The 107,185-nt window shown below is 40.2% G+C and overlaps 1 protein-coding gene across 1 annotated transcript; it reads right to left on the bottom strand.

The window, feature by feature from the left end:
• Positions 1 to 12,647: 12,647 nt before the first annotated feature.
• COG6 (component of oligomeric golgi complex 6) lies at positions 12,648 to 88,950 on the bottom strand. The gene is made up of 19 exons (XM_039492992.1): positions 88,804 to 88,950; positions 87,243 to 87,386; positions 85,808 to 85,879; positions 81,529 to 81,587; positions 62,561 to 62,672; positions 59,003 to 59,085; positions 58,701 to 58,771; positions 57,734 to 57,827; positions 52,278 to 52,406; positions 52,098 to 52,189; positions 41,626 to 41,690; positions 37,021 to 37,112; positions 35,167 to 35,284; positions 26,574 to 26,705; positions 25,612 to 25,779; positions 21,334 to 21,441; positions 20,330 to 20,383; positions 16,851 to 16,930; positions 12,648 to 12,883 (listed from the first exon to the last, which is right to left on the bottom strand). Exons 1-19 carry the CDS (start codon positions 88,948 to 88,950, stop codon positions 12,736 to 12,738), a joined length of 1,968 nt encoding a protein of 655 aa, XP_039348926.1. The 3' UTR covers positions 12,648 to 12,735.
• Positions 88,951 to 107,185: the final 18,235 nt, after the last annotated feature.

Genomic DNA, 107,185 nt, shown 5'->3' with positions numbered 1-107,185 from the left:
ATGCCTTGTCAATAGCAGTGGCATTAACGTTCCCCAGGGGCAGCACCCCCCGTGTCTCAGGCAGAGTGAGGAGTCATTGTACAAGGAGCACCACCTGACAGGAAAAGGAATCAGGACTCAACCCATGCAAGGAGAGGGGAGAAGCCACTACAACTAGCAGACAACAGGGAAGAGGCTTGAGAGGGGCTGCGTTCGGTTTCCTGTGGGAACAGGGGCTGATGCTGGCCTCCCAGTACAAACAGAGCTGGTGGGGTTTGGCTGCTAGAGACTCCTGCGGTACTAAGGCTTGTGGGCAGGTTTTGACACTTGTTACAGGCTCTTTGGGAAAAGATGCTGCAGATCATTCACCATAAGGAGTGCCCGCTTCCCCCAAAAAAGTCAGCCGCTGCCTAGGAGCATCTTAAGTGGGGAACACAGAAGAAGAGCCACACCTCTTAAATCCTGGCTTTTTCCTGCAGCACAGGATCCACCAGCCCACACCAAGATGAGGGAACTAATAAAATAAATCACTTATTTTACACAAAATGAAGAAATCTAGAATAATCCTAAGTAATGGAAAGTACTGAGGTTTTGAAGAGGTTAGATTGACCCCAGAATGTCTGCTACCCTGTCTGGAAAGCGCTGAGGCAGCCGGAGCACCCTGCCCCATGAGGAGGGATAGGGAGGGGAATGACACCACTCCAACTGGCACTGCTACAAACAGTTCCACCATCAGAGCTGCACTGCCATTGCCTTCCTGGAGTGAGAACGTGTAACAGCCACTTGAAACAGAGCGTAGAAATGTATAAGAAAAGGGGCAAGGTATGTCTGGAGTACCAATGCCTTGGAGAGTGATTTCCTGGTCTTAAAACTAGGGTCTGAGGGAAATAAATCTCTAGGAGCCACAAAAGAAGAAACGGGAGGGGAGATCTTAGCCAGAACAGGGACTAAAAATCAAACTAAAAAAACAAAATAAAACAAAAAAACCCCAAACCACTTATATCCTCTTCTGATTCTTTTCCCACTTTGACTCCTCTGATCCCAGAAAGTGAGCTCATTTCCTACTTATCCCACCAGTTGATTGTACCTCTGCAGAGTCAAGGACTTGTGCAGCTTCAGCAGGAGAAGTTGCTCCACCTCCCATTGTGAGCAGGACCTGCTCCTGTTGAGGGCTGAATGTGCTGGCAGCAAAGGACTGAGGAAGCACCGAGACTGTGCTGTTTTTTCCTCCTTTTGCCTTCTCCATGACTCTTGGAATTTGTCTGCATGTCGTGGGGCCAAAAAATCAAATAGCAGCCAGGTGTGGTCATGGAAGTCATCTTGGGAGTTAGTTGGGGTGTGTGTGTGTAAGTAAAAGTAATAGTGGGTGAAAATCCTATCGTTAAATTGGTTGTCATTCTGCCTACAGCACAGCTAGGGAGGAGAAACCAGGGTCCACCTAGTTGCTGATCAAACCAGAGAAAAGGTGCAGTTTTAAAATAATACAGCGAGGAACTAAGGAAATGAAAATAGATCTGCCTTATCTGTATGATTTAAATTGACACAGGGATGCATTAAGTGCAGAAAATGTTTGGAGCTGAATACTGATTTGCAAAGCACAGTGAATATCTTTCACAAACTTTAACCCCCCCGTATTTTCCATTCATGAGCATCTTTTATTCTATTCTAAACCCCAGAAACAGGCTAATTGGCTTAACAAGTGCAACAAATGGCTTTCTATCGACAAAAAGAATCCTGTGAAATGCACATTACAGTCATAAAGGATTAAATTACACTATTTTACTGAAAATGGATAAAGATTACTTTGATAAATCACGACTAATGTTATCTTTGGCAGATTAAGAACTTTGTGCATATCTGTGTGGGTTCTATAAATAGCGTGTTCTGAATGTCTTCTCCCTAAATATAGTCAGTGATCCTGCCTGGCAGGCATTTTCCTCTAATTTGACAATACCACATCTGTGATCTAGCTAGCAATGAAAACTTTACTGATTGCACGTTAAACACTCAACAGATTAATGGTGTTTTTACTCAACCACTTTACATTAATGACACCTCACATCTTCCAACCATATCTTGCTTGATCATTTAAGTTTCCTTTAAAACTTGAACAAAGCAGCCAAAAATAAAATGTATTTGAGAGAGTGAGGTTCACCTCTCAAATGCACATCAAATTCCTGTATGGGGTCTGTATCGTTCATGGGTCAGACCCTGAGCTGTGGCCAAGGAACACTTCCTGCAGCTCAGAGAGTGTGTATGCACGAGCATGTGTAAAGGTGCCCTTTGTGTACCCTACCTACCTTTGGGAGGCTTGGCACCTAGTCCTGGAAAACTGCACCTTTGCTGCTGGCCCCGCCGGGGCTGTTCAACTATCTGAGGATCACCAAGTATAGGGGAGGCCCTGGCCATACTACCCCAGCCAAACCTCTGGTGTGAGGGGCCACTAAACTGGCTCCATCCCTGCAGGGATGCAACGGTAATCTTCAAATAGCTGGACAAACCGACTGAAGGGAAGATTTTCATGCTAGAGCTGCACTAAACTGCTGTACCTAGGCTGAGTACCTGACCCAATGTATTGGTTTAGCACCAATCTGCTCCTGCATGATAAATACAGCAATGAGGTGAAAATTCTAATTACAAAGTGGACACTGAGGTCCAACTGAGAAAAGCATTTAAGCCTGTGTTTCATATTAAAATATATTCTTCAGTCCCACTGATTTCAATGGGATTTACGCACATGCTGAAGTTCTATCTTGAACGGGGCACATAAAAGGAGAAATTTGATTGCCATAAAGGATCCAACGTAGATCTGGTTGGAGAAATTCCAAAACTTTTTTTTGCATTGACATTTGCTGATTCATTGAAATCTAAATTTTTTGCAGAGACTGATTTTGATGAAGTGCTGACACAACTCAGCTAAATTTGAATGAATTTAATTTGAATGAAACCAAATTTCAAAGTATCAAAATCCTTTGTGAAATGGAATTACCTTTCTCCACCCAGCTGTAATCCATCAGTACAAGCATCCAGTTCAAACATCCTGCTCAAGATTCATTCATTAATTACAACAAGGAAAGTTTTCTAAGTATCTCAAGAATCAAAGGGGTCCCATTGCCAGCTCTGCCACTGACTTACTGTGTGAGCTTGTGCAAATCATTTAACCTTTCTATACTTTACTTACCCATACACAGAAAGGGTATGACCTGCTCTGAAGTTTATTTATGACTTGCCTTTATATCGCTGTATGACAAGGCTAGGAATGTTGGGTTTTGGTCATTTGTTAACCTGTAAAAGCAACACTCGAAGTAGTTACACAGTGCAACTGGATATTCTTTTATATTAGTGTTTTATAATCTGGGCTCTGAAAATCCTTTTGATGAGCTAAACACAGTGTATCTGTGATGGTATTCAGCCCACTGTCATCACTAGTTAGAATTGCTGTATTCCGTGAAGGCAGGGGGCTGGACTTGATGACCTTTCAAGGTCCCTTCCAGTTCTATGAGATAGGTATACCTCCATATATTAAAACAAATGCTTCTTGGGCAGCGATTTCCCTCGTTACAAGTGGGGGACAGTAGTTTTCAAACAGCTCCACACCCATGTCTGCACTATCTTTTAGTCATAAAAGTAAGTTTTACCCCTTCATTTATTCTCAAAATATTCTACCTTTTTTCTCACTGGAAAATGACTCAGCAAGGCAAGCAGAGAGGTTAAAAAAGGCAGTAATTTTTAAATTGGAAAAGATGAGTGGTCCTGAAAGCCTTTTTTCATTTTTTAAAAATTAAGCTTTTGAAATAACAATTAAGCATTCTTTTGATAGAAAATGCAAGGACAGAATCACAAATTGCACAGAAGTAGAGCTGGTCAGGAAATTTTTAACCAAAGGCTTTTTCATTGGAAAATGTCAATTTATCAAAACAGAAACTTTTTATTGAAAGTATCAGATTCAACAAAACTTTCTTCAGGAAGAAATGGATGGAATTTCTAGTCAGAGAGCCCCACTCCTCCCAGCAGCCCACTGGTTAGATCACACAGCTGTGATGAGAGAGAGTCAGGTTCAAGTCCCTGCTCTGCCTGATTCAAACCAGTGACTTCAACCTGTCTCTCCTGCATCCCTGGTGAGTATTCTAATCACTGAGTTATTGCCTATTCTGGGGTGGGTTTCTCTCTCTCATTTTGACCCAAAATTCTATCATGGTCAAGTGCTGGGACTTGAACCTGAGTCTCTCACATCCCAAGTGAGTGAGTGCGCCTCTTCCGTTCCCATTCCCCCTCCCCGACAAGATCTAAAGCTCCTGATTTAGTTCTGGAACTGAAACAACCATCAAGACCATGACATTTTTAATGAAATGGAATTTTTGTTTTCTGACCAGTCCTACACAGAACAGAACATTTAAAAAAATTAGATACTGCTTGAAAAGTCCACAAAAACATGCAGTGTGAGAGTCTGTGTGTGTGTGTGTGTGAGAGAGAGGGGGGTGGGGGAATAGATCTCTTTTAGCTAGAGTTTATAAATAAAAGGAGTGTATTTTACATATTTTTGGCATAATACAAAAAAATCTTAGAAAGATGTAGGAAAAAAACCATCACAAGACATAAAAGATGTCAAAGAATCAGAGGATCAAAGGTACATCAGAAATATCAACCCCTTGAATGTGAAGGACTGATTCAGAAGTTCTACTGCAGGGGACTGCCATAATACAACAGGAAAAACAGAACTTTAAAAATTGAGAAGGAGGGACATAAGGGGAGAGGAGCCCACTTCTCTTCTGTCTTTTGTGGGGAAAAAAAAAAAAAAAAGAGGTGACAACAGCCAGCTAAAGCAGGACATGATAGAAATTGCCTAAACCTGAAGCACTGAAAGCATTTCTACTGAACTTCCATGTTGTTCTCTAGTCTTTTATCCCCGACTCCGAAGGTGAGGAATGGCTGGCACAGCTGGGTGGCACGGGGTGAAACACTGCGGTGAGGATTCCATTAAGCTTACGTTATAGTTTTGTTGTTGCTGGGGTACTGTGATGTGGGAGTAAACAAAATGAGTCTGCTCATTTCTGAGTGTACTTTTAAATAGATCGTCCAGGGCTCCCAGAGTTTGGGATAGTTGTGAGGTTGTGGTAGATAATTTAAAAAAATAAATCAGAAATTAAAATCACATTGCTATTTTGTTTTGTTCTCCTGTCTACATAGCACCATATACCGAACCAATCAACATAGTGTCTGGGCCCATATATAAAGATAAGATCTTAAGACAAGATTTTCCATAAAGGACTCTACTATTTACCACTTAGTGTAGCACCGAAGTGCTAGGTCCGATATCACATCATCTTAGACCTTAACAATCACATCCTGAACATCTTGTTTTCCTTCCCCCACGTAAACTGTAACATAATTTTAGCAGCAAATCTCAGACTACTAAAATTCAGCATTAATACTTTATAACATTTGAAAGCTGACATTCCAAGCATTCAGAAAGTATAAAGCAACTGTTTCTACCACTGTCACTTGGAGAAAACAGCTGCTAAATTCACATTGCAACTGAAGTGAGGTAAAACTAAGCAAGATGGCAATTCAGATGATATAACGAGCTTTTGAAATAACTTGCCAAAACAAATTGAGATGTGTAACATCACTAAGCAGCTAGGATTGCCAGCTTTCTAAGAGCATAGAATATTTATTTCTTGTTCAGTTATTTCATGAGACATTGGCCTGTAAAACTCTTACTAGTTCCCCAATCTAGTGTTATTTTGGCACTGCCACAAGAGTCAATATGGCATGTTACAGATTTTTCAGTCTCTGATTAATCTAGACCTAGAACAGGGGTGGGCAAACTTTTTGGCCTGAGGGCTACATTGGGGTTGCCGCAACTGTATGGAGGGCCGGGTAGGGAAGGCTGTGCCTCCCCAAACAAACAGCCTGGCCCCCGCCCCCTCCCACTTCGCACCCTCTGATTGCCCGCCTCAGAACTCTCAACCCATCCAACCCCCCCTGCTCCTTGTCCCCTGACCGCCCCCATCCAACACCCCCTGCTCCCTGTCCCCTGACTGCCCTCCTGACCCCTATCCACATCCCCACCCCCTGACAGGCCCCCCCAGGACTCCCACTCCCAACCCTCCCTGTTCCCCAACCCCTGACCGCCCCCTCCTCCCGGACTGCCCCCCGGACCCCCCCCCCCTTACCCCCCCCCCCCCCCCCCCCCCGCCCCTTTGTCAGCAGCAGGAGCTCGCAGCTGCAACACCCAGCCAGAGCCAGCTGCGCTCCCCACGCTGCCCAGAGGGAGCGGTGGGCCAGAGTGCAGCCTGCACGGCAGCGTAGCTGCAGGGGAGGGGCCGGGGACTAGGCTTTCCAGCCAGGAGCTCAGGGGCTGGGCAGGACGGGCCCACAGGCCGGATGTGGTGCATTATTTTCAAGTATGTGGGATAAAATATCATAGAATCATAGGACTGGAAGGGACCTCAAGAGGCCATCTAGTCCAGTCCCCTGCACGCATGGCAGGACTAATTATTACCTAGACCATCCCAAACAGGTGTTTGTCTAACCTGCTCTTAAAAACCTCCAATGATGGAGATTCCACAATCTCCCTCGGCAATTTATTCAAGTGCTTAACCACTGTGACAGTTAGGAAGTTTTTCCTAATGTCCAACCTAAACGTACATATCAAGGTGGCTTGAGCTGGCCTTATGTTACGTGAGGTAACAGTTGCGCAGTACAGGAAAGCTGGATTCAGAAGCCAGTATGGGTGAACAGATGGCTAGTTTCTACATTTGCACTTCCTATGGGCCAATTTGCAGAGTGGTATATTTGGTTCCGTTCTAAACAAGGTGCTTATTCACTTTTTCAGGACTGAAGGTGTCAGGTTACAGTAGTAGGATTTATTTTCTTGTTGGCAAATTGGTGGCTCTCCAGGTTAAAGAGATGAAGTATCCTAGACCCACATGTGGAGGAAGAATACACTATTGTAAAAACATCAAGAAAGGTGTAACGTGCCATAATGCGCGTGCGCACACACACACACAAAGACGAGTAAACACATTTCCTGCTAACATGCCACCAACCTATCCCTACATGTGCACAATTTGGCATTGAAAATACATTTTTTTCTTCTGAATTCAGCTCCATTGTTGTATTTGCTTTTACGTTGGTTCTGTTTTGTCCACCGAATCATCTTGAAGTAATTACTTTTTTTTAATTCACTGGCTTCCCCAAGTTGATTTTGATAGTCCATTAATAATATGAGTGCATCCACACCTGTTCAAATTGAAAGCAGTTGTACAATGGGAGCTTTGAAAACTGAAAGCTGTATTTAAAGAACAGATTTCAATATGCACAGATGCCAAAAAGTTTGTTTGTGAAACATCAACATTATGTATCAGGTACAGTATTTGAAACCCAAGGCCTAAAGCATAGGCATGCAAATTCTGAAAATCTAGCCCTAAATCTCTATGGCTAAAAGTAAGCTGCTTCTAAAAAACCCCACACTTTAACACAGTACCCTATGTAATTTCAGCACAACATGGTATATAGGAAATGCACCATTACAGCCTACAAGTAGCAATATGTAAACCTGCTTATTAATAACATCTGGACCATATATTTAACTCTACAAGAAATATAAACATGGCTCCTGCTACTATTAGACACTATTATGAAAGCAGTTTTTATTTTACTTTTCTCAGTGGTTACATATTATAGCTATGTATGAACACACACACACACACACGAAAGCAAAACCTATGTGAAATCGTGAGGACACCTGAAGAAAAGCTCCGTGTAAGCTTAAAAGCTTGTCTCTCACACCAACACAAGTTGATTCGATAAAAGATTTTACCTCAGCCACCTTGTCTTTCTAATATCCTGGGACCAACATGGCTACAACACTGCACACAATGATAATAAGTGAAAGTTAGTCCTTTTCCCCACCAGTAATCCTATTTGTTACAATACTTATGGGACTGCTTACAGGAGTAAGTGCTAATGTTGAGTAGTAGGTGTCTGCAGGTTTTGGCCCTTTGCAAGGACAACACTGCTTCACATTTTCTGATGCATGTGTGTTACAGGATCAACATAGGCAGTTTTTTCCTTATTGACTTTTATTTTACAAATCAGAAACTGCAAATAAAAAGCTCATCTAGTCTTTTTTTCCTTTCGGAGAATAAGAGGAAAAATCAGGCACCACCACCAAGGAAGACATAATCAGTTACTCTTAAGCTTTTATTGACTAATTTTTCTCAACTATGATCCTTTGTTGTTCACCTCTATTGATCAAACCAAAATTAGCAATTGATTTTTTTTTTAAAGTAACAACTTTATGACCATTACATTACTAACAGGAAAGGATGAAAGGGTTAGTTGAGGCACATCATGGAGAAGTCTCAGCGTGGACTCAAGTATAGGAAATAACTTCTCACAAATCCTTTCGCAAGCTATTGACTGCTTATTGAAGTTTGTGGTCAGTTTCTGTGACTGGAGAAAAATATTCGTTTAGTCTTTCCTAAACTTCAAAGCCAAAAAATTGTTTAGTTTCATGTGTGTTATCACAAGCCCATGTTTATTGTCCTCTTACTACTTGTTACACAATTCCCATAATTTAACACGTTAATTAAACAATAGTATACAGCACATTACACAACTTCAACAAAACTGTTTCCATACAAATCATGGTAATGTAAAGATCAAACAATTTAAGATGTCTCACCTGGTAACAGAGGAATGAGAAGTACTGAAGAATTGTTTTCCTTGGGAGCATCTCAATTCAAATATGTTTTATGAATTGGGGCTGGGTTCTCCATATGAAGCTTTTTCCAGGCTTGCTGGATTTCTTTCCTTGCATGATGTTAAGAGTTCAAAATACCATACTTTTTAAACTCTCCCTTTAAATAATTTAAAGACCCAAAACCCCCATAACATTCGTGTTCATAACAGATCAGAGTCATTATTCTAAGAGATCTAGGACACTTACATTTTCTAGTTCTTTTCTATTATGCCAGTATACTATACATTAGAAAAGGAAGATGATCACTGTCCTGTGACATTACCACTGCAGTTGATTCCTAACATATAGTTGGACTGGACTGTTTTTCTAGGATTACATTCTGAGTTGCTGTTCTTCTCTGCCACTGATTCTTTTACAGACATACACTGGCTGTCGATGTGGCCACTGATTAGCACATAACTGGTATGGAGGTATATTATTTATATAAATCTCTACAGGTTCCTGTCACAGATTCGGTCAGGTGGCCCCTGCAGGCCATCTACTGCACTGCTATGAGGGGACTCCAAGCCTCTAGATGCCTCGGTCCCTCCATGGTTTAAGCCTTCCTTGAGTCTCAGCAATTCTGCCCAGTATCTTGTCCTCCCTTGGCCTTTCTGGCACATTTCCTGGGCAATGACTGTCTGGCTACCCCTACAGAGTTTCTCTCAGCCCATGTGTCGTAGGCCCCCAGGACCAGCCCTGACCCCCAAGATACTCCAGTTTCTTAAACACACCCTGTCCCAGAATCTCATGGAAGAATGTGAGCCTTCTAGTTTACAGTATAATTCTCTCAGGAGGTACGTGTAATTGTGAAGCATATAACACAGATGTGTTGCCCAGAGTCTAACACAATTCTCTTGTACTTAATCAGGCACAAGAGAGTATGCATCAGTTAGAATACAAACATCCTAGCTACAATGCCCCTCGCTAGTTCACCCTGCCCCTGGGAGGCTACCTGGGATCAGGAAGGCAGGTAAGGTTTCCCCGCCTCATGCAGGCTGTTACATGCTGAGTGGCTTCTCCCTCATGGAGTCTTCCTCCCCAGTCTCTCCCGCAGCATCCCTCAACTGCACCCTCTCTGTTCTGGTGTGTTTCCCCATTTAAATCCTTGCTTTCTTTGTTCTGTGTTTGGTAACTTTTCACAGCTCCAAAAACATCCCTCAGAGAAGACTGGTGTTCTTTAATGATAGTGCTTTGACCACACAAAGGTTATGCTAAAAACTGACTGCATCCTAAATGTTAAGTATTCCGCACTGTACTCAGTCTGCAGTGTGCACTTGCAGTATGTCTTGTCAGCGACAGTGAATCCATACGCGTACAGGCTTACAACAACACAGTAATGGTCATGATACAATGTCATATCATCCAGAATTCATAAATTGTACAGAGTCCCCAACTCGTCACAATGCACATCCCATAAATTTAAAATACATAATACAAAATTCTATGTGAATGGTAGCTCATCCCATCTAAGCATGCACCAGCTTAAACCGAAGCACTTGAAACAACCCGCTGTCCACCTTCTACACAAAATCTTGGAGGAAAAGAAAACATGGAAACTGAGGTCTCCCAAAGGAAGGTTTCCCACCTATGCCTCCTTCTTCCATAGTATAAAGATCCCTTATTGGTAACCTCTGATTTTCTGGGCAGGATTTCTTGAATGAAGCAAATATTCTCAATTTATAATAATGTTTTCACTGTCTCTTAACAGGTCAGTTGGAAATCCAGTAAAATTTCTATTATATATTTTACTCTCCTTCTGGAAGCACAGATCTTCTGTAAAAATCCTACACTGGTCACCAGTAACTTATTTAACAAAGGTAAGTAGTTCATATCAATTTGTTCTGCAAGTACTCTCCGTGCTAAATACAGGAAATACCCAGTGATACCATCTGCTTGCAAAGACAAAATGTAATGGTGACTACCATACAAAATAGTTCATTTTCCAGTAGTACCCAAAGCCACTGCTGACACTCAGGCCATAACAGTACAGTTTCAACTAAGGATTAAAAATGACTTTTTTGTTTTGTTTAATGATTTCTATGGTTTAAAGAAAAATCATTTAATCAAACACAAATGGCTCATCACTTCAGCTTCCAGAACAAGAGAAAAATGCATTATAGCCAACTAAAAACTATATCCCCAGTAGGTTTTACAGAATCATGTAAGAGTTGTTGGGATATCCACAGGGTTTCTACAGAATCTTACATCCAGTCCACATTGTGAATGACACCACAGACTGCATGAGTGTGCAGACTGTGTGCACCATGTGTGCATGTACAGGAAAAGCACTGTAATTGAAATACAGTAGATTAAGTTTAATAGCAACCAGGATATTAACAACTCCTGGTCAACAGCATCATTTTGCCAGGAGCCAATCCTGTCTTATTGACTTTAATGTTGATGGGATTCACAGATTATTAAGCAGCGTGCCCTTGCCAATGTTTTTCAGAAGAAAAGCACAACCTGCAAGCAGGTTTGCAAGGCTCCAGCCAGAGAAGGAAGTGCTGAATGTGCTTGCCCAGGTTGAAGTCCCAGAAACATGCTCGGGGCCATTGATCAGACCATTCCAGCACTTCCTTCTGGGGCTGCAGCCCTGGTAACCTGCCTGTGCACAGGACTGCACAGGAGGTAAGGGGCTGTGGTCTGGCAGTGGAGGCTGTGAACAGGGCAGTAGCGGGGAAGGGGACTACAGCATGAATGCTGCAGTTGCATGGTACCGCTGCCTGTGCTGCATCCTGCTGGGGGACTGCATGTGGGAAAGGAAGTGCTGGGACGCGCTGATCTCCAACCCCGGAGAGAGCTGGGAGAGGTATGGTACAGCCCCACAGCACCATGTAGAAAGCCCTAGCATCCAGGCTGCAGCCCATCTCCCTGCTGCTGCTTGCCTACAGGCAGTTTTGCAGGGCTGCAGCCAGGGAAGGTACATCCCAGCACTTCTTGTCCTGGCTGTTGCCTAGCGAACCTGCCTTCTGCTTATTAGCAACTGCTAGATAATAGCAACTATTTGCTGGCAACTGAGGGGGTGCTAGTAAGTGGAACCTACTGTATTTCCTGTTCTTATTGGAAATATGTTGCACATTTTTAACTGCTCAATGGTCTGAATTATTTCCCGTTAACAATGGAATATAATTCACAGTTACTAACCTTCTAAACTCCCCTTTACGTTTGCAAGGCAATGATTTGTTCTCTGAATTTAGATTTTTTTGGTATGGGCCCCAGTGGCATCAAGAAAAGCACCAGAACCAACAACAAACAAAACTGATTTTTTTTTTACCTTGTTCCAGAGACATGAAATCAGTGGACTTTAAAGAATCTTAGTATGCCACAGTGCCAAATATTGAAATGACATACAGAATGTAAAGCAGATTTACTTCTAGATATTCAGAAGTATATCAGCTATATCCCAATTATGTACTATTAGGAGGGAAACTCTTTTGTTCTGTGTTTGTACGGCACCTAGCACAATGGGGTCTTGGTCCATGACTAGCACTCTTAGATGCTATGACAATACAAACAATACGCGTACTTGCAATAGGCTATTGAATAAAGCACCTAGTAATAGAATGGAAAAAAAAACAGGGAGAAACAGCAACTAAGAGAGTATTGGCTAGTTCACTAATGATGTCAGAAGACAGAGTGTTTCAACATCTTATTCAAAGGATTAGGTGTAGTGAGTAGCAGCTATTATTTTTCATTTCTGATCAGAAAAGTTGTCATGATCCTTCATTTCCTTTCCAAGAATAAGTTAAAAATAATAATCTATATTCCATTTTCTTGTTCTTGTCTATAGCAAGAACTCAACACAAAGTGTACAGAAATGGCCAGACTTCCGTTAGACATATTAAACAAAACTCCATCACTGCTGTTCAAGGTAACTGTACAGTTATAATCAAAATTCAAAAATATAAAAACAGACTGCAAATATTGAAGGCTTTAATATTGAGGGAATGTAATGTTAAGTAACATTACAGCAAGTGCTCTGCAACATAATTTGGAAAATAAGTTTATGAGAGAAGTGACTGAACTTGATGAGGAGATCTGTGTAGTATGGTTTCCGGATCCTTATATTCATTGGCTGGATTCATCACAGCTGCATATATATCACTGTAGGCTCTGCAGACCAGTTCTGTGGACTGTTTTATTATCTGCTCTCTAAAAAACAAAAAAGTTATGTGAACACAGAGTACAGTAAAGTTACAATCAAGATATTAAATCTATAACACAATATATGTGGAAGATTTTCCACTATCCAAGATTTTTGGATGCATCACAAGTCCTTTGTTTACGACAAAAACTTTTTTTTGTGTCTGTGTACTATACACACATAAGACCACATATGTGATTTTGATAAGCGTGGAATAAGCCTCTTTATTTCTGCAACATGAAAAATTGCAAAGAATGGAACAAACTGTATTTAATTTGCATAATGATCTTTTTACCTGCAGGCATTGAAAGTTTCCCAGTTCTGTCCAGTGTGTTATATTTTACTTTGGACCAAAAACAGTATTAAAATTCTGTCATCTTGTTAATTGTCAGGGCTAGAAATGAATGTTACTGGAAGTAGGAGCGTTGGAGTCTAAAATCATAACATTCTGATTTCCAAAAAATATTTTAGCATTTTAAACAATGAATTCGTGTTTTTTTTCATTCTACCTGTACACTCAGTTTGCTTTAGTTACCATAGCAACTTGTCTATAGTTATGCATATCTACAGTACATAGCTAGATGTAGATCAACTGTACAGTAATTGGAACTTCTGCTACGTAGGTTCACAAACACCGGGGGGAGGTCTCAATGATATCAGGATGATCATGGGTCATATTCACATCTGGTGTAACATGCAGTAACTCCAGAGAAGACAGCAGAGTTATACCCACTAACGCCATGTCTCATTTTGGCACCAGGTCAGCTGGACTAGTGGGATTTGAGAAGTTAACAGAATCTCAAGACGTATGTTTGTAAGTCTCCAACTATTTTTCAACAAAATGTCCTGCTTTTAAATATTTGAACACTAAGCAACAGGATTTATAGCAAATAGGATTAGCAGAAATAAATTATTATTAGTAGTGTATCAAAAGAAAATACAGTTTAAGAATCAGGCCTTTGGATTTCCTAAATTTCTTGACTATTACAATACATGAAAATGGATCAGACACATAATAGCAAATCCAGAAATCCTGCAAGTACAGGAATACATTCACATTTTCTGGGTAAATAGATACCAACTCTCTTCTCAGCACATCCTAAAAATGTTCAACTGCTGACGTGTGAAAAACGTAAAGCAAATATTTTATGCAGCTACTCATCTGGAGCTGGCAAACTGAATTACATAAGATAATATTCAGTTAAAATAATTTGATGGAAAACCAGTTTATCAAAAATATTTTTATTAAGTAATGAACTGCATCAACACCAGAGCCTTTTCAACAACTGGTGTCAGTAGTGCATGTGTCATTCGGATTTCAGATGTCATAACATAATACAATTTATCAATACAAACAACTGCATTTTCTAAAAATATCATCTTATTTCAATTTTCAGTTTCTGTTTTCCTACTCAAACTAAAATGGAGCTTTATTATAGCCATAACTAAAATATTAATACCTAGCTTTCAAACAATTAAAGGAATTTTCTTTATTTGGAAACAAGTACAACAGGATACACTATAAATATTTTTCCTGGTTATAGCATTTAAATGTTACAAATCAATGGTCAGAATGAATCAGTAATATGGCTAATCTCTTGCTACAAGCATATGTTGTGCTTTATAGAGACAAACAATGAGCTCTCAGCTCCCAACAGGACAGAACAAGTGTTCAGCACGCTGGTATGGGGCAGATTTATACCCCAGCTTGCCATCAACTTAGTGTTTGCACAGACACATCCGGAATCTCGTATACTACCCTATAATTTGTTGTATTAACAATAAATTTTAAAAAAATAGGGGTATTTTGTACCCAGTTTCCACATTAGCTATTCTCTGTACAGTCTTCCTGATGCCCTGACATCATCAGGTCTGTCCAGCTATGCTAGCTGTGCTCCACAATCCTCTCTTTTCTCTCAAGAGAAATCTTCTGCTAGTGAAGGCAGGCGGGGGCTGGACTCGATGACCTTTTGAGGTCCCTTCCAGTTCTAGGAGATAGGTATATCTCCAATTAATTATTATTATTATTATTATTTTTAAAGAGTGCCACATATATGTCTAGTGATGTCTGCTTGGCAGCCTATATGAAATCTGAGATCACTGAGGTTGTCTCCTGACTCTGTCTGCCATTGCTATGGTGCTGTTCCTCTGACTCTGGTCACAGCTCCCATCGTGAAATTCCTCTGTTGCACAGAGCAGAAGTAAGGCACTCTACCCAACATACACAATTTTCTCCAGGAACTGAGGGTGACAGTTATGGCAGGAGCAATCTAGCTGAGACTATAGAGACTAGGAATGTCTGTGGATAGAACATCTCGCTGCACTTCCCCTAAGTCTCCTTGTTTCTCCAGGAGATTCCAGCTCCCAACTGGGATCCCATGAGAGGGCACCTATATTTATAGGTCTGTGACACCTCAGCCTGCCTCCTTTTTGGCCCTCTCCAAATACAGGCCAAGCAGGTGGTGAGTAGTGAAAACTGCTGCTGACTGATTGGGAACTGCACACACAATTAGTCTGTACTAAAGCATCCTATTATTTTTGTTACTTAGCCTCTAATAAAAAGGCCATTGAGCTGATGGGCATAGAGACTGAAATACTTTACCACCCTTAGAGGTGGTCACTCTGTAAAACGGAGGCACCTTAGCTTGCAGAAGCTTGCATTGCCACATGCCAGGTCTCTTAAAAAAAAGATCAGGCAGGCAGAACTCCTGTGATACCAAACAAGGAAGAGCGAGCACTAATCAGCAGGCTTCACCAACATTGCTGGCAGCAAGAAAGCAGGGGAGGGAAATGCTAATGGTTCTTAAATTTTATGGTGGCAAAAATAATTTTTCAGTCATATATACAACCATTTTAGTGACAAGACAGTATCCTGTGTAATGAATACATACAAATGGACAGTTAACGTTGCTGATACTGCTGACTTCTGTAGTATTAAAATAATAAATTTAATGTTATGTTAACAGTTTTTCATATGATACTATATAATCAGTGTATTTTCACAAAGTGCCAAAAATAGTGGCAAGAGACCTTTTGATCACTGTAGCATATCTAATTTTTTGAATGCAAGTGTTATACAATGTTTTCATGAGCTTCACATTTAATTGGAAAGAAATTCTTGGCATATTCTAGCCTTAAGGTTGAGTATTCCCGTATTTGTCATATTTTAAAATATATTCATGAAAACAAGAGGAGAGATACAAAATAAAATCCTCACTTTAATACTTCAAAGTAGAAGTCACAAAATTCTGCAATAAATAATTGCAGCACCACATTAAATGGGACAAGAATATCAATATTCTACAGTACAGTGCAACAAAGCTGTAGGATTCTATAAAGTAGATATAGAAATTGGAATAAAAGAAAAATATTCTATGGGGAATTACATATTTCATATATCTTTTGAAGGCTTATAAAATAACTAAAACAATTTCCAACAGAGATGAGAAACCGATAATGATACAGGGAATATGTTCTAAATAGATTACTGTGATTCATAGGCTCGCCAAGGCCAGAAGGGATCATTGTGATAATCCAGTCTGCCCTCCGCTATAACATAGGCCATAGAACTTCCCCAAAATAATTCCTAGAGCATATCTTTTACAAAATCATCCAATCTTGATTTAAAAATTGTCAATGATGGAGAATCCATCATAACTCTTGACAAATTGTTCCAATGGTTAACTACTCTCACCATTAAAAAATGTATGCCTTATTTCCAATCTGTATTTGTTATGTTAGTGTATTCATGGACTCCGGAGTAGATACTTTATAAAGTTATAAAATTACCCCTTACTAACTACTTGCTCAAGAAAGTGCAATCAAAACAAATTAAAGTAGAATCTAAATGCATATCTGAATAGCATTTACAACTGAATAATTCCACTTCTAACATACTCTGCTATAGTCCACTCAAGTCTGTACCTTTTTAATGTGCAAAAGTACAGAACAAAAAAATTCACTCAAAACACTTACTTCACAGTAGGACTTAGAAGGAAATTGAGTTGTGGCATTAACAGATTATCAGGAGCAGACAGGTAACGATCAAACTGAACCTAGAAGAAGTAACAAAAAGTAAGAGCTTGGCAACATACACCACACCAAAGCACCAAGAACATTATACAGACCTCTACATGCAAATTTCCTCTAAAAATACAGTCCTCCTCTGAAAAGTGACTATATTAAAACGGCACCTTCTTACTCAGCCAATTAGCTCCTACACACACACACACACACACACGTTAGTTGTATTAGCCCTACAGATACAACATAGCTATGAGAGAATGAACTGATTTTTTTTCTCGCTAATTAGCCAACAACATTAACAACTATGGTGCGTTTGCAGAAACACTTTTGCAATCCCAGTGAACACAACTGAGTTGCACTGGTGTTAACAGCACAATTTGAGGAAAAAAAGAGCTATGCAGACATAACTGAGGGCGGATTTTAGTCTGCAGAATCTTTATTAATAGCGACAATGCATGAATCAAAACATACAGCATGTCCTACACAACCCCATTTGAGTTTTTTAAGGCTAGAACTCAGGGAAAAAAAATTCTTTTTTCACTTATGAACTCAGCAAGTTTCATATGGAAATCACTGAAACCAAGTAGCTGTGGAACTCTAAAATGCCATTTGCATAGATAGTCACCTTTTCAGCGAACTGTACTTTATAAAGGTTTACTGAGAAGATTGACAGTTCATTTATAGCTAGCTGTTGAACTGTGAGATTGCATCTGTGTCATTTAACTTTTGCATGTTGTTTAAGATGAAAAGCATTAACTGATCATTTGTTTTTAAATCTACAGTGTAATGAAACTTACCACCACCCAAAACCAAAAATCAACTGCAACATACGCTCAGTACCTAACTTTTGAGCTTCACTGAACTACTTGCATAAAATGAAAGCTTTACTTTTCCCTATCATTTATAACTATAATTCCTGTATTTCAAAGCACTCAGGCAAAAGAAATCTCAGTGATTAGAACTCATTAGAATTAATATTTGCTCTCAGCAATTCAAAATGTTTCACAGTGCAACATTATTGTAAGCAAAATTTTGTTTCTCGAGACTTAGAAACTTGATAGTCTTACTAGCAGTTCACACAATTTTATATTTGAACTACTTCAGTAGATCAAAGGCCCACTATTAGAAACAATGAAAATATTCCAAAACACAATTTATTGGATTTTTAAATTTCAATATGAGTGTTTCAAAAAGAGTGTGATGGCTTCTATTATGTGATGCAAGATTACTGTAGTTCAACAAGTTACGACTAGGGCTGTCAAGTGATTAAAAAAATTAATCACGATTAATCGCACTGTTAAACAATAATAGAACACCATTTATTTAAATATTTTTGGATATTTTCTACATTTTCAAATATACTGATTTTAATTACAACACAGAATATAAAGTGTACAATGCTCACTTTATATTATTTTTATTACAAATATTTGCACTGTAAAAAACAAAAGAATTAGTATTTTTCAATTCACCTAATCAAGTACTGTAGTGCAATCTTTATCATGAAAGTTGAACTTAAAAATGTAGACGTATTTACAAAAAAAACTGCACTCAAAAATAAAACAATTTAAAAACTTCAGAACCTACAAGTTCATTCAGTCCTACTTCTTGTTCAGCCAATTGCTCAAACAAGTTTGTTTACATTTGCAGGAGACAATGCTGCCCGCTTCTTGTTTACAGTGTCACCTGAAAGTAAGAATAGGTGATCACATGGCATTGTTGTAACTGGCATTATAAGACATTTATGTGCCAGATGCACTAAAGATTCATATGTCCCTTCAGGCTTCAAATCACCATTCCAGAAGACATGCGTCCATGCCAATGACAGGTTCTGCTCGATAATGATCCAAAGTGGTGTGGACCAATGCATGTTTATTTTCATTATCTGAATCAGATGCCACAAGCAGAAGGTTGATTTTCTTTTTTGGTGGTTCGGGTTCTGACATTACTGCATCAGACTATTGCTCTTGACTCTTCTGAAAGCATGTTCCACACCTCTTTCCTCTCAGATTTTGGAAGAGGCTTCAGATTCTTAAATCTTGGGTCGAGTGCTGTGTCCATCTTTAGAAATCTCACACTGGTACCTTCTTTGTGTTTTGTCAAATCTGCAGTGAAAGCATTCTTAAAATGAACAACATGTGCTGGGTAATCATCCAAGACTGCTATAACATCAAATATTATGGCAGAATGCGGGTAAAACAGCAGGAGACATGAAATTCTCTCCCAAGCAGTTCAGTCACAAATTTAATTAACATTTTTTTTTAAAACGAGGGCCATCAGCATGGAAGCATGTCCTCTGGAATGATGTCCGAAACATGAAAGGGCATACAAATGTTTAGCATATGTGGCACATAAATACCTTGCAATACTGGCTACAAACATGTCATATGAAAGCCTGTTCTCACTTTCTGGTGACACAGTAAATAAGAGGTGGGCAGCATTACCTCCTGTAAATGTAAACAAACTTGTTTTTCTGAGTGATTGGCTGAACAAGAAGTAGGACTGAGTGGACTTGGAGGCTCTAAAGTTTTACAATCTTTTGTTTTTGAGTGCAGTTATGTAACAAAAAAATCTACATTTGTAAATTGCACTTTCACGATAAAGAGATTGCACTACAGTACTTGTATGAGGTGAATTGAAAAATACTATTTTTTATCACTTTTACATTGCAAATATTTGTAATAAAAAATAATATAAAGTGAGTACTGTATACTTTGTATTCTGTGTTGTAATTGAAATCAATTTATTTGAAAATGTAGAAAAACATCTACAAATATTTAATACATTTCAATTGGTATTCTATTGTTTAACAGTCCGAATAAAATGTGATTAATTGCGATTAATTTTTTTGAGTTAATCATGTGAGTTAACTGCGATTAATTGATAGCCCTAGTTATGACCCAACACAACATTACAAAATTTCTTTGTGATATGATTGCTATGGGAAACAGCTGAAAAATATTTTGAATTCTTAAAGTCTTTGAATTAGTTTTGTAATAACACACATTACCTCTGTATCAAAATACCCTATTTTATTCTTGAATAATTTCTGAATAAGATAAATGTTCATTTTTCTTTTCCAAACAGTATAATTGATTTGTTAAGACCTACAGCTAGATGAAAACATAGTTAAAGGGTCACAGGATGAAAATCAAATGCACAATTTGGCTTAATTCTATTAGAAGTTCCTTCTGTCATAGTACATATCTACAACTTTAATTCAGTATATTGTGCATGGTTTTTAGAACTTTTTTTTACCTCTTATAGTTTGCTGAATGGATTGAAAAATGTTTATAGAAGAAATACAGATATTAAACTCCAAAAACAAAACAGATTTTAGATAAATATTTTTGTCTTATAACTTGGACAGTATTCCTTTAAAAGTCATAGCAACACCACAGCTCAACATGAAATTGCAAAAACCTCACCATTGCAGCCTTCAGTGACACTGAATCCAAGCTAGGCAAGTTTGCCAGGGGCCCCTAAAAATAGGTAATCAAATAAAGCAGCCTTTTAAACAAGTGGATAAAATGTGAAAATAATCCTAGATTAAGATTTTATTGTAATCTAACGCTAGATTGTAAACTTTTTGGGGCAGGGACCATGTCTGACTACCTGTTATGACTGTCAACAACTACACCTGTAGGTACAGGAAAACAGTAATAATATTAAGTAATACATTCACTAAAACAGGCCATTTATCATTTCCTAAAATGTCTTTAAATTAAAAATAACTAAAACTGAGCTCATCTGTCCTCCCAACCACCTCCCTCCTCCCTTTTCATTACCACAGACATCACTACAGTCTCCACTGTTTTGCTGTATTATAAATTGTTTCATGGAATCTGTATAATCTAGAACAGAGTTTGAAAATAGGCTTAGAATAGGAATTGGCCTCTGTTGACCAAACAATCAAATTTAGCATCTTAATGGGGATTGCCACGTTTAAAATGCTTGTTTAACATTATTTCCCCATTATGTTGGGGCATACACACACACACACACACACACACACACAATCAATCAATCTCTCTACTGGTTTAGGAAACAAGAACCCTAAATCTAGGTATCCTCCTCTACAGAACAATACACTACCCTCTCTCCAAACACATGCTTAATTTATCACCTTTAATCATGGGAACCTATTCGGAGAATTTTGAGTTCACTGAAGTTAAAAGACAAAGGACAAAAATCTAGCTGAAGAGAAAAAGGAACTTAATAATACCTGTGGTATAACAAATAAGCTACATAAAAAGATGAGTGAACAGGAGCTAAGATTGCATGTTTTCAAGGGATAGTAAAAACTTATTTTTGTCACACTAGTTCTGACCATCTTGAAGTTTGGATAGCTATAACAGAAAACAGATAGCTTTTCAACAGTTTCAGGCAAAACAAAGTACTCCATTGGCTGCTGAAAAAGTAAAATTCTTACTTGCTCTGGTTTGTGCTGCTGCACAGATTTGTATATGCAACTTAGACCGGCTCTAGTTAACACACAGGAAGCTTGTTCATTTATTAGCGTATCCAAGTGTGCTTCAATCTGAAATTTGAAGGGGAAGAAATACTTAAAAGAAACATTAAATAAAAGTTGTTCTTAAATTACAAAGTGACAGTTTAGTAGTCATCCAGAAAATCAACTCAGAATAAAAGGAGAATGAGCACCTATGAATTCAAATCACATGCACTACAGAAAACCAAGAATAAAAAGTGACAATGTGGTTTATACCTTTTAAAAGATTTAATTTGCAAAGCCAATTTGGATCTCAATTATTTTGCATTACCAGGGAACTCAGTGAAGCAAGATGTTTTGACAAAAGCTGAGGTCCCAATCCTGCAGTGAGCTCCACACAGGCACACCCTGTGCACAGATGAAACCCCACTAACTTCAGCGGGGCTTGACTTGGACACATGAGTCTGCCCACGTTGTAATACTGTGGCCTAAATGCTCAAATCTGAAAAATCCATAGCCATAAAAGACAAATACTAATGCTTTAAAATTAAATCTTCAAAAAGTTATAGTAAAATATCAAAACTAGAATGATATAATGCATTGCAACTACATGAAAGAAATAATCAAATTCTTGTTGAAAATGCTGAAGAGTGCAAGACAAGATCAAACAAAAAATAAAATGAAACCATTAAGATTTCATGAAGAGAATAAAACTGAAACCTAAACCATGTTAGGCAATCAGTACAGGATTCAAAAGGCATAATTTAATTTATTTTAAAGAAAGAGAAAGTTAGCTACAAGCACCTATTCAAAAATTAGGCAATGAAGAACTGTACAACTGTCAGCTCTGCTTTTATCATCTTCAGAAAAAGCTTCCTTATTACCTCTGAGACATCAAAAATGCCATATATTCATAAAATCATTTAACAATTTTTGTACAACTGCAACTTTGCTAGAGATTAAAAACAAAGAACCCAAATCCAGTCAATTCAACCCAAAGGAGCAGCAATTTTCTTCTTCAGGTTTGACTGGCCTTACAAAGATGTGAAGAAATATACTTACTACAGCACAGAGTCCAATTTAATTTAATAGATATAGCAGATACAGAACCTTTATTAGGTATCCTGCAAAACTTTGATATCTCAAGAGAAGAATCATCATTTTCTAATGAATGTATGGAAACTAGAATACAATAAAATACATCTTTCCCTCCTGATCTCTAAGGAAAGCCTAGTATTTCAATATGGCGATTTCAATAATTTTCAAAGGTATCGATTTTCCTATTCAGTAAATTATTCTTGATGAATATCCCCAATAAATGTTTCTGTTCTACACTAGTCTATCTCAAAATCAGTTACCTTCTTTTGCATGACCTCAAGACTTCCCTTCCAATTTAGTTCTAACTGTGAAATGTTTACAGAAAGTGAATCTGGGTTAGTAGCAAATGTTTCCCACCTAGTCTCTAGATTTTGAATCGCAGAATAAATGGATTCCAGAAGTATCTTAAAAACACCACATTAGTAGTTTGGTTTTAGACAATCTGAATTTTTTGTATTAGTTAAACGGCCAGCTTCAAGTGCCAGAGGTTCTATTGCTAATGACATAGTGGTGATAATAAAGAGGGGTAAGAGAGAACCTCCACAACCCTCTGAAATATTACAGGAGAGTCACTAATTAAAAACATGTTCAGAGAAACCCTTTGTACTTGTGTTTCCTGTTGGGAAACATTTTAAAGAACAAAATCAGCACATGGGATGCAGTGCAAAGTTGCGGGCATAAGTAATCTATACATCTGAAGATGGATTGTGCCAAATGTGCCCCAAAATTAACAATCCAAAAAGCATATATTTTAATGTCTTAGTGAACTGTGGATAGTGTTAACATTACTTGTTAACTTTAAAATATTACAATATGTAAAATATTGTTTTGGCATGTTAAGTAAAAACAAGCACTAGGGGAAAAAACTTAACATCTAATCCTCCCATGGATATATCCCCATGTTCAGGGAAAGAGAATTTGATTATTCATAATCATAGTTTAAGGCCAGAAAGGATCACCAGATTGTCTGGTCTGAGTGCCTGTATATCACAGGCCACCAGCACATGCTCACTAAACTAAAAAATCAAAATTAGATCAAAATATTACAGCCCATAGAAGACTAGACTATTATACACCACAGACAGAGAATAGGAGGGACTGAGGTGCACCAGTGCCCAATTTCCCCCACAGGGAAATGATTAAGTGAGCTATACCCACATTGTCCTGGCAAATGATCCACATCCATATGCTGCAGAAGATGATGAAAACCCTTCAAGTCACAGCCAATCTGACCTGGGGAAAAACTGCTTCCTGACCCTACATATGGCAACCAGTTAAATCCTGAGCATGTGAGCAAGAATCAGCCAGCCAAGCACCTGAAAGAGAGAACGCCTGGTGCCAGCTCAGAGCCCTGGCTCTCCCTGTCCAATGTCCAATCTCCAGCCATGGTCATCCCTGATGCTTCAGAGTACGGAGATACAAAACATTTCACTGACTGATGATCATACTATGATCATTACTCCTGGGGGAACTATATGCCAAAAAGTTAAAAATTCTGCATCAAAAAATTAAAAATTCTGTGCACAATATTTTAAAATTCTGCATATTTTATTTGTCAAAATATCACAATATAATCACACCGGTTTCAATAATGTTGGTAATTTATTTCAAAATACTTGTCAGCAAATATGTCTAACAATACAGACAACAAAAAAGATTCAGGAATTTTTTTTTTTTTTTGACAAATAGATTCCTTAGTAGGTATATTAATACAGAACTCTTACGGCTTGATTACATTACCCACTGGATTGACAGGCAGCAATTGATCTGCCGGGGGTCGATTTATCGCATCCAGTCTAGACGCGATAAATTGACTGCCAAGGGGTCTCCCGTTGACTCTGGTACTCCTACGGAGCGAGAGGCACAGGCGGAGTCAAGGAGGAGCGTCAGCTGTTGACTTACCACAGTGAAGTAACCACAGTAAGTAGATCTAAGTACATCGAGTTCAGCTGTGTTAGTCACGTAGCTGAAATTGCGTAAATTATATCAATCCTCCCCTCCGGCCCCAAGTGTAGACCAGGCCTTAGTAATAATTCATTTAAACTACAATACAGAACCGTATTACCCGAACCCCTCAGAAGCAGTGGAAAAGGCTTGGGGGAGTCAGAGGCAACTGAAAAGCTGAGGGAGAGGGAAGCAAACTGCTGCGAAGAAGCCTGGGTGTGAACTTGGAGGGTTATTGGGTATGGGTGGGAGAAGTAAGGAACGGGTATTGGGGGGAGGGGGGATTGCTAGGGAGCTTCCATCCCCTCCCTGCCCCATATATCTTTGTGCCCCCATTCAGTCGCCTCCCTTCTCCCATGTGTCCCTGCACCCCCTCAGCCAGCCTCCTCCACCCATCCTCATGTGTCTCTGTGTCCCCACTCAGCCACTCCCTTCTCCCATGTGGCCCTGCACTCCTCCCTTTCCCCTGTAGCCCTGAGCCTCCACTCCACTCCCATTCAGTCTCTGCCCCAGTCTGTCCTGCCCCACTAGCCCTTATGAGCCTCTGTCTGACCCCCCAGCTGCCCCACGCTGTCTGTCTCCCCATATTCCCTGTCTCCTGACTTGGCTTGACAGGTGCTATGAAGAAAGCACTGCAGGCTCTCTTTCTTCCCTAGCTGGTTGGAAGTGGGCAAAAGGTGGAACTGCAGCAACTTTCTGGCAAAGCTATTTCCTGCAAAAAAATTAAAAATATGCGTGGTGCATTATGCATGCATGCAGTGGCGCAGAATTCCCCCAGGAGTAGAACATTAGGGATGTTGCATATTGGTGTTTACACTTCCATTTGTTTTAACTATCTCAGATCATTTGTCTTAAAAAATGAGTGACTAGAATAAAAAAAAAAATACTTTCACTTATATTGGTTTACTTTCAGATAAAAAACCATAGGTCAAAATTTTCCAACCTGGGTGCCTGAAATGTGGCTCCTAAAATCAATATTTAGGTGCCTAAATAAAAGAGGTGTAATTTTCACCTCTATACTATGTACTTTCAGATGTCACTGATCTCAGTGGAAGTGGGGCTGCTCAGCACCTATGAAAATAATGCCTCATTTAGGTGCCCACATCTGGATTTAGAAGCCTAACTTTAGGCACCTATGTTTGAAAATGTTGGTTATGTCTGCTATTCACAGCTATAAAACAATATGCGATAACCTTTCTACTTATTGTTGACACTTACCTGAAATTGTAACATTTCCAGACGTTTGTCAGTGAATTCAAAGAGAGCCAGGGTAGTCTTCATCATATAAAGTGAATTTACCATGAAGGTTGCCATGTCAGCTGTGCCTAGATTACTAGCAGACACAGAACATAGCTGTAATAATGGATCTAGCACACAAGACAGAACCTAAAAGGGAAATATGAACAAGAGGGGAAAATGTTTCATGAGACTTTAGACTTGTGGGGTAGTGACCATTTTGCCTTTATCATCTATTTATTTCCCAAAACAAAATTTAAAAAAAATGAGAGGTCCCCTATTGAGATCTAGTGAAAAATAGCTCTTGACCAGCTGGTGATCAGCTACCAGACGAGTGCTGTGGTATAAGAATCTGAAAGGAACAGATTTTACCCTAGCAGGAGATGGAACAACTCAGAAGAGAAGATTGGTGATTCATAGAATCATAAAAATGTATGGGTGAGAGGGGCCTCAAGAGGTCGTCCAGTCCATCCGCCACACTGGGGCAGGACCAAGCATATGCGCATAGTATATATATGTAATTTTAAAAAAATAACTATCAATAGAATAATAGAATGTGGATATTATAATAGGACATTCCATGCTGTCATAACTATCCATTTTATTAGCCACAGTCTTATCAGTATTAAAATCGCGGGGGAGGGGGGGGGAGGGAAGAGGAAGAAGCCTATAAATAATTGCAGACAAAAACCATAAGAACATAAGAATGGCCATACTGGGTCAGACCAAAGGTCCATCTACTGCTGTATCCTGTCTTCCATCAGTGGCCAATGCCAGTTTCCCCAGAGGGAATGAACAGAACAGGTAATCATCAAGTGATCCATCCCCTGTCACCCATTCCCAGCTTCTGGCAAACCAAATTCATGCCTCTTCAGTATTTTTTTATATTGAGACCAAATTATGTGCATATTTCTCTGTGTTCAAATGAACTCTACAAACTATACCTGTACAAAGTCAGCTTGACGAGCATCCAATGGCACAACAGATGAGTCATGGGATGCCAGAACCTCACGCAGCAATGCGAGTGTTTGATTCAGTGCAGAGCTTGGGCCAAGATCCGGTGGTGGGAGTTCAACCTAGACAACAGATAGTTTATTCCCTACTTGTGTTATATTCACAGGAAATAATAAGCAGTATGTATCCATGTTACTAGGTACCAATCAGCTACTGGTAATGTCACACACAGTCAAGCAGAGATGGAGTTCAATATTTTGACACTGGACAGATCTATAACTTGTTCTAAAATATACTTGCCTATGACTCCCAGCGTTACAATATCACTTATTACTTACTGACAATAAACAAAACCAACCTTCCCCTAACATCTCAGTCATATCTAGCATTAAACTTAGTATTCAGCAATGTGCTTCATGAGTGCTTCAGAAATTGGCAAAATTTAAATCTGTAGTGGCTTGTAAAATGGAGAGGAAAAGTAATATAAACTTCTTAAGTCCTTTTATTGAAGTTCGGCGTGCTGGAAGCGAGTCAATAACCCATCATGCTATTTATACAGCTCTTCATAATGGACAAATAATTTAGACACCTTGTACAGTTTCCAGGGAAGAAAAGTAATCAGAGGAACAGAGGCTATCAAGTGGACAAAATTCTGCAATAAGAGCGCTACAAATCCCCCACGGAAGCTGAGATAACATAACTTTCTTGAATAAAATCAGAACCAAAAAGGGGGAGTATTCTGGTTAAGAAAGGACAATTTTCCTCTCCCTTGGATCTTGCACATAAGCTTTCATAATTTGTACATTTAGGAAACACTTAAGGCACTATGAATATCTACCTGCTATTGGTAACAGACTGAACAAATAGAAAATTTAGATCACATTCTTCTTGATAGAGTATAGCCCAAATGTTCTTCCACTTTAGCTTTCCAACTGAAATTATAATGAAATGTATAGGGATTCTATGAACTTACCAATGGAAACCTAAACTACCTTCAGGGGACTCATCCATCTTTCAATTGAATCTTGATTTTCTGACAGCTTTAAACAGAATACTTTTCTGGTGATAAGGGAACACCACCAGTAATGGTATTAATGTGGACCAGTTCAGACCACATCACAAAACTATTCCATTTAAAAACGCAAGCCTTTCTGGTAGATGGCTTTGGAAAGACCAGGAGAGGACATGGGCCATCTACTCATAGATATCACGTCTAAGGACCTCTATACTAGATGTGCGCCATGGAAACTACAAGACCCATTGAGGTAATGGAATTCAGTATTCAGATTCCATCTCCATGTTGGCAGCTAGCTCTGGAGATTCCCACTGTTTGAGTGGAGAGATTTCAATCTCTAATCTGGAAAATAAGTTTGGGGATGAGCCATACATACAGAGCTCTTACTTATTCCAAACGTCTGCTCTGTAATGTTGGAACTTTAGAGTCATTTATTTGAACTCAGTAATTCCAGCATCCTGATAGTGACCTAATAGATAAGGGAAGACATATACTGTACTAAAAACTATAATAGTGTTATCTGAAATTCAAGGGGCAATGTGTCCAAACAGAAATTCAAGCACATGTTTCCACCGATAGGTCCCAGACAGGCGTTCCAGTACAAGGCTGCATTGTCTACCACAGGGCTTGTAGATATGGGAGCAATGAAGAGACAAAGCACCTCTCATGAGCCAACCAGGCCAGAAATATTGATGCTGTCTTGAGACATCAAGAAACATCCCAACTAGCTGCTAATGAAATGGTGCTTGACCCACACCACTTACCTACCTACAAACTTGGAACCTAGGTCATACACACACTGATGTAGTAATCTTAGGAAGAGGCAGAACATTGACTGAAGGCATCAGTATGGCATCAAATCCACACTAGAAGACCCCAGTACTAACAATCCTTTCTCAGATAACCAGATGTTAACTGCACTGACAGAAGCAGCCTGTGCCTGGTCTTAGTAATCACAGCTCTGTTCAGGGCATGAGAAAGTCATTAACATAAAGGTCAGCAAAATATGTTGGGCGATGCAAGTGTCAACATCCTTGCTGGGAGGTGGAGTGCCTGTATGAACTAGTGCCACAGAATCTTCCCACTACCGTGGGTCAAGGGAACACACACTAGCAGGTGCAGAGTTGGAGAGAATGTGTCAAAGTTTTTACAGTGCAAAAGCATCACAGTTGTAGGACTTCAGGCATTTAAAACCAAACAATGAATGTGCAGGGAACACCAGAAACCACACAATATGAGGGCTCAAACTACTAAAGGTGCCCAAATTCTAATGACAACAGCCCAGAAAGCCAATGAGGCAAGGATATGCCAATACTCCCAAGGAGCTAGCTTACTTCATTTCAACAGTGCAAATACCACCAGCCACATGAGATTCTAATGCTGATATCCTGAGGGATCTGAGCAGTCATGTTATTCTGGTACTGAACCACAAGAATAGCAGAGGAAGAATCCTAGACTTTTGATCTGCCAGCACAGAGCAAACAGAGGCATAAAGAAGGATACATAGGGACTGAATAACAGTGACTATGGTTCTAAATTGCTCCACCAGCACTAATACACTGGGGGGAAGGGATAGCTCAGTGGTTTGAGCATTAGCCTGCTAAACCCAGGGTTGTGAGTTCAATCCTTGAGAAGGCCACTTAGGGATCTGGGGCAAAAATTGGTCCTGCTAGTGAAGGCAGGGGGCTGGACTCAATGACCTTTCGAGGTCCCTTCCAGTTCTAGGAGATTGGTATATCTCCAATTATAAAATAAAAAAAAAATTTGAGAAGACAGATGCTGAACAGTTTCTTCAGGATAGGAACCCTGTAGAAGTGCAAGAAAGGCCCCCTGGCAACACATTATTCTGACAGTGCTGATGCGCTGAACCCAGGAGGTGCTGGGAAAGTCCTTGTTGCTCAACTAATCTGTTGACTCTGACATACAAAAGCCAAGGCAGCATGGGAAAGACTCCCTGACACTGAGCTCCTGTATAGAGACTCTTGTCCTTAGGAGGCATTCTTCGGTATTGAGTGGGGACAGAAAGTCCCACGCTACTGATGCACTGTGGAGAAGATCTCTTGCTACTAAATTTTGCCATAGGTGTCAATGCTTCAAGCCTAGTCTGGGGAACCAAGACAACTTCCCAGTGCCTATATTCACCACAGGTCAAGATTTACTTATCTTCAGGCACCAAGCTGAGGATCTACATGTGGAGGGGAGGGATAGCTCAGTGGTTTGAGCATTGGCCTGCTAAACCCAGGGTTGTGCATTCAATCCTTGAGGGGGTCACTTAGGGATCTGGGGCAAAATCAGTATTTGGTCCTGCTAGTGAAGGCAGGGGGCTGGACTCAATGACCCTTCGGGGTCCCTTCCAGTTCTAGGAGATAGGTATAGCTCCATTATTATTTTAAATGTTACCGATGTACAATATTACAGCTCCTGAGAAGCCAAATCAGAAGCAGGAAACAGGAAAAAAAGAGTCCAGCAAGAACTGAAACTGTGTTGGTTGAACCTGCTGAGAACTTTTATTGGCTGACCACAGAACTGGAGCCTCGGAGACACTGGAAGTATGCTCACTAGTGCAGTGCTCTTGAACAAGCCCACCATGTGTCACCGTAACAGGGTGCTGGCCAAAAGGCACTGACCCAGCCCCTGTTAGCTCAGAGCCTGCTAGCTCAGCTCCCAGTAAGGGGAAGTGATTGGAGCTGACAGGGCATGGCTGATTAAAGTGCTAAAAGAGAATCACCTGTGAGCTTGATGGGGGGAGGCCTATAAAGCTAGCAGGACGGAAGCAGGAGGAGGAGGAACAGGAAAGTGAGGAGTGAGGGCCTGTTGCTCCCAGCTAGCTGAAAAAGAGCAAGTTGTTCCAAGGGGCTACCTGATTGATACTGAACTGTATACAGGTGGTGGCGGGAAAAGACAGGGAAATAAAAGGGCACTGGTGTGATAAAGACTGGTCTCCAGCTAATTTGTACCCCGAGTGACTAAGGGCCCGTCTACAGCCACATAGGATCAAAAAATGTTAGAGCTAGGGCTTTTCCATCATAACTTATACTGAATTCATGAGGACCAAAGAGTGAGAATCCTGAACTCATGGTATCTTGAGAAAAAACACACTTTGGTAGCTCTATGTACTAGTGACACTTTTTACTTACTAATATGTGGGGCACATCAGTACTCAAGATGAAGCATTGCTCAAATGTGATTCTCTTCTCTCCACAGACTACTAGACATAGAATGTAGATCTATCAAAGCAGGCAGCACTGCATCCATATTGTGAGACTCGTCATTTCAGTTTAATCTAGACAGTCATTCTGCATTATTTCCCTCACTATAGCAAAAATACGTTTCCAATTCAGCATTAGCAAGTGGTGTAAAAGAGCCCTAAGTCAAATTTATAGAGTATAGGCAGGAATAAATGGTCTAATCATCTGGAATTCAGAATGTAAACAGTAACTAACAGAAATTGAAAGGTCCTTTAGAAAGAAAGCAGTTCCAGGAATCTAAACAGCAATTTATTTAAAATCTCCAGATAAATAGTTTAAGACGTCCAGACAACCACAAATAAATTAAGCTATCAAGCAACTATTATAATCAAAATTATATTTTAACCACATCAGATTTATTTCTAGTTCTCACACAAAAATAGTCTAAATAAAAAAAAAGGGTTCATTTGGATTACAAAAAATAAGTTTACTAATTACTTACTGGTATTCCTAAAACATTTTAAAAGTGATTTTTAATCGCTCTATAAATTAATTTTATTTCATTTATATACTTGATGGATATTCAATACCCTCTGAAACAGGCGTACCAATAAAGAGATTTAACATCTTATAGTAGTTACTTTAAAATAATTAATTCAAGAAATAATGAAGAAATAGAGGAAATTGTTAAACAATCTAGAAACAATAAGCACATTTTACTTTTACAAACAAATATTCTCAAGTGGGTATGCCAGGTGATGTGCACTGAATCCTTAGCAAATGGCATACTGTAAGATCAACAGACTGCTTTCTAGTGCTATAATCTTCCCTGAAAACCATAATGTTTTCAGAAACAGTTTCAGTGTGCTGATACATGCACATAAGCACAATCCAATGAACTGGTAAAAAGGTAGGGATGCTCCCAAACACACTTTGGTTTTGAAGTACATTAATAAAAAGACTGGATGATTAAAAACATAATCCTGTGATTCCCTCCTAATTAAAAAAAAAACAAAAAACATTCATCACTAACTTAAAATCATCAAAAGGCTCCAGTATAAATGTTTAGCTGATTGTCTGCATTTTTAAACTTTTGCAGAGGTAATGAAAATTAGTTACAACTAAACAAAGCACTTTATTTTATGGAAATTATTTTGAGTATATAGTTATGTCATCAATTTTGCATTTTTTTTAAATCAATGTGGAATTGATTTGAATCACAGGAAATGCTACACTGGATCAGACCAGTGGTCCATTTATGAGATGCATGTTGTATTAATTTAAATGGTATATATGGGCCAAAGATGTTAACATTATCCAGTCGCTGTCCAACATTAAATTGTTAAACAAGGTCCAGGGTTTGGTATACAGAGACCTCAGCTCTCTTAATGCCATGGCAAACACTCCCTTAAAAAAACCTTTTAACTTTGTATTAAAAAAAAAAAAGAGGGGGGGAACCAGTTAAAGCATTTTAAATTTAAATAATTAGGTAAGGCTTTCATTTAACAACATCCCTTATCCTTGAGCTGGAATTTTTAGAAAGAAACCCCTCCTCATTGACAGTCTCACATGGTAACAAAGATGGTAATATCTGTCCTTCTGGTGAAATGAGAAGCAGCAGCTAGCTGAGATGGATTGGAGCTGATGCGGTTGTTAAACTCGGATCTCATTTCATTCCAGATGGTGTTTGGGATTCAGCTGGAGCATAGAGATGGTGATGATATCTGGGTCCCTCTTTCTGGCCCAGTTTGGTCAGGACATCTCTCAGGATCAGGGTGACGAAGGCCCAGAGTCCCAGGAGATGGTGGGAGTGACAGCCATGGTGGCGACACTCCCGCCAATAGCCAATTTCTCTCCTGAAGTCTCTGTATCTCCTCTTAGGGATCTGCAAAGTCTCAGCCAGTCTCTTTATCAGTTCCTGAAAGATGTTGCAATCATCAGCATAGGATGCAGGAGGAGGCATAACAACCTCATCTGGGGAGGAAGAGGTGGACTTTAAACACACCTCAAAGACAAACCTACAGTTTTTAAATTGAACAAGTTGTTGCCATGGATTTGAGGGGTGTGTATACCCAGAATGTGATCAAGTTAACTGCAACCATATAATGTGCATTCAGCCACTCTAAATTAATGAAATAGAACACCACATAGTTAAGGGTTAATTTGGAGACAGGCTTTCAGAAGGTTAGTTCTATCTGGCTCTGGTAGTTGAGTGGAGGAGGGGAGGAGAGGAGGCAGACAAACAACTGAAACCAAAAAAAAACCTTGGTGGTTTGGGAAAATCTGATATTAAAATTATAGTAGTTAAGGAAGAGATGAAAGTGATGATGTCATTGTGACTCATTTGTTTTGCAGAAGTTAGTTATAAAAGATTAACTAATAGAGTATACTTGGAAGCAGTCCTCTGAAGGCATCTTGAGAGACATTTTTCCTGACACCTTTTCTCCCTGGTTGGTGAGCAACTGGCCACTGCGAACCTGCTGTTAATTACTCAATACTGTTCCAGATATTAGGTAAATATCCGGGAAGTATGGAGTACGGTGAGAAAAAAGGTACTCCAAGCGTTTGGCTACCACACAGTACTGCTTGTCTGCCCTCTTGTATGTAGGTAGGAGGGTAATTGGTGTTTGCAAAATAGTATGGGCAGGTAACAAGAAGGCATCATTAGCAGCAGGGCTATCTTGCCTTGAGGAGAGGTATGCAAGATATCTACCAACGATTGTTGAGATTCCTGTATCTCCTCTTAGGGATCTGCAAAGTCTCAGCCAGTCTCTTTATCAGTTCCTGAAAGATGTTGCAATCATCAGCATAGGATGCAGGAGGAGGCATAACAACCTCATCTGGGGAGGAAGAGGATTTGTTTGAAGGGTGTGTCACCTCCTCTGCCCTTAGCTCCTGTTCTTCCAAAGAGTCTCCCTAGGGAAGAGAGTCCCATCTACTGGTGCCTACTCATCTTGATGGTGGTTCTTATGTGGGGACATCCTATAGAACTGGTCACTGTAGGGAGCCACAGGTTCCAAAAAACACACTGTGGAGGAGCATAGGCAAAGGGGAAGGAATCCCAAGGTATTGCTGCCAGGGAGCGTGGATTGGACAATGACTAGTCCTTAGAGTCTCATCATCTTGGTATGCCATGAACGGAGGCTGGAATGGGAAGAATTCCACCACCTCGACAGAAATTTCCAAGTCAGAGGAAGTGCCATCCCCTGTATCCAAGGGAAGAGCTGGGGTGTTGGTACTAGTGGCCGTGTCGGTATTGGAGGCCAAATGAGTACGTACTAGCATCTGCATCAATATCGGTGGCTGATTTTGTGTGTGAAGGTGCAGAGGTACTGGAGAATATGTCAGTGTATGCATATATGTTGATACTGGCAGGAGATGCCTCTCTGATACTTGTAGTAGACGGGATTCAGGTCTTTCCAACACCTGGAGAACCTCACGGAAGAGAAACATGGTCAGTACTGGTGATCCTGGGCAGTGCTCCTCAGGATGGGATGGGTCGAGCAGTATCAGAGATGATACGGACTGTATATTCCTCAGGTCTCAAGGAGCAATTCATAAGGAGTAGCTTCAATCTGTCCTCCCTCATCTTTTTGGATCTACTTTTGAATCTGAAGCAGACCTTACATTCAATGGGACACTGGACTCTGAAGCAGCTGGAATGATCCTTGCTGAGGGGAAAGGACCAGGGACAGATCTGGCATGGTTTGAAGCTCATAGTTTTGGGCATAACCCATGTAAGATAGGCTGCAAACAAGAGAGAGGCTGTGGGGGAGAAGGCCATGACTACGAATGTGGGCGGGGAATCCTCATGAAAGTACAAACCTATGCTATAAAATAGAGAAGAAAACTACAAGCTAAGTAAAAAAGGACAAATTACTAAAAAAGTAAAGAAGAAAATAGGCAAGCTAAGGAGCTAGCTTGTTGGTCCTGCTTTGAGCAGGGGATTGGACTAGATGACCTTCTGAGGTCTCTTCCAACCCTAATATTCGATTATTCTAGATAGCAGACACCGCAACACTCTGTCTCAAGCTACACAGGTGGCTGAGAAGGAACTGGAGTGGTGATGCGTCTGTCCCTACCTATATACCCTCGGTCTGGAGCATGAGGGTGTATAGTGCGCAGGTATGGACCTGCAGAAGCTGCTAACAAAAAGTCTGATCGGAAATGCGCACACATTTATAATTGGGCAACTGGTAGGGACAATAACGTGAATAATTTACTGTATGTGTTACAGAGCACATGGAAACATGAAATGTCAATTTTAAGATAATTAATCAAAATGTAAACAACAATTTTTACTCCAATAGTTTCCTTATATTAAGGAAAAACTGGAGAATTTGTTTTAAAATATGAAAAGCTTATATTTCTGAAACAAACCTTTTCCATTAGTTTACTTGCATGTAGGCTCAGACTATTGAAGAATATCTTTTTGCTTAATAAATGCATTTCTTCAATTGTGGTTAACAACGTAGCTGCACTGTTTCCCAAAATACCACTGAACAAAAAAAGAAAATATTTTGTTAAATCCAAGAAAAATATAAAACAGATCCAGATATTTTAGTCAATGTTCAAGAATATGACACCAAGTCTAAAAGTTGGAAATGCAGAGTGAACTGTCATAGGAAACAGCTTCCCCTATTAACTAATTCTAATAATAATTTGTAAAATAGGATGATTGGTGAGAACAAGCACCTCCAGCCAAGATAATAAACAATTAGATACTATCTCAGCTATAACATGCATAACTTAAATTAAGTAATATATTCCACTAAAAAAATATTGGAATTACAGCTTTGTTGAAAAGGAAACTATCTAAGCATCCGATTCAGGTTTTGCCTTAGTCGGTTTTTGTTTGAATATTTAAAGCCAACAAGGAAGAGAAAATGCTAAATTTTCAGTTATACAGCAAAACATAGTACATAATGAAACTAATATTTTATTTTTTCAAGATAGGCTAAAAATATTTACCTATCCAATACGCTACTGTCTTTTTAAATAAGTGGGGAAAAAAAATGCTCAACTTTGTTTCTGCTATAGAGAATAAAATCCAAATGAGAAAGATGTGTTGATAACGTCATTCCATCTCCACTACTTTCCAGATAAATATGTCTCTTCACATACAAAATTGTACTCTTTAACACTTTAAAAATTGGCTACTGGAAGTGTAAAATTAGTTTATTAGTTTTACTACAACTGTGTTATACCCATTATGCCATGACACTTTTTTACACGCTTCTTGCATATGAGTTTGTCGTCTAAATTAAAAGTGATTCTAAGTTACTCGGGTAAAAACTATCATATCTGAATGAGACTAATGTGACACCCTTAAAAAAAATAGCAGCGTGGTTTTCAAAGCACTATCAGCCCCAGTACAGTCACCAAAGTCTCAAATTAGACCTTGCTATAGTAATTAGATCAGTTTCCCTCTATTTTTGAAAAAAAACATTTGGCTAGTAGGATCAGTACTATAATCTTTCACCTTTAAACAATGCCTATAGTTAAGGCTGCCAAACACTCCCCATTATAAGATTGTTTTCAGTTGCTTGTAACTACTAAATTTTAACTGTTTGGGCTTAAAAAAAAATAAAGAGAGAATTCTTGTCTTCCTCACCCACTTTTGGAAAGTTTTAGCAAAAATGGTTCTGCCAATTTGAGAACAAGATTAGGGGAAAATATGCTGTTTAATTTATTAAAAAAATTCTTACAACTGTTTTACTGAGAAACTGTACTGCCTCATGCTTTAGAGTAGGGATTTCAAATTTGGCAGACAGGTTGACTTTATGTTAGGGATGTGCCTTTTACTGTTCCCATGTACATATTCGGAGACTTGTAAAGCATTTAAACTGAAGCTAAGGTTTCAACAGGTAACTTTAATTCTGGCATTTCCTAACTTTGGAGTATTTAATTTTGCAACCTTAATATTCTTTTAATGTAGTTTTTTGTGTGCACTTTAATATCTACAATTCTACAGAGTGATAAAGTATGTCTATGTGTTGAATTTTTTTTCCATTTACAGGCAGATTTCTATTAAAATAATTGATTATTACTTCAGGTCAGGGCTGTCTCTCTCTCTTTGTTCCGTACACAGCTGAGCACAGTCAGAACTCAAACAAACCCCCTCCAAAAACAAAAACAAAACAAAGCAAAACAGAGGAAGTGTTTTTTACTGTACCAGAATTGGTGCATGTTCAAACAGGAGAGTTACTTAACATGTTTAGTAATTCTGTATACCTGATTGTATGGTGATAGAACTTGAGAAGATTAGATATTTTGTATAATAAAACTGCTCCTGGTTCAGCAACAATCACCTGCTCAATTCTGACCTGTGGAACAAAAAATAATCATTTTTATTTATAGGCCTATTCTGAAAATCAGCCTCTACGCTTTTACATGCATTAGGGATATTCATGGACAAATAAACTTTGCAAGCAGCATAAGAACATCATATTGTCTGCTTATATTGCAGGATTCCTCTTAAACAGGGCATTTTTTTGCAGCAAGCTGAAGGGCAGAAAACAAGCAGGTGTATGCCACTCCTTAGCAATGGCCCTATTTCCCATAGAGTTTTGTATGCAACTTGTTGCTGGAAATTTCTATATAATGAGATCATTTTGTGGATTGGCACCAGTACATACTGGAATTCCACCCAGCCCTGAATAGCAAGAACAGCTGCAAAATCCCTAAATTACAACAGATCATCAATGGCAGCACTCAGCAGAGATGCAGAATAATCAGAACTGATATATCAGGGGGTTTATTTAAGTTTATTTTACCTGATTTAATCTCACTTCCGAGTCATGACCTCTAGCCAGTACTTTATCTTGGAGAGATGCTAACGGTAGGTAAACCAATATATTCGAAGCTAATACATGCATTTATTGACACGCTGACTGGGCCAAGAAATGATGGATTACAGAGCAAAACAGGCCTGATTTCTTTCGCCTCCATGGCACATGCAGCCTCCACACAATCATAAGAGGGCTGCCCCATGATCAGTTTTTAGGCATTTATGAAGCAATCATGGTCAATGACTATTATAGCACTATTCCTCAAGTGCTTATGTGTGACAAGTCCATCTACATATTGCTAACCATTCATCATCCTTCCAAATTATTTGTTTGCTGCTCAGTATAGCGTCCTAGGGTCAGATTCACAAAGAAAATTAGTTGTGGTGACACTGAGCGTTGCCATGCCTAAATTTTAGGCACCTAGAAAGTCACTGAGATTCACAAAGCCTGAGTTTGGCACTTAGGCTCCCTATTCACTGAATGGGGAAAGATAGGTGTATCAGAATGGGATATACAAAAACCAGCACCCTAGATAGCTCCTCACCTAAGCTAGTCAATCGGAGGTGCAAAGCGAAGGGCATATATTAAACTTCACCCCTCTTGGGGATAGGCGCCTCAAGTTGGGCTGCAAAGAGGCATTTTCCTCTGCTTGGGATTCTCAGCTGCAAAACCTCTCTTGGCATTAGGTAGCTATGCATTTTGGCAAGAAGCCGAGGGGAGGCCCTCCCTTGTAACTTAATGTCCAGTGGTCAGGGCACTCACAAGGGATGTTGGAGTCCCTAGGTCAAATCACTGGACCGGGGGAATGGATTTTGGGTCTCCCACATCCCAGGTGATACCCTAACTACTGGGCTAAAAGTTATAAGGGAGCTCCTCCTCCCCATATAGGCAAGTTTTACCAGGCTGACATCTATCACCATCACACTTTCTGATTTTTTTTTTTCGGTTGTGTGTTTTGGGAGGACAGATAGGATGCTAGGAATTCTATATTTAATTGTCTTTAGTAGAATATCAAAACCTTTTAAAATCACAAGGAAAATAATATTTTGTGATTTTTAACCACAGTCTCCTCTACGATGAAATGGAAGAGTTAACTCAGATCAAATTTTTAACCTTAATTCCTATCCAGGTGCCTAAATAAAAGTGGCCTTATTTTTCCAGTCCCACTGAAGCAAAGAGAGTTGCAGATTTTCAACCTTTCTGAAAATTAGGCTGCTTTTTATTAGGGTTGTCAAACAGTTAAAAAAAATCATCAGAATTAAATCGTGAGATTAAACAAAATAATCACGATTAATCAGTTTTAATTGTACTGTTCAATAATAGAATTTAAATTTATCTTTTTTTATGTTTTTCTACATTTTCAAATGTATTGATTTCAATTGCAACACAGAATACAAAGTGTACAGTGCTCACTTTATATTTATTTTATTACAAATATTTGCAATGTAAAAACAAAAGAAATAGATTTTTTCAATTCACCTCATACAAGTATTGTAGTGCAATCTCTATCGTGAAATCGCAACTTATAAATGTAGAATTAAAAAAAACAAACCTGCCCTCTCAAACTTTAGAACCTACAAGTCCATTCAGTCCTACTTCTTGTTCAGCCAATTGCTAAGCGATTGCACTAGAAATTGCTAAAGAAATTGCTAAAGAGATTGCACTACAGTACTTGTATTAGGTGAATTGAAAAATACTATCTTTTGTTTATCTTTTTTAAAATGAAATATTTGTAATAAAATATAAAGTGAGCACTTTACACTTTGTGTGTTGTAATTGAAATCAATATATTTAAAAATGTAGAAAACATCCAAAATATTTGTAATAAATTTAAATTGATATTCTATTGTTTACCAGTGCAATTAAATCTGTGATTAATTGCAACTTTTAAAAAATCTAGTTAATTTGTTTTGCGTTAATCGCCTGAGTTAACTGCGATTAATTGACAGCCCTACTTTTTATTTTAACTCACTTATTTTAGGCACCTACGCTTGAAAATTGTGACCTTTAAGATCTATAAGCACAAGTAAAATATCATTAAGAAATGGGGAAAAATTCTATTCCATATAACCAAACTATTTCTTCAAATGTTAGGAAATTACACGGAAAGACATCTTTATAAACAAGTCTAAACCATCAAAAAAAGTCATATACAATCCTGTATATATTCAGATGTAATCAGAGAAGAAAAGCAAGTCTATCTTAAAAGAAGTGTTAATGTAACACCTAACTTTCAAATGCTTAGGGAAAGGAGGGTGCTGCACTATATTGTGAGAAGCAAGTTTTGAAGTTGTGAAATGTTATGGTGGTTACATGATTAATGGTGCTTTCTCCTTTGTCTTTTCTTACACACACTCGCTCTCTCTTTCTCTCTCACTTTCTGATCCTCCTTTCAATTTTTCACTTTTCCAATCAAGGACACGGGGATATTTCAGCCACAACCTGCTTTTTAATATGTAGATTACCAGACATTTTACAGTATTAGTCAACTAGTCAGATAGGATATTTTAAGGAATTTTATTCTAATTTTTCTACTTTAAAAAACTGATTTATAGATTATATGGAAGTATGCCTTATTAGTAGATTACTAATTTTAAATTAATTATACTGAATTTACTTTTTATTTGTGCTGAGTCTAAATTATAAGAAGTATGGCAATGTCACATATCTGATTTGTAGGTTTTTCATTACACTTAATGAACAGAGTTCATTTCTATTATATGCAATGAGGTAGAATGATGATTTGAAAAATGATGGAATCCTCTAATCTTTCATTTGTTGCACAATTACATGTTTATTAGGAATCTCAATTAAATGTGTTCTTAATCCAGTGCTTCACCCAAAAGTATTTTGCACTCAATACTAAAGACGCAGTATTGTATCAATTTAACTCTAAATTCAGAAGTTTCCTTTCTTTGCCTTTCTGGAAAGAAAAAGGAGGCTTTTATGACTAGTCCCAAATCTGAACACTAGATCTGAGCACCCTTGAACTTTGGAAGACATCCGATATGGATCAGAATACCTTAGAACCATACATAAAATGGGAAGATCTCTTTTTAATACAGATGTGCTATAAAAATTTAAATTTAATAAAATCTAGGGCCCTACCATATTCACGGTCCATTTTGGTCAATTTCACGGTCATAGGGTTTAAAAAAATCATAAATTTCATGATTTCAGATATTACCATCTGAAATTTCACGGTGTTGCAATTGTAGGGGTCCTGACCCAAAAAAGGAGCGTGCATGCGTGTGTGTAGGAGGGGGAGGCTGACAAGGTTATTGTAGTGGGTGTTGCGGTACTGCTACCCTTACTTCTGTGCTGCTGCTGGCGGTGGTGCTGCTGTCAGAGTTGGGTGGTCTGAGAGCGGCAGCAGTTCTGAAGGCAGAGCCACCACCAGCAGCGCGGAAGGATGGTATGGTATGGTATATGATATGATATTGCCACCCTTACTTCTGCGCTACTGCCTTCAGAGCTGGGCCCTCGGTCAGCAGCCATCACTCTGCCCATCCAGCTCTGAAGGCAGCAGTGCAGAAGTAAGGGTGGCATGGTATGGTATTGCCATTCTTACTTTTGCACTGCTGCTGGTGGGGCACTGCCTTCAGAGCTGGGCGCCCAGCCAGCAGCTACTGTGCTCTGGCCGTCCAGCTCTGAAACCCATGCAGAAGTGAGCATGGCAATACCATGTCCCAACTAAAATAACTAAATAACTAAAATAACTAAAATAACCTTGTGACCCCGCCCATAACTCCCTTTTAGGTCAGGATCCTCAATATAAGAAACATTGGTCTCCCCTGTGACATTTGTATAGTATGGGGTAAACACACAAAAGAAAGACCAGATTTCATGGTCCATGACCGGTTTTTCATGGCCGTGAATTTGGTAGGGCCCTAATAAAATCCCTCAATATTCAAGTTATGTATGTACCACTCTTGGTAATACACTGTTATTGTCTTCAGCTGAGATATGACAAAATGCATTTTGCAATAAAAACATAATACAGCTTTAATGAGGCACACACAAAACACACACAAACAAAATATTCCACCTTCAGAGGTCTGCAGACACCTTCTGTGATGTGACCAACTACTTCTTGTACATTTTCTTCCACACCTACAGTTAAAAGGAAACATACAGTAAGCATTATACAAATTTATTTTAGTTTCTTTTCTTCTACACATTTGCTAATTTTGTTTTATCTTATGTCATACCTCTTCACTAAAAGCAATTTACATGCACCTGCCATAGCATACCATAAACACATACCCGTTCATTGGGACCTTAGCTAGTTCAAGTGATTAGTGCAAACACATCCTTTCTCACAAAATAAACCAACAAACTATTGTCCTGTCTTCTTGTCATGAAACAGAAAAGCAGTACTGTCATACATTTTTCCAACTGGAAATACCTGCCCTACAGGTCTCAATATAATACTGTCTCAAAATATATTATCAGAGATAGTAAATCTCTAATTGTAATTTAAAACCTATCAACATGAGTTCAACCTCAGATGAAGCCCATGAGGTAAATTGTGTGGTTAAGCCACGTGATAAAATCAGGTGATACTAGACCACGTTACTTCCCTATTTCACACCAAAACAGATTATCTTTCAGCAACAAAATGAAGACACGAATTGTGAACACAGTAATCCTTGGGAAGCAAGATCAGAGACAAGCCACATCATTTTATATTAACGTGAAAGAGGTTGTTTATGAAGAAGCAACTAAAACAAGGCAACTACACTGAATTAAGAGTTTTAATGCCATAAATTGGTAATCAATAGTCACTCAGAAATTTAACATGTATAAAACATTGACAATAAGGAAAATCAGTTAACATAAGAGAGCATGATGCACCTATTTTGTAACTACTATTATCTACAAGAGACGTTCCTGATTCTGCATTATCCCTTTTAATAGAGTTTAGCTGTATTTTAGTGCTCATCAAAACAATAAATCCTTGCCCACATACACAATAGAAGATTAAAAACAGGTTAAAAATGAAAAATCTATATCTTAATGCATATAGGTTACATTTTAAGTTGCAGAAACGTAAAAATTCAGGTAGTAATACTTTACACACAGCAACAATGATTTGTTCATACTGCACAGGGCTTTGGAGTGGGGCTGGAGCACGGAGCAGTGGAGCAGTAGGTTTTTGCCCGGAGCTGGAGTGGAGCTGGAGCACGAGCACAGAAAATCTTGACTGCTCCATTGCTCCAGGTTTTTTTTTTCATTTTCAATCCAAAATGAATGATATTTAGCAAGAAAGTCCTAAAGGTGTCAAAAAGTTTCAGATTGTATAACAACTGATATTAACATATACTTTACCACTTTACGTAATATGTCACAGTTATTCTCACTTCGGCCGAAATCAAGATTTAATGTACAGATACAAAATTACAAAGTTTTTTGGAGATATGTTTTATTAAAGAATCAGATAATTATTAGACATCCGGCAACACTGCAGACTGCTCCCACCCTTGTGCCAAGGTTAAGCGAGCATGTACTCACGTAGATTAGTTAGATTAGTATGTGTTGATACTTCTTTTGTAAGGGTTGAACAACGAGACGCGTTGAGTGCTGCGATTACGGAAAAGTGTGACGCAAGACGCAACATTTAAGATATCACAAACAGGTATATTGCAAAAAAATAAAGTTTTTGTTTATTGCTATATTAAGATACACAAGAGATATTAATCACTTAAGCTCATTTCTCACACAGGCTCCTGTTACCGGTACATTTGTTCATTTGTACATGCTCCCGTATCACTCTGGCGGACTTATTTTATATGTCATCTGTTCAACGGTCTTTTGGTAGTGTTGTTTGTAATTTTAAAATTTACTGAAAATAAGTTGTGTGCAGCAGGCATATGAATATACAGTAAACATTTTGGCATAAATTAGGAGTGATTTTTGTGATATATCCAGAGTGATTGGAAAATGTCCAACACAACTTTGGGGGTGAATCCTTAGGTCATTTTAAGAAAAAATGTTTCTATGAACACGTGTCCTAAAATTCTTCCTCAGGGAGCTACAATCACTTGAAGGAGGTGATGAAAAGTTAATTTCTGATTAATATGTCAAAAATGCTTTAATATAAAAGTAATGAAATTATGTCTGTGTCTTAGCGTTAGTATGTGCTACCATATTACATTATCCAAAATTATTTAAACCATAGGTGTCCCGAACTGGCAGTTGGTCATTTTTATTTCATATTTCAAGAAAGGCTTGTTGACGACTGCCCCTGGCTACAAGCGGTAATATTATCTTCCATAATAAGTTAATAATTTTTGGTTATTTATTATGACGTTTAAAATTTATGGTTCCAAAGTTGAAAAATAAGTAATAAGTAAAATTGTTTGTATCATTCTAACCATCTAAGCAGATTAAAATTTTTAAAGTCTCCTTGGAAATGGTTAATTATACAAAATAAATTAAGAGTACCATTTTAATGCATGTTTTAGCATTAAATCATATTCAAGGGTCGTATCTGTTAAATACTCAAAGATTTAAAAAAATATTAAATAAAATTAGACCAGTCCCCCCAGTTCATGACGCCTGTAGTTTAAATGATTTTATTTGAAAGATGTTGTATGATAGAACATTGGAAATAAACTGTAACGGGAAAGCGGATTCAAACTGCAAGCACAGTCCTTTTAATAAAGAGAGCAAATTTTTAGAAATATGTTTTTCCTTCATCAGGCTGGAAACATTATACAAGATAGAGCAAATAACAGGCTCTATCGTGTATAATCTATTCAGGCTGACGAAGGAAAAAATTTCTAGAAATTTGCTCTCTTTATTAAAAGGACTGTGCTTGCAGTTTGAATCCGCTTTCCTGTTAAAGTTTATTTTCAATCTTGTAACGTGTAGCCTCGTTACTTCCCAACAATTAATGTTGTAGAACAGTGATAGTACGTACTAACGCTATGGCACGTACCAAATTTCATTGATATATCCATATTAAAGTGCTTTTGAGATATTAATTAAAAACTTGGAAAATATTTCAAATATTTTTACTGCAAAATTTCATAAGAAAAACTAACTTGCAATTTATAAATAAAAATTTATATTATGTATATTAAATACTTCTTACTTCATTAAAACTGCAAGAAACATGTTAAAATATTAAAATATACTTTAATAATAATTTTGTGTAAAAAGAAAATGCGATAATTTTTGTCCAGAAAATCCAAAATAAATTTGAAGTACCTTAAGTAGTTAGGATATCACAAGCAGGTACATTATAAAAAAATGTAATGCTTTTGTTCATTGTTTTTCAAAGATCATAAACATTTGGATGCGGTAGCCGCACAAGAAGATCTGGCCATGGCTTCAACAAAAAAATCAAATCTGCCCTCCATGATTGATAGCCGATTTACGGAAAAGGATCTCAACGACCTCTTTACTTTTGAATTTGAAAAGCCTAAATTTGGGTTTTGGGGAAAAGCAAAGAAGAAATCGGCACTGTGCAAGGTGGAAAAGGAAGTGAATGGCGAGCTCAAACCATGTAGCTTCAAGAAAAGTGAAGCAAGTGCCATGAAAAGTTTCAACCTTTGGCGGCGTGTAAAACATAACCATCCTGAAAACTATGTGGCTCTGGTTACAAAAAAGGACCAGGAAGATGAGGCAAAACAGAAAGCTGACATGGCTAAAAGGACTTTCATCTGGCTCTTTGAAAACTCCTGGAGAAAAGATATTGTGCTGAGCTTCATCTGAAAAGACTCAAAATTGAGCAAACAAAGCTTGACTCATATTTGAAGTCCTCAAAGGTTACAGTCACCATGGATGCCAATACTTTCTGTGAAGGGCTGATGGAAATAGTTTGCTCGAGTTCAACACTGCTCACTACCTTCAGGCTAAAGAACAAAGGATTCCAAAAAACTGCAGGTGAAATGGGTTGGCAGCTTGGTGTTTCGATGGGGCATGATGCAGTTCACTTTTAGTTGTCAGCACATCTGAGTCTGGTCGCAAAGAGCCCAAGTAAGCTTTAGATTAAAAATTGTGCTACCTGAAAATGGATGCGGCAACCCACGGAAACAAAAATTTCCTTGCAATCAATGCTCAGTACTACGAAGAAGGAAAAGATAAAGCTGTGGTAAAAACCTTGGATATACTCAACACTGAAGGGCATCACAATTCTTCATACATGAAAAGTCAAGTAAAAGCTATTTTAGAAAAATTTGGGATCAGTGAAATCCAAGTGCTGAGCATCTGCATTGACAATGCAGCAAACATGACGTGTGCCATCAAAAATTTCAGCGACAACAATGAAACCATTTCTATCTCTGAGAACAGGGATGTGGACAGAACTGAAGCTATTTTGCCTGAAGGAACTAAAGGAATGGATGAAATTGAATTAAACATGGATGCTGCTGCGCAATGGGTTAATGACCCTAGCCTCATACTTCCAACATGGCTTTATGAGGACGACTCAAAAGTCCAACTGATGAGGTGTGGTATTCACACTCTTCAGTTGGCAATCTGGGATGGACTAATCAAAGAACATGCCAAGAAATTACTGGCAAAAATTCGACAAGTCGTTGTCAATCTATGAACCCCAAGTATTCGAAGTGTTCTGCTTGATCTACATGGGGTAACTCAATCATTGGCTATTGTGACTTGCTGGGGTTCAACATTTGCGATGATTGATCGGCTTCTTGTTTTTCAATTTTACTGTGAACAAGTGGCTACTGCTGGAACAAGAGAACTCAAGTTAACAAAAGCTGAATGGGATGAAGTGAAGAACCTGCGAGACCTCTTGGCAAAGCCAAACCAAACAACCATGAATCTTCAAGCTGTCGATGTAACCCCGGGAGTTTTAATGAAGAAACGGCGAAAATTGTCAAAATTCTTGCAAGAAAATGGTGGACAAATTGCAGAAGGAATTCTATCCTCCATGCAGAAACGTGAAGAGAAGCTTTTTGACAATATTCATTTCCTTGCTGGAGTTATTTTGACCCATGGTACCGGATTCTTCTTACTTCAAGAGAAATACCAAAGGCAAAGGAAGGGTTCCTTGATATTGCTCGACGACTCGAAAAACAAAATCTATCGCTACATTTGAACTTGGCGAAAGAGGTTGAAGAAAACGAAACACAACAAAAGGAGTCATCAACAATTGAATTTGCGGTTTCGGAAAGTTCACAGCCTTCAGAAATAGCAGGCTGTTCTCAAACTTCAGTCTCCACTCTGAACTCGTTCGAGTGTCCATCCCTGAGATATATTCAACCATCACGAGGAAATGGAGATAATTCAAGCATCAATTCTTCAGAAGATGACGACTTCAAAAAGGAATTGGATTAACAAGAAAGACGCCGGCGAGTTTCTGCGATTCATAATTGTAATGAAGTATTATTTGAAAGACACTTTCTGGAAGATTGTGAGGCGATGGGAGTCTATTGGTGTTTTTGAGGCCATTCACAGCTACCCATGCCGCATTGAGGCTGCCTATATAATTGCTTCGAGCATGCCAACAATTCAAGCTAGTGGAGAGCGACTGTTTTCGGCTTTAAAATTAATTTTCAATGATTTGTGGCAGGCTATGAAAGACTACTTGATTCCTGCAATATTTTTTTACAGAATGAATTATGAATGATTCTAGTTTGTATCTTTGTTGATGGACATTATTTTTATTCAGACGACTTTTAAAACAATGTTTTTTCAAAATTACAGTATGCACTTTTTTATTTAGTAAAAAATTAATCTGAATCTGAGCGTGGAGTCGGAGCGGAGCTGGAGCAGTCATTTGTCGCAACCTGATACGCAGTTATGGCTCTGTATGGCCAATTGTCGGTCCACGGCCATCTTGTCCTGTTAAAAGGACAAGGCAGCCTCCATCTTGGACCAGGTTCTTGTTGCATAGGAAAGGGCAGAGACCTAATCCTGCCCAGCAACACTAAAGTGCTGTGTGTACTTTCCTGTTTTTTTTCTGTTGGGCCGTCTAAAGGTCAGGCTAGTGCAGTGTGCAAAGACCTGATTCTGCCCAGCAACTCCGTAGTATGCATTTTCCCGCTCTTTTTGGGCTCGGTCGTCTGGAGGTCAGGCTAGTTCTGCCCAGCAACTCCAGAGTACTGTATACAGAGACCTAATTCTGCCCAGATACCCCAGTGTGCCGTGTGCAAATCCTGCCGGCGTGGGGGGCAACAGCTCGAAGCCTGGAGGGAGGGGGAACCAGGGACCAATCAGATGTTGACACGAGTGAGACCCTTTCTATAAAACTAGGTTTCCCCCCAAAATCTGTGTGGAGTATCCGCGTGTCAGCTGAAGGGCCTGATCAACCTTTTGGCCAGGGTCTCCTCCCGGTCTAGCTCGTAGTGTGGAGTATCCGCGTGTCAGCTGAAGGGCCTGATCAACCTTTCGGCCAGGGTCTCCTCCCGGTATAGCTAGCTCGTGTTGTGTCGTTTGGATCCATTCTATCAGCTCGTCATGCTTCTGGTGTCTGCTCTGCTGGTCAGCTGCGCCTGGAGTGCGGTATTTGTTTTCTAATTTCTGGCAGTTTGCTTATTTTTTCCTATTTTTCCCCACCCTAACCCAGTACTAAGTGTGTACACAGTGTTAAGGATTAAAGTATTGAGCTCATAATTGCACAATTGCCTAGGTGTATAGCTGTTCTAAGGTTTTAATAAATTGTTTATTGTAAACTGTTTTAAGTGTGTAAGTCACTGCTCTGTCTTTGTCCGGAGTGTTTGTGTCTGGGAGCTGTCTCCACCTGGGGATTAGCTGACCAAGGGGTTCCTGTCCCCACGGTCTGTGTGACTGGAATCTGCCCAACTGCAGCCGCACCACACTCTGGGTTTACCCTTAGTGTGAAAGCAAGGGCGGTTGAGGCAGTGGCCTGTGGGTCTCTTTCCTGTGTTGCACCGGGCACCGCCCTGCCGAACCCGATTCCCATCTTGTGTGATTGGTGTGTCTGCCTATCCAGTGTGGTGCAGTGAGCAGTATAGAATGGTACTGTTAATGATTTTTGGGTTGTTTATATTACCTAACAACATCCCGGCTAAAAATTGCCTCTCTCCCTTGGCCCAAGTTGTAACTTTCCCCCAAATAAACGCAGCCACTTGGCTTTGCACCTTATTCTGGTCCTGCCTGATTTTCCTCTCCCAATATAAAGCTGATCAAACCGCAATCTATTTCGGACATCATTATTGATGCCAGAGCAGAGCTGGAGTGGAGCAATTAAAAAATTTGATTGCTCCAAATCCCTGATACTGCATGCACATACACACATTAATGTAGATTGTTTTTGCACGTAATTTGGTAATTTTCATTTAATAAAAATAAACCTGCCAGCTCTGTTAACTGCACAACAGTTTGCCTTTTTTCCCCTGAAGTCACAGAGCTTTAGAAGGCACCTGCACAGTGGCAGAAAGCAGATGTGAGTAACAGGCAGGAACATATCAAGTATCTTTCTCCCGCTCAGTTTAGGATGCTTTACAGTGGAGTCCCTTTAACTTCACAGGATGGGGACTCTCTGTTGCTTCCCTTTAGCAGAATTCTTGAGATTCTCCCTTCCTGTGGAGCTCAGGAACTCTGCAAGAAAGGAAAGTCTTTCCTATTTCTCTCTGCTGGAGCAACTAAGCTCCACAGAAGGAGAGATAATCTGCCTCTTTTCAGGCTCTACAATTTGAGGGGTAAAATTTCTTTGCACTTGCTATTAGCCCTTTCAAATTTAAAACAGCACAGTTGTTCGACTAAATTAAAAGTTAGAGCTTGAAATGCAAAGCTTTTAAATGGTTTTAAACTATTTTTAACCATGTGATTATGTGCTATTTGACTATTTTTCTTCAAAAACAAAAGGCAGTTTTCTTAAAACGTGAGCTTGGACTTTTCACATTTTTCTTCAAATGTGTCACTTGAGCCTTGAACAGTTTTTCCTCCATCAACACCAAACCTCCATCTTCCTCACTCCCCCTCCCCCCCATTCTGTAGAGAGGGCTGGACCTATAGTGTTTGCAGACTAAAGGAAGTTTTCAGGTGATTCATACATTTTCCTTTTCTTCATTGCTGATGGATTCATAGACCCTACATGGGGCTTACTAAGAAGTGTGAATTTCGGGAGGCAGATATTGAAGTTAACAACTATTTAACTACAAAAATTATTTATGATAGAATTTTGTTGTGGCATCTTACTAAGCTACCTCACTGTGTAACACCAGTCACCTGAAGGCTACATCAGTTGAGGGTTACATAATGATCTTGTATTACCTTAGTTGACATACTCATTGGTGACCAAGTAGCAGCTTTCCATATTTATTTATACAAGGCGTATAATCTCTTCACTCAGGATGTAGCTGCTGCTCATGGCCTGATCCAGTTCCCACTTAAGCCTTCCAGTTGATTTCAATAGGAGTTGGAATAGGCCTTTAGTGAGTAGTCTCACCTAACAGGCTTATGGATGATTTGGAATCCTTTCCTCATAAACTGCAGGAGAATTTTCAAGCAGGATATCAGTCTTTAACATCTCTGTGCACGATGTTCTCTCCAAAATGCTTGGAATTTGGAGAGAATGACAAGTGACCTATTTTTGTGGGAAATGAAATTTTACTTTGAGCTTGAATGCTGGGTTTGCCTTAAGACTACATTGTTGGAGTGCAGCTTTCCCCAGGAGACTCCCAGTTTTGGATAGCTTGTCATGGGTTCTCAGTTAGGTACTTGATTCTCCAAGAAAACTAAACAGGAATTGTGGTCAGACACTCTTCCTATGCACACTCCTAGCCTCTTACAGTTGATATGGGTACTTCCACCTTTTCATATTCTCTGTATATATAAATATCTTCTTACTGTATGTTCCATTCTATGCATCCGATGAAGTGGGCTGTAGCCCATGAAAGCTAATGCTCTAATAAATTTGTTAGTCTCTATGGTGCCACAAGTACTCCTGTTCTTTTTGCTGATACAGACTAAACACAGCTGCTACTCAAACTCCTAGTCTTCATATCCTTGGATACGTTGGTCCAGTCTATGGTTAAGGGTGGTTATGGCTATAGATACTAGCAGTGCATGTGGTAAAGCATCTAACCCCCAATTCCTATTATATAACCTCAGAAGGGAGCATTTAAGTAGAGAGCCTTACACTCCCAGTATATAGTGATTTCAGAGTAGGAAGTGAGGCTGTGGGGAGAGGAGTGACTGTAAGGCACAGCCTGCAGCAAAAGCAAAGCATGGAGATGGACTCAGATTCCAGCTTTCAGAGAGCTCTTCCTAAGAGAGTGTCCCCTGCCAAAAGAAGTGGAAGTATAACGCTCCCGTGGCACATGTAAAACTAATGGAATTGACATGTCTTTTCCTCTTCCACACCCCACAGCAGTGTCTGGGCTTCTTGCTCCCCCTTCATTAGTGTCTGGAGTTTGTAATGGGACACCCCATCAGATTGTCAGTAAATAAATATATTAAACACGATACAAAAAACTATTCAATTTTTATAGTGTGCCTATAACTGGAGCAGAACAACTGATAATGTGGTGAGAGTTGGGGATAGCAGAAAATGTTTAAACATTTTCAAAGGACAAAATATACATAACCACAAAATAGGACAAAATTTCCACACTTCTCAATCTTTGGCTTTATTGTGGTTTGATGGAAACTGGAAGCTCTTCCAACACCCTTCTTGCTGATGTGACATCTATTAGGAATGCCACTTTCTACTCCCAAAAGTACAGGAAAACAAGGGTGCGTTAAACAAGTCAGATTAAATTTAAATCCCAGGGCAGGGCCCTGTGACCAGTTAAGGTCCAAGTAGCTGTTCATATCTCAGTATGACAAGAACTTGGCTTTCACTGGTAACTCTCAATACCTGTTATAGGTGAGGCATGTACGCTCAACTGTAACAAGCCCCTGGTTGTAGCTACAGAAGTAGATCACACTGGCATCTTCTAGAGGGATTACCACTGTACTACTGACAACAGGTCCAAATCTGCCTCAAAAGCTGCAAGCAGGCTGAAGACTCAATGGAGGCTCTGTGGACTAGTTGATGCAGAAGAATTTGAAAATGATGGAGTTGCATAGGTGTAACCAGGGGTCCTATTTGGCATTTGGACCATTTTAATGGTGATATGGTGCAAGATGGAAGGAAGCCAGACTTGCCTCATAGGCTGAGCAGGAGCATGCAGTGCAGGCTGTTAGAAAAATATTTGTTTACTAGAAAAAGTAAATCTGATTCCAAAATCTCCAAGATACAAGCAGGGTACACTACAATGGCATTTTTACAAAGTTCCTTTTCAGAAATGCTCTTGAGTTCTGAAGTCTAGCATGAAAGGTTCCCTTCTAAATCTAAATATATTGAGAGGGCAGGAAAATGCACACATTAGCGAACTTTGAAATATCCTCTTTGATTAATGGTTTTCTTCCTAGCAAACTGAACTATTACATTTTCTGAAGTCATTTACAATACCATTTACCCTCAGTGGAACAACTGAAGTCCACTCTAGGAGTTTTGTTGTAGTTTTCTGGTATATTGCTCACCACTAACTTCAGTTTCTACAGATTTGCAAAATATGCATTAAAATCTAATAATACCTTGAGTAGTTACAAGCTTTAACATAGCTTCCAGATGTTCTTTTTCAGAAGCAGTAGCTTGATGCAGCCATGCCAACATGTCTCCTACATATCTAAATAAAAACAAGAATTGCTACATAAAGGATTTATTGTATGAATGACAAAAAGATTATGTAATGCACAGTTTCACTACTATCCTACCTCAAAGGATCATGGGAGTGCATTTCTATAGGTCGAGGAGTACCGCCTGGACCTCCTCTGGTAAGAGCATCAATAAAACCACGGACTACTGCACTTCTTCTAGCTGTTCCAAACTCATCCAGGGTGTACCTGTAATTGAAACATGAAGATCCTCAGAAAAAACATTTTATCCCTGACAATTTACATTAGCCTAATTTAAGAGCACTGTGCTAGTGCCCATTCATTTGGCTATATATAAGGTTGCGCCAATGTTTCCAATATACAAAGTCCAAATTTTGAGGTTTGTGATTTAGCTGTAAAAATCTGATTCACTGTGACCCTCTCTCTGCATTTTTTTTTTTCCATTTTAAGAAAATTAAAGCCTTCTCCAAGGCTTGGACCTCTGGCCAGATCACAATAAGTTATTAAAGTCTCACAGGACTGGCTGATGGTATCGTTCCCAACAGTCCTCCAACTCACTTTCCCAGTAGCTAGTAAGGGAACCCCGGCCCACCCTATACTCTGGGTTCCAGCCCAGGGACCCTTGAACCAGCAGCCATGGTCTGCACCATCCAAAACCTTACTGCCCTTTTCCTGGGCCTTTCCCTATTCCACCTCTATCAGGCTTCCTTGTCCACTCTCCTCTATGTAAACCTTTCCCTCAGGACCAGCACCCCAGGGCTTCAATTCTCCCCGTGTTTCCTCCTTTCCCTCTCTAAACCCAGAGAGTTACTATAGGCCTTCATGCTGCAGCCCTTTTTCTGCTACATATTTCCTGGCTTTATACTAGCCTGCCTTCAGCTGGGCTTCATTCTCAATCAGTGCTTGCTTATCAAGCCTGACTCTTCCTCAGATGTGGCCACATTAACTCTTTCCAGGTTAGCGTGGGGGAACACCCCATTACACACACCCCTTTAAATACTTTATTAATAGAGTCCCAAATGAATCATTCCATTATTTTGCCCAGAATCGATGTCAGGCTGACTGGCATATAATTACCATATTATCCCATTTACTCTTTTAAAATATTGGCACAAATATTTTCCTTCCAGTCTCCGGGGACCTCCCCAGTGTTCCAATACTTATTGAAAACCAACATTCATGATCCAGAGGGCTCCTCAACCAGCTCTTTAAAATTTGTGGATGCTAACCATCCAGACCTGATGATTTTAAAACATTTTACTGTAGTAGCTGCTGTTTAATATCCTCCTTAGTTACTTACTACTTGGTATGACATGGTATGACTATTTTATCTAGCTTTTTCCCAAATACAGAACATTTCTGCCTTTGCTCCATTATTATTGACAATTCTACCATTTTCAACTAGTAACAGACCAATATCATTGTTATAATTCTTTTTGTATACATAAATTCCTCCTTATAGGTCCTTATCTCTACTGGATATAGATTTTTCCTTGTATTCTTTTGTTTCTCATATCAATTTTTTACAATTCCTAGCTTCTGGTTTATACTGATTACTACATATTTCCTCTTTATTCATTTTATTAATTTTATTTTGTATATCTACTTTTACTTCCTCTCTAAGCTTGTGAACACTGAAAGCAAATGCAATCTTCTCTCTCTGCAAAGAGGAAAAAGTAATCATATATTATTAGAATGTTCTAAATAGGAGCATTACTGCCCCCATCTTCCAAAGGCCGAAAGCTCTACTGCATTTTCAATAAATTTTGTGAATGTTTTAAAGGATCACTGGACAGAAGCACATTCTTTATGACATAAGGTAAAGAAGGATTTGTGGTAGTCATGTACCAATAAATACTTTTACAAAATATATACACTGAGATTGCAAGGGTATTTGCTTTTTAAATAATTTTCTTTTTGCACACAGTTCATTCACAATGTATTGTTCTTTTGCATCAGTGGTGAGGTTACTGTGCTGAAGGGATCAATAAGAAAAGTTTTATTTATCTTGACAATAAATTGCTAGTTACTTTTTTGCGAACAATAAGCACATTGATAGGTACTTAAATTTCTGCATAATCCATTATATTTTACCCCAAAATTAAGTCTTCTTGCCACCCACTGGTAAAAAAAATTAAACAAAACAAATGCTACTGCTTGATGAATGTGGTGAAAGGTATATTTTTAAATGAATTTTGGTATTTAGGAAGAGTATCTGATTAAAGCACTAGAGAGCTAACGTCAACTCATTACCCATAACACAGGGACAGCAGTGCCAGTGCCCCTCCCTCCCTTCCCCCCACCCCAAAAAATAGCACAAGACCATAGGTGTTTTGCAAAAACCAAATTGATTCTTTTTTCCAAACAAGCAATGATATTATAGAGTATCAGAGATTTGGCAAATGACTAGATGTTGTAATTTTGTTCTCATCAGTTTCGAGAACTGTAACATAACACTGATAATTATGTTTGCAAGAGGAAATAGAAAATTATATTTTCCTTTTTACCCACAATAGAATACAATATAATTATGACATAATTCTGCATTGTATAAAAATTCAGCAAAAACTAATTATCTGCTCTTGAAATGGTGTATTTACTACAGCTTTATAATAAGTATTCATTATAGAGAAGGACAATAGTATTTGGATTCTTTTAACTTCTCTTCCAACAATAGACCAAATTCCCAGTGGAGCTATAATTGCAGATGGGGGAGGGATGAGGGTGGAGAAAACCTTGAGAAATCAGCAGGGAAATGTCCCTTCTTGCTGTGGCTGCCCATGTGGTCATCTACAAAAGCCCCAGTTTTCAAATTTGTCTTTATTCTAGTTGGGAAGAGGAAGTGAAGACCCAGATGAAGCATTTATTTCAGTTGCTCTGGACTGACTGCAATTCTAGGAAGTACGTCAGTAGTGCTGTTAAGTTTGTTAACTAAGTTTGACAAGACAAAACCCAAAATACTAAAAGAAAAACTGCAGATTTTTATACTGTTGCCCGTTTCCTAGTTTCCTAACTTTTGCTTGTCTGAGGAACACTCTGAATTAAATGTAAGAGCAAATTTTTTGGGAAGACAGCTGGCTTTCAGTTTGCACAACAGCACTGTAAAGTGCCAGTGTAGACAAGCCCTTAGAGACCTTTAATTGAAGCAGGCATTAGCATTTAATCTCTGAGATTTTATAAAGCACCAACAGGGTGTTTCATTAGTATTTACCTTTTCATTTATGGGAAACAATTTCTTTCACATTCCTAGTTTTGCAGCAAGAACAAAAATCTGACTTGACCACAAAGAACCTTCAAAAGATATCTGAAATCTCTTTCCCACAGACAGTAGTGGCACTACCAAAAATCAGAAACTTTCTGTAAAGGTTAACACATCACTGCACTTTCCAAGGTTTTGAAGTAGGATAATTTAAACTCAACACAGTATTTATTGTAGAAGTATTGTATTGTATAGTATGACCATAATAAAATATAGTGAGCAATATTGTGGCTTACCCTAAACTCGTCTGAAAAGGGCATTGGGGAGACATTTAAGGAATCTCTGTTTCATCCCCAGAAGGAGATGAAAATTAATTTTAAATAGAAATAAAAATCCTTTAGTTTCAAATTACTTCTACATATAATTACTGAAAATTAACTCTGCATTCAAGTCACAACACACGAGTTTGATTTTCAGCATGATTATTTTCTTTCAATTCTGCCACACATAATATCGCTCATAAGGCCCTAATTCAGCAAAGCACATAAGCCCCTACCTAACTTTAAGCACTTAAGTAGTCATATTGAAGTCAAAGTGAGTAATCGTGTGCTAAAAATTTGACACACTTAAGTATTTTGCTCTATCCAGGCTAAATGCAGTACAATGCATAACAGACTAACACAGAGGTAGGCAACCTATGGCACGTGTGCCGAAGGCGGCACGTGAGCTGATTTTCAGTGGCACTCACACTGCCCGGGTCCTGGCCACCGGTCCAGGGGGTTCTACATTTTAATTTACTTTTAAATGAAGCTTCTTAAACATTTTAAAAAACCTTATTTACTTTACATACAACAATAGTTTAGTTATATATTATAGACTTAGAGAAAGAGACTTTCTAAAAACGTTAAAATGTATTACTGGCATGCGAAACCTTAAATGAGAGTGAATAAATGAAGATTCGGTACAGCACTTCTGAAAGGTTGTGGACCCCTGGACTAACATGAGCAGCCAAAGCAAAAACAAACACAGTTCTGATAGCGCCACCTTGTGGTTAATTTGCCTTTGTTATCTGCAAACTGGATTTAGGTTTAAAAGTCTTGTTAGAAAATTCTGATCAAGAATTAAGCATTCACTATAGAATATAACTAGTTACTCTTTAGCTTGCGCAGTCCATTTACTGTTGTGCAGGAAATTAACAAATAAAGTTTTCTTGATGTCAATAGAACAGTTACACATACAATATTCTCTCCTTATAAGACACAGAAATTCATATTTTAAAAGTTAAAGTTATGTTATTAAAGTAGAAAGATAAAGCATTCAAAAGACAGAAAAAAAACAGAATTAACTTTATTCATGTTGGCAGGAAAGGCTAAACACAGACCAGTAGAGGAGGGGATATGGGCAAGATAGAAATCTGGAGAATACACAATTCACCCTGACTCCCCCATTAGTACTAGTGAAGAGATGTACTTGTGCATTTTGGATCAAGTCCTTCAAATCCTGACTGAGGCCTCCAACAATGGAGGAAATGAGGCTGTCAGATGATCTCCATTTTAAACCACATACAGTAGTTTGTACTTCAACATTAACTTTTTAAGCAATGCACTGAACTGGAAGACCTAATATCTTCATGTGCCTTCTTTATATGAAAAGAAAGCATGTAGGGCATATATATAAATACATTGCTTTTAACAGATTACTATAATTTACATAATAGGAAATACTCTCAGTATTGGTAGAAATTAGATAAAAATTAAGTAGGCTTTGACAAACTTTTACTTACCACAAGTAAATGGACTAATTAGATGACTTGCATTCTGACAAAGGAAACCTAAACTAGGCCCACTAAAACAAAACCAAAAAACCTTAAGAGAGCACACACATTCACATTTAAATTGGATGAAAGGATAGCTAGTGTAAATTTATTTATTTGAAATAAAACCCAAATATGTTTGCAGAAGACCAGAAGTGAGACTTCTTGTACAGTGATTGCACAAAGAATATACTGAAAGTTTAGAGACACTGAAACATGCCTTTCTTAAAGTTTTCATAGAATTATAGGATATCAGGGTTGGAAGGGACTTCAGGAGGTCATCTAGTCCAACCCTCTGCTCAAAGCAGGACCAATCCCCAGACAGATTTTTGCCCCAGATCCCTAAATGGCCCCCTTGAAGATTGAACTCACAACCCTGGGTTTAGCAGGCCAATGCTCAAACCACCGAGCTCCTCCCCCCAGACTAATCATCATGTTCAATATCATTGTTTAGACGTTACAGACTCGGAATGGATCTATTTGCTAAAAGAAAAAAAAAGATGCCTTTACATGTGTTAGAAATCATCATGAACGTTTACTTACTTATACAGAACAGGTCTATCTTGCAGGGCTTCCATGGCCTGGGTGAGAACTGGAGAAATGTCACATGATTCTTGTGTCAAAGTCCTGCACTCACCTATAAAATAGCAATACAAGATCAGGTAAACCTATGCTATTTAGACAGTAAAGATGGTGTAACATCTCTTATGTCCAAGAAAGATATTAGGCTACAAGTAGAGTCTCTTCATTTTACAATATAACTTCCAGAATATGTAACCTGTTGCCCATGTCTGTATCACTATAATTTCTTCACGAGCAATGTTTTTGTATATGAGTGATGTGGGTCTCACTTAACAAAATTTTTAAAAACAGTGTAAAATGAGACTTATTGAATACAGATTTGTGCATGCCATCAAGTTTGTATTTTTAAATGAGGAGTATTACTGTATAAAAATTTAAATGAAGAGCATTACATGGTTTTAAAAGACTGCACATTTTACCTCGATTTTAAATGAAGCAGTGCCTACAAAGAGATAACCAGACACTCCTATACTGCAAGAAACAAGCTAGCTCAAAATGGAATAAAGCCACCTACAGGCAAAATTCTCACACTGGCCATTGATTCTGAGTGCTCTCACCGGCAGGCACTGCCCCTCCTCCCCACAGCTCCCACTGGTGAGGAATCGGAGCCAGACCTGCTGCTGGCCTCTTCTGGGGCGCAGTGCGGTGTCAGAACAGGTAGGGACTAGCCTGCCTTAGCCGGGTAGCACTGCCGACAGGACTTTTAACGGCCCGGTTGGTGGTGCTGACCAGAGCGGTCGTGACCCAGTGCCTTACATTCTTTGAAAACCACTGCTCTACAGTGTAGCGTCTTAGATTTCCTTCTGATTTAGTCAGAGAAAGAGTTCTAGCTAAGCTTACCCTCTTTTTAAAAGAACTAAAAAGTAGATCACCCTAATATTCAATAAACCTAAATCTTCTAAAAACAAAAATAAAGGTGTAACCCTACTTTGAGCCCATCTGTAAAGTCGCTCATAAGAAGTCTCTTGGAGCAAAGCCATCTGTTCCATAATTTCTAGGCTACAAAATAAAAATATTTTATTAGATGTTTATAGAAGCATCTAAAATTTAATGTAAAAGATAGTATTATAAAGAGATGGAAATTTCAAAATGAATTACTATTATATTATGTGTACATTTTGTTCATATTTGCAGCGCCTTTTGTCATCATTTGAAAGAATAAGGCATCTCCATACAATTACTGTTTTAACTATTAAATGACTACTTTGCAGTTATTCGGATTAAACTCACCCTGTTCTCTGTTGGTTTGTACGGAGAAGAATCTTGACATCATTATGAATTTGCTTTACTCTTCCTAATGCCTTGAAAAAATCCTTTAAAAAAATTAATTTCATGATTTAAAGCATTTCCAGTTTTTAAATGAAGAAAAATGAACTTAACAATACTAAAATGCTATACTTGACTTCTAATATCAAATAGTTGTCAGTACAACCTCAGCATTTTTGGATGAAATGGCATATGCAACTGGGCAGAACGTCTCTTGCACAGCACGCACATGCTCACAGCAGCCTTGTGGCAACCACAGAAACTACATACATGGAAAAGTAACATTGGAATGACTTTTGTGCAATGAACATTGTGTCCCTTTTGAAACAGAGCAATCAGACTGCCTGCTTTTGCTCTTCTGTTCGGATTTTCTCCAGTGGTAAAAATGGCAACAGCCAGCAGCACATTTGGAACACCAGCAAATGTTCCATGGATCACAATTAGGAAACCTCTGCTCTACACACATTCCACTTTGTGACCTCTGCCATATCTAGAGTTTCGGCAAACATTTCTTACATCTACTGTCTGACCTCTCCCACATTGGGTTCAATTTCACATCTCCAGCAGTCTCACTTGGTTCTCTGAATCTATGGTGAATCATAGAATAGAATCATAGAATATCAGGGTTGGAAGGGACTTTAGGAGGTCATCTAGTCCAACCCCCTGCTCAAAGCAGGACCAATCCCCCGACAGATTTGTGACACAGATCCCTAAATGGCCCCATCAAGGATTGAATTCACAACCCTGGGTTTAACAGGCCAATGCTCAAACCACTGAGCTATCCGTCCCCACTCCACTGCCATCACAAATCAAATGTGAAAAATTGAACTTATCATTCCTCCCTATCCCTCTTTTTTCTCTATTAATTATTGTTCAAATATGAATGGAATAATAATCCACCAAGGAAACTAAGTATTTGCAGTGGACAAAATAAAATCCAGAGTTTTTAATTATAAATCATTCTGCATATAAAAATAAAAGCCAAAAATATACAATAAACTATCAGCAGTTAAAAAGACTCCCACAATAGTCACTTTGTTGTATTTGATGTTATCATTAAGGATGCACCATATTTCCACTACTGTCCCTGATTTGGAGGATTTATAACTAACATGGGAGAAAAATATAGGTTTTCTTTCATTTAAAAAAAGATTAAAAGGCAAAGTTAGTCTTTGATTAATTTTGACATACAAGGTCTCCCCAGAGAAAATACCTGAAATTTGAAACAACTTCAAAAGTGTTTTTTTATAGTTTAAAAATGTCACTGTCTCTAATTCTGAAAAAGTACAGAATCATTGGGTATGTGTGTCAACTTTTTATTTCCTAAGAAGTTCATAATACTTTGCAGTGCATGCATGTCAGCCTGCACAGTAAACTTTGGCCAAAATGAGTTTAGACAACAGTTTAAAAATTACTCTACAGATACTTTCAGATTAAAGAGGCTGGTATTTTAAAGTTTTTAATGCATGAGTGTGGGAGTAGGGATTTGAGAACAGCTTTACAAATTCACACACTGTAAGCTACATAACAAAAATAGTAAATTTCTGACAGAAAATAATAAAAGCAAAGAAATCAAGGCTAACATGCACCAAAAATTCTCTGCTAGCATAGCACAATAGTTGTCTGGTAGCTTTCTGAATGAACCCTATTGTGCTTAATTATTGGAGGTCATACATGAGGTCATTATGGTCCACTAGGCATCCACTATATTTTTACACAGGAAATCTAATTTTAAAAATTATTTTGTTTACTTGAAGCAATCATTGATTGTATAATCAACTACAGTATTTTCTTATCACCTGTGTTAAAGGTAAGAATCAAATAAAACTATCTTCTGATACAGTTTTACCAACTGTGTTTTTCAATTCTGAGGAATGTATTCTCAAGTCCTACAATAATATTTTTTTAAACACACTAGAATTATCTACAGTCCAGGTCCATACTAGACTTGTAGCTAGCTGATTCTAGCTGCTTCAGTACCCCAACTGCAACTCCAACAAAAGAATGTTCCCTGCTCTGCCCTGAGCCAAACGTTGAGTAAATTTACTCAATTATGTGGGTGCTCATGTCCCCTACTCTTATCGATCCCTACCTACACAAAGAGAAGAGAAAAACATGAAAGGAGTTTCATGGATTCATAGCCCATACTCCATTTAGATGGTAGGGAGAAATGATCTTATAGCTATTGCTGGAGAGCTCACAGGAGGAAATATACATTTTCTCCCAGGAAGGCAAGGAGGAAGACAGCAGAGAACCCCCTTTTTCACAGGTGTGGTGTAGTGAGAAGGGTTAGGATGTGGATTTAGTTTAGTTTCTGTCAGGGTCTGAACTTCAACAACTTCACTCAGGAATGGGTGAGAGAATCTTTTAGGACTTGATCTTGTGAGTTACTGCGCTCCCTCAACTGCAATTGGATTAGAAGGCATGCAGCACCTTGCAAGGTTGCCTCCTGCATTCAAGGAGGAGAAGGAGCATAGAGATAACTGCAGAAATAAAGGTTAGGGCCTAATCCAAAATCCACTGAAGTCAATTAAAAAAACAAATACACACACCTCAAGGAGTTTTGGATTAGGCCCTTCAGAAGTAAACATTTGAGAAAACTGTTTTATGAAAATGTCTGTATTTTGAACTTACTGTTTTCTATCACAACTGAAATGTTTCTTTCAAGGTAACATTTGGTGCTTTATTAAGTTCATGGCAATTACTCAAGTGCATAATCATTTAACATGCTTTCATTTGTGCTTTTGTTAGTATTGTTTATGGCTATCTGCTCCATGTCTTTAATAATGCTCTCCCTGCTAACAGGATGTCTGTGGAAATGAGATACTGAGTCTCAGCAGGTATTCTGTATTTCAATGAAAGTTTCCATGTAACTAAAATAATAAAGGCTATTAAATATACTTAATTCTCTGCATATTTTAATTGCTTTCACCATAGAACAATGTGCTTTCTTAAGCAAAAACATATCAATGTTTAAAAACTCAGTTTAGAAGGTGACTAAAAATAAGTGAGTCAGCACCTAATATTTCAAACAACAACAAATGAAACAATGAGGGAAAGTCCTACTTTAAATCAACTTAAACAATTTATATATTGCTGTAGCCAAGCAAAATATATATATATATACACACACACACACACACACACACAATAGTGGTGCTACAACATCTGAAAGTACCATGAACTGTTAAGTTTCTTTACTTGGTCAAGACAGAGTTTTAACAAACTAAAAATATAGAATTTGAGGCTTTAAAAAAAAATCTTTTCACGGTGGAGGAGAAATACAACATTTAAGTATCAGTTTTATCGCCCCTCACCAGTCATTAATCAGAACAGAATTTTTACTGTGATTATTTTTACTCATTATGATATCCGGACACTTACAGACATCAGTCTATTAAGAGATGAATTCATTCGATATAAAAGGAAAGTAATGATGTGATAGGAAGGTCTATGTACGCTGCTATAATAGTACTGTTATGTTTTAACTCGGTACAAAACTTATAATGTATTTTGAGTTACCTCGGTAATTGGGCCATCTCTTGTGCCTCGAAGAAGGTTCATTTCATCTGGAGTCAGTTGGAATTTTCCTATGAAAGCACCAGCAACTTGTGCTTTCATTTCTAGTCTTTGACTGTAATAAAAGTGCCAAGGACATTAGTTTTTTATATTATCTCCAACTTATATTGTATCTACTGATTTTTGAAAATATTAGTATTTTAAAAATCAATGCTCTCTTTATTTCTAATAGTGCAATCTTGCCCTCAGATACTTAAATTGCATCACCATATACCTGATATAATTACTTACTAAGCTCACACACATCTTCATAGATTTTACTCAGCAATGTGAGCCCAGGTATTTGAAAGTAGGAACAAGTTACTAAAATATTCAGTTAGCTGTCTTTACTGCTTAACTAAGCTGCCTTCACTTAATGGCTGATCTGAGTTCCTCTAGCTCTGAAGAAATGTTTGGTTACTTTCTGGTTAAAAGTTGATAGCCACAAATAAGACAGTTCAGCCTAAATCTATCTTTTACTAAGATTTTTAAGTTATTTTTATAAATGTTCTTAACTGTACCCTGTTTACTTATACTGGCTTACATTTTCATAAATGACCGATGATTCTGGAAACTCAATTTTGAGGTGCTCTCCTTATGTGGCCTGATTTACAGAAGTACTGCGGCCCACACTCTCAGAAAATAAAGTCCATTTAAAGTTGTCTCAGGCTGACCACTTAAAAACTGAAGCACTCAAAATCAAGTCACTTTGTAATAATAATACTGGCCTAAAAATTCAAATCTTAAAGGCTTGGACATTTGAAAGGAACAGTCATACTACAATATGCTAATGTAGTTGCTCTGGAGAGAATTACCTTTCAAAAGAAAATACAAAAATCACTGTGTGAAAGCAGCCACCATTAGTTACCAAAGAAATGGAAAAAAGCAACAGTCCTCTCCTCTCAGGGTTCACTAGCCACATTAATAATATTTTTATTCATATCCCCCAATCAATCTGCAACCATCCACCCACTGAAACTTCACTCCTTCCAAATGTCCTCATTTCGTATGATCATCTCTCCACCCTTTCCCATCTCTCCATGGTGGTCACCAGGATCAGGAGTGATGCTCCTCCCAAAACAGTGCTTTAAATCCACTCTAACCCCAATATGTCCTTGGTGACTGTCTGCCAGAACAACAAACTGACCCGCTTTGAATTCTCACAATAATCAAATAATTTCAGTAAAACACAGCCTAATTCAGTAAAACCCTGAGGATTTGGGTTGAACTTGTCAGATATCAGTGTTATACCTTGCATGCAGCAAAATATGCAAGAGCCTCTAGGTGGCAGCAATGTTTTATCTATATCTTATACAATTTAATTTGATTATAAAGAGGAAAATGATTAAAACAAGAATCCTATCATTTTGTGTGTTAATTAAAACTCTGTTGCTTACTCATTGTTATGTTAACCAAATCGACATTCAACTGATAATGTGTTTTTAAAGTAGTTAAAAACCCCTCTTTCTACATTGCACATCCTTTTCCCACCTCATAGTTAGACCAAAGGTCCATCTAGCTCAGTATCCTGTCTACCAACACTGGCCAATGCCAGGTGCCCCAGAGGGAGTGAACCTAACAGGTAATGATCAAGGGATCTCTCTCCTGCCATCCATCTCCACCCTCTGACAAACAGAGGCTAGGGACACCATTCCTTACCCCACCTTGGCTAATAGCCATTAATGGACTTAACCACCATGAATTTATCCAGTTCTCTTTTAAACGCTGCTATAGTCCTAGCCACATATCATACCTGTTTTTACTATTCATTCTTTAGTCCATTTGTAACAAGCCTAATTCAAAAAGCCTAAATCACTGGATTTTGACTAATGAATTCTAAAGCATCATTTTTCTTGCTTTGTCTATTTGTAAAATGCAATTATAGATGGAAATATTTGTGTTGGGTTGTGGTGTACTGTGAAATTGGTGTTTACCGACATTTATCAATAACAAATTAATCCCATCAAACCTATTTATGTTGACCAGTACTTTATTATGAAAGTAGCCTCACTGATTTCAACATGAAAAAGGGTGACAGAATCTGACTCCTAAGCAGCAGGAGACTGGAAAAATCAACCATCTTCCACATGGCAGTATACAGCATTAATATAAAGCCACTTACACTTGAAATTTTTTTTAAAGTAGTATATTTTCTTGAACAGCATGCATGTGAACTTTGTAGTTAAAATAAATTGTGGAATTTAATATAATAGTTCCAAGAGCCATCAATTCAGCAGAAAGCAAGCACAATCGAAGATACTGCTAATGCATGTGTTAGTGCATTGCTAACACACACAAGGCGAAAGTGCTATGCAATTTACAGAGTATGTACAACAAAAAAATTAAAGGGAGCAGCATCTCTTACATATACAACATAATAAAGAGATTTGTCTAGTACCTGGCAGAGTTTTTCAGGCCCTATTATTTTAGCTGACATAGTGGAGATCATTTTAAAATTATGTGCAGAGCATGTACATTATAGCAGAAGGTGTGCAGATACTGTACTGCTATGCAAAATACAGTGGTTCCTTTCAAAAGTCAACTCTGCATAAAAGAACAAAACTAACATATCACGGGAACATACCACCAATGCAAAAGGGGGAAGTACCAAACACTGTTGCACTTTAAGCTCTCAGGGGGAAACTAGTGAAGAGCCATTTCCCAGTTAATAGTTACCATGGAAACAGAATACTTCTGTGAGAGCACTCAAACTGCTGGGAAAATTATGCACTTCATCCACTTTTCCCTTGAACCAAACACAAAAGTGCTCTGTTTGTTAGGATTATCACCTTGACTCCTCAATGAATGAGGTGGGGGAGAGAGTGCCTTTTCTGAGGTTCAGTTTTCTATTGCTACTGAACATTTCCTGGCAGTCTGTTAGTCTCCTTCATATGAAGAGTCACAGCACATTCTGACCCCTTGAGAAATTAATTTCAGTTTAGTAGTGCACTAAGGATTCATCATATTTTAAAGCTTTGAAATTTACAAGTTTCAAGATCAAAATATTTTAAACAAACAAAAGCATAAAAAAGAGACCATAGCCATCATTTTTAACCCTCCCTTCCTCCTTCCCCTCCCCACACCCAGTTGTTAGAAAAATATTTTTCTATTCTGCTTTTTCAGCAAATGTAAACTAGGAAGGAATATACACAAAATAAAACATAGGATGACTTCTTCTGAAGACACTGGTAAGTGCAAGGAAACCATCTGCAAACATGCACTTCAGCAGCAAATAGGAAAACAAATGTTGTAAATGCAGAGTGGTAATGTACCATTAATTTTGTGTTTTATATATTTTACCTAATTAAGCACACATTTTAATACAAGAGGTTAGAACCACTAGTTGCTGAATGTCTTCACGTAGTAAGTCATAGGATATAGTATAGTTTTTCTTTATAACAGTAAAAATTTTAACATCATACTAAATATCCTCAATGCAAGCTAGGGTTGCCAACTTTCTAATTTGCACAAAACCGAACATCTTTGCCCCAGGGTCCCTTTTCTACCAGGCGTTCAGGTCGAAAACTGGACATCTGGCAACCCTAATGCAAGATGACAGACAAGGTGGGTGAAGTAATATGTTTTATTGGGCCAACTTCTGTTGGTGAGACACACGCTTTTGAATTTACACAGAGCTCTGTGTAAACTCAAAATCTTGTCTCTATCACTGAAAAGTTGATCCAATAAAATATGTTACCTCACCCACCTAGTGTGTCTAATATCTGGGACCATCACGACTACAACTTTTAGATAATGTTTTCACCTCTTAGCTCAGAGAGCCGAGAAGCGATTACTACATACCTTACTACAAAATGGTCAGGCCTACCTTACAATATTAAAGATCTACACAAGCACTGGCATAAAGAGACTAACTTTCCACCATAAAATCTTTTAGGGGAAATGAAGCAAGATAAAATCACAAGCAATACTTTAGGTGCCAGATGATATTAACAGCCCTGAAATGGTACAAAAAACTTCTTCCTTTATGTACTATGGTTAACAAATTCTAGGATTACTAAATATTACAACTAAGCAAGTTATTCACTGCGAAGAAATTCACTAAATTTAATCTATTTTTCTGTTCATGAGCCAATCTTGATTTCAGTGAATAAGTTCTCTTTTGCAAGCATTCACGTAACTCAACCAAACACCAGGTTTACTCTAAAGCTAATTTGCATGAAACAATTTCATTGGTTGAATGAGGGAAATGGCACAGATGGTGCATTACCTGGCCCAAATGATACACCCAGTAACACACAACACAAGCATACATATTAAACACAAATACACACAGCCTCTCAACACAGCACATGTTCCTCATTCGCCACCTGCACAAGTCCACAGAATTCTCCCAGCACAACATAACCCACCAACAACTCAACACAACCCACATCATCACTCTAAAGCAGGGGAGGGCAAACTTTTTGGCCCAAGGGCCACATCTGGATGGGGAAATTGTATGCAGGGCCATGAATGTAGGGCTGGGGCAGGGGGGTGGCATGTGGAAGGGAGTGTGGGAGGGACTCAGGAGGGGGTACAGAGCAGGCAGTTGGGGTGCAGGAGGCATGCGGCAGGGGGCTCAAGGCAAGTGGTTAGGGGGCCCAGGGCAGAGAGCTGGGGTGCAGGAGGAGTTCAGGGAGTGGGCTCAGGCCCTGCTTACCTCGAGCAGCTCTGGGATGGCAGCGGCATGCAGCGGGGCTAAGGCAGGCTCTCTGCCTGCTCTGGCCCCGCACCACTCCTGGAAGTGGCCAGCATGTCCAGCAATGGCTCCTGGGGGTGGGGTGGGGCAGGCCGCTCTGCCACATGCTGCCCTGGCCTGCAGGTACTACCCCCGAAGCTCCCATTGGCCACGGTTCCCCATTCCTGGCCAATGGTGCCTGCAGGCAAGAGCAGCGCATGAAGCCCTCTGTCCCCTCCTTCCGCATGTATATGGTGCCGGCCGCTTCCAGGAGCAGCGCGGGGCTAGGGCAGGCAGGGAGCCTGCCTTAGCCCCGCTGCGCCAGAGCTGGCAATCCTGCAGGCCAGATTGAAAGCCCTAACAGGCTTTCCAGCCCGTGGGCCGTAGTTTGCCCTCCCCTGCTCTAAAGCCTAGAATCTCTGTTGAGTCAATGTGAAGAAATGAAAACAACTACAAGCACGGTTGAGAGCTCTGTTTGTTTAGAATACTACCAGGTTCAATCATCAGTGGAATCTGTGGTCTGCTACAATTCAATTTTAAGTTCTAAGCCATCTGCTACTTTCTTACACATGCAAATTTATGAATTACACCCATGCAACATGGGATTTCAACTACTATTATTGAATTAAATGGCCATGAACCAACCGAACAGCCATCCAGAATTCAAAAGAAAGTTCCCAAAAATCAGTTTTTTAGTATTTCACAATGTGGTCTCCAAAAGAAGGTTGATACAGACAACTGAGAAAGTGGTTTTACATCAAATAACTTTCATTCCTTGTCAGGAGGAACCTCTTTTTGTAGGCCACATTATTAAATACAACTCTGAGCCTGATTCTTGTTTATAGTAAGGAAATGTTTGGGCAGTGTCAAGGAACTTAAAATGGGCATATATGTTCGCTGTAATGTCCTTTTATACTCTTACGGTGATGTAAAATAAGGATCATGACCATTGTTTTTAATGCATTCATGATTTCTCTTATGAGGAAAGGTTAATGTTTCAACCAGCATTAACCTGCACTAATTTTCTTAAGAACTCACCTGTTCATCTGCAAGAATCATAGAAACGTGGGGCTGGAAGGGACCTTGAGAGGTCCCTGAATGGTGGGGCAGGACCAAGTATACCTAGACCATCCTTCACAGGTGTTTGTATGTATAACCTATTCTTAGAGAATGATTCTTACAGACTGATTCAGACTCAGCTCAGTTCTAATACAGTATTATACTTTACACACACAAAAATTCCCGATAGACAGATAATGTTCAATTGCAGTGCAGGTGGCCCATAGCTAGCATTGTCTGGAATAGATGAATTTCCTAATGTAGATCGATGGCTCAAATTGCATCTGTTATACCATTTTTTATAATGGCAAAACTCCACTGACCTCAGTGGAATTATTCCTGCTTAATACCTCATTACTTATGCTTTATATATTGGTATAAGTGAGAGGAGAATCAGGCTCCAGGTCTTAACTTTTCCCTCCCAAAATTAATTTATATTGAAGTTTAGGCAATCAGTCCATCTTCCACATGAAATGTTCTTCACAGAAACAAAGTGTAATTCCAGCAAGACTGAAAAGGTCAGGACACAAAGTACATCTCATTAGTACAAATCATCACTTTCTTTTCTCCGTGGATACTGATGAAAGCATATTTCTCAAACCTGCCACAAACATTGCTGAACTTCCTGAAGTCCTTCTAAATCAATTACTAATGGGAAAGTAATCTATACAAAAAATTTCTAACACATCAATAAGATTCTCAGCTAAGGGAATACTACAGAATGTGCAAGATTACTGTAGCAGAATGCATGTTTATTGAAAACATTGTTCCCAATGAAAGGCTTTCAAGCCTGTTTTTCTGAGAACTGTGGGTGCTCTCTCCATGCTCACTTTTTTCCTTTATAAATAGTGTAAACACTAGTAATGCATTTAAGACAACCATAAAAATAATTTATAAAATATAGTTAAAGGTTATTTATTTAATGCTTATTAAGTAAATTAAACAAGATGATACATTAACGCTACAGGAAACAAATGTTCCAGAATCAATATAACTAACACAACTACATGTTCCAATAACACAATAGGTTCTTTTTTCGGGTTCATTTTTATTAAAACAAATACAAATGAAAGCTTGCTACAAAGAGATAAATTTATTGTTCTCAATTTATCTAGTTTTACTGGCATGCTCAAGAAGCAGTTTCAGTTTTAAAATAACAAAATGCATTTTAAAAATAATGACCCACAGCAGATAATACACCTCTTATAACAGCATGAAAACTGAAAGGGAGATTTTAAAAAAAGTCTAAGGTATTTAGGAGCACAGGTTTCATTGAAAGTTCCTAAATCCCTTAACGAGACAAGAAGGATGAGGTAATATCTTTTATTGGACCAGCTCCTGGAAGAGACAAGCTTTTGAGCTACACTGCGCTCTTCTTCAGGTCTGGGAAAATTACTAAGGGCATGTCTACACTTAAAATGATACAGAAGTGCAGCTGTGCCACTGCAGCGCTTCAGTGAAAATTCTACTATGCTGATGGGAGCGCTTATCCTGTTAGCATAGTTAATCCACCTCCGTGAGAGGCGAGAAGTCCTCCTGTCAACATAGCGCTGTCTACACTGTCGGATAGGTCGGTATAACTGCATCACACAGGGGTGTGGATTTTTTACATCCTTGAGTGATGTAGTTACAGTCTGTAAGTTTATAGTGTAGCAGAAGGTAGTGCTCATACATACTATATGAGACCATTCACGGTGAAGTGCCCAGTTAATACCTCTGCAGTCATCACAGTACAAAAAGGGAGATATGACTGTAATAAGTGATAAATCCAGTGTCTTTATTAAGACCATGATTTTTAGTGTCTGGCAAAGTTATGAATCTAAGCTCCCAGGCTCAACTTCTGAAGGTGTTGTGAAGGTTTCCTTTGAAGATGAGCACTGAGAGGTCACATATGGCGTGCTCATTTTGAGAAAATTATACACCCATAGGTGATGTGGTGTTTTTGTCTTATTTTTATGTGTGAGTTGTCTGGTTTCACGCACATTGTTGCTATTGAGGCCTATCACAACATGTGGTGTACCTCATCCAGCACATTAAATGCCCCGTTACTCAAGTTATGTAACCCTATGCCCTCTTCTCTCTCTGTATATATGTAAAATTTTAAATAAAAACTACATTAAAAGAATGTTACAGTAACAAAGTCAAGCACTCAAAGGTTAGGAAATGCCAGACTTAAGCATGATTAGGCAACCTAAAATTGTCCCCCTTAGTGAATGCATTACGATACAGTCTTTAAACGGTCACTTACAATTTTTTCCACGTGGGAAAACAACATATTTTTAACTAACCTCATTCTTGAAAACTGCCACCTTTTAGCTGAAACTTTACAAAAGCAGCTTAAGGCAGACTTAGCATGACAATTTTCATCCCAAATGGTAAAAGTTTGGCAAAAGTTATAAGCAACTGAAAACTAGGTCTTATGATAGGAGGTAATGGGCAAACAATTAGAGGCAGTGCTGTCAGTTCCTCTTATAATAAACTATGTACTGTTTCATCCAGAGATCCCAATCAGTTTCAGGTCACCATAGTCTTAGGCACTTTACAAATGCAGACAACTTTTCCTCACTTCCTTCCCTCCCTCCCTTCCCCCCCCCCCAAAAAAGAGAGTCCCGAGAAGAGATAATCTAAGAACACAAGCAACATATGAGAGGAGGGAAGGGGGAGTGCGGGGGGAGAAGAGATGGGGAGAAGAACACAATCAAATATTCAAGTCACTTAATTATACTTACGTAACAAATGGTAACATTTTAATTGTGCAAAAATTAGTGCTGCTTTTCTGAACCAGCTTGCTTCAAAAATACAGTAAATACTTATGAAGTGTTTTTACAGTGTTAAGGAGCACAATAAAGCACAATATTGAAACACAAAGGAATCATCAGTAGTACCCTTTTAAGCTTCTTACTAGGAGATTTCAGATCACAAGCTATTTTGAATCTGAGCTACTTCTTTGACACATACAAATGCTTTGGTGCCAAGATTGTTGTGAAGCTGTCATCATGCAGGTGTCCCTTACTTGGCTGAGAGCCTGCTTGAGCCTTATCTATTTTAGTAAATTGGTGGGAATTGCTCATAATTTAGTTTTAGCACACGTTGTCTCTCCTCAGTTCCTTACCCTTATCACGCATTACCAGCGTATTTTAACAGGATAGCCCAGTGGTTTGAGCATCGGCCTGTTAAACTCAGGGTTGTGAGTTCAATCCTTGAGGGGGCCACTTAGGGATCTGGGTCAAAAATCTGTCTGGGGATTGGTCCTGCTTTGAGCAGAGGGTTGGACTAGGTGACCTCCTGAAGTCCCTTCCAACCCTGACATTCTATGATTCTAATAGGTGGAATAAGTAAATTAGTAAAATACCTTCATATGATATAAATTAAAAAGGAAAGCTGAATTGCTCAATTTTTGGTAACAATCTGAGTTGTGCAGGGAGTACGTCCAAGCAGAACTGGGCCCTAGTTCATCACTGTTGTATAATATATAAATGAAGAATAGTTTTTGGTTCGCTTGTGAAGGATCCTGTAGAGCTACAGTATGTTTCAGAAAACAGATGGCAAAGATAATTTCTAGTAGCATTACACATTAGTCAAGGTTTTGTATCCTACAGCAAAGATTAGCACCAATAAAGACATGTAATCCCATAATGTACGAAAACCTGTAGATTACAAGTTTGTCCTGACATAGATATTTCCCTAGCATGAAACAAAGTGCAATTCAAATTATAACAACAAAGCAAGAAAAGAAACAAGCTCAAGGCAATCCTCCAATGCTATCCTCAATATTGAGTGTGAAGGGCATGTTGCAGCAGGTATTTTCCTGTGTATTCTAAGTGGAAAAGATGACAGAGCAGTAGAATTGTCCCGAAGGTATAGAGAATGGAAGAAAGGGAAACTGTAGTTTCAAAAGAGTTATGTCACTTACTGAGACCCATCATACAAACTGTTTAAATAGCTCTTTGGCCTATAGTAGCTCAGTTCTTGCTAATTCTTGATTTTGGTGAAAAACAACTTGCTACTCTTTTTTCATCCTATGTATAATGCTTTATAATATATGAGAGAAGTCAGTGGCGTGGATATGCTTGTCACGCTCAAGATGTTTGGCAATTTGCCATCAGCATGACTGGCATATACATCAGAATTACAAATTCACTGCAAGTGAAATCAAATCATAACCCACAGTAGAACTAAGCAGGATACATAAATATTTGCCCATTTTCTGCTACTGCATAGGACTTGCTCTCTCCCATGATGGCTGTGTATCTTGGATTCTGTTACACTGTTTATATCCAACACACTTATTAGGAAAGTCCAGCTGTGAATTAATGTCAAGATTAGCTATAGATGGAACATGTAATAAATCCCAATACACATCACAATTGAGAACGAACTGAGATACACAGAATCTAAAAGAAAAATGAGATAGGTAAAGAACAGTTTGTCACCACAAAGTTCCACCACTGCATTCCAGAAGGATCTAAGAGCAACCACATCTAGAGGAGGTTAGGTCAGTGTACAGTAAAGGAGGATGGAACAGTCTCCATTATTATGCTTTTTAAGGTCTTTTTTACAATAAAAACTGCCAACATTCAATTATTATTAATGGAAATTTAAATATCTTTTCAGTAGACTTTCACTGTAATCCGTTCATTTTTATTTCCAAGCACTACTCTTTTTGTGGTCTTTCTTAAATCATGACTCTCTTGAAAAGTCTGTAAAACTGGCATTGTGGGATTCCACTTTATCTTTTCAATTACTTCACTACCTAAGAAACTGCTAGCCCTGCCAAATCAATGTGCGATATGAAAGTCAAGCTGGGTACTTTCAGGTTGCACCATCAGTAATAAGAGATTCTGCAGTTGGAATTTAATAATTTTGTTAGTGATACATGGACCAGAAAAGAATCCTGCTCACTCTACCATAGCTCACTCTACCATGGCTTTGCAGTACTAAAATGAGGGAAAAGCTGTGAAATCTTATTTTAAAATCACTAAAACAACTAGTTACCAGATTGTTCAGTAAGAATTTTACATAGTAGCTTTTCTGAACACAATTGCATTCTGTACCCAGGTATGCATTGATAAGATGTGCTTTTTTAAAAACCAAACTACAGCAACTGCTTTGTTCATCTTTTATTTGTTTCAAGGTAAAAATCAGATCGGCAAGATTTACAAGGCGTATCTACGTCGTAAATGTGGCTGTCTTATAGAAACATTTAATATTTGTATTGAGTCGCAAATAATTTTAAGATAATTATTTCAAAATATACATCCACCTTGGTAGTGAAAATAAATTTAAGCTGTCACTGATTCTACCCATTCTAAAACAAGAATTAAATGTTCAATGATTCATAACAAATCTGTAGATAGAAATTCTAGACAAAAGCAACAAAGCCCTGAGACAAGAAAAAGTCAATCAGCTCATTATGGCTCATTACTTTCAATATTTTGTTTCTCCCAAGAAAGCATTCAATTGTTTCCTAACTGATCTCAGCAGCTCAGCCTGAACAATCTTGCCCAATAGGCATTTCCGTATGTATATTACTTTGCTTAGCAGAGCACTTGAATTTTTATCTCCAGTGTAATAAAATGTGTATTTGGGCTGACAAAGAATTAAATGTCGTATTTAAACACTCATTTTATCCATTTAAACTACTTTCATAATTACAGCATCACACATTCTTTTTCCTTATCTTATTCTGATGGTGCTCACTAGGTACTACAGTCTCTCCACCTTTCCAGTAATTCATTTTGTGGGATAAAATTTTGATACAGCACAGACCAGAAACAACATTACCTCCAAAAAGAAAAAGCAAAAAACTTACCAACTTGTTTCAGATACATGACTCATATTCAAACCATGCTACAGTGAACACTTACATGGAATATAAGCTTTTCATAATACTTATCTAACGAATTATAAAAGTTCTGTGAAAAAAGAAAAAGGTCGTATACCTGTAGCCCACTTATTTCAAAGTGATTTGTAGGGTAAGAATAATTCAGTGCAGTATTACACAGCATTGTGTAAAATCCTATGTCACAAAATCATCATAACTGGTAATGTATTTTATCTGACCAAAAAATGTTCTGTATCTATATAACAGCGGGCAGAATTGAGCCCAGTTATTTTAACTACTGAAATAATCATTTTACAATCTCAGTCACGAAAATGTATTTGTTGATTAACAGACAATGTAAGACAGCTAAGGTTAATGTTAACCCACAGATGCATCAAATTTCAGAATTTTACTATTAAAACAAATACAGAGTCCTTCCTGAAGAAACAAGCTATTATATATGTACGCAAGTGCTTACTATCTTTAAAAAAATATTCTACATTAAAATAATGTCCAAAGGCTTCTTAAGCATATAAAAAAAGTAAGGAATTTCTTTCTATATTGCTATTTTATTCCTTGCCTACCTGGTTTATCTAGGCATTACAACTCATTTCATGTTCATGATTCACCACTGTTCTGAGGCCCCCAAGAAAGCCATCAGAGCTTCAAATGCTAGAAAATATTTAAACAAAATGAAAAGGATACATAGCTAAACAAGTACCTGAAGAGAATTACTAGAGTAGCAAGTCTACATCGGCCCACAATAGCAGATCTAGGAAAGCCTCCATAGAACCCAGGCCCCAGGCAGTGTCATGCTGACATAAGGTATAAATATGCTCCTAAATCTTCACCACCCTAAGTTATACTTCAAGTAAAAAGAAAGGATCAACAACCAACCTATAGAACATAACTGAATAACCCTGCAGGGTCCCTGCACTGGGCCACTATCTTTGGCAGCTACCTTGGAAGAGATCAAAATGGGAATAATCTGCAAAGATGGAAGCACTAAATGAAGTCTCAGAGGACTTAAAGACTCCTCTCACACTCTATTTTTCTTGCCCACTGGCTACCCTGGGGAAATGGTCTACCCTTTCTAGGATAGTGTGATTCCTGCAAAACATGAGCAGCTACCTTTAAAGAAGAGCAGGTGATTTGTGTGAGATGAGACAAATGAAGAGAGGTCTATATGTCTGTGAGGTAATTAAAATGTAAAGTAAGGGGGGGAAGGTCTTGGCATTATTTCAATGCTTCAGACAAGTGTTTTGTTTGTATTTGTGAGACCCAATTGAAAGGTCTCCATCCCCCATTCCAAAGTCTGAGTATTTTTGTTTTAATTTTAAAGTGAACCTAACTGCAAGACAATTTCAAACTCAATACTAATTACAACACCTATTAACAAAATGTTCTTTTAAGTGAGAGCTGAACAGGCATGAGGTAAGCCTTATTGAGTTCTTATCTGTCATTTATTGAAAACATTCTTAAGAATGTAATAAAAATACATCATTGTTCAGAGTCAATGCTAATCCATTTAAGAATCTTACCACTCATGAAAGAGGGAAATATAAGAGGAAAAATTATGTAGGAAAATAACTTGCAACATCATTTACATCATAAATGATCTGGAGAAAGGGGTAAACAGTGAGGTGGCAAAGTTTGCAGATGACACTAAACTGCTCAAGATAGTTAAGACCAAAGCAGATTGTGAAGAACTTCAAAAAGATCTCACAAAACTAAGTGATTGGGCAACACAGTGGCAACTGAAATTTAATGTGGATAAATGTAAAGTAATGCACATTGGAAAAAATAACCCCAACTATACATACAACATGATGGGGGCTAATTCAGCTACAACGAGTCAGGAAAAAGATCTTGGAGTCATCGTGGATAGTTCTCTGAAGATGTCCACGCAGTGTGCAGAGGCGGTCAAAAAAGCAAACAGGATGTTAGGAATCATTAAAAAGGGGATAGAAAACAAGACTGAGAATATATTATTGCCCTTATATAAATCCATGGTACGCCCACATCTTGAATACTGCGTACAGATGTGGTCTCCTCACCTCAAAAAAGATATTCTAGCACTAGAAAAGGTTCAGAAAAGGGCAACTAAAATGATTAGGGGTTTGGAGAGGGTCCCATACGAGGAAAGATTAAAGAGGCTAGGACTCTTCAGCTTGGAAAAGAGGAGACTAAGGGGGGATATGATAGAGGTCTATAAAATCATGAGTGATGTTGAGAAAGTGGATAAGGAAAAGTTATTTACTTATTCCCATAATACAAGAACTAGGGGTTACCAAATGAAATTAATAGGCAGCAGGTTTAAAACAAATAAAAGGAAGTTCTTCACGCAGCGCACAGTCAACTTGTGGAACTCCTTACCTGAGGAGGTTGTGAAGGCTAGGACTATAACAATGTTTAAAAGAGAACTGGATAAATTCATGGTGGCTAAGTCTATAAATGGCTATTAGCCAGGATGGGTAAAGAATGGTGTCCCTAGCCTCTGTTCGGCAGAGGATGGAGATGGATGGCAGGAGAGAGATCACTTGATCATTGCCTGTTAGGTTCACTCCCTCTGGGGCACCTGGCATTGGCCACTGTTGGTAGACAGATACTGGGCTAGATGGACCTTTGGTCTGACCCGGTATGGCCATTCTTATGTTCTTATGTACAAGCACAAGTGACAGTGATTATACGCAAACACTATTTAGGTCCAGAAGTCGAGGGCAAATGGATTTTCCCTATATCCATCACTTATTTTTTGGTACAAATGATAGAGTTCACAAAAAATGAGCATGCATTATTGATTATGGGTGTACCTAAAGATACCAGGTTGAGGGTACCTTTGAAAACTAGGCCCTTCATATTCATTCCACTGGCTTCCTGTTCTCTAACACATCAAGATTAAACTTCAGGCCTTCAACTGCCTCATACTCTGCCCTGCCTGCATATCTACTTTAGTCCCTTATCACAGTTCCCTATTTCCCAATAATGTCAGCCTCTCTCACAAGCATTTTTGTATTCTTCTGGTCACACTATCCTCTATGCTTGGAGTGCCGCACAAGCCAAGTCCACTCAGTCACTAAGTCTCAACAAAATCATTCAAAACTCACTTAAATTCATATAATCACAGAAATGGAGGGCTGGAAGGAACCACAGGAGATCATCTAGTCCAGCCTACCACAGTGAAGCAGGACTATGTAGACTTAGACCATCCCTGATCAGTATTTATTTAACCTGTTCTTAAAAACCTTCAATGGTAGCGATTCCACAACCTCCCTTGGAAGCCTATTCCAGCGGTTACCTATCCTTATAATTAAAAAACTTTCCTATTATCTTTCAGAATATCTTTTCCAAATATCTAACCTAAATTGTCCTTGCTGCAGATGAAGCCTTCTTGCCATACCTTCAGCTGACATGGAGAACAATTGATCACTGTCTTATTTATAACAAATCTGTGCATATTCGAAGACAGTTATCAGGTTCCTCGCCTCAGTCTTCTCTTCTCAACTGTCCCACATTGTTGGCTCATATTCAATTTGTGATCCACTATAACCCCCAGATTCTTTTCACCAGTACTATACCCTACCCAATATTCCCCATTTTGTAGCTCTGCATTTGATTTTTTTCTTCCTAAGTGCAGTACTTCACACTTGTCTTTATTGAATTTCAATCTTGTTGATTTCAGACAAATTCTCCATACTAAATATTAATATGTAGGATATCGACTGCTTCCTCTTATTCACTAGGCCAATAACACCAGCAAAAAAGGCAATTAGGTTGGTTTGGCATGATTTCTTCTTGACAAATCCCTGTTAGCTAATCCTTATCACCCTATTGGCCGCTCAGTGCTTACAAATTCATTGTTTGATCATTTCTTCCAGCATTTTTCTAGGTATCAAAGTTAAATGTCACAGTTCAATGCAATGGCTCCTGTATTCTCCCTTTGTGGTCCATGGAGGGCACCCACTTTAGGCTTCTGACTCCTCAACAGTTACCTCTCTTGGGCAGAGACCTGTGTTCCTCTCCCTCCTAACTGAGGTTTCTCCAAGCTGCACAGTTCCCTGGCGACACTGCATTATTCCCAGCAAGCCAGACTGCCAGAACAGGCCAGTGCCTGCATTTTGCTTCCTCTCTGAAGGCTATCAACAGTGTAATGGCACACCGCCATAAGTTACCACAAAGATTTTTCTAAGCAAGCACATTTATTCTTAAGGTAAAAGCATAACAGAGGAAATATATTAAAAATGATAAAAAACCCTACACACATACTAAAAATCAGCAAACTTTGCAAAAGGGCTATGAGGGTGAGAAACTGTTTTAGCCAAAGGATTGTAGACTATTAAGTTTTAGTCATTAAAAAGTGTGTTATACTCTGGTTTTATTTGTAACCATATTCTGTTTCTCTTATCCTTGCTTAATATCACTTGAATCTCTACTCTTATTAATAAACTTATTTTGTTTTCTTATAAATTTATCTCAGGTGTGCATCCTCAGCTGAGCCAACAGGCTGGTGTATATACTGTCCCTTTGGAGACAGTGGAATAGGTAATTTCTGTGAGTGTCCAATGACAGGGGCTAGTTATGGCAGGGGAATGCTCTCTAAGGGAGTTCAGGAAAGGGTCCTGAGGTGTTTGTTGGGCTAGCTAACAATCTGGAGTATCAGGTAGCTGACACAGAGTTTAACAGCAGCAAACCTCTCTTGCTGAGGCAGAGGGGTAACAAGGTGATTTCCAGTTCTGAACACCCCAAGAAAGCATCACAATTTTACCTCTCAATTCCCTGAGTTTGTTAAAAATCTGTATTTTTGACGTCCATTGCCTTTATTCTGCTGCTCTTACTCCCTTTCCTTAGAATCATGAAATCTATCATTTCACCATCACTTTCACCCAATTGCCTTCTACCTTCAGATTTGCAATTAATTTCCGTACATCGGAAATTCCTGCATAACTACATTCAACTACAAGCAGCCACTTGTTATTAAAATATATTTTTATATCCACCAAAAAGATAACTGCATCTTGGTTCTAACCATTTCACATATTCATCTTTCAAACTAATGAATTATCAACATTACCTACCTTTTACTCAATTACTTATTCAAATGGTGAAATTTGTATCAAGGTTTTGGCAAAGCTTTAATCTACACAACATCCTACATCTTACTTTAAATCTATGCTTAAATTACAGTACAGCCCCACATTCACACTGTCATAGGGCACAATCCAGCTCCCAGTAAAATCCATGATACACTCCCATTGACTTATTTGGAAGCAGAATCAGGTCCACTCTAGTTCATAAGTAATTATTTCCCATGATAAAGTAATCTCCAGTGATCTATATATATTTTTCAGAGGAAGAAGACACAAGAGCAAACAGTTTCATTCTCCTTAAGATGACAATAAAGACTAAAGCTGTAACAAGATATGTCCTAACCACAAAACGTAAAGAGTACATAAAGCTATCATGGGCCATGATGAGTCTCAGGAGTAAAAGCAATGAAAAGATCAGAATACAAATCTTCCTTTTCACTGGTACTGAGTATCTAATGGAGTTTAAGGGGAAATTATTCATTTTAATTCATACTAAAGAGCAGTTTTGTATTTCAGAATGGAAAATATGGCAAAATAGACCTGTATTGTGATTTTTTTTTTGTACCAACATACTTTTTTTCTCCCCTGCAGACTTAACACAGCACAATACTAACCCACTGGATGAGTGGTTTTCAACAACAAAAAAACAACCTACAATGGGAGACTGAGCACTGAGATCTAGGTGATGTTTGGTTAAGAAGTTATTTGTCTAGAATTTGTAAATGGGAACAGATTTTTGGGAGATGGGAGGATCTATTTAATGATGGAGAACAAATTTTATAGCCTGGTTCTGTGAGTGACAATTGCTTCCAGTACAGCTAATAGGAGTTGCGAGTACTTTTGAAAATTTGGGCCTGATTTGTCCAACGTCACACAGTAAGTCAGTGGCAGAGATGGAATAGAACTGAAGTCTTCTGACCCATCCCCCTACTTTATTAATGTTCCCAGATTTTTCTAACTTTACATTTATAAATTTGAAGAACTTGCTTGACAGACATAGATACTCTCCTTTTTGAATTTGTGAATCCTCTTTCCCTTATATACCAACCAAGTATTTCTTTGCAAGGTGGAGAGGTCTCATTTAACAACAATTGAAGCGGAATCAAATCATGCCACTTCCTATCAAAACAGTGCAAGAATCCTAGTTCTATAGGAACAGGTGTAGACAGAAGAGTAATCAGTCATTAGTATTAAATTACAGCAGGACCACTCTGAAACAAAAGTCCATATAGAACTGTAAGACATCCACACCAATGTTAAAAAAGCTTTATCACAATCAGTGTTAAGTCAAATATCAGAAATTAGAAGTCAAGCATTCTAAGTGTTCACAAATATACAAGTACAATAAAAAAGTTAAAATGTCAACATGTTTTTAGAAGTTTTACTTTATTGAACTGATGTACCATGTACAAGCCTGCAAGTTTGTCATGGAGGTCACGGATTCTGTAACTTTCCACGACCTCTGTGACTTTTGCAGTGGCTAATGCACCTGGCTCAGGAGCAGCTCAGGGGCAGCTCAGGCAGCCCCTGTGCCAGGCACACTGGCTACTGCTGGGGCAGTCTAGGGCCCTTGCACCACCCCTCCCAAAAAAAAACCTCCCCCCAGCAGAAGAGATTGGGTGTGGGACGGGGTTGGGGCACAGGACAGGCGGGTTCTGGGTGGTATTTACCTGGAGTGCAGGTAGGAACCATGCCGGCTCCGCCGATCCCACCCTCCAGCACCAGCAGGGGTTCCAGGCCATGCACCACCACCCGCCTGCCCCCCCCCAGCATCCAAGCCGCCCTCCGCCAGTACCCGTGGGGCCCCTGGGCAGCCCCCGAAGTTTTAAACACCGGTATTTTTAGTAAAAATCATGGACGGGTAACGGACCATTAATTTTTGTTTACTGCCTGTGACCTGTCTGTGACTTACTAAAAATACCTGTGACTAAAACGTAACATTAACTATGTACCATGAACTGATATATAATGTATTATTGTAGTAAATGTTATATATACCAGCTAAGCATCAGATAAAGTGCATTATTGTTCATCATACTATACCACAGTAAGTAGTTCTTTTCTACTGAAAACACTGACTTTTAATAACAACAAGCAGCAGTGTGTTAAAGAGCTTCATGTCATCTTATCATAACTAGGACCCAATTCTGCTGCCTTTATTTAAGCCCAGTTTCAATTGAGACCACTTGCAAAAAAAGGTACTTCTTAAAACAAGGATGGCAGAATCCAGTTTAAAAAACAATCCACAACATTATATAAAGTATAAATAAGGTAGCGTACATACTTTTCTGCTTGTAGCTTTGTCGTCTTCACCATCAAATCCTGAGTCTGTTCCTTCGCTGCCTAGAATATAATTTGAATCACTGTAACTATATGAAGTTAACATACAATACCAAACTAATTCCATTTCTACTGTATTTAAATATACTTTTAAAAGCCCTCTAATTACAAGCCATTTAAACAAAGTACTCTTTGAAGGAGAACCACCTTGTTATAATAACCATTAATCGATTATTTCCTAGTTTTCAATATTTAGGCATTATTAGGCATAAAAAAGGAATTCCATTTAAAATTCTTGACCTGTGCTACAGAACCATTTCAACACATATTATAATTAGTTTCAATTATTTTATTTGGTCCTTCAGGTTGCAAATAGTTTGTGCTACAAATGAGTCGGACATGCTCATCTGCATGCAAAAGGGCTCAGATATCTATTTAGCCCTGTTCTCTGGGCAGCCTTTAAGCATAGTACATCCAGCATAGGCTCTGGATGCTGGGCAGTGACAACCCAGCGGCTCCATTAGGGCTAGCTCCCCAGGTGACAGACAACTGCACCAGAGCTGTGGCTCTCGTGTCAAAATGAAACAGCACAGGAATGTGACTTTGAGCCATGAGGTAATGAGCTCTATTTTATTACTGTTGGTCTATCTGTGCTCCCTCTAGAAACTATAGATATCATTCCAGGGACAGAGGAATCCTGAAAGCAAAATTTAGGCTGAATATCAAGAATAACTTCCTAATAGCAAGATGTATTCAGCTGCGGAACAGTCTCCCAATAGAAGTAGTGGAAAAAGAACTAGAAAGATATATGATAGGAAACAATCACGTAATCACAGAATCATAGAAATGTGAGGCTGAAAGGGATCTCAAGAGGTCATCTAGTCCAGTCCCCTGCTCTGAGGCAGGACCAAATAAACTTAAACCATCCTTGATAAGTTTTGTCTAACCTGTTCTTACAAACATCCAATGTCAGGGATTCCATAACTTCCCTTGGAAGCCTATTCCAAAGGTTAGCTATCCTTATAGTTAAAAAACGCCTATATCCTAAAATCTAACCTAAATTGCCCTTGCAGCAGATTAAGCCTTCTTGTCAGACTTTCAGTGGACATGGGGAACAAATGATCACTGTCTTCCTTTTAACAGCCATTTGCATATCTGAAGACAGTTATAAAGTTTCCCCCTCAGTCTTCTCTTCTCAACTGCATCACACTGTGATCCACTATAACCCACAGAACCCTTTCAGCATTACTACACTCTAGCCAGTTATTCCCTATTTTGTAACTATGCATTAGATTTTTAATTCCTAAATGCAGTACTTTGCATTTGTCTTTATTGAATTTCACCTTGTTGAATTCAGACCAATTCTCCAATTCGTAAACATCATTTTGAATTCTAATCCTGTCCCTCCAAAATGTATGCAACCCCTCCCAGGAAGGTGTCATCTGCAAATTTTATAAGCATACCCCGAACCCTATCCACCATCACCCAGCTCCCTGACAGGCACTCACTGGCAGCCTGCTCCACTCCACCAGCTCCCAGCCGCAGCGCTCCGCTTCCCACTGCCGGTGAGTGTGGGGAAGTTGGGGAAAGGACACTCCCTGTACTCACCTGCGGCGGGAAGTGGAGTGCCGCAACCCCAGCTCGCTCCACTTTCCTTACCCAGGCCCCAGCCGTGTCACTGGGGCAGGGGGAGTGGGGGGGGTGGAGGAGGTCGTCCTGCACTAACCGGCAGCAGTGGAAGCACAGCAGCCCAGCCCCAGCCCGCTCCACTCCACCAGCTCCCAGCCACGGTGCTCCGCTTCCCGCCACAGGTGAGTATGGGGGGGGGGGGGAGGAGGGGGAAGAGTCCTTTCCCCAACCTCCCCGCACTCACCTGCAGCGGGAAGCAGAGTGCCGCGGCTGGGAGCTGATGCACCGATCTACCAGAGCGCTGCTTTACCGCGTTGTATGCAAACCAGTGTTACATCGGGTCGCGTTATATCGGGATAGAGGTGTATACTGTAAGGCTCAGCATCAGGTTTTTGTTGGGGGTAGGGGGGAAAGGGTGACTCTACAGAGAAGAGGATTGTTTTATATATATATATATATATATATTATAGTTAAAAGTTTTTAACAGCATGTATAAATGTACTCTGATAATATTCTTCAGAGGTCTCATTCAACCTCCAAATAACACAGTTTGGGTACTAACTTCCCATTATCAAACTACCTTTGCTTTATCTCTCTCTCTCAATGGGTACTTTTATCAGAGGAGCAGTGTGGGGAGGGGAGAAGAGGACAGGTAAGAAACATCTCAGTTATTAATGAAGTTGCATTGGGATGGGACTTTGCTCAGGCATATTTCATATTAATGTGTAAGGTTGAATCTTTTTTCCACTATCCCCAGTTAGCTTTTCTTCCATTGTAAATGATTAGTTAAATATACTATTAGCCATTGTCAAAAAGATAGTAGAGCATGCACGTTGTGAATTGCTCTTCAGTATCACACCCTCCTTAATGTAAAGAAAGCATCATTAACTTTAAAGCAAAAAAAGAAATAATAAAGTAAAGGAAACATTTTTAAAATGTGCACAGCAATTTTTTTTCCAGGTTTTATTCCAGAAAGCACTTTAAAATGCATTTACTTTTTTTCTGAATTCATTAGTATCTACAAAATGTTAGGATGTTAACAAGAGGTATAATACTGTGTGGCTGGATTATGAAGTTTAATGTCTTTAGGACCTTTTAGAACTGAATATTATCAAACAAATGTGAAAAATGAGAATAGGTCAGTAATAAAGAAATGCAGCTTTTAATAGTCATTAAAATTAAATTCAGGTGCCCAGGATTAAGGACTTGAGTCTAAACCATTTTGTAAAGAAGTGTATTGTATCCAGATCTTTTCTCCAAAGTTACATTTTAATTAAAAAAAAAAAAGCCACAAAACCCAGAGGAAGGTATCAGTTTCCTTTCTGAAGAACACCTCTTTTGGAGAACTCAAGCTCCTAGTTTCCTTTCTGAATTGAAATACAAAGTGCTAAAAGAAATACCAACACCAAAACTGGAGAGAAAAATTAGAAAGATCTTGGTTCAGAGCTGGCTATATACATCTGTAGGAATGTCTTATTTACTTAGCATCCAAAAGTGGGCTAGACGTTGCACATATTTTGTCAGCTTTGCTGACAAAACTCTGTAGTGTAGACAAGGCCTTAGACACAACAGATGGACATAGACCAATGGGAAAGTACAAGGAACCAATGAGACAATATTGGTCAAAATGACAGGCACTGGTTTCATATAACAAGAGGTCCAAAAAGAGCTAGAAGGGATTCAAACATGCAAAAAATTAACAAGTTGTTGTTTGTCATTTGCTGATTTTAGTTCCTCCCCATCTTCCCCTACTAATTCAAATTCCCATTTACCCTTCAACCTCTTCCCTCATTGCCCACTCCCAGGCTTGCAGCCTCCCTTTCAATTCAGCTACTAGCTACATCGAATCCCTGGCCCAGATAATGGTAGCAAAGTCAATATATGAAAAAGGGTCACACTTCTGGCCAGGGGAAAAAAGGCAATCCTGGTCACTCCTGTTGTAAGATGGCCTAAACAGCTGGGGATCCAACAGTATCCAGTTATTCCCAACTTGAGTAAAAACGGAAGACGCATTCAATTAAAAGGGAAAATATATTCCTTGCCATATCTTCTATTTGCATCGCTCACTCTATCAGCATCCCTCCCATATTATCCAGCTTGAGCTCCAGCTAGCTTTTATCTGTCCCCCCCGTGATCTACTGTACAGTGGCCAAGGCATCTGACAGCACTGTCTGTGTTTGATGAAAGTGATCTAGAGCTGGGTAGAACATTAATAAGTTCATGAGCAACAATCTTCATAATAGTTCCATACACACATTAAGAAGGAACAGGTAGTTTTATTATACTGTATAATACACTTTTAGATTCAAAATTAAAGTACAGCATTCTTCATATAATCAGTTTTTCACCATATTAAAAAACTGATGGATACCTTGATACTCTGAAAGAAACATATTCCCATAACTGAAATGGAAGTAGTGATATGTAACTCCCCCGAAAGTAGCTGAACGCCTTTTCTTTAGCGCTAGAAACACACTGATTACTATACTAAGATAACAGTTACATAGCAGCATTAATATTCTAGAGGAGCCTTAATAGAGCTGTTAACTGGTTTCTGTTAACACAGTAACCAAAGAAGTTTTTTCCATTAAGTAATCTGCCAAGATGCAGCAGGGAAAGATAAGGAAAAGAACAGACATCTATTCCTACAGTACCTGCAAACGAATGGTCATGTCCTCACAGCAGTTGCTCATTGCCTGAACATCTTCATTTATACTTTCAAGCTCCTAAGAATAGAATAAGACTGGTAGTTTATTTGTATTGTGGTGTATTTTTTGTAATGGTTATGCTACATCGGAGTCGGCAACCTCTGGCACACGGCTCACCAGGGTAAGCACCCTGGCGGGCCGGGCCAGTTTGTTTACCTGCTGTGTCGGCAGGTTCGGCCGATCGCGGCTCCCACTGGCCTCCATTCGCTGTCCCAGGTCAATGGGGGCAGCAGGAAGCCGCAGCCCCCACATCCCTCGCCCACACCGCTTCCCACAGCCCCCACTGGCCTGGGACAGTGAACCGCGACCAGTGGGAGCCGCGATCAGCCGAACCTGACGACGCGGCAACTAAAGAAACTGGCCCGGCCCGCCAGGGTGCTTACCCTGGCGAGCGGCGTGCCAGAGGTTGCCGACCCCTATGCTACATCAAGTCTACAGTTTGAATCTATCTATAGAAGTTTTCAAAATGTTGGCATGCATGATTTATCTATGTTTCAGCAACAGTTCCCCTTCCCCACCCTCTCAGAAGTAGAAATCTAGTCCAGTTTTCTTCTTGGGTGTACTTTTCCTAAATCTGTTTAATTTCACTCAGTGATAATACCAGTGAGCTTCTTAGGATTAAAGGACCGCAGATAATATTGCCATTTTATCTGCCAAGAAGCAGTGCACGCTCTATCTTCCATGATGCATCAGCATCTGTACAGAGTGTTCAGTATACTACCATTCTGTACTGCTGAGCAAAATATGAAGAATCTTTTATTACTACAGAAGAAAACTTGCCACTGCTTTGGTTCTTCAGTGCCAGTCTATCATATCAATAAAAATTAAATCTGGATACCACAGAACACTTAGTTGGTTTATTTATAAGGGAAGAACAGTTAGCTTTGGAAGTTTAGCATCTCTTTGTTTTTGTTAGTCTGACATTATAACCAAACAAATTTCAAATTGTAGTACTGAGACAATTCAGTAAAGAGCATCTGTTTTGCTTGATTTTAGTGAAATCACTTTATGATCACATCCAGTTACTGAGGGCTCTATTCAACCAGATATTTACATGTACCGAGTCAAGTCATTTCCAGGAAGGCTTTAGCTCCAGTGTATTTATGTTCATAAGTCAAAGTGATGAACACCTTACACATGAGAAAAATGGTTGAATTATAGAAGAGGCTGAAACAATTCTATTATGATCGTAAATTTGCTTCAGAAAAGGAAAAATTCTTTGAGGCTTGGTTTTCATGTAATCAATACTAGAGAGACAAGGTGGTAACATCTTTTACTGGACCAACTTCTATTGGTGAAAGAGATGAGTTTTCAAGCTTACAGAGGTTTTTTTCAGATCAATTCTAGATGTTTTAAGATGATTTGTTAACAAAAATGTTACCTCCTTAACTTGCTTGAAAATGCAGACAAATTCTTCATTTATGGCTAAGCTACGGCGCTCAATGTCTCCACGTAAGTTTCTTCTGGTGCGCAAACTGTTTTCGACAAAAAAGGTTGAAAGAGCCTTGAGAGCTTCCAGCATTTCCTGTACAATATAAGAAAATTAACTAAAAACTTCTGTTCTGAAATACATAAGAACGGCTGTACTGGGTCACACCAAAGGTCCATCTAGCCCAGTATCCTGTCTACCAACAGTGGCCAATGTCAGGTGCCCCAGAGGGAGTGAACCTAACAGGTAATGATCAAGTGATCTCTCCCTGTCTCTATGATACAAGACATCGATGTTGAGTATTCTTTAACCATCTAAAGTTAACACATTTAAAAAAAATTAGAACTCCTCAAACAGTTCAATTATCTCTATTTTAATTTTTTTTCAAATGTTCATATGTGACGTGGTGCACAATCACTTTCAACCAATATATTAATAACTGATATGAATGTTCCATGCACAATCAAAATTTAGATTAACACAAATAATTAACTGTAAGGTGTTCTTCAGTGTGAATTTCCTTATGGTCAGAAAAGAGTGGGTGATACCTGATGTTAATTGAAACACAAAATACATGAATTTTAATGTCCAAATAATAAAGTATTAGAAAATAAGGTAGAGACAGAAACACATAATGTAGATAGTATTTATTGTTATTCTGATTGCAGTTATGGGATATCACAACTGCCTGCTGAATATTTTCTGTCGCAAACCGCTGACCATATTCCAATACCTCATTAAAACTACTCTGGCCAATATCCCATAACATACTATTCCAATTAAAAGTGTAAATGTATACTTTGAAAAGTTTGCTTCCGTAGCTGTAGCTTGTTGGAGGACTCTTGGACAAGCACTTTTCCCACCACAACTAAATAGGATGCTTGTAAATAACCTAGGTGCTTTTATATAGCCTGGTGAACATACTTTACCATCAATATTGCAGGTTTCACCTCCAGATGACCAGACACCGACACCTACCGATGGGTTGCAGGCCTGAGCCACACTTGGGTTTTTACACTCCAATGGGAAGATGGTGAAGGATAAGAGAAGAGCGCAAGGGTGTGCTGGGGCGGCCAGTATCACCCATTCACTCCAACATGAAGCCACCCCTACCGGCAGGCTGGCTCGGTAACCCGCCAGGCCCAGTGTGGTGGCTCAGGATATGGACAACTGTGAACACCTGCTTTGGGGCTGCATCACCGACCACCAGACCGCGCTGGAGATCAGTCAAGAGGGTTCACACCTCTCCCCTGGGAGACTCAGGGGCCACACGCTGTAGAGCATCGACCCCAGGCACCATAGCCCCCCGCACTGTCTCCTGCTCCTACCCCGCCAGGGCATCTCCTCACCCCCGGCTCTAGTACTCCCCGCAACTCGCCTGGGCAGCCGGCTCCCCCCGGCCCGGGCAGCCTCCACCCCCCATACTCGCCCCCTCCGGCCTAGGCAGCCCGCTGCCCTCAGTACCTACCCCCCACTCCCGCCGCCCCCCAGGCAGCGCCCGCCCCACTCTCACCTTGTCGTTGTCCAGCCGCGTCTCCAGGACCTTGTGGAGCTTCCGGGACAGCGGGTTGGTACTGGGGGGCGCGGTCCCGGTGCCGACAGGCAGCCCCTGAGCGGAGCCCGACGGCGGAGCCTCCACCTCACCCCGGCTCTCCGCCATCTTCCCCTCCCCCGGCGGAGCCGGCCTAGCCACGCCCCTCCAGCCACCTCACCCACCTGCCGGGGAGCGACCGAAAATACTCCCCCCCGGAACCGACTCCCAGCAACTTGATTCCGCTGTCTAGAGCCGTGGGGGGCAGTATGTGCTGGGGCACCAGCCACGACTGGCGGCGGCGCACGGGGGTTGGGGCCGGGGCTCCGTGGGGAAGCGGATGACGGGGGCTCCATGGCGGCGCACGGGGGTTGGGGCCGGGGCTCCGTGGGGGAGCGGATGACGGGGGCTCCATGGTGGGGCCGGGGCTCCGTGGGGAAGCGGCGGGGCGCCATGGCGGGGCGCACGGCAGCCGTGGGAGCTCTGTTGAGACCCGACCCCCCCCCGCCAGCTGGCGTCGCTCGCCCAGGGAGTGCGCCTGGATCGGGGGCTCTGGGGTCTGCTCAGGTCACGCAGGGCCTAGCACAGGGGACTCCAACGCTTTTAGGCCCAAGATCACTTCTTGAATTTAAGGACAGCCCAGGATTTACCCCACCCCACTCACTCCATTCCCCCTCCCTCCATCGCTTGCTCTCCTCCACCCTCATTCACTTTCACCGGGCTGGGGTTCAGGAGGGGCTGCGGCCTCTGGGGTGGGGGGTTGGGGTGCAGGAGGGGGTGAGGGGTGCAAGCTGTAGGAGGGAGTTTGGGTGCAGGAGGGGGTTCTGGGCTGGGTCAGTGTGTTGGGGTGCAGGAGGGGGTACAGGGAGCTGGCTCTGGGACGGGGGTCAGGGCTGGGGCGGGATGGTGGGGGCTCAGGGCTGGTTTGGGGTGCCAACTCTAGGAGGGGGCTCAGGGCTGGGGTTTGGTATGCCAGAGGGGGTTTGGGGTACAAGAGAGGGTATGGGGTGCTGGCTCTGGGAGGGGGCTTGGGGTGTGGCCTCCTGCCAGGTAGCACTTACCAACAGCGGCTCCCAGTTGGTGGCGCAGCATGGCTGTCGCTAAGGCAAGCTCCCTGCCTACCCTGGGCCCACGCTGCTCCCGGAAGGGGCCAAAGCGCCTCTGCGGCCCCTGGGGGGGGGGGCAGCATGTGTCTCTGCATTTGTGCCTCTCTGCAAGCACGCCCCCACAGCTCCCATTGACCACTGCTCCCCGTTCCTGGCTAATGGGAGCTGGGGAAGCAGTGCTTGTGGAGAGGGGCAGTGCATGGAGGGAGACCCCCTGCCCCCCCCACTGGCCGCTTCTGGGAGTGATGTGGGCTGGGGCAGGCAGGGAGCCTACTTGGTGACCACTGGCCTAGAGAGGCTGAGCACAGTGGGACGTTGCCTTTGGCGACAGCGCATGAAGCCCCTCGCCCGGCGGGTGGCACTCGGGAGCCTGAGGGTGCTGTTCAGACGTAGCGAGCCCGGGATGGTAGCTCGCGCTCTGTGATGCTGCAGAGGGGGGTTTAGGCCGCCTTTGCAAACATATTTCGGTGCCCAACAAAGCTTCTAGGCCCCTAACAGGATTTTACCCAGGTGCCTACCTCCTCTAGGGGCTCAACAGAGGTAGGTGCTCAGGTCTCAGGTTTCCCAATTTTGGCTTCACTGTGAACCATAGAACTCCTACTGACCCCTGTAGGTACCTAAATTCACTTAGCACCAGAGTTTTCAGGGTACACATTTTTCTGTCTCTGGGCATGTACAGTGCTGCCTCCTAGACGTCAAGACGCCCGTCTCCTCTCTCAGCCCCAAATCAGGGCAGAGAGGCATTTGGGTGCTTATCTTGCATGGGGGGCCTGATCCTGTTGGTATCCTCTGAACACACTTAGTGGATCAGGTCAAAATCTGGTGGCCTGAGGAGGAGTTGTGGTGCCACTTTAGTTAGAGCATTGAGCTGGGGTATGCGAGAACTAGATTCAATCCCCCCTCTTTGGCAAAGAAAGGACTTGAACTGAGGTTTCCCATTCAGGAGAATGCCTTAAGCATTGAGCTATAGGATGGTGCTCCCTCAGGCTGCTGAACCTGTTCCGTTGTGAAAAATAATAAAAGTGGAGTGGGGGATTGAACCCTGGGTATCCCATCTCCCAGTGGGTACCCTAACTACTAGACTGCAGTTTCTCTTGCCTAATGATTGTTGCCCTGTTGATATATCATTAAATTGTCATTGGGCCAGTCATGGATCATTAATCAGAAATAGGTGCTGTCATGTCTCCAGTGGCTCACAACTGTGAGAGTCTGCCCTGAGGTGTGCAATCAAAAATAGGACAGACACCCCAAATTGGCAGTGTGTGGTATAATTAGATTTTATCAACCGATAAGAAGTGTGAACTCCAGGATTCGTATATCAGTCTCACCACAGAGTCACAGATGGCTCTCCAGTCTATCTTGTCGTGCAGGCAAGCTGGACTTAGTGATAAATGGTTACTTGCATCAAAAATCATCAAATATTCAGGTTGCTTCCAGTCCCAAGAGACCAATCACTTATCCCAGATCAGTTAGTACCCTAGGTCTTACACCAAAGACATAACCTGTAGCCAATCCTGTAATAAAATATCTAAGGCAGGGGTAGGCAACCTACGGCACAGGTGCCGAAGGCGGCACGCGAGCTGATTTTCAGTGGCACTCTCACTGCCCGGGTCCTGGCCACCAGTCCAGGGGGCTCTGCATTTTAATTTAATTTTAAATGAAGCTTCTTAAACATTTTGAAAGTCTTATTTACTTTACATACAACAATAGTTTAGTTATATATTATAGATTTATAGAAAGAGACCTTCTAAAAACGATATGTATTACTGGCACGTGAAACCTTAAATTAGAGTGAATAAATGACTCGGCACACCATTTCTGAAAGGTTACTGACCCCTGATCTAAAGGTTTATTAACTAAGGCCTGGTCTACACTGGGGGGGGGGGGTCGAACTAAGGTACGCAAGTTCAGCTACGCGAATAGCGTAGCTGAACTCGAACTACCTTAGTTCGAACTACTCACCCGTCCGTGGCTCCCCCGTCGACTCCGCCTCTGCCGTTCGCGGTGGTGGAGTTCCGGAGTCGACGGGAGCGCGTTCGGAGTTCGATATATCGCGTCTAGATGAGACGCGATATATCGAACTCCGAGAAGTCGAACGCTACCCGCCGACCCGGGCAGGTAGTATAGACGTAGCCTAACATACTTCTAACACTTCTTGTAACAGTTGCCAGTGGAGAACGCAGCTTCTCCAAGCTGAAGTTAATAAAAACATCTACGCTCCACAATGACACAGGAGAGGCTGGTCGGCCTTGCAACCATCTCAATAAAGCATGAGCTGGCCCAGACCATGGACCTTCAGGAAGCAGTTCCAATCTTTGCAACCAAGAAGGCATGGAAAGCACCACTTTGATTATTCAAACAGAAAAAAATGCCAGTGTTTACTATTCAGACAAGAAAAGTTACATTTGCTGTTCAGGCATTTGAAAATTAAGTGTTGCTTAAAATTTTTGAACAAGTCATTTTAAGTTGTTAGTTCTTCTTTATTGGGGTAGGTAACAGAGCAGTACCATGAGAGGAGTAGAACAGGAAGAAGGCAGAATTGAGACCTTTCAAAGTTTTGGCCCAAGCAAGGGGACATGGGGGCATCATTTGAGCTCCCCGCCTCAGGTGCCAAAATGTGGGCTGGCCCTGCTCACAGATCATGTTTTCTAGACCTTTAATCATTTTTGTCGCTCTTCTCTTGATTCTCTTCAATTTATCCACATCCTTCCGGAAATGTGATGCCCAGAACTGGACAAAATACTCCAGTTGAGGCCTAATCAGCACAGAGTAGAGCGGAAGAATTACTTCTCATGTCTTGCTTAGAACACCCCTGCTAATGCATCCCAGAATCATGTTTGCTTATTTTGCAACAGTGTTATACTGTTGACTCATATTTAGCTTGTGGTCCACTATGAGCCCCAGATCCCTTTCCACAGTAGTCCTTCCTAGGCAGTCATTTCCCATTTTGTATGTGTACAACTGATTGTTCCTTCCTAAGTGGAGTATTTTGCATTTGTCCTTATTGAATTTTATCCTATTTACTTCAGACCATTTCTCCCGTTTGTCCAGATCATTTTGAAGTTTAATCCTATCCTACAAAGCACTTGCAACCCCTCCCAGCTTCATATCATCCGCAAACTTTATAAGTGTACTCGCTATGCCATTATCTAAATCATTGGGGAAGATATTGAACAGAACCGAACCCAGAACTGATCCCTGTGGGATCCTATTCGTTATGTTCTTCCAGCATGACTGTGAATCACTGATAACTACTCTCTGGGAATGGTTTTCCAACCAGTTTTGCACCCACATATAGTACCTCCATCTAAGTTGCATTTCTCTAGTTTGTTTACGAGAAGGTCATACAAGACAGTATCAAAAGCTTTACTAAAGTCAAGATATACCACATCTACTGCTTCCCCCCATCTAAAGGCTTGTTACCCCATCAAAGAAAGCTCTCAGGTTGGTTTGACACGATATGTTTTTGACAAATCCATGCTGACTGTCACTTATCACCTTATTATCTTCTAGATGTTTGCAGACTGATTGCTTAATTATTTGCTCCATTATCTTTTTAGGTACAGAAGTTAAACTGACTGGTCTGTAATTCCCCAGATTGTCTTTATTTCCCTTTTTATAGATGGGCCCTATATTTGCCCTTTTCCAGTCTTCTGGAATCTCTCCAGTCTTCCATGATTTTTCAAAGATAATCGCTAGTGGCTCAGATATCTCCTTAGTCAGCACCTCTGGCACTCCAGCCAGGGAGTGGGATTGGGGGCTTGTGCTGTGGCTCCGTGCGACTCCCAGAAGCAATGTCATGTCCCCCCTCTGGCTCCTATGTGTAGGGGCAGCCAAGGGGCTCTGCATGCTGCCCCCAGAGCCAGCTCTGCAGCTCCAATTGGTCAGGATCCATGGCCAATGGGAGCTGCAGGGGTGGCACTTGTGGACGGGGCAGCGTGCAGAGCTGCCTGGCTGGTGCTGTGCCTCCGCATAGGAGCTGGGGGGCACATGCCACTGCTTCTGGGAGCTCCTTGAGGTAAGCGCCACTCAGAGCCTGCACCCCTAACCTCCTCCCACATTCCAACCCCCTGCCCCTGATCCCCCTACCACCCTCCGAACCCCTCTGCCCAGCCCAGAGCACCCTCCTGCACCTCAAACCCCTCATCCCCAGCTGCAGCCCAGAGTCTGCACCCCTAGCTGGAGCCCTCACCCTCTCCCACATCCCAACCCCCTGCCCCAGCCCAGAGCCCCCTCTTGCATCCTGAACTCATTTCTGGCCCCACTCCAGAGCCTGCACCCCCTCCCACACCCCCAATTTTGTGAGCATTCATGGCCCGCAATACAATTTCCATACCCAGATGTGGACCTCAGGTCAAAAAATTTGCCCACCCCTGGTTTAGAACCTGCACGTGACTTCCATTGCTTGTGACCATTTGGTAAATGCAGTGACTCAGAACAGCTTCTTCCAAACAAAGTATTATTTATTTATCTATAGGAATGTAGCTGTGATGGGTGGGGGCCCCCCTCCCAGGTGGGTTCCCCAACCTCCTACCTGACCATGATTTGTGTTAGTTACAGAGTCCTCCCCCTGTCTGTGGCATACAAAGGATTCTCAAAACTGCATACAAAAAGGTCCTTTCCCCTCTCCTTCCCCCGAGAGAGGGGTAATCAGAATAAGAAAGACAGACAAAGGTAGTCAGTCTTTAAGGCCAAGTCTACACTACTGGCCTATATTGGTACAACCACGTTGCCCAGCGATGTAGTTATACCGACCTAACTGCCCCATGCAGACAGCGCTATGTTGGCAGAAGAACTGACACTTCTTGGGGAGCTGGATTAACTACACCGATGGGAGAAGCTCTGGAGATGAGGTGAGCTCCAGCAAGAATTAACCCTTTGAATCCATGTAGCAAACAGCATAGTCACAATAAAAAAAAGAGGTATACATAATATTCATAAAAATAATACAGATAATTCCCACATTCTTCACAGTAACTTGATATGAAAAATAAGAGACAAAATACTTAGGGCCAGATGATAACCTAAGTAACCTCATGCGGGGGATGAGAGGGAATTGCACAATCTCTCCTAGAGGGGGCCAATTTTTGTCAGAATGAGCACAGGAAACATCATTCCCTACACCTCTAACTCTAAGGAAGCCCTTTCCAAATGTCTGAAGCTCTGTTGTTGTAGGGTAACATGCAGCAAAGCAGAAAGTGGGCAAGGCCAAGGGGATGCCCCCTCTCCATGGTGTCACAGTGGGAAATAATGCGGATTACATTTCTCTAAAGATGTGACCTCTAGTCTTTCACTTGGAATTTTAGTCTGTAATTCCTTAGTACTCACCAACAGGAAATGTTTCCTAATATGCAGCCAAAATATCTTTCCTTTTCTTAGTCAGTTACATTACTTTAATGTACACAACCCCCTACAAACAATTCTCCTTCCTCCTTAGTGTTTAGTACAACCTTCAAATGCTTATTAACTTTGACCAATGCTTTCCTCTGCCTCCAACAGTGGAGAAGAGTACAAAATAATGGAAGCCTGCTGGAATTCATAGACTCATAGATAATAAGTCCAGAAGGGACCACTGTGATCATCTAGTCTGACCTCCAGTATAACACAGGCTATAGGACTTTCCTGAATTAATTACTGTTTGAACTAGAGCAGAGCTTTTAAAAAAACCCATCCATTCTTGATTTAAAAATTGCCATACATGGAGAATCCCCACAACCCTTGATGAGTTGTTCCAATGGTTAATTATCCTCACTGTTAAACATTTGTGCCCTATTTCCAGTCTGATGTAGTGCAGACTCTGTTGCCTGCTCCTCCTCTCCCTCTGATGCCAGTAAAGCTCCTCTGTGGGAGTTCCTACAAGCAACCCAATGTAAATTAATTCTGTCTGATCCCCACTCACACCCAGTGATTGCAGTCCCCCGGGGGAGGACATGGGAATAGCTATGTTCCCATGGGAGTGAAGGATTGATGAACACGTGGAGGCACATGGCCTCCATGTAGATATTCCTGACCTCTACTGGATTTCTGTGGATTTCTCAGGGATTTTTGCCCCTTTCCATGGCAAGCCCCAACCCTCTCAAAGGGAGATTAACAAGGAAACACCACAAGTTAACCATCCCATTTTCAGAAATGAACTGCATAAAGGGGCTGCACATTTTGTTCTTTCCTAGTTGTAATTTAAAAGTAATAAAGATAGAAGAAACAGTGAGGCAGGGCCAGTGTGATGAGTATGCATTCCATGCTGTGATTGCCAGGGGAGGGCTAGCCTACTTAGATGAAGGCCCACAGATGGGAACCTCACTAAGGCTAGGCCAGCTCTGGGGAGTTAATTAACACACTAAGAAGGAAGGGTGTCTGGGAGGGACAGAATAAAGGAGCTGTGTGGAGAGGACTTGCTCAACATGCTTGATATGTTTGGGACTAACCTTAAAGGCACAGGGTCTTGTTTTGTTTTCTCATCATAAAGCAATGCTAGATTAAGATGTGCACTATGGGACTGGAGCGAGGCTCCCTCAGTCACGTGATGAGATCAGAATCTCATTTTTCATTAAAAAATTGTGTTCCTCTTCCTCATGGCTGCAAAGGAACTTTGAAATTGTGACCTGAGTATAACTAATGCCTGTCTGAGTCTGCAGACTGCCTGAATCAATAGCTCTAAGGGATGTGAAATACCCCAGGCCATTTGTCTCAACTCTGAAACCCTCTGCTGACCCAAGAAGGGGCAGGGCCACAGCACAAGGATGAGTTTATGAGGGGCTAGGGGCATATGGATTATGCCTTGAGCCCTGTATTGCCTTTCTTTGACCTTATAAATATTGCAGGTGTTTGAACTGTATCCAGGCATGAGAATCCTTCCTTGATCAGCCTGGCTTGTACTGGTCCATCACATAGAGAAACAAAAGCAAGATGCATGTCCCTTCCTGCTAGGATCTAATTTGGCCCCTCTTATGCTGTGTGATATCTGCTCATGCAAGTGGCACCATTGGGCCTGATTCTCCTCTCACAATCATGTAACCCTGAGTAGTTCTAATGAAGTCAGAGGACCTGCACCCCTATAATACAGCTGTGCATGGGAGGAAAATCAAGCCTGTTGACCACACAGGGATTGATAGTGTGAGCCAGTATTATGCAACTTGAGAAAAGCTTTCCAAATCACGCCTATAATTAGCAATGTTGTTTTCACTATCTGTGCTTCATGCCACACACAGCTTAGAACTACACTGCAGCACTGTCAGTTTAATGCTTTAGTAATTCCCCTTTGAGCTTTGTATATATTGAAACTATATACACATATCACATTCTTGAAGAACTTGTTCATAATTCTTCAGTCATATTGTATTTGCCAGGAAACTGGGGTGGGGGCATAACTGTTATGGTGAGTTATTAAACATAAATGTTTGATAGTCAGCAAATATTATAAGTTGTACGAACAAAAGATTTAGGTCTAATGATAAGCAAGAGAGTTCTTTACCCTGAGGACAGTTATTCACTTTTATTTGATGCCTGGTGCATAAATGAGCAGTTTATACAATAAAAGTAATATAAATTGAGTGGTAGTTGTATATGTTAATATGAACAAAAGGTACAGACATACATCACACTAGGAAAAATTCAACCAGTGTAGGAACAACCCATGGAAGGGGTCTGCCTGAAACTCCATGAGTTGAAGCAGTCCCTTCTACTCATTCCATGAGGGGTGAGACGGTTGCACCCCTATGTCACCATAGAACAGCCCAGAGATGTGTCTCCTGAGCCAGTAGATGTCCTGAGATCTGTACCTCTTCATCCATGGTAACATAGCCTTTGCATATGTGCTCCCATTGGCCATCTATCCTATGCCTGCACAAAGCCTTTTCTGAAAGGACAGCAGATGTGGGGTCTAGGGGCAGGTCTACCCTACAGATACCTCTGTAGAGCTTAAGTGAAGATGTTTGTATGCCAATGGGAGAGTGCTCTCCTGTCGGCATAGTTAATCCACCTCTCCAGAGGCAGAAGCATGTCAATGGGAGAAGCTCTCCCATTGACATAGCATTGTCTACACGGGTGCGAGGGACTGTGGTTATGTCGACATAACTATGTCACTCAGGGGGGTGGATTTTCAAACTGCTATAGGTCTGTAGTATAGACCAGACCTAAGGTAATGCTGCTTCTGGCTGTGCTAGAATAAACATAGATAGATGCTTGGATATCTGCTTCCTCAGAAAGGGAGTATACTGCAGAGCACAAATGCTCCACGTCTCCAGCCTTGCCCCATATCAACCCTTGCCCAGATGGAGTTCTGGCCAAGGGGCTTCTGTGAGCTTCCCTGGAGGAAGAACATGTGCTCTAGAATTGCTGTTTGCGTCTTCCAAGACTGCTACACAAGCTGTGCCTTTTGTGGCTTCCTTCTGTATATTAAAATGGAAGGGGCCATTGTGCCCAGTTTCCATCATAAGCAAATACAGCCAACACTGTGTGGATGTTTTACACAGAATAAAGCATGCATGTCCTGCAAATTCTTACTTATTCCTATATACAGGGCTCAGTTGTTCCATTTATGAAAAGCATTGAATTGGAGCAGGACTTCTGTGTATGTGTGTGCAGAACCACTCAGCCCCAAAGGGTGCTGGAGAGGGATTGTGCCCGAGGAGGTTCAATCCCCCCACTCAGTCCACCCTCACCTCACAATCCTAGTATATAGGGGGAATGAGCAAGATGCACCACCCTGGGGATAATGCAGCCTGCTTCCCCAGCTTTGCTGGGCCAGCTCACTGCAGCAGGTGATGGGGCTATTGCTCTGCATCTGTCCCCTTTGACAGATTTCTGCCCCCAGCTGAGCATAGAGAGAGCAGATTTTGTGCTTCCTTGAACTAAAGGATTGCATTATGGGCTGTGCACAGGAATAAAAATTTGGCCGCTTATGGAGGGGCACTTTCTGTGGCCCCCGTAGCAGAAGGAGCTGGCTCTGCCCCCCTCCGCCCATGACCAGAGGAGCTCCTCCCCACCTGCTGCGGCTGGTGGAGCTGGCTCTCCCTTCCTCCCCCCCATTCCCCAGCCCAGTTCTGTGCCCCTGCTTGCCCCCTTGTGCATGCCCCTAAGTACATAAGGTGAGTGGGGGGGTCCACAATATATACAGCATGTGTGTACATGTCATAAACAGATAGTTAAGGGTTAATGTCTCTTTTACCTGTAAAGGGTTAACAAGCTCAGTGAACCTGGCTGACACCTGACCAGAGGACCAATGAAGGGACAAGATACTTTCAAATCTCGGTGGAGGGAAGTCTTTGTTTGGGTTCTTTGTTTTGGGGGTTGTTCTCTCTTGGATCTAAGAGAGGCCAGACGTACATCCAGGCTCTCCAAGCTTCCTAAAATAGTCTCTTCTATTCAATATAGTGAGTATTAATTAAAAAGGCGGATTAGTCTTTTGTTTGTTTTCTGTATTTGCAAATGTGTATTTCCTGGAATGATATTTTATCTCTGTTACTGTACTTGTACTTATGCTAGGGGGGGAGGGAGTCCCTCTAGTTTGCTTTCCTAGCCTTAGAAGGAGAGAACAAAACAAAATCTCACTGGCTTTTGGTTCTTAAAAAATCCCAACCGCTGCCAATCATGTCATAGGTTTGTTCCCCACTTTGAACTTTAGCGTCCAAAAGGTGGGGACCTGCAAGTACCCTTCTAAGCTTAAATTCTACCTTAGATCTGGTAGCGCTGCCACTAACCAAAAATATAGTGTTTTGGTACACTTTCCATTCCCCCCAGACCTTCCCTGGGGAACCCAAGACCCAAACCCCTTGGGTCTTAACACAAAGGGAAATAAACCATTTCCCCACCTTTCCCCCTCCCAGACTTTCCCTCCCTTGGTCATCTGGAGAGGCCACACTGATTCAAACTCCTTGAATCTAAAACAAAGAGGGATTCACCTTCCCCCTCCTCTTTTCCCCCCACCTATCCCTGGTGAGTCAGACTAATCCCCTGAGGTCTCAAACAAGGGGGAAAAAATCAATCAGGTTCTTAAAAAGAAAAGCTTTTAATTAAAGAAAGAAAAAAGTAAAATCTATCTTTGTAAAATCAGGATGGAGATGCGTACAGGGTATACAGCTTATAAAAACTAGAGGGACTCCATCCCCCCTAGCATAAGTACAAGTACAGCAACAGAGATAAAATATCATTCCAGCAAATACACATTTGCAAATACAGAAAACAAACAAAAGACTAATCCGCCTTTTTAATTAATACTCACTATATTGAATAGAAGAGACTATTTTAGGAAGCTTGGAGAGCCTGGATGTACGTCTGGCCCCTCTTAGATCCAAGAGAGAACAACCCCCAAAACAAAGAACCCAAACAAAGACTTCCCTCCACCGAGATTTGAAAGGTTTCAGAGTAGCAGCCGTGTTAGTCTGTATCCGCAAAAAAACCAGGAGTACTTGTGGCACCTTAAAGACTAACAAATTTATTTAAGCATGAGCTTTCGTGAGCTACAGCTCACTTCTTCGGATGCATAGAATGGAACACACAGACAGGGGATATGTTCTCTGTATGTATAAATATCCCCTGTCTGTGTGTTCCATTCTATGCATCCAAAGAAGTGAGCTGTAGCTCACGAAAGCTCATGCTTAAATAAATTTGTTAGTCTTTAAGGTGCCACAAGTACTCCTGGTTTTTTTGCGAGATTTGAAAGTATCTTGTCCCTTCATTGGTCCTCTGGTCAGGTGTCAGCCAGGTTCACTGAGCTTGTTAACCCTTTACAGGTAAAAGAGACATTAACCCTTAACTATCTGTTTATGACAGTACATTACACTCTTGTTGTCTTACCATATAGTTATATAATGTAAATGAATCTTCCCTACAAAGAGCTAAAGATATTTTCTCAAATTCATGTGTAGAGGATTTTGTATATAAATCTCATCTCAAGCATTGGGGACAGGAAATATATCCCTCGATATGGGGGAGGAGGGGTTGGTTTGTTTTTAAATTTAGAGGGGAAGTGCATTCAAACAAACCTAGAAAGTTTGACCTGTGACAATGGATAATACTGGACTGCTAGAGTCCAGCAAAGTTGTGCTTGACTCTTTTTGCTGACAAGTTGCAAACTGTTTAAAAACTGATTTCCTACAAATTACAAAACTTAATCCAATGTCTATTCAATTGAGTGGGAATCCTTCCACTGACTTTAATGGGCATTGGATGGAGCCATATTCAATACTGAATATTGGTGCATGATTTCATGATGACACTTAATTGTCTAATTTTCTGCAGGCTGTGACCAAGGTTATGAGGGTTGGTGTTTTGTTTGTATTTTCCCCGTTTGTTGTACTACATGCCTCCATACTGACACATGGTTGCAAGGGAAGGCAAAGCCTCTCCATGCTATGGAAGGCATGAGCTCTGAAGGCATCAAAGCCTCACAAAGCATGTATGTTATTGAAAGTTTATTTTCATTTGAATGATAGTATATGGATCAAATAGTGAAGGCTCAAACAGCAGCTCATCTCCTTAGTGGTCTTGGGGCATTTTTAGGCTATTGTTTTGAATGTTATTCTTGAACTGGAACTGCAAGTAATCAGGTGAATCTTGGCTTTAAGGTTCAGAAATGCTATTGAACCTCTAAAACATTTTTAGTTCACCATATTTTTTTTCATGTGAACTACTCATGTCAAGAAAAACTGCAAGCTCAGAGCCCATCTTGTCCATGAGGACTCAGTAGCAGCCATTTAAAGTTAGTACAATCAAGCAAGTGCATTGAACATTTTCAAATTTCATCTTTACTTTTTGATTGCTTCTTCAAATGGCTTCAGTACATCTGACCTGTACTGCAATCCCCTCTCTATATAGAGCCAGCTTCCCTGAGCTGCCTCTACAACTTCTCACTCCCCAACTTCAAGCCTGCCAGTTGGTCTGCAGCCATTCTAGGACCCTTTGCATCCCTCCTAAACTCTGGCTCTTCCCCCTTCCTCTTCTACTGAACCCTTAACTGCTCTGTGTTCCCCTAACATCCAGACATCCTCTGCATCCAAACTACTTCACAAACCTCTAGGAACCACTAATTTCACAATTCCCACTTCCCAGTCAAAATTCTATTTCAGCTTCAGAATGAAGGCATTTAAACCACATACAGACACAGATGTAGGTCTGTGAGCAAAAAGATCTTATTTAAAAAAAATATGCAACAACCACAGCCAACATCCCAAAATTAAAATGGATGGTGAGAGCAGCCAAGATAAACAAAGTTTAAAAGTATTGTTAAATTGATGGATGAGTTGACAGAATCAAGACACACCTAGAAGTCAGAAGGAATGAACATCTGAACCACAACTGTGAGATAAGTCTAAGTCCTTGCCAAGTCTGATTCATGCAGGTTCACCTACGAACATCTAAGAAACCACTGTGATGGTCTCAATAGGTTCCATCACTCGTTTTTTAAGGCATCCGCTTTTGCTTTCAGATGCCTTCCATGGGTGGATTTGTTAAATAGTTTTATCCATCAGACAAAAGGCAATTAAATATTATACACTGGCAGGAAACTTAGAAGGTTTTTTTGTTTTTGTCTTCCACTAGAGAATTGAGCAAGGATTGTCAAGAAAGCATATTCCAATCTCCTGCAACTGAACAGGCTGTTTGTATGAGGCGCCTTGGCTTGTTTTATAGCCTTCTTTTAGGCATCTGTAGCAAAGTGAGACTCACTGGTGCAGCGCCTCCTGCTGGTTATCCTGGGGATTGGCTTTTGTCCAGCCCAGATCACCCTCTGCTGGCTGGTGTCTCACCTGCCTTAGGGCCCCAGTATCCCTCCCGGGCCCCGGTGCCCCTGCGCAGTAACCCACAGTCTGGGTCTCCCCTCCCAAGGGAACCTCCAACCCTCTCACCTACCTTGCCTCAGTGTCTACTGTCAATCATCTAGCCTCCGCTCACTGGGGCAAACTGCAGTCTGTAAAGGCCCTCATCATTGGCAAGGGGGTCAGACCTGCTGCCTCTGCCTAAGCCCGGGCTGCAGCCTCTGCAACCCCAATACCTGTTTTGGCCTTTTAGCAAGGCCCACAGCCTGGGGATTTACCAGGCTGGAGCTCCCCAGCTCCTCTTGCCTTTCCCCAGCCCTGCTCCCTGTACCCTGAGCCCTGGATGGTGTGGCTGATGTGGTTAGGTCCTATGATGGCTCGTTCACCCGAACATCTACCAATGTGATATATGCCATCATGTGCCAGCAGTGCCCCTTTGCTATGTACATTGGCCAAACCGGACAGTCTCTACACAAAAGAATAAATAGACACAAATCTGACATCAGGAATCATAACATTCAAAAACCAATAGGAGAACACGTCAATCTCTCTGGTCAGTCAATAACAGACCTCAGCGTGGCAATTCTTCAACAAAAAAACTTCAAAAACAGACTCCAATGTGAAGCTGCAGAACTGGAATTTGCAAACTAGATACCATCTGATTAGGCCTGAATAAAGACTGGGAGTGGTTGGGGTATTACAAAACCTAAACTTAATTTCCCCAATACTAATTTCTCCCTACTGTTATTCACACCTTCTTGTCAACTGTCTGTAACGGGCCACTCTCTTACCACTTCAAAAGTTATTTCTCTTCCCCTGGTATCCTGCTTTTAATTGATTTATCTCGTTAGACTGACCTCACATTTGGTAAGGCAACTCACATCCTTTCATGTATTTATACCTGCTCCTGTGTCTTTTACTTCATACATCTGATGAAGTGGGTTCTAGCCCACAAAACCTTAGACCCAAATACATTTGTTAGTCTCTAAGGTGCCACAAAGACTCCTTTTTTTTTTTTTTTTTTGCTGGTACAGATTAACATGGCTACCACTGAAACAAAAGTCAGAGTCAGCCTTTGAATAAAATTCTTGTGTGTTTGCTTCTTCGCTGAAAAGTGTTTTCCCCACTCAGCTAGTTTGGATGTAGATTGTGGGGAACAGCAGTTGGGAGCTCATGGTCTGAAGATGTCAGGGGCGGGGTTGATTTCACAAATCAATCATCTGGTACGAATGGAACGCAGTTAGTTGACATTGTGCAATTTGTCTGAGCACCAAATTCCTTTAGCAAAGCTATAGATGGCAGTAAAGTGGTGTCTAGCAAGTAGAATTTTCTATTGATTTTCTCATCCCACTTCCTTATTTTGGCAGAAGCAGATAGAAAAATAACTCTTAAATCAGCACTGAGCAGATGAAAGGGTATAAAAATCACACAAGCACTCTGCATAGGGTTGCCAACAGCCCCATATTATAACGGATGTCACTTTTTAAAATAAAAAATCACCTCTCCTCTACTCAATTGGTACTGAACATATTTTATCTCTCGTTTCAACCAGGGGCATAGTGCTGCCAGAGGGCTCTGAAATCCAGGCATCCCGTACTGATTTAGAGTGCTGACAGAGGGGCAAATATGAGCGGTGTTGCAACCTGGTGCATGGGGTCATGCCACCACTCAAATATGGCTGTGCCACCCTTCCGTCATGCATGTCCTGTATTTTTGAAAGACAACATAGGCAATCCTAACTCCGTATACTACAAATAGGAATCTGATCTGACATGCAGAAAATGGGCATGTGGTTTATGGATTACACCCGTTCAAATGACCAGACCCAGCAAATAAGATAATAGTATTTTGCAATAGTAGCAGCTTGTGAGGCTCAATCTGTGCTTGTCAAGTACTTCAACATTCCTGTGAAGTAGATGTCTATCAGATGCTTCCAAAGCCTGGGTGCGCAGACAAGTAGAAATTTGCACTGGACCAGGAACAGAGTGACTGGAGCCAATCACTCCTCACTCCTCTGGGCAAGCCAGAGATCAGAACAGCCCAGAGGCTGACCTCTTAAGTGGTGAGGAGCAGGAGCCTGATGGAGGTGCATGCAGGCGGGTGCATGACGGTGAGGAAAAGGGAATCTGTTGAGTCGGCGACTAGGGAGAAGAGCTTGAGGGGATCAATTTTAAAAGGAGGAATACAAGAGGGAGAGAGAGATCTTTTGGGGAGGAGGGTAAGAGATAGGGTGACTAGATGTTCCAGTTTTATAGGGACAGTCCCGATTTTTGGGTCTTTTTCTTATATAGGCTTCTATTATCCCCCACCCCGTCCCGATTTTTCACATTTGCTGTCTGGTCACCCTTGTAAGAGATAGATGTAGAGACAGAGGATAAAGGAGAGGAAGTAGAGAAAAAGAACACAACATAGGGAAAGAAAGAGAAAAAGATACAAAGGGATGGAGGGAGAGAGACGAAAAGAAGGGAACAGCACTCTCCGAACAATGCAGAGAAGTTACTACATGATCTCTCACAGAAAACAGGGAGTGAAGCCAGGGAGGGGAAAGGTTGAACAACAAAAGCACAAGGCACAGAATAAGTTACTTAGAAAGTTGGTTGACAGTGCTACGGTTGCATACAATCCACAGGCCCTCTTGCTCTCACATGTAAGGAAGAGTGGTATCTGCAGAGACCTAGTTATGGCTTCCTGCCCCTCAGCTACACAGCCCCTGGGGAAGTTAGGGCAGCAGACTGCGTAGTCAACCTTATGGCAGAGGAGGATCATGCCCCCTCACCACAGCCTTCCCCCAAAATGAACCTGATGTGCCCCTTCCTTTCCTCACAAGCCTTCTGCCAACAGAGGGTTCCCCTGCACAAGGGGAATTTTCTACCAGCTGTCTCCAGCATTTTAAGGCTACTTTGTTTCATGAGCAGTTGGGAAAATCTGGCCCATAGTTAACTCTTTTATTTCTTTAAACTTCAGGGCACTGGGGTTTTTTGAGGGCGTGGTGGCATAGAAATTCTTCACCTGCATGAGTCGTCATAGTCCTTCAGCTAACAGGTCAATTTTTCAAGTTCTGGTAAGTATTGTCTCCATTTTACAAATCGACAAAGTGAGGCACAGAGGTTAAATGGCTTGCTAAAGGTCACAGCATCAATCTGTTGCAGTTTTGGGAACAGGACACAAGAGCTTGTGCTCACCATTAGTCATGTGACAAAGCATCATGTTTCACAATCCAGTTTATGAAGAATGCCAAGTTCTCTGGGGCCTGTAGTTAAGCTTGTGCTCTGTCACTTGAAGATTTATGGTCATGCCTCGGAATCAGCAACATGAAAGATCAAATATATAATGCTGAGCCAACCACCTGGCCCATGAACTGGAAAGCATCTGTATGTTATGGCTGACTGAAAACATAACAGATTACAAGACGGTACATAATCCAGTTCATACCAAACCCACGAAGGGCCAGATCCTGTTTGCCTCATTCTAGCAATATGCCCCTGACATCAGGGACATACAATGCCAGCAAAGTGAACAGGATTCTCTCTAAAGTGTATTTGGCATTAGATTTCTAGCAAACAGTGACAGTTGAGTTAACTACCAATGTTGTAATGCACACTATATTGATGAAATCCCAACCCCATCAAAGTCAATGGGAATTCACCCTGTTAGCTTAAAAAGGAGGATGCATTTTGGTTCAGTGGACAGGGTCCAGATGTTGGAGTCAAGATAACTAGATTCTGTTCCTGGCCTTTCCACTGACAGCCTGTATGACCTTGGGAATGACACTTTACATCCTTGTACCTCAGTTTCTCCATCAGTAAATGGAGATTATAATGCTCAGCCTCCTTTGTAAAGCTCACTGGGTATATAGCTAAAATGCTATATAAGAGATTATTATTACTATTTATTATTGTTGTGACAGTGTAACATTTAAGAATTTTTGCAGAAAGAGTAGATTTAGGACACTAAATATATGACATACTATTAATGGATATATCTTAGACCTGAAATTCTAATCTATGTTTGCACAGTGCCTAGCATAATGAGGTGCTGATCTCACTTAGGGTTCCTAGTAGCAACAAAAACAACAATACTATTTAAATTGCTATGCAGTTTCTTTTTCTCATCTGATCTGTATAGGATCATATATGTCAGGTAATAAGAGATCAAAAGTAAATCAAATATATTTTATAACATACTGAGATCTGGTGTGGGGTCTGACAAACCACTTGAGCTTAAATTTGAAATATGAATGGAAAAATTCCTTTTCAGGGTATAAGTTAACAGTACATGTTTTAACACACTTTGAAGACATTCACTAACCAACAGCTCCCGTTAGTGTAAAACAGCATGTTGGTATCCTACAATGGGAAACCTGTTTCAAAATAACTGTTCATATAGATGGTCCTAACTATGTCAAATACACTAAAAGCTATGAATGCAACTCAGATTACTTTAATTCATTGAGACCATGTTGGCATAACAAGTCATACACATATTGCCGAAGACCAAGAAAAACTC

The sequence above is a fragment of the Mauremys reevesii genome, linkage group 1, assembly GCF_016161935.1.
Source record: "Mauremys reevesii isolate NIE-2019 linkage group 1, ASM1616193v1, whole genome shotgun sequence".
NCBI lineage: Eukaryota > Metazoa > Chordata > Testudines > Geoemydidae > Mauremys > Mauremys reevesii.
This window is presented reverse-complemented; position numbering and strand designations above follow the sequence as displayed.

What these genes read in the sequence shown, in the direction of transcription:
- COG6 (XM_039492992.1), bottom strand. Translation starts at nt 88,950, where the DNA reads ATGGCGGAGAGCCGGGGTGAGGTGGAGGCTCCGCCGTCGGGCTCCGCT. An exon ending in CACTCCCATGATCCTTTGAG is followed by an intron (nt 52,190 to 52,277) that starts GTAGGATAGTAG and finishes GTTTTTATTTAG; the next exon opens with ATATGTAGGAGACATGTTGG. An exon ending in TGGAAATGTTACAATTTCAG is followed by an intron (nt 21,442 to 25,611) that starts GTAAGTGTCAAC and finishes TTCAAATTTCAG; the next exon opens with ATTGAAGCACACTTGGATAC.